The following is a 144,179-nucleotide window of genomic DNA, read 5'->3' as shown; positions in this document are numbered from 1 at the left end:
GAAGAAGAAAGTTGTGAGAACTCCTTTTTTTTTGCAAAAGACTGTAGTTTAATTGAACATTGTTTTCGCCTTTTGTTTAAACCTTGATCTGGCTTAGTATTTTACGTTTTGTTCTGTGAAACTCTTGCCCCCACTTTCTGTATATCTGTAATATTTACTTCGCTATCCTAATCTTCTGCTTTTATCAAAGTGTTTGTTCATTGACAGTTTTTTTGTTTGTCTGTTCGATTATTATGCAGTGTAATTTGGACTATATACCATCTGTAAATATCCAATTGTTCGAAAGAACGGTGACTTACTGTGAACTTATTCCTCAATCCTACATGGACACATGTGCTTCACGGGTTGACCGGCCTAACTTTTAACTGTGTACTCAAACTTCTTAGAGGGACGACGGGTAACCGTAAAGAGGATCCCGCGCCTCTGTTGACCGTAAAGGCGGGAGTTTGTGACAAATACCCAGAGTGTCCTCTGTATTCAGGCAGTCGGCATGTCGTATGTTGCTTGTAAATGTGAGGTCCAGGCAAGTATCTCGTTGATGATGATGATGATGTTGCGTTGGCGGGGTCAGTGTGGAGGGTGAGTCCAAGCGTGATTCCGCAAACTTCCTCCCATGCCTGTCCTCCCAGTGGTACCCCCATAGCCTGCTCGGGGCGTTGAAGTCGCCGACGATCAGGAGAAATTCCCTTCCCGCCACCTGCATGGCTTAGGTGAAAATGTCATTGAACGTGATGTTCCCAAGTTTCGGTGGGCAGTAAATGTTTAGAATGTGTACAGGTGGGTCAGACCGCTTTAGGTGCAACATTGACACCATCGTGTATGGGAAAGGAAGTGTTCTGGGGAGCGTGACCTCCTGCGCAGTATATTGCTTGTGAACAAGTATACATATCTGCGGGTTGTGCTGAAATGTAGTGTAGTTTTTGAGTTTGGCACCGGTGCCGGGTTCCTGAAGGGCAACCGCGGCGACAAGGAACTCAAGGGTCTCAAGATACAGGCGGAGATAAGTCCACTTCTTGCGGTCCTTGAGACCTCGGCAGTTCCACTGCGTTAGTGTAAGCGGCTGATTTGTTCTTACTCGCGACTTAGTGTTGGGGGCAATGGTCAGAGGCGGAGGGTGACGTTGCGTTGTTAAGACTCCCCAGTCCGCTAGTGCCCGGCGCAGACGTACAGGAGTCTTCCGAGAAGTCAAACTCATCGGGAATAACTCTGTTGAATTTTGAGCGGCGGTTAGCCTCCCTGATGTGCCCTACCCATTTAAGGACGCGCGGATTCATTTTATCCATTTTTGGATAATGTGAGCTAAGACTTGCGTCCCATATGCGATGACACTCTCCATCTGACGCGCGATGGTATCGTGGATAATTTTGGGGGGGGGGGGGGTCAGCCAATTGCGTTTCGATCGCAGTCACCCGGGTCTCCAGGACCGCGGCGCGACCCTCCACAGGAGTAGGAATCTCCGTCTATCCAGTTGATATGTTTTGCCGGGCTAGTAGCGTGTTCCACCAGGCATCGGGTCCAGGAGCACCGCCACAGTGCCGAAGGAGGAAGGAACGTGGGCCGGAGACGGGGAGTAGGGGAAGTGAAGGAAAAACTGTATTTACATATTTACATTATTATTTACAAAAAGAGACAAACCAGCCGCCATCTTTGTTGTAGTTCATCGTGGCGTCGTCTGCACGACAGCCCACTTTCTGTTGTATCGCCGGCTCGCACACGCAGCCAGCCAAGTAAGAACGATGCCAGTAGCCGAACGCAGAAGATCCTTTAATAGATTAGTCGCGGCAATATATACACAGCCAGGGCCACCCGTGGCGCCCTCCAGTATAGGTTAATACAACTAACATCCCTCTTCTAAAAACACCCCTCTTCTAAACACCCCTCTTCTGAAAAAAATGAGTCAAAGTGGCGGCTAATTTGTCTACTTTACATTGTCAACATCGCATTACATAGTCCGCGAACCATGCGGGTTGCCTTCGCTCTCGCGTCGATCGTCGCACAATTGCTGGTGGTTCCGTTCACGCTGGTGATGCTTGAGCTGCGCTGCTTTCTGTTGTTTACGGTCCTGTTGTCGTCGGAAGTAGCCCAAGGATGTTCCCGGCAGCGCCGAACTGAAAACTTGCGAGGGCGGCGGGCAGATGCTCAGGGTGTTCCCTAGGGTACGGCACTAAATATCTAAGAGCACCTTTGGGAATGTGCCCTGGCAGCTTGACCCGTACTCGGTGGCCTGGGTGAAGTGCCGCGTGCTTGGCAACTCGCCGCCTATCCGTGTACTTTTTCCTTGCTTGCTGGTGTTCGGCCACTCTGTGACGCAGTGCTTGCAACTCAATCTCTGGCTTCTGGAAGAACTGGGCACCCGGAGCTCCGACTAAATCCAGCTTCCTTCTTGGGTGACGACCATGCAGACGCTGGGCAGGCTTTTCGCCTGTCGTCGCGTGTGGGGTGCACCAGTACACTCCAAGGTACTCGGTGATGGCATCCTTTAAGGGCCGCTTTTTTTGCAAACACACCTGGACGTAATCCTTAAGCACACGGTTAAACCGTTCGACCTGCCCATTCGCTTGTGGATGGTAGACCGCGGAAGAAGTATGCTTTATACCTATTTCTTGCAGGAATTCTTCGAACTCGGTTGATGCGATCTGAGGCCCACGATCGGTCACAAGTTCTTCGGGGTAGCCTTCCCTACTTTATACACTATGTAGAAATAATAGAACATTAGAAGACGTGACTTTAGCCGTGAAATGGACTTCGGGCCATTTGCTAAAGTAGTCGATTAGTGTGATGGCAAACCGGTTATGTGCGGGTGCATACGCAAATGGCCAGCTATATCAATGCCTAATTTCTTCCAGGTACATGAAGGGAATCTTACGGGCTTTAACGGGGGCACTACTCGTCGCGCCGATTTGTCCACGAACTGACAGACAGCGCAAGACTGAATCAGATGTTCCACCTGTCTGTCCATTCCTGGCCACCAGTACGTTTCACGTAACCGTTGTTTTGTCCGTGAAATATCTGGGTGCGACTCGTGAGATGCTGCCAGGAGGCGCCCAGTTAGCGCTGCGGGCACAACCAACTGCTCGCAACGAAGAAGAATCCTTCCAGCGACAGACAGCTCGTCTCGGATGCGATAAAAAGGGTGTGCACCTGTTGGTAGCTCTATACTTGGAGGCCATTGCCGCCGCAGTGGCTCAGTGATTATGGTGCTCGGCTGCTGACCCGAAAGACGCGGGTTCGATCCCGGCCGCGGCGGTTGAATTTCTTTGGAGGAGAGATTCTAGAGGTCCGTGTACTGTGCGATGTCAGTGCACGTTAAAGATCCCCAGGTGGTAGAAATTTCCGGAGCCCTCCACTACGGCGTCTCTTATAGCCTTAGTCGCTTTGGGACGTGAACCCCATAAACCAACCAATACTTGGAGGCCATGACGAAGTAATCCTCTGCATGATGTCCTACAGCATTGGATCCTGCGAAGTTTCAGCAATGAACCCCTCGTGGGTTATGCACGACGAAACAAAGCACATCGCGTCATCAGACCCTTCCAGCTCCATGTGCTCCACAAGTGCAGATTGGGGTTTTCGCGACAGCCCATCCGCCGCAATACTTTCACTGCCCTTCTGAAATTCTATTGCGTAGCTGCAATCGAGTAGCCGGGCATACCTTCTTGCAATTCTGAAGGGTCTGCGACCCACCTCTTTTGTTGTCAGCAGAGTTACGAGGGCCTAATGATTTGTGCGCAAGATAAAAGAACGACCCCACAGGTAGACACGCCAATGTTCTTAGGCCCATACACATGTCAAAGCTTCAAGCTCGCAATCGAATACTCCTTTTCCACGTCTGTCAATGCCCTGGAAGCGAAGGCAACAGAAACCACTTCGTAACCACGCCGCTGCTGCAGTACTGCTCCGAGGCCAATTCCGGACGCATCAGTTGTAACGATGGCTTGAAGAGCAGGATCAAACAGCTTCAAGCATCTGTCAGAAAAAAACGACGTACTTAATCAGAGCAAGTTTGGCACTTCAAATCCCGCTGGAACTCGGAATCTTTTCGCAGCAGCTCACGAAAGCGTTCGACCATCTCGGCGTATCGCGGAATGATAACGTGGCCGGGAAGGAAAAACAACGAAAAACGACGCCTTTCCCGAGCACGTTATCAGTCACAAATGTAAGCCATTGCTCAGAGGCACCACAATAATGGCACATGCAAAGACCAAACTTCAGAGGGAAGTTACTGAAGCATTTCACATTACTATCTCCGGAGATAAATGCGTTAGCACTATATTTATCTTACTTCTTAACAAAGAGGTGACTTTTCTAGACGGACACGTGTAAATTTTACAGCGCCTCCGTTTTGCAGTTTATTTTGAGTCGTACTGTTGTTGGGTGGCCTAGCCTCCGATTCCGGTTTGAATTATTCGTTGCAATGTGTTTTTAACCTTGTTGACCGGCTGTTTTGAGTGTTGTTGGTTGGTTTACGGGGTTTAACGTCTCAAAGCGACTAAGGCTATGAGAGACGCCGTAGTGGAGGGCTCCGGAAATTTCGACCACCTGGGGTTCTTTAACGTGCACTGATATCGCACAGTACACGGGCCTCTAGAATTTCTCCTCCAAATAAATTCAACCGCCACGGCCGGGATCGAACCCGCGTCTTTCGGGTCAGCAGCCGAGCACCGTAGCCACTGAGCCACCGCGGCGGCATTTTTTTTTAGTGTTGTGTTTTACCTTTTTTGACACTGCTTTTGCTACGATTATTATTTTTTACGCTTTGACATGCCTTTGGTGGTTGGTTTTGGTTTTGACACTGCGTTTTTAACCTTGTTGACCGGCTGTTTTTAGTGTTGTGTTTTACCTTTTTTGGCACTGCTTTTGCTACGATTATTATTTTTTACGCTTTGACATGCCTTTGGTGGTTGGTTTTGGTTTTGACACTGCGTTTTTAACCTTGTTGACCGGCTGTTTTTAGTGTTGTGTTTTACCTTTTTTGACACACCTTTTGCTACGATGATTAGTTTTTACGCTTTGACATGCCTTTGGTGGTTGTTGGAACTTTTGATGTAATTAGGCTGCACCTGTGGTGGCGGTATGCTGACGTGAAATGCGCATACGACGGTTTTTATCGCTGTGTTTGACCTCTAGTGCATAAAGGTGTAGCTCCCTATGAAATAAACTAGTTTTAAGTTGCGCATTGTACATGTCGTTTGTGTTTCCTCGTTTTCTTCCCGTCTTTAACCCAAGTACGTACACCTTTCAAGCTATTATCCAACTAGCCCAGGTTACAGTTTTAATTACACCAGGCAGAATATTAGCAAAGCTGGTATTGCAGTGCATTGTGCACCTAACAAATGCTGGTGTTATTTTGGATGCTATCACCTGTGGCAATTCCCCATCCAATCAGTATTGAGGTGCTTAGGTAAGTATCAGCAGTGGTTTCATTTGGTTGTTATTCAGATAACAGTAGCCTTAGAAAGTAGCATATAAACACGCATCTCCTTAGTAGGTAGGACTACAATGTAGTGTTCCTTTTTATAGGCATCAAGTGCAAGATTCGTAAGCTCCAGACGTGCTTCCAGCATCCATGCGATCCTGCCGAAACAATTCACACGCTGCTAGACCCACCTCTCATATTCAAGTGCATTCGAAACAACATGCAGAAGATTGGAAAGTTTTTGGTAAGAGAAAGAGTATTATTTGACCCTCCAGTATGTGTATTACTCGGCCTTGCTGAAGCTACTTATATTTTATGTTATAGCTGCCCGAATGCCTAGAAGTGTACCATTATCACTATTCTGTCTTGCTGCACTGTGAGGAAGAGCAGGCTGGGTTTCGCGCTGTGACCAAGCTTACGAAGGCGCACATCTCGCCTAATGCGTTTCAGAACATGAGTGTGAAGCTAGCTGTCCAGGCAAGAAAGATATCCTGCATGCTAATGCTTATTATGTAAAAGACGCACCTTCGGTACATATCTTCTCAAAGTGTTCGTTCATATTTTCCAATTTTCCAGCTATTTAGCGAATGCACTGCAGCTGCAGTGGAGTTTTACAGCAAGCAAGAGAAATGTAAACAACTCCATGAGTCGGCGGCTACTTCAAACATCACAAGAAGAATGAACAAGATTTTCGACTCTCTAAACTCTCGCAGACCGGAACATGTGCATTATGACGAAGCAGATCATATTACTGTGAGCATTGTACTTCTTGTATAGTTACTTCTGGCCTGCAATCTGAAGCTGGATTATGATTGCATTTCAGACCTTGAAGGAAAACATTGCTTTGTTGGATGATTGAAATATATACATCCAAACACTACCCGTTCCCAGGCAGGTCTGCTTTTTGACAAAGCCCACATGTGCAGCTCTCAGGATCACCCTTCACAGCACAGTTGCTCTTAATGAAAGCCTGCTGAAGTCAGGATTCCGCTATGTTCTGACTGTAAAATTCTGGCAAGATCCTTTCGTGGTAAATTTGTTTTTTCTCGCACTTATTCTTTCACTGTCAGTTATTTTTTTCTTCCCAGAGGTTCTCCGGTATCGTACGCCAAGTAACTGGGGATGGAGGGCAGCAAACTGTGCAGCATTTTCTTTTCATATATTGGATGCTGTCAGTAAATCACCTAGTGCGACCACCAAAGCGGGCTGCAGTTGATGAAGATAGGCCACAGTTGCACCTTGATTAAGCTCCAAGGCCTCTTCGAGAAGCAAAAGCCATCTACGACTCAGGTGTGATGCCCTCTTTACAGTTGGCTGAGACACACAAGCCAAGGCCACTGCTATAGTCAAATTTCCTCGTAGCGAGCTTAGCTTCAGCCTTCTATCCTCCAGAGAAGTTATCATTATAGAAACAATAAGGCATTATGCAGCCTCTCATGCATGCTCTTTTTTGTGTGCTTTGTTTTGTTTTGCTTTAGATTTTGACAAAGAAAAATGTATGTTCCAGACTGACACGTTCACAGTTCTGCTCGAAGATATTCTTTTGGAGCCAGATGACTTCGGGGAGCATTCTCCTACACTTGACGATGAATTGTCTACAAAAGATTGCATCCTGGACTACCTTGCTGGTTATGTAGTAAAAACATTCTCGTCTATGTCTTGCTGGAGCTGTGTGGAAACACTGAAGGGCCATAGATGGGAACCAACGGCTTTAATACTAGCAAAATCAAAAGACTTTCTGCAAGTGCCATCAAGCCGGCTCCTAAGTCTGTTGCAAACTGTTGAAAGCCATGTCGAATATTTGGCTGTCAACGCAGTTGCTTGTGCTAATGTATATGCAAGCAATTTCGAGAAAGTTCTCTTGACAGCCGTACTGCCTCGGCTGGTATTGGCTGTGCATCACATTATATAAGCACCACTGCAGAGGTTAACTTTTTCTTGAGGTGTCGCTTGCATTTTCTACCCGGGAAAAAAACAAGCAATCTCAGGCAACAAAGCGTTCTACGTGCCTAGCAGGTGGTGGCAGGAAGCCTGTGCAGTAGCACAGTCTGACAGGCTTGAGAGTGCAAGCGTTGCTGCCATCTGAAATTTGTTTCCTGTCTTTCCAAAAGCAGGATAGGTGTCTCGCAGGACCATGTATATGGTTGTTTGTTTTCTGATGTGAAAAGATGTATAGTTGTGTCTTAATTTTTGTTTGTTATAGCTTTTGTATAATGATGTGTGTTCAGGAATTTGTATGCTTTTTTATTTTGCCTTTTTTACTGGAACCATGAGCATCTGTGTTGTTACTTTGTTCTTTGGTATCAAATGTACGTTATTTTATTGTGAACAGAATGTCATGTATTAATGCAGTGTGTCTGTTCCTTAGCATGTTCTACATTTTACCTCATTATCACATACATATATGGTCATGCATATGTGTGTCAATGTTGCTTTTTAGACAAGTATACTGTTCTGTTTGCTTATGGCTTCTCTTTTGTACAAGTTGCTCCATGTGTTCTATCACTGCTTTCTTTTTTACTGCGTGGCCACCCATAGCTTGTTTCTATTTTGGTAGTGCACAGCCAGCACATGAGTACTGAAGAATAAATTTAATTATTTCCTTGCACTTGCCAGCTTCTTCGTCGTCACAGTGTGACAAAATGCAAATAAATGGCATATGCAGCAAGAATCTTCGGAAACTAGCTTTGCTACATTTGAAAGTGTCAGCAAAAAAAAAACTTTTGAGGTAGCACCATCAAACTGCTGGTGCTTTCGCCACGTGATAGCTTCCGCACCGCACACTCCGGTTCAAATGTCGCCATAACATCTCATTTTCAGCATCAGTGAGCTTGCAGTATTTTTCAAGGTAAGCGCCAGCCGTAAGCGCTGGCGTGGTCATGCACTTCGACGAAAGCAAGGACACGGCGACACAGCCGCAACGCAAACCGCTACGCTATATCTTCCATGCTGACACTGCAGTCAAGTTCCGGGAAAAATTAATGGCACAGCAGTGCGCAGGCTGTACCCATGTACAAGAATCGCTGTTTCTTAAGCAGCGAGAAAAATAAGCGCGTTGGTCGGAAAGCGGCTGCTAGCAAGATTTACTAGCGGCCGCCGTCGATCACGGTAGTGTCTCGATGTTGCAGCCAAGCTTTCAGGTAATAACCGGTGAAGGCTAGCAGCGTCCATGCTAAGCTCAAGTACCGACAACGACCACCAAGCACAAATACCAAATGAATGTGAGCCTGCTGGCGAGTAAACAGCCGCTGCGAATAGGGCTCGCACAGCGACTCGTGCCCCCTCTCCGACAGCTACGCCCCTAGCGGCACGCGATGTCCCTATATGAAACTTTGGCCGGAGTTTCGTAACCAGAAAAAGCATTGCAGGACTCGCTACCGGCAAGCAATCGCCTATAAACGTTGTTCTTCATGCTGCTTCCACTCTGCGTGTTCGTAGTTGGACGCCATAACATGGTGTCAGAAGTGGGATAGCGTTCACGTACGCAGTAACGCGCTGGTAGAAGGGGCATCGCTGTGCAGTGCACGATGGATTTAGTGAAGTCGCCGCAGCCGCTGGTGCTGTCCAGTAGCACCGCAAAGAACTGGAGCCTCTTCAAGCAGCGGTTCGAGCTCTTCCTGCAGGCCACGGAGCCAACGAAAGAACCACGGACGGTGGGAGCTAAGACGACTCTGCTGCTCACGGTGGCCGGGGAGGACGCCCTAAAGGTATTCATAAACTTTTCGTTTCCGGAAAGCGAAAGCAAGGAAGATTACAAAACAGTTACCAAAAATTTCGAGGAATACTGCGAACAGCAGCAGAACAAAGTGTACGAACGGCAAGTCTTCCGCTCAAGAACAGAAGCTGAGGGCGAATCTTTCGACCATTTTTCACGGGACCTGAAGAGACTTGCACGAAGTTGAACTTTTGGAACCTTAAATGAATCCGTGGTCAGGGAGCAGGTTGTCTTTAGCACAAACAATCCGAAATTGCTCGAAATGATGCTGAAAGTTAAAGACCTTACGTTATTGAGGGCGGAAAAAATTTGCAAAGCTGAAGAGGTGCTTCTCTGCTCAAGCAGAGAAGCAAGTAGCAGAAATCCTACCGCGCCAGCAAGGCAAATGCTCAAATTGTGAACAATGTGCAGAATGTTAGTACCGAAACGAGCCTCAACGAGAACAGGAAGTGGCTCAGATCAAAACGCGCAGACAATTGAAATGCTATAAGTGCAACCGCTTCCACGAACGTGGCAGATGCCCAGCCTTCGGCAACACATGTTTTCGGTGCCGTGGCGCTAACCACTTTCCGATCTGTTGCAAAAAAGGGTCTGAAGTAAGCAAAGTACGCGGCGAGCAGGAAAGCTTTGAAATCCTTGACGTCAGCTCAGGCAACGGAGCCGATTGGGTCATCCGCGCGAGGGTGGCTTCCCAACTAGTGTCTTTGAAAGTAGACAAGTCTCGCAAGTAAATTTGTTGCCTCACTCCATTTTTCAAAGGCTCAAAATGAAAGCAAGTCCCTCCGTGCTCCGCTTAAACAGCGGCGACGTTATAAAGCACATCGGCGTGGCTACGCTACAAGTGGTTGTGAACGACCAGAGAAGGTCTTTCGACTTCTTCATTGTAAAGAACAGCAACCAGGCCATACTGGGGCTGTCTGCAAGCAAAGCGTTAGGACTCGTGTCCCATTCTGTGACCGACGTGCACACAAACAGCACTAACCAAGTGGTTAATGAATTTCCCGATCTGTTTTGAGGAAATCGGCTGTCTAGCACGTCAATACCACATGGTGCTGCAGGAGGATGCAACACCGATAGTCCAGCCCGTGCGACGGACGCCCCTGGCGTTGCTCGAGCCCCTGAGAGAAGAGCTGGATCGAATGGAACGAGCCGGCGTCGTGGCCAAAGCAAGGGAACCAACGGATTTCGTGAGCCCGTTTGTTGCAGCAAGGAAAAAAGATGGAAAACTGCGCGTATGCATTCACCCCGGGCGAATTAACGAGCGCCTAAGGCGAGAACATTAACAACTGCCTAAGCGAGAAGACATTGAGGCTGAGCTTCACCGGGCCGCTTTTTCCTCTCGCATCGACGCGTACTCTCACTTCCATCAAATTCAATTAGATGAAGCTACATCAAAGGCGTAGTCAATTGGAACGCCCTTCGGGCGCTACCGATACTTGAGACTTCCCTTTGGCATTGCTTCTGCGCATGAGGTTTTCCAGACGACTATGAATGAAATATTTGACGAGGCCCCAGGGGTAAGAATTTACAAAGATGATATATTGATATGGGGGAGCACAAGAGAAGAGCACGATACGCTCCTCCGCACAGCCTTGCAACTAGCTAAAAAAGCCGTCCTGACGCTCAATGCGGAGAAGTGCAAATTCGGTGTCACCGAGATTGATTTCTTGGGTGACATCGTAAACAAAAACGATATAAGACTTTACCCCACACTGATCGCACCGTTAAGTGAAATGCCTCAGCCGAAGGACACAGCCGGAGTTCACAGAATGCTCGGTGTCGTGAACTACTTCGAGAAATAAGTACCGCATCTAGCGGCAAAAACGACGCTTCTACGGAGCCAGTCAGGCGCCGTCAGGTATGCGGCCAAAAGCGCTGCTGTTTCTCGGCGTTGGCGTGGACAAAAGCTCTAATCCCCTTCGCCGGCGATGCTGAATGCGGCTCTGGTGCCGGACTGCGCTCCCGGGGACTGGCAGCGGAAACAGGCGAGCCAGCCGGGCGCCATCAGGCCATTCGGCCGAAGCGCTGCTGCTCGGGGAAAACAAAAGAGACACTGCGTGGGGCAGCTACTGGCATCGGCGTCGGCGTACACAAAGGCGTCTAATCCCCTTCGCCGGGGAGGCTGAGTGCGGCGCTTCTCCCGGACTGCCGTGGACCGACGGACGAGACCCAGTGGCGACGACGGCCGGGGCGACGGCGCCGCCAACTCAGTGGCCGCGTGCGCCCTGAAGAGCCGACAAAGCGGAAAGGCGACACGGCTGATTTGTCCCTTCCACCGAACTGAAGAGGTCACCGGTGTGAGCGGTCAGCGCTCGCGTCCCCATCGATCAGGATCATCACACAGCAGCAACGACCTTTGGGCCTGGTCAAACAGTTCGCGACTGAGAGACGCTAAGTTCCTCCTTGCCCGTGTGTGTGTGTGTGTCTGTGCGGTGTGCGCGGCCACGTGGGGAGGGCGGAGCCTAAGAAGACGCTAGCGGCCCATTGGACGCTCAACCAGAGATCAGATTCCCTAGCTGGGTGCCTGGGGAATGTTAACTGCATTTAAGCAGCAATCTGCAGTGTGCCAGAGGATCCTCCCCCATTTTCTGACTTTGGTCTACTTGCTACTGTACATAATGTAAAATAAACCTTCAAGCTTGCTATTCCTCCCGAAGGCTTCCCTCCGTAGTCTGGCTGCTTCGCCCTAATGCGGTGAAGACCCTCGGGTCCCGATCCCCGAGCACATCAACTGGATTGCAGCGGTGTGATGGTCTGCGCCCGGTTCTGACTCTGGTATGGTAAGTGCACGGTCCTTCTCTTGGAGCATTGCCAGATTTTAAAACTTGGGGAATTTGTTAGCCTAGGCAAACGAAGGTTGGTAGAAGAGGCAGCCGGGGATCCTCTAACCACGTGCAGTAGAGACTTGCCATTGCTGAAATAGTCATGGACTGGAAGAAGCTGCGCAGACCGGACCTGGTTTCGATATGCGGGAAATTGGGCATCGATTGTGGGTCGATCCGTAGGAAACCGCTCTTAATTGAGGCAATTGAGGCAAGCGGTGCAGACGCGGAGGAGATAGTCGAATGTTGGGAGTACATTCGGGAGGAATTAGAGAAGGCACGGGAACAAAAGAAGCGAGAGGATGAAGAAAAGAGGAAGCGTGAAGAGCAAATGGAGATCGAGAAAAAACGGCTCGATCAAAAGCTGGAAAAGGAGCTGCGGGAAATCACACGTCAACTTAACCTCGTAAGAATGAAAACAATTCGATCTAGGTAAAGTGTCTTCCGAACAGGCGATGAAATCAGGACTTTCCTTGAAAAGTTTGAAGGAATTTGTACGGAGGAGCAGCTGGACCAGGGTTATTGGTCAATAATGCTGCTGGGTGTCCTCCCGTGTGAAGTCGCCAACATATTAGCGCGCCTGTCGGACGAGGATGCGAAAAACTACGCGAAAGCTAAAAGTGCGCTCCTCCGAAACTTTCGAATTCCCGCAGAGGTCGATCTCGAAACCCAAAGTGAATGTCGTCAGCTACACCACAACAGTGTCAGCGACCGACGTAGAAGCTCCGCTCAGTCGCCGGAAGACACGGCAGCTGCTCAGAAGTGCTGGGATAGGGCAGATTTGGTCCCAGAAAGAAGGGTCACTTCGGCAGCGAGGACCGAGGACTTAGGTCAAAAATCTAGAGAACAGTGCAGATCCGCAAGCCGCGAGGGCTCGGGGGATAGTGTAAGCACTAAGGCTACAAAATGAAGAAAAGTGCAGATCCGCAAGCCGCGCGGGCTCGGGGGATTGTGTAAGCGCTAAGGCTAGCGAAAAGTGCATATCCGCAGGCCGTGAGGGCTCAGGGGATAATGTGGGCACTAATGCTAGCAGTAAGGAAAGCTGCAGCGCGGCGGTTTTGAGCCCAAAGGAGCGTGCACTTTCCAGGAAGAAGGCGGCCGTCTCTAACCCTGAGGCAGATGCTCTGTTGAGAAGTGAGGTTGATTGCTGCTATCGAAAGGGTAGCACACGGGACAAAAACGCTACGTTAGCCGAGCAGCGTGGTTCAGGTCAAGTTGCAGGCCAGAGCGTTCGTGTCGTAGGCTCGAACAGCAAGCCTCGAGAGAGCACATTATGCTCAGGAGAGAGCAAAGTGCCGATGAGACAGTCAGATACTACGACATGCAGTGACTCGCCGAAAGCACGAGCCCATTGGTCAAAATCAAGTGGGAAATGCGGCTCGGTGCTGCATCAGAGAGAAGATGCGGAGGATGAGGACACCGCGAGAAAGGGAGGCGCGCAGGGCCGATCTGCTAAGGCAGTTTTCAGAAGGCGGCCGCGCGCAGGGAGAACCAAGCGATAGCGTGCTCTCCTGAGAACAGACACAATACGGGCCGAAAACACTGGAAAGCTAAATGCCAGCCAACAGTGCAATCGGCCGAGACGGTCACCGCGGCACGCCAGATGCGACAGGCACCGCACGAGGGCCAGAATGACTCGGCGAGTTCAGACACAGCGAAAGCCACCTGACCCATTGTGGCGACGCTGCGGTAGTTCTTGCGGGACGAGTGAAGCTTGTAGCAGGCCACCGAGAAGCAAGCATAGCTACCACCCGAAAGAGCGCAGCAGAACGCGTTTCAGTCTAAGGCCATTCTTGAATAGAGGGGGGAATGCTCGTAGGCATTGCTTTCTTAGATCGCCCCCCCCCCCCCCGCATTCTGTTCAAGTCCTGCTCAGGTGGTGGAGACGCGCGACCGGGGTGCGGAACAAATCAATGTCGCGTGGCGTCTGGAGCCCGAAGAGGTGAACGCGCACTTAAGCCCTTCGGCTTTTGTCGGGTCTCGGCGGCTGAAGCTACTGTCAGTCTGCGACCGCGCCGAGCGCGGCTGACGAATAGGACCTTCGTGTCGCGACGGGGGTAGTTAGCAGATTCCGAGAATGAGTCTCTGCTGTTTGCTTTTTCTTTTTTTGCTGCTGCCGAAAAAGTTTTAAGCACATGTAGTTTTTGGATGCTCGTTGTTAAATTTTCGCAGCAGTGGCTTTGCATTTCTTTTAATGTTAATTGTTTCACAATGCACAGGTAGTGCTTATGTATAGCAGCGTCCGCTCTCACGCGGAAATGCTGGAAAGACAGGCCATTGTAGGACACTGGCATAAGCACCTGGAGTCTCTTTGTTTAAGGATTAGACAGATTAATGTGAGTTGGGCTCCGATACTGAGGAAAGCTTTGCCAGGCTGAGCAAAGGTGACGGCACTATGCGGTCATGCAAATGAGGAGAGGTAAGCTCGTTCGTAACTCTAGTGGTAATTACGAATTGAACTCCATTACAAAGAGGGCGAGAAAACTGAAACGCGAGGGCCTCAGCACCCGTTTTCTCCGTGGCACTATTGGAAGTGCTTAAAGTTCCCGAGAGAAAAAGTTTGGATTTGTTTTCTCCGCATATGCATCTCTGAAGCGTCACCGTTTTGTTCTCTTGTCGTGTAATTAGAGTGGTTTTCTTTGGGCAAAATTCGGAAGCGAGTGGCTTCCAGTACAAAAGAAAACAAAATTGGCTCAACTAGGTCCGGTAGGCCAGCTTTCCTGGCATGCGCTTTCGAGCGAGGGCTGTGGTGTGTATCAAAATTTACAGCCTTTGTTTAACCTTATCCTAAAACCTGGCAGTTCTCTGAGGTTGGCCGTGTGCTGCCCTGCTGGAGGTATGGGCTTAGCGTAGGCTTGATCACAAATGCTCCGTTTCGAGGACCACTGCAAGATGTGCAGGGCTTCCTGGCCGACCTGTCGAGCAGAAGGACTCGGACGCTGACGTACATTCGTGGTGCACCGATCAGCTGCAACCACTTAGTGACGTCTTCTTGGCGGCGGACGGACTGTAATGATCGGAGGCCCAGTCAGCGGAGAACGGCGAGCCAGTCAGGCGCCGTCAGGTATGCGGCCAAAAGCGCCGCTGTTTCTCGGCGTTGGCGTGGACAAAAGCTCTAATCCCCTTCGCCGGCGATGCTGAATGCGGCTCTGGTGCCGGACTGCGCTCCTGGGGACTGGCAGCGGAAACAGGCGAGCCAGCCGGGCGCCATCAGGCCACTTCGGCCGAAGCGCTGCTGCTCGGGGAAAACAAAAGAGACACTGCGTGGGGCAGCTACTGGCGACGGCGTCGGCGTACACAAAGGCGTCTAAACCCCTTCGCCGGGGAGGCTGAGTGCGGCGCTTCTCCCGGACTGCCGTGGACCGACGGACGAGACCCAGTGGCGACGACGGCGGGGGCGACGGCGCCGCCAACTCAGTGGCCGCGTGCGCCCTGAAGAGCCGACAAAGCGGAAAGGCGAAACGGCTGATTTGTCCCTTCCACCGAACTGAAGAGGTCACCGGTGTGAGCGGTCAGCGTTCGCGTCCCCATCGATCAGGATCATCACACAGCAGCAGCGACCTTTGGGCCTGGTCAAACAGTTCGCGACTGAGAGACGCTAAGTTCCTCCTTGCCCGTGTGTGTGTGTGTGTGTCTGTGCGGTGTGCGCGGCCACGTGGGGAGGGCGGAGCCTAAGAAGACGCTAGCGGCCCATTGGACGCTCAACCAGAGATCAGATTCCCTAGCTGGGTGCCTGGGGAATGTGAACTGCATTTAAGCAGCAATCTGCAGTGTGCCACAGGATCCTCCCCCATTTTCTGACTTTGGTCTACTTGCTACTGTACATAATGTAAAATAAACCTTCAAGCTTACTATTCCTCCCGAAGGCTTCCCTCCGTAGTCTGGCTGCTTCGCCCTAATGCGGTGAAGACCCTCGGGGGACCCGATCCCCGAGCACATCAGGAGCCTCATTAAAAAGACTTTGTGTTTGAATGTCCCAAAAATCACTCTAATGAATGGCAAGCTGTCTGTATATCGTTTAGCGGTCCACCTTTACTAGCCATTTTTGATCCTGCTAGGAGACCAAGCTCGTTGCAGATGCTTCAAAAAATGGGATTGGTTCTACCCTTCTTCAGAAGTATGGCGATAGTTGGCACCCGGTCACCTATGCATTGCGCGCAATGACGGCGGCAGAACAAAGATACGCGCAAATAGAAAAAGGGACGATGGCCATTACTTTTGGCTGTGAGAACTTTTTTGATTTCGTTTACGGCCGCAAGTTCGCCATCGAAACCGACCACAAACCACTGATAGCAATTGCTTTGAAAGCCATTGGTGACATGCCACCAAGACTGCATCGATTTTTTCTGCGCTTGCTAAGATACAATTATGTTCTTCACTTTGTCCCAGGAAAGCAGCTGTTCCTGGCGGATATGCTATCAAGGTCGTCGTCAGCCGTTCCAAGTGATAAAGATTACTTCACTGATGACGTTGACGTTCATGTAGTGGCGTGACTTCGGAATTGGTAGGCAAGAAAATGTTTGATCGACTGGCAGAAGCGACAGCCAATGACCCAGACTTGCAGGCAGTTTGCGGCAAGTAAGAAATGGAGAAGAAATTGAACGCTGAATGCAACCGTTCGGTCGTGAGTTATCAGAAGTTAAAGGCATTCTAATGAAGGGGACAAAGGTCGTCATGCCAAAGGCTATGCGACTTGAAATACTCGGTCGCATTCGTGAAGGTCACTTGGGCATCAAAAAGTGCAAAGCGAGAGCCCGTCGCTTGGTATTCTGGCCGGGACTGAATGCGGCCATGGAAAACATGGTCAAAACCTGTTTTGTTTGTCAACAATACGCGTACAAACAATAAACCGAACCTGTGGTGCTTAGGCCGATTCCAGACCATGCCTGGTACAGAGTGGGTGTTGACATCTTTATGTACGGCGGAAACTCTTAGCTGTGCGTGTTCGATGCGTTTTCAAACTTCCCTGAAGTCTAAAAGCTCTCTGACACAATGGCATGCACTGTCATTGCTAAACGTAGCTCAATTTTTGCAAGGTATGGCATCCAGTTGGAAGTCTGCACTGACAACGGTCCTCATTTCTCATCCCATGAATTTGCTTCGTTCGCATCCAGATATGACCTCAAACATGCGACGTCGAGTCCGAGATTCCCACGGTCCAATGGCCTCGCCGGGAAAGCAGCCCAAATTGTCAAAAGAATAATGAAGAAGACTGGTGAGCGCAAAGAGGACTTCTGGTTGGGTCTGCTCAGCTATCGCTCGACACCGCTAGCCGAAGATCGGTCCCCCGGAGAGCTCCTTCAAGTTAGGAGGTTACGCACTTGGTTACCAGACTTCGTGTCGTCCTCCAGCCCACAGACGCCTCGGCGCCAACCACATCAGGAAAGACTCCCCAAAGGAAAATCTCTGTCCGAACTCAAGAAAGATGCAGTTGCAAGAGTACGTGGGGATGCATGGGACCGAAAGGGCCGAGTCATGGCTCTGGTGGCGCCAAGGTCTTATCGCGCCCTTACAGAATACAACAAAGTGCTTCGACGGAGCCGACATCTTCTAGCCACACGTGAGCCATTCCGCAGTGACTTAACAGAAGACGACTCTCACGGCGACGACATTTCCCAGGGAAATGCGGGAGCATCACAGTCTTCAACAAAGCCCACGCAACATCTTCTAGCCACACGTGAGCAATTCCGCAGTGACTTAACAGCAGACGACTCTGACAGCGAAGCCATTTCCCAGGAAAACGCGGGAGCGTCGCAGTCTTCAACAAAACCCACGCAATATGTGCCAAGGCGGCCCAGTGGACAAAAAGAGACAGCCCAATCGTCTCCGCTACGACCAGGATTTCCAACGTCTCGTATTGTGTTCTCAGACGTTTAACATTGCACCCAGGGAGATGTATTGTATCAGTTGCGCATGCGCTCTCTGTATGGTCTCTGGCCAGCCTGATATCTGTAACACGTGGCCGTTATCATGCAGCCGTCTGTAGGCTATAAATACCGGCAAGCAATCGCTAATAAACGTTCTTCTTCTTGCTGCTTCCACTCTGCGAGTTCGTTGCTGGACGCCAGAACACATGATAGCTGTTTCTTTCGCCACACTGGTCAAGAATCTGTGCAAATCCGGCTAGGCAAAGGATCTGGCATGCACAGGCTGTAGCAGAATCGGTTTTAAAGAGCACCAAATGCTCTCATTCTGATCCACGTGAGCTGGAACACCAATCCGCGAAGAATAAAAAGCATACGGTTATGCCCTATCAACACAAAGTCTCTCATGATCTGAAGAAAGTTGCCTCGAACTATATTCACAGCTGGTTTCTCTGCGCCGTGCAAACTGTCGCAGCTGTTCAGACTTGCAGACTGGATATGTCGCCGTGCTCATTGCCAAAAGAAGCACCAATATTGCCACGTATCATTGTAGTGTTTGTTCGTTCACGCTCAAGGCTGCAGGAAAGGGCTGTTATCATTTTTGTTCGTGACGCGAGAAGCGACCAGTCTAATCTCGATTGATCGCAGCCATGAAAGGCTGCATCTAGGTTTTTCCAGATTACTGTAGATGATCTTGTCCTGTTATCTGGAACTTTCCTTGCCGGCTTTAAATTGAGCGATTCCGCGAGCGGCGGACATTCATAGTTCGACGACCGACGAGCACGTTTGTTGCTTACGCCGCCGCCGAGTGATTCAGTTATTTTGCGGGCGCAAGTCAGCCCAAATAAAGAGCTTCGTTTCGAAGACTGGCTGGTTTCTTTCTGACCACTGGACTGCCGTCACTACAACGTGACATCTGGTGGAGGTGCTGGGTAGCCTTCCATGTACCGGACACCCCCAGCAAGTCGCGACGCCAGCCCTTCGAGTCATTCACCGCAGGACCTGAGTCCAGTCCACCGCGCAAGCCGACGTCTGCTAGGAGACGCACCTGAGTTCGGGATTCTGCCTGACCCTACCCGGAAACGAAAGCCAGCAGGAACGTCCACCATGAGCTTGCCTCAGCCGACGGCCCCAATCATTCTTCACCAGCCCCGGGTGCCACCAACCTTTGACGCTTCGCCTGGCGCCGACCCCGAAGAATGGCTGGAACAGTTCGACCGTGTGCCTGCCTTCAACAACTGGGATGATGCTACGAAACTTAGGTACGTCTTCTTCGCCTTGGAGGGACCAGCAAAAGTCTGGTTTGAGAATGAGGAAGCTAACCTCACGAACTGGGAAACCTTCAAGGAGCAGCTTCTAAAGACCTTCACGAACGTTGTGCGAAAGGAGAGAGCCCAGCAGCTGCTACAGTCTCGCATACAACACCCAAACGAGACCGTTGCTGTGTACACTGAGGAAATGAAGCGTCTCTTCCGGCGTGCCGACGCAAACATGAAGGAAGAAGAAAAAGTAAGGTTGCTCATGTGAGGAGTTAAAGAGCAACTCTTTGCCGGCCTCGTCCGCAACCCACCGAAAACGGTCACGGAATTTGTAGAAGAGGCATCCACGATGGAAAAAACTCTGGATGCCCGAGCCCGCCAGTATGACCGCCAGCAGCGCATTTTCTCAGCAAGCTGCCTGGACACCGCTAACAGCAATGACCTGCGGGATGTTATACGTCAAGTTGTGCGAGAGGAGCTCCAACGATTGCTGCCAACGGGAACGCAGCTGCAAATTTCATCGCTTACTGACGTCATCCGGGACGAGGTTCAACAGGCCTTGGGTGTGACGCCGACACCCACGCAGCCTCTGCAGCCCCCAGCCATGACTTACGCCGCAGCTGTGCGCCGTCCTGCCCCTCGACGACGGGACCCAAGCCCCTATCGCCTCCAGCCAGCTGCGTTGGACCGCCGCCCACTCGCCCCAACCCGCCCGTCCTACGAGCGACGCGCGCAGCCGAGGAAATGCGACGAGTGGAGAACTCCCGACCAGCGCCGCCCACTATGCTTCCACTGTGGCGAAGCCGGTCACGTCCTCCGGCACTGCCCATACAGAAGACTGGGCATCCGAGGGTTCTCTTACGACGCTCCACGACCCCGACCCGGCCAGCGACCAGCCGAAATCGAGGAGTTTTTGCGTCGGGAAGAATACTCATCGCCGAGCCGCCTATCACGTTCCCCGTCGCCATCGTCCCCGCGCTTTGTATCTCCTAGCCGAGGTTACGCCATGCGTGGACGCTCCCCCAGCCCCCGAAGGTTAAACTAAATAAAGCAGCCTCTGGAGGTGAGGTTGCTTCTATGCGCAATGATAAAGATCCTCCATCGACGAGTACTCAAGACCATGCCTCAACTACGACGACAACACTGACGACGACAACACCGACGACGACAACACCGACGACGACAACACCGACGACGACAACACCGACGACGACAGCTCCGACGACGACAGCTCCGACGACGACGACACCGACGACGACGCGGCCAGACTTGAAGCTTTTACCGTTGCCCAGTGAAGTAACGTCGCAGTACGCCCACCGCAGCCTCACTACTCGACGAAGCCGAGATCGTACACCGAAGACAACGTGCAATGCGAAAACGCGAACAAGTGACCTTGAAGTTATGATCGACAATCACGCGGTTACTGCCTTGGTGGACACCGGAGCTGACTACTCCGTCATGAGTGGGCCGCTCGCTGTCCGACTCAGGAAGGTAACAACAACTTGGGATGGCCCGCTGATCCGCACCGCAGGTGGTAACCTGATTACACCGTCAGGACGCTGCACCGCGAGAGTTACCGTAAATGGGAGAACCTACGCGACAACCTTCCTGATCTTACAGCAATGCTCGCGAGACGTGATTTTAGGAATGGACTTCCTGAATGAACATCGGGCGATCATCGACCTTCGATCCAAGTCGATCAAGCTTTCCACGGACAAAGCCATATCTGCAGCGACGACAGCGACTCATCGCGGTGCCTTAAACGTCCTTGACGAAGTACTGAGCGTGCCGCCCCGATCAAGTGTCTTCGCCTGCATAGGTACTGGAGACGTCGAAACTGCCGAAGGCGTCGTCGAGGGGAACACCCAGTTACTCCTTGATCGAGGACTGGGCGTCGCAAGGGGAGTCGCCCAAATCCGAAATGGCCAAGCCCAGGTGCTGCTAACCAACTTCACCGAAGAATACCGGCATCTAAACAAAGGTACGACGATCGCTTTCCTCGACGAGCTGGCAGACATCAGAGACATATTTGCCCTACCCGACCAACCCGTAGAACCATCTAACCAAGGCCATCAACCAGCGTTTGATATCAACCCGGCATTACCACGGAGCAGACAAGAACAAATACGCAGTCTTCTTCAAAAGTACAGCGATTGCTTCTCATCAGCATCGAATGTGCCAAGAACCCGGCTTGCCAAGCACCGCATTGTCACAGACGAACACGCCCGACCACTGCGACAGAGCCCCTACCGCGTATCGCCGCTAGGACGCCAAGCTATTCACAAGCAAGTTGAGGAAATGCTACGTGACGACGTCATCCAGCCATCAAGGAGCCCCTGGGCAGCACCAGTTATCCTAGTGAAAAAGAAAGACGGCACCCTTCGCTTCTGCGTCGATTACCGCCGCCTGAACAGCATTACGAAGAAGGATGTCTACCCCCTCCCCCGCATCGACGACACACTGGATCGGCTATGCAACGCTAACTACTTCTCATCGATGGACCTGAAGAGCGGCTACTGGCAAATTGAAGTCGACGAAAGAGATCGCGTTCATCACGCCAGACGGACTCTTCGAGTTCAAGGTGATGCCATTCGGCCTCTTCTCTGCCCCAGCGACGTTCCAGCGAGTAATGGATACAGTGCTCGCAGGCTTGAAGTGGCAAATTTGTCTAGTCTACTTAGATGACGTTGTTGTCTTCTCCACAAGCTTTGAAGACCACCTCAGAAGGCTTCGGACAGTGCTGGAAACAATCAAGTCTTCGGGCCTAACACTGAAACCAGAGAAGTGCCACTTCGCCTACGAGGAGCTGCTGTTCCTTGGTCACGTCGTAAGCAAGGATGGAGTTCGCCCAGACCCTCAGAAGACGGCTGCGATCGCACAGTTTCCACAGCCTAATGACAAGAAAGCTATACGCAGATTTCTTGGATTGTGCGCTTATTACCGGCGATTCGTCAAGAACTTTTCGCGCATCGCTGAGCCTTTCACCCAACTTACCAAGGCGGACGTGCTTTTTAAATGGGAAACGCCGCAAGAGGAGGCTTTCAAAGAGCTAAAGCGCCGATTACAGTCCCCTCCTGTGCTCGGGCACATTGATGAAAACGCCGAAACCGAAATCCATACCGATGCAAGCAGTGTAGGCTTAGGAGCGGTGCTCGTTCAGAAAGATGGTGGAGAGGAAAAAGTTATTGCGTACGCTAGCCGTTCACTGTCGAAAGCCGAAGCCAACTATTCGACGACCGAGAAAGAATGTCTCGCCATTATTTGGGCCACGTCGAAATTTCGCCCCTACCTGTACGGACGACCATTCAAGGTTGTGAGCGATCACCATGCTCTGTGCTGGCTAGCCAATTTGAAAGATCCCTCCGGCCGCCTTGCCCGTTGGAGCCTGCGTCTTCAAGAATTCGACATAACTGTAGTCTACAAATCTGGCCGCAAGCATTCCGACGCAGACTGCTTGTCGCGAGCCCCCGTCGACGCAGCAAGCGAAGAAGAAGACGACGACGCTTTCTTAGGACCGGTAAGCGCCAGCAGTTTCGCGGAGCAGCAGCGCTCGGATCCTGAATTGCAAAGCCTAGTTGATTACCTGAAAGGCAAGACCGCATCGCCTCCCCGAGGGTTCAATCGCCAACTGTCGTCCTTCGTCCTTCACAATAATGTCCTCCTGAAGAAGAACTTCGCGCCCAACAGGACAGTGCATCTTCTTGTCGTGCCCAAAAATCTCAGGCAAGAAATTATGCAGGCATGTCATGATGAGCAGACTGCAGGGCATCTCGGGATTGCTCGCACGTTGCACCGCATCCAGGAGAAGTGCTATTGGCCGCGGCTAGCTACCGACGTTTCCCATTACGTGAAAACGTGCCGTGAGTGTCAGCGACGCAAAACGCCTCCGACTAGACCAGCCGGACTCCTGAACCCCATACCACCTGCAACTAAGCCCTTTCAGCAAATAGGAATGGACCTCCTCGGCCCCTTTCCGACTTCATCATCAGGTAACAAGTGGATCATCGTGGCCACCGACTACATGACCCGATACGCCGAAGCAAAAGCGTTGCCTAATGGTACCGCAACAGAAGTCGCAAAATTTTTTGTCGAGCAAATTCTCCTGCGACACGGCGCCCCCGAAGTGCTCATCACAGACAGAGGGACGGCATTTACAGCGGAGCTGACGCAAGCCATTTTAAACTACAGCCAGACAAGCCATCGGAGGACAACTGCCTATCATCCACAAACCAACGGACTCACAGAGCGTCTGAACAAGACCATCGCAGACATGCTCTCCATGTACATCGACGCCGAACACAAGACGTGGGACTCCATTCTGCCCTACGTGATCTTCGCGTACAATACTGCCGTCCAGGAGACAACCAGGTTTACCCCATTCCAGCTGGTATACGGCAGGAAGCCCACGACAACACTCGACGCAATGCTCCCGCACGTTTCTGACGAAGACAACCTCGACGTCGCCGCCTACCTTCATCGCGCCGAGGAAGCCCGAAGACTTGCGCGGCTTCGCATTCAAGACCAGCAGCACACCGACGCCCGACGCTACAATCTGCGCCGACGAGACACGCATTACAAGCCAGGTGATCGAGTTTGGATATGGACGCCAGTTCGCCGCCGTGGATTGAGCGAAAAGTTGCTGCGACGCTACTTTGGCCCGTACAGGGTTCTCCGCCACATCGGTGACCTCGACTATGAAGTTATCCCCGACGGCATGACAGCATCTCAGCGACGCCACCCACGCGCGGAAGTCGTACATGTCGTACGCCTGAAGCCATATTATGAACGCTAAAGGACTCGAAGTTTTCATTCTCCGTGTTTATTTTCATTTTAAAGCATCGAGACGATGCTTCTTTGGAAGGCGGGTAATGCCACGTATCATTGTAGTGTTTGTTCGTTCACGCTCAAGGCTGCAGGAAAGGGCTGTTATCATTTTTGTTCGTGACGCGAGAAGCGACCAGTCTAATCTCGATTGATCGCAGCCATGAAAGGCTGCATCTAGGTTTTTCCAGATTACTGTAGATGATCTTGTCCTGTTATCTGGAACTTTCCTTGCCGGCTTTAAATTGAGCGATGCCGCGAGCGGCGGACATTCATAGTTCGACGACCGACGAGCACGTTTGTTGCTTACGCCGCCGCCGAGTGATTCAGTTATTTTGCGGGCGCAAGTCAGCCCAAATAAAGAGCTTCGTTTCGAAGACTGGCTGGTTTCTTTCTGACCACTGGACTGCCGTCACTACAACGTGACAATATTGTAACGGCATACGACCTACTCAACCAAGAGCGCGCTGCGGTATACAAATAAAGAAGAGGCGCGGTGCGAGCGCGAGGGGAGAGCGCGCGGCGCTAGCGCGAGAGGTAGAGAACAAAAGAGAACCGCCGCGGCCGGTTGTGTCTGGGTCTCATGCGCCTCTCTGTGCCTTTCTCTGCGCGGGCCCGCCGTCCCGTAACAATATGTGTATGTTATCTGACGCACAGGTATCACCTACCAGATAGCATTCATAATCAAGGGTTCGACAGAATCTTGTCTGGCGAGGGAGAGGCATAGTGGTGAAATAAAACGTACACTCGCCAAAAGATGGTTTATAAAAAACTTAGTTTGACGTTTCGGGACCCGTACGGGTCCCTTGTTCACAATGAATGATGGACGGAATGGGCAGCTTCTTATATGCGCACTTGACAACGCAGTGAGTGGGCGTAGTTATCCGGGAGATTACCCTTCGTCCTGTTAATGACCGTATAACTACGCCCACTCACTGCGTTGTCAAGTGCGCATATAAGAAGCGGCCCATTCCGTCCATCATTCATTGTGAACAAGGGACCCGTACGGGTCCCGAAACGTCAAACTAAGTTTTTTATAAACCATCTTTTGGCGAGTGTACGTTTTATTTTTTTTTTGTTTTGTTTTATTTCACCACAGATAGCATTCAGCTGTGGCAGAGTCTACATCGGCTAGATTGACCGGTGTATTAATGAATGTCTCAGGCAGCATGCGTGTTCCTTGGGAAGAGGCAGTGGTTCGAACCTGGCCCTCCATTGTAAGAAATTCACAGGCTGCTCCCCTGCACTGCACAAAACTAATATCGAAGGACGCGGAACGAGAGACCTGGAACGAGAGATATTGGAAACCTCGCTCATTCACGGCTTGTGTGAAAAGTACGTCAGTGATACCTTAGTGACATTGCTCTATAAAGAGTTGCTGTTTATGGGCTGGGGGGACGCGCCCGACTCGTTTTCTTTGGTTTTATTTCCCGTGATGTACCCTCCATAGTTAGTTACCTTAACTATCTAGACAGGGCGTCTGCGTTGCAGATACACGAGCGCCGTAGACGGCGTGATTGCGGCTGGCGCGCTCGGAAGAGTACTTTCACTTCGGCTGGGTAACTCGGCGGGCGCTGACGTTCCGGTTCGATGCTCCGCTCTTGGGCAGCGGGGCGAGGTCTCGTGGTGGAGAACATTCTCCCGTATCTCGTCCTGTCCGGCCGTGAGGCTTCTTCCCTGCCCTAGCGCGGGATAACGCTCGCTCGTAACCATGCTGGTAGTCGGGCGACCTCAATTCCTTAGCGTATTTTGTTGCTAGCCGGCGTTATTCTTGTTCTAACAAAAATGCCTGCTGTGTCGGCCAGGGTGTCGTTGTTTTGTTTCCCTCCGAGCAAGACCCGGAGTGGTCGGCATGGAAAGAGAAGTTTATTTTTTTCGGTGGCAACAAAAATACAAAACAAAGCGGCTGAACTCAAAGGTCTGATCATACAAGCACATGCGCAGTGCCGCTGCACCGAGCACGTCAGTAAGGCAGTAAGAAAGCCGACAATCGACCGCCGCGCAGGCAATGGGGAGTGGTCGGCATGCGCTCGGTAGCGCGCGCGATTACGTGCTGGTGTGTCTGGCGGTATTGAACTGTGTCAGCCGCGGTTAAGCGGGGGAAAAGTATTATCTCCCCCATTCCCTCGCCCCCCCCCCTCCCCCAGTGCAAGTAAGGTTAGTGGTTCGGCCACGCTTTTTAGTGTCCTATCTAGTGCTATGTACATGTGGCATCAATCCCTTGTTTAGATCATTTTAAAACAGCGCAAAAAAGTCACGGACAACAGGAAGAGACGTACACATGGGCGCTGAGTCACAACTGAGAATTTTATTGCAAAGACGCCCACTAATACATGTCATCATAATCATCATCATCAGCCTGACTACACCCACTGCAGGGCAAAGGCCTCTCCCATGTCTCTCCAATTAACCCTGTCCTTTGTCTGTTGCCGCCACTGTATCCCCGCAAACGTCTTAATCTCATCCGCCCACCTAACTTTCTGCTACGTTTGCTTTCCCTTGGAATCCACTCCGTTACCCTTAAGGACCAGCGGTTATCCTGCCTTCGCATTACATGCCCTGCCCAAGCCCATTTCTTCCTCTTGATTTCAACTAAGATATCATTAACCCGCGTTTGTTCCCTCACCCACTCCGCCCTCTTCCGATCTCTTAACGTTACACCTATCATTTTCGTTTCCATAGCTCGCTGCGCTGTTCTTAACTTAAGCTGAACCCTCTTTGTTAGCCTCCACGTTTCTGCCCCATAGGTGAGTACCGGTAGAATACAGCTGTTGTATACTTTTCTCTTCAGGGATATTGGTAAGCTACCATTCATGATCTCAGAGAACCTGCCATATGCGCTCCACGCCATTCTTATTCTTCAAGTTATTTCCCTCTCGTGATCCGGATCTGCGGTCACTACCTGCCCTAAGTAGACATATTCTCTTACTACTTCTCTTACTACTTCCGTCGGGCAGACGGGCAGGTGCCTGTCTGACCGGCTGCGCGAGCACAAAAATGATATGAAAAGGATATCAAAAGGACGGCTTATCACCCTTTGCAGAACGTGTTGCGCATGTCACCGAGAATCTGAGAAAAGTGATGCTGAATTCGAACAATGCAACGTCTTAGCCAAGCACGCAGATCAACTCACAAGAGAAGTGATTGAGGCCTTCAACGTAGTACCCAATAAAGACAGGTGTGTCAATGTGCCATCAGTGTTTTTATCTGACAAAGAAGCAATGCACCTTTCTGCTAATCTATGAAACCTTGGGCGACAAGTTAGCGTTGATTATTTCACTCCCTCTCCTTTTGTGTCTTTTCGCACTACTTCCACCTTTAAAGCGCGGCCACATATATAAGTGGGCATCTACGCAATAAAATCCTCAGTTATGAGTCAGTGTCCGTGTGTACATCTCTTCCGATTGTCGGTGTCTTTTTTGCGCTGTTTGAAAATGATCAACCACCAACTAGCCCAAACATCCACTTTAGCGTATTTGTTTAGGTGTTGGTTCTCAAATGTTTTATTTTTATTTTTGGCGATTACGTTGCGATAGTCGTTGCTATATGAGACTGCGCAGGCAGTGTGGTCAGCGAGGAACAGGTTCAGAATAAACACAGTGGCGAGTAACGTTTGTACCATCCAGATTTCTTGTGCGGGTCTGTTTGAGCGCTTTCAAAATTTTGGATGCTGTACTAAATACCCCAGCAGACAAGTCTGCCGTTCTTAGGCGGAGGGTTGACACGGGTGCATATCTTGTACAGCTTTCCAGGAACTTTAAAGACCACCTTCACTTTTGCATCATTCATAATCTTTCTAAGGTTATGAAAGTGTGTGGCATGGTTTCAATCGCCTCTAATTACTCCACATCAACCAACTTTTTTTGTCTGATCAATTAACTTTAATTGTTCGCTTTTTAATCTATTACACCCGGCTTGGTTGCGTATTTTTCCACAGTTTCGACATCCACGACTGTTTCAACGCCCACCCACTATATCGACGTCCGTGACTATTCTGACGTCTAATCGAATTTTCCGCCTCTAATTATTCCACATGAACCAAATTTAACGCACATCGACATTTTATCAACCTCTGTCACATTCAATCATTCTTTTACTCCAAACTCTTCCTCGAACTACAAAGGCCTGCCGACTTGTTTTTGCATCCACTTTCTGCTTACGCGGAACCGCGAACATAACCGAAGTAATGGTTTCCCATTAAAAGCTTGCCTTCACATGAACAAGCTTCAGAACTTTTTTAAGGCGAAAGCCTTTGTTGCCTCATCAGTTCATCAGTGGTGTGTACGCAAGTTGTTTGGTTTGGTTTGGTTTTGGTTTTGTGGATTTTAACGTTCCAAAGCGGCTAAGGCTATGAGAGACGCCGTAGTGAAGGGCTCCGGAAATTTCGACCACCTGGGGTTCTTTAACGTGCACTGACATCGCACAGCACACGGGCCTCTAGAATTTCTCCTCCAAAGAAATTCCAGCCGCCGTGGCCGGGATCGAACCCGCGTCTTTTGGGCCAGCAGCCGAGCACCATAGCCACTGAGCCACCGCGGCGGCTGTACGCAAGTTGCAGACGGAAGTTGCCCACAAATGTGTCTGCACGAACTGTGAATCAATAGTTGTATGGTAATTACACTAGAATGTAAAAGTTGATTAAGCAGTAGCTTACAAGCAACATATATGAAACTACAGTAGTGATAGTTAGAAAATAGTAAACAATAGTAATAGATAATAATAATCATAGCTACTGTTAGTGACAGTTAGTGCTAGGGAAAGAGTGGTGGTGATAGTTATGGTAGTGATAGTGATAATGATAGCTGCCGATATGATAGTTCTAGAGGTAGATAGCGATAGTTACTGATAGGGATCAGTGCTAGAGATAGTGATAGTGATAATCATAGGGATTGTGAAAGCAACAGTGATAGTTGCGATGGCGATGACGAATGACGAAATGGCAACATACAAAAACTAAATTAAAGATTGAAAATAAAAAACTTGATGAAAAAATTAAGAACAAATAAATATTAAAAGTGAAATAGGAAGGAAAAAAAGGAAAGGGAAAGTCTTTCGCTTTTCCATTCTTAAGCAGACCTAAGTGCAATCCTCTAACTTTTTTTCCATATATCTTTTATCGGTTACCTTCTCTGTTCCCGGAGTGGAAAAAATGCCGGATGCCAGCTATTTAGGCCATTAGAGCTAAATAAATGCCAATTTAATTAATAAATGAATGTGCATGCTCTCTATGTGCAGGTCGGCATAAAAATACCCGACGTTACTTTGAACCTGGAGCTGTTTCATACCACTTAAGTTCGGATGGATAAATCAATGCTTTCCTGAGCGTCGCAAGGTAATCTGTTCATGGGCGTTGGTATGAGCAGTGGATCCTCCATTCAAATAGAATGATTCCATGCATTCAACTGCTGCCGAGTTCCTAGAATTCCCTGAAAACATTTTAAGGATTAGCATTTGAGCATTCAAAAGTCTAGTTCGCAGAAGTCTCATTCGAAGATGTCCCATTTGAAGAAGTTACATTCGAAGAAGCCGCACCTGAGGTCCACTGGTCCTTAAGGGTAAGGGAGTGGATTGCAAGAGGAGGCAAGCCTAGTGGATGAGATTAAAAAATTTGCGGGAATGCGGTGGTCGCAGCTGGCAGAAGGCAGGGTTAATTGGAGAGACATGGGAGGGGTCTTTGCCCTGCAGAGGGAGTATTCAGGCTGATGATGATTATGATGAAGCAATTGCTTTGTAAGTAGTCACATTCGAAAAAGTTACCTCTGAGTAAGTAACATTTTAATATTTATTAAATTAACAATGCACGTAAAATATACGCAATTAAAAATTGTCCAATTTCAGAAGTCACATTTGACGAATTCACATCGTCAAGTTATAACTTTCCAATTCGAGAAGTCACATCAGTGGAAAGAATTTTCAATTCGCAATGACATTCAGAAAGCATGCTACCTCTGTGGCCCAGAACATGAAATGAAACAGTACCCAGTACTTGCTGTTTAACACCTGTGCGAAAGAAATAGGGCAGCATTCAGCACATGCTGTTTTGACACCATACTTCATAGCAAATATCACTCGGTAGGCGAACCATCACAGTCTCATGAAAGGGATCCACTTGGTAGCTAAGAAACCTAAAGAAACTCATATTACACTCTCTTGAAAGGGATTCACTCTATAACGAAGAAACTTGAAGAAATTCTAAAGTGAAGAACATGAATGAACTTTTCAGTTCTGTGAAGAACCTGGACTGAAGAAACTCTAACACACATCACAGAAGGGACGAAGTGATTTGGACTTATATTGCCAGCCACAGGTCAAAAAGTTCTAATGTCCATATCCTTTGTTCATGAAGCACTGTTTGAAGCTCCGGTCTTTGCAGAAAGGCATCGGGTGCTTGAACGCCGCTGAACGCTTGAACTGAAGTGTACATTTCCGGTCTTCGAAGAAAGGGTTCATATGCTCGAACGCCGGTGACGCTTGAAGTCAACATTTTGACATTCAAGTTTTGTAATTTCGGTACGCAGCCGCTTCTCAGCTGAAATTCAAGGTCCATGCATGGCTTCAAATGATGTATCGGCGAGTGACGGCATTGGCTTCCCCGAGCAATACTCAAAATGGCGGTTCCAATCTCTGATTATACAAATGGCGGCTGCCTTATGGGCGCCTGGATGACCAGTTACAAAGATGGCTGCGGCCTACCGGTACTGCATGACCGGCTACGAAAGTGGTGGGGTCTGCCGGCCCCTCTCGATGCTGGCTACGAAAACGGCGGGCAACAATTTGTTGCTTCCTCCTTCATGCAGCAATGAATTGCTCATGCCAGGTAGCGTCCCCACACCGACGCGGAGACAAACGCGGATACTTCTATCAGTCTGTGTTCTGCCGGTCGACGCCCCGAATGTCTTTCAGCTGAAGCCGAAACACGGCTAGACTTTACCTCTAACCTTCGAATGCGTAGGTTCGCTCGGCTTAGCAACCTTATGAACCAGCTGAGTACGGAGAGCGTCCAAACGGGATCTCGCTCATTTTCAAGAAATGCTCTTCACGCGTGAATGATTGCCGCTCGGGAAGAATTCACTCACTTGTGTCTTGCTGCGTTGAGTCCTTCGGGTGGGCGCGGCTTTCTTAGCGGCGGCAGGGACATCATTCAGGGTGCTGACAAAATCAAGAAGTTACCGAAATCCCCCGATTAAGAGAAGAAGTTGAGGTGCCCACTGAAAATATGTCGCGGGAAGCTAGCTACCTGAGTTATTGGTGAATGGAGAAAACTACACTCTCGAACAGCTGAGCGTTGCTTCGCGTACCGAGCGGCATCCACTTGCTTTGTGCGACGGCCTCCGCGATGGGCGTCCCACGAAGACCAGCGCGTCTCCGCAGCGTTGGGCCGCCCCAAGGGATTCCCTATCCGGCCGCGGCGGCTGCATTTCGATGGAGGCGAAATGCTTGAGGCCCGTATGCTGTGCGGTGTCAGTGAACGTTAAGAAACTCCAGGTGGTCGAAATTATTCCGGAGCCCTCCACTACGGCACCTCTTTCTCTCTTTCTTCTTTCAGTTCCACTTTCCTTCCTTCCCTTGCGGCGCGATTCGGGTGTCCTCCGACATGTGACACAATTACTTCACCATTTCGTTTCCTGAACAACCAACAACCAGAGTGGTGTCGGGCCGGGAGGCCGCGCAAAGTGAGGAGACCGATGACTCGAGGGTGACGTCGACTGAACAGCATTTAACACGCGGTTCTGGAAGAGGTTTTTCAGGTATCATTTCTCGCAGGACACCTAAACAGCGCCCTGAGGGAAGGGAAGAAGTTGGGAGTGAAAAAGGAAAGAGCGGCAGTAGTGGAAGATCTGGAAGAACTTTATTTACTATTAGTGCATTTTCCCCCTTGTAGGAGCCCCCCCCCCCCCCCCCCCCCTCAAGCGCCTTAACCACTCAACCAAGCGGCGAGTAGCATTTATTTGAGACGAGGTCTGTTTACATAAGACAAGTTCACCTGGTAATTAACAGCCAATAAACAAGGGTAACGAAGTGGATTCCAAGGGAAGGCAAGCATAGCAGAGAGCATAGCGGATGAGATTAAGAAGTTTGCGGGGATATGGTGGCCGCAGCTGGCCAAGTACAGGGTTAAATGGAAGCATCGGAGAGGCATTTGCTCTGCAGTGGGCGTAGTCAGGCTGATCATGATACTGATGCCTACAGACAAGAACAAAGCCAAGCCAAAAGGATGGAAAACAAACAATTGCTGGCAGTTCTGCAATACTAAGCACGAAATACGCGAAAGCAAAGTTTTTTGCATGTGGACACCACCGCAACGTACCTGAAAGCGCGACTGAGGTGTCCACTGATCCAGGAGCCAGTTACGCGCGTCTTAAACTTTCTCATCGTCAACGCCAAATTATCCAATGCGTATGCTTCGGTGCCAGCTGTTTGCAGCAGTGTTGTCAACCTCAACGTGTATTGCTCTAGGGCCGTGTTTTTGCCAGAACTTTGTCCGGGCAGCCCAAGCAGCGTGCATCGCTCTGTCTATAACGCCACATAACTCAAAGCGCGCATATTAGTTTGACAGTAGTATTAGCTGATGAACACGGCGTGCAATTCAGAGCGCGAGTGTGTGCTTAAGTTTAACAAGAGTTGTGTTCGGCTGCGGCGAAATCCGAGTGCTCTCACGCATTGGCTAGTGAAGCTGATCTGTTCGCGCCGCCTGGTTCAAATTCCATTTGGGGATATTTTTTATTTACTTTTATCTATTCATTTCATTTGGCACAAACCTATAAGCGCCGCAAGGTGTTGCTCGGAGTTTACCCCTCAGAGTAATGCTTTCGCACCAAAACCTCACGACACAACACCGTCGGTGCATAGTCACTGACCCACCGCCTAAGCTAGCCAGGATGAACTCCTCTGACTTCCCGAACATTTGGGAAGGGTGCTGCCTCAAGAGAAGCCTCAACCTTTCACTGCTTGCCTGACCTGATAAATTCGTGATTTCAGCGACAGTACTCCAGGTCCATGTCACACTTCAGGTCCAGGCAGCAGCACAACGCGGGTACTGCTGCCCCCCCCCCCCCCCCCCCCCCCAGAGCAAGAAGCAGCATCCAGAGCTGGGCAGCCGCAGCTGCCTCCCCTGCTCCGGAGAGACAAACACAACTACTAAAAGGGACGATGTGATGCAGTTCCTACGTTTCGAAAACACGGAGCATAAGAAGCGCATTATAGATCTAATCCCTGGGAACAGTCGTGCAAACGGAGGTAATCAGCGCAGAACACCAAGAGCGAACACAAAACACAGCACCCCGTTACACCAGTAGCCACACCAGAACCAAAACAGGGAGGCGTGGAAGACACCAAAATTATTCCGATACAGCAAGCTATGCAGCTAGCAATACAACCACTGCAGCAAGAGATGGCGCAACGAAAACAGCAGAAGGCAGAACTAGCAAGTATACGCTATGCGTCCACCGGACGACTCCAGGGCCTCTACACCTGCTCACAAAGCGCTCACAACGCCCTCACAAACCTGAGTGATTGTGAGAACGCCCCAGTGCACGGATCTCACATCGCATAATGGCCTGACAGGATCAGAATAGCAGAGTAAAATTACAAATCTCTCATTGGAATTGCCCTGGCTTCAGGAAGGAACAGCCGAACTTTGAAGACTGCGTAAAGAAATCACTCACAAAGCCTGACATAACAGCGCTTCTGGAAGCCAATTACCAGCCTATCTTTAGAGAATACGCTATGGACATCAGCCCTACCGAGTGTAGCAAGGCAACTAATCGGGTGTCTGCTTCTATGCCGCAGTGTGCGCATTGTGGCTCATAGACTTCTGGGTAGATTGCGTGAAGTAGTTTTGAGGTTGAGAATGCGCTTGTATTATTCTCTGTATTCTCCTTATGGTGGCGCGTATTCTATTCCACTTTTCTTCAGAGTATGTGGCCCGCGGGTCTGTGCAGCAGTACTGTCTTCAAACGTAATGTGCAAAACAGGCGCTTTGAAGCGCCATATTTCATCTTTTGTTTCGAGCACTGCCATGCGGCAAATGATGCTGTTAATAGGTCGTGGAGTTTGTTCATCCAGAAACCTGAGCAGGCTCAGGCTCTTAGTACTGCTCCTCAGCTATGGGGGGAAGTCTTCCTCCCTAGTAGCCGTTAGTCAGCTTCCTACTAAGCCTCAGTACTAAGCCTCAAGGTCAACATTGCTCCACCAGAGCTGGTGGCGTTCTTCGGGTTGCTGGAGCCTTCGACCGGCCATTGGAAGAGAATGGTCAAGATCTGGAAATCGGAGTGCTGGAGGCAAGTGAGGCTTCTGCACGATTGGTTGCGAGTCCAGTCGTTGTGGTGTGTACTCTCTTCTTGTCCGTCGTCTTGTGTGACTGGTTTTTTCTCAGTTTACAATGTACCAACTGGCCCGCATTTCAACCCTTCAGCTTCCTGTAGTCTTCTTCTTGTCGAAGGCTTTGTTCCGTAGCACGTCCGCAGTACTTGGCGAGCATCCACGTCAGCGGCCACGTGGAATATGCAGGGCATTTGCTGGTTACTGTTACTTCTCAAAAGTCCCGCTGGCCCGTCACCGGCGGAGTGAAAGCAGGGAAAAGCCACCCCATTCCTAATTCTTCTGACGTGCATGGAGCGGAACGGCGGGAGATACAACCGCCCCAGCAGGGTCTCATCAAAGAACAAGGAAAGCGCAAGCCAATAAGTGCATGCTATCACGTTCTGTCCAATCAAATACATTTATCGTCCTCGTAATTTTCATAATTTGGGTTTCTCAATTAAAGTAATTACTTCCAGCAGTCAAGCTATTTCTTCAAACCCAGTTTCGGCCTCGTAGAGGAATACTGCTAAGATATAACTGTTCAGTAGCTCTGACATCGATAAGCCACCTTTTAGTACTTAGAGAACACGTGTCGAATACATTTCACACGATTGTTATTTTTAGAGTGCAGCGCTTTGGCGCCCGTTTCTGCGTTTCGCGGCGTCGCCGTCGCCGTTGCCGTTGTGCGTTGTAACGAGCAACGGACACCTTACTTACTCGCGCTTTAAGCCCAGAAACCAATGCAGCGGGGGCTTGGAAATCAGAGGGAGGCACATAACTGCCCTCTTGGAAGAGTGGACATCTCAACCGGGCTTTAAGCTGAGTGGCGGTAGTGACAGATGTGCGCTGCATGCGTTGGCATTGACAATTTGGCAATTGTGTGCCAGAAACGCGGCGCTGAAGCCATAGGACGTCGGCGTTCATTGTGTTCGTTGGCGTTGGTGCTTGCAACGTTTTACACTCCGATGATTTTAAGGAATGGAAGCGCGCATAATTGGCTCCCTGGGTCAGTGGACGCCTGAATCGCGCTTATAGGTACGTGGGGTGATGAGAGATGTGGGCTGCATGCGTTAGCGCTGACAACGGTGAGCGAACTCTCACGATCAACCATTAACTGCCACCTGCCAGGGTGGCAGTGTGGGTGAGGACTTTAATGTAGATATGAAGACAAACAGGAATTTCTTACAACTTATGTCGGAGAACATCCCGTTCCTCTCGCTCGTAACGCCTCCCACGGCTTTGATAACCTCGCGAAATACTTGCCTAGACCTCGTCTTTGAGAACCAGGCATTGGTGCAGCAAGTCGAGCATATATCAATTTTTCCAACCACAAAGCTTTCTTCATGACAGTCAAGGACTATTTATTAGTGGAGTGTTTCTTGAAGAAGGAATATGTGTGAAAAATACAAAGATGTCTGTACTTGTACATACATGTGTTTCTCGGATTATTTGCCTCAATCTATCTAAAAGCTGAAACAGCTGATGAGCTGAGCTCAAATTTCGGATTAGCAAATTAACCTAATCGTTGCAAATTTTTTTTCAGTTCGCACGGTCTCCCTCTGCTGCAAATATTTCTCAAGAACAGATGTACTATTACCTTAAATACCTCCCTGCCTACTGTTGACATTAGTACAAATGGCAGTTCGCCTGTATCAACAGGATAGGATGCGGCGTTATTAAGACTAAGAGACACTCTCAATGAAGTGAAGCAGCAGTCACTGACCATAGTCGAAAAAAAGAAAGACGTTTCGAAACCCATACGGGTTTCTTGTTCACAGTGAGCAGGACAAGAGCGGTGGCGAATTTATATCCGGAGAATGTGACGTAAAGATCGGGCGTAGATGCCTGGCATGGGGCCAGCGTTCTTGTTTGATGTTGCTTGTGTTGTTTGGATGAACAGCGATTCCAGCAGAAGGCGCGTCGTCAGGTTTCTTTCCTTAGATAAGATGGAGGCATTGCCCCAGTTAATATGGTGGCCAGTGTCGTGTGCATGACCCGCCAGCGCATTTGTGGCATGCTTTTTGTTTTTCACATCACGTTGGTGGTCCTTTATGCGTCTTGAGAACTTCCCTGTCTCACCGATGTAGGCATGATTACAGTTGAGGCATGGTATTTTGTAGACGACTCCTGGAAACTGCTCATTTGGTAGTCGGTCTTTCACATTTATTAGCTGATTCCGCAGCTTGCTGACAGGCATGTGGGCCACGCGCAAGTCGTATTTTGAGAACACACGAGACAGCGCTTCGCTGATACCAGGCATGTATGGAATGCCTGCTCGTATTCGATACGTCCTACAATCAGTGGTAGCTGGATGTGCAGCTCGTTCTTGTATCTTTGATATGAAGCGGCTCGGATAACCGTTGGCTGACAGTTCTTCATGCACTCTTTTTTTTTTGGCAAACGAAATTGCAAGAGCTGCTGGCGGGCCTATTTAAGCTCGTGCCCCCGGATAACAAAAAACTTTACTACCGCCTCCTATGCACAAATGGTTCGGCTCCTGCTATATACGGTCTACCGAAGATCCAGAAGCCTGGAGTGCCCCTACGCCCGATAGTGGACTTCACAAGGTCGCCACTGTATCGACTTTCAGGGTACCTCCACGAAGTGTTCAGATCTTTATCCGGAAAGACTAGGACGTACATTGGGAGTTCTTCAAATTTTGTTCAGAAACTGCATGACTTGGAATTGGACGCAGAAGACATGATGGTCTCCTTCGACGTCACAGCACTCTTCACCAGTGTTCCGGTTGACCTAGCCGTTTCCACGTGCGAGGAAGCGTTGGAGAAGGACTGCAATCTGGCAGGTCGTACGCCCTTCGACGTTCCAGAGCTGAGCACACTGCTACGGTTCTGCCTAAGCAATACGTATTTTTCTTTTAATTCATAGTTCTACAGACATACTCAAGGCACTGCGATGGGCGCTTCCATATCGGTCACCACAGCAAACCTCGTCATGGAAGCACTAGAGGACAAGGTATTGAATGCTTTCACTCCAGCACCCAAGGTCTTCTACCGGTATGTCGACGACTGTTTTTGCATATTAAGAAAAGAGGACGCGTCGCGGTTTCTACATGAACTAAACAGTGTCGAACCAAGCTTGAAGTTCACGGCTGAGTTTGAGCAAGAAAACCGCCTTCCCTTCTTGGATGTCCTGGTCGGGCGGAGGGACAATCGCCTTTCGTTCTCTGTGTACAGAAAACCTACGCACACAGCCCAGTACTTAAATTTTCATTCCAATCATCCAGTTGCGCACAAAGCCTCCGTCGTCACATCACTAACCAAACGTGCGACACGTGTCTGCAAAGGCCAAGAAGATCAAGAAAAGAAGTTAAAAAGAGTGCATGAAGAACTGTCAGCCGCTTCATATCCGAGCCGCTTCATATCCGAGCCGCTTCATATCCAAGATACAAGAACGAGCAGCACATCCAGCTACCACTGCTTGTAGGACGTATCGAATACGAGCAGTCATTCCATACATGCCTGGTATCAGCGAAGCGCTGTCTCGTGTGTTCTCAAAATACGACTTGCGCGTGGCCCACATGCCTGTCAGCAAGCTGCGGAATAAGGTAATGAATGTGAAAGACCGACTACCAAATGAGCAGTTTCCAGGAGTCGTCTACAAAATACCATGCCTGAACTGTAATCATGCCTACATCGGTGAGACAGGGAAGTTCTCAAGACGCATAAAGGACCACCAACGTGACGTGAAAAACGAAAAGCTTGCCACAAATGCGCTGGCGGGTCATGCACACGACGCTGGCCACCAGATTGACTGGGGCAATGCCTCCATCTTATCTAAGGAAAGAAACCTGACGATGCGCCTTCTGCTGGAATCGCTGTTCATCCAAACAACACAAGCAACATTAAACAAGAACGCTGGCCCCATGCCAGGCATCTACGCCCGATCTTTACGTCACATTCTCCGGATATAAATTCGCCACCGCTCTTGTCCTGCTCACTGTGAACAAGAAACCCGTATGGGTTTCGAAACGTCTTTCTTTTTTCGACTATGGTCAGTGACTGCTACTTCACTTCATTGCATCACCATGCCTGACCAGACGGATTTCCGTCGAACTCTTGACTACAGAGACACTCTCACCGACAATTCGGGCGTATAAGCGAGAAAATACTAAGAAAACAGGTACAGCTGTAGCCATCTCCGGCCGATTTCAGATGTAAAATGCGTGACCCCGATTATTCTTTCGAGCGTCCCGGAAACTACTCTGCACTGCTATTCGCTTCAAAGCGGTGGAAACCAGTCTCTTCGGTACGGACGGGATGAGTTTCAATCGACTGAAGGGAAGGTTAAATACTTTTTCCTCTCGGATATATGCTATGTTGCTGCCTGAAAAACGTCAACGTAGCCAGAGAGAGCCAGAGAATGAATTTTTAGTAAGAAGATTAATTCAATGGAGTTGTCCTCGGTCCCCTTTCAGCACTGCTTCAAGCTGCGGAAGAAACCTGTTGTGGCTCTGAAACACACTCCCACACGCACGCAAAAACGCACAAAGACACACACACGTCTTTGCTGAATTATTTTATTTAAACGTAGCCCAAAATCAAAAGTCCGCTCAAACAATGGGAAAGAATGCATGCCCAGTCTTCATTTTGAACGCAAGGCTCGCGCACTTTTTGAGCACAAAGTAACGAACAGCACTTTGCTGCGTGCAGTATGCATCAGCTGTTCATTCATGGCTCTTGAATCTCGTGCCGCAATGTTAAACAGACCCGCAGCACGTCGGATGTAAGATCCGCATACATGTGACTAAACACGTTAAGGTACGGATCAATAAACACGTAGTAATTGAGAAGCCAGCGCATTTCATCAGCTTCATCAGCCCAAAGCGCGCAGCAAGATTGCGCTGTATGCGTACACTAGATGAACTGAGTAATTACAATTTCAGAAATACTGCGCATATCAGGCGATGTGAACACTCGTGTGGTAAAGCAAGGAGCCAAAAATTCTCGTAGAACATTGTAAAAAACATCAAACATATCAAAATTTGTGCGATGACGTAAGGAGCAAGCGATTCAGTTTTTAAAAATGCTATGAACATCACATATTTAAAGTTCGTCATGTGACGCAGAAAGTGACCGTTCGTGACCGACACAGAAAGTGGTGACTTGATTGCTGCGATTGTGGAAAAAGTGCAGACGCTTTGAAGGGTTGGCAGCAAATAGCAGAAGCAGTTGCCACACTTAGCGTCCCGCTGCTGGAACTGCGTGAAGCACTCTCCAACACGCTTATTGCTGTTAATAACAACATGTGATTCCTCCATGAAAACAAGGCAAAACAGTTTTTGGACAAACCATGCTTTGCATGAAAAAGGCATAACACTATTTGTTGCACGCTATAGGGACACTTGGGCAGTGCGCTCTAAGACGCGGAGAAGAAGCTGAACAAGAAACCAAGTAAACATTGCTTAAAACAAAATCAACGGCTCAGAACTGAACGCAGTCTAATAGAACACACTTCCTTCCACAACTAAACAACAGTCATCAATGTCTACAGCCAAGAGTTCACACACACGCTGGAACCATCTGTCCAAGCACACAGAAGGGGCTCATCGTTGCAATGCTCTGATAAAACGGCTGTGAGGTGTCCACTCATTGCGACTATCGTCGCTTCCAAACTCGGCGATGGCGGACGCTTGTTTTTGTGGCTTCATATTCACGGCTTGACCTTATTGCATTCAGTCTCAACCCTTATGCCGCTATACGTGTAATCGTATTCAAAGTATTCTAGTACGTTTTTGAGCAGGCTCAAGCGTTTGTAGGGGCCATCAATGGTCAGGGCGGCACAGCCCGGTCCGTCGTCGTAGTCTACGTCGTATAAGGCGAAGCTGAAATTGAGCGGAACGTACTGATTCTTGACCCAGCAGAGCTGCAAAACGAACAAAAGGCAGAGAGTAACAGGCTTTTGCCTCATTTATTTTCTTTATTTATTTGAATACCCTAAAGTCCCATGCAGGCATTACAAAAGGGGGGGGGGATTCTTCTAAGAAAACTAAACAAATATACACCAGAAAATATAAATGGCTGAAAACAGAAATCAACAAGTTAAGAGACCAGGTAAAAATTAATAAAGGAAAAAAAAACGCGACGAAACACGGACACACGAAGAAATGACACACACACGAGCGCTGACTCACAGCTGAAAATTTATTCTGGTGGAAAGACCCTTAAATAGAAAACATGAGGGGGTGGGTAACAGGGCTGCTCGGCGATAACCGGCAATCAGTGTGGTCGCGTCACAAGATGACACAAAAACACAACAGGGAACAAAAGAAAGTTATAAGCGATAAAAAGATGGTGTAAAGGGCCGCGTAACAGTGGCCAGTAGGTAACATTAACAAAAACTATGAAAAAGTAGCCAAAAGTACTGACGCAGTGTTGACCGGCATAAATCCATTATGCCGGTCAACACTGCGTCAGTACTCCATCCCTCTCCTTGTCAAAAAAAAAGAGCTAGATTTTCTGGGTGCGTTGACTAACGCCGAAGGTTCTGGTGCGCCACACACAGCTGATTAATTCACGGAATCCTGGTTGCTACCGCTTTTATCTTGCTTTTAGTTCCACACCCCCTTTTTGGGCACGTTTTTTAAAACTTTTACCTTGTTCACGTTTTTACATTTGTTATATTTTTATGGTTTCACCTGTGTAATTTTCATCTGTGTCCTTCATAGTTTTTACCTTTCCCCGCCCTTTTGGATACTTTTTCATAGTTTTTGTTAATGTTACCTACCTGACCACCGTTACGCGGCCCTTTACACAGTATTTTTATCGCTTATAACTTTCTTTTGTTCCCTGTTGTGTTTTTGTGTCATATTGTGACGCGACCACACTGATTGCCGGTTATCGCCCACCAGCCCTGTTACCCACCCCCTCATGTTTTCTATTTAAGGGTCTTTCCCGCCAGAATAAATTTTCAGTTGTGAGTCAGCGCTCGTGTGTGTGTGTGTCATTTCTTCGTGTGTCCGTGTTTTGTCGCGCTGTTTTTCCCTTTAAATGCATTACCAACTAGCTCGGAACCTTGCTCTTCTGAAAAATCAATAAGAGAAAGGGAAAAAAATGGCTAGGGAAAGGTACTTGAAAAATGCACATTTATAAAATCGCACAAAACAAAACAACAAAAATCCCACCTTCGGAAGTTACATGGCATCTAACATTTCGTGGATCGTAACGGCCGTCACCTCAAGCAAACGAAAAAAGGTAGTGGACCACACAGCGACAAAACACACTCATCCTTCTGTTTGAATTTGCTAAATATGACAAAAGCGCAGTTTGAAATGATTATGTTTCATCGGTAGCCGCAATGCTAGAAGGAAGCGAATTCCACTCTTCAGTAGCCAGTACCAAAGGCGAGTATTTGTATCGTTTTGTCCGAGCGAGAATGGATTTAATCTTCTTGATATGATCTACACGAACCGATGCGTGTGGTGCCGCGAGAATATGTCAACATGCAATTGGTGTGTTCTTGTGGTGTAGGGTATGGAAAAAAAGATAAACGGCTGATTTTTATGCGCAAGACCAGAGGCGGAAGATGGAGTGGCATTTTCAGTGCTGTTACATTTTGATGTTGAGAGTACTGGGAAATGATGACTAGAGCATCTTTGTTGTGATAGATTTCAGCATGTCAATAATATAGGCATGATGAGGGTTCCCAGTGACTGATGCGTATTCTATCGCACACATGATTAGCATGTTTAATGCGTGTAGTGTGTCCTGGTTAGATTGGTGCAGTCGTCGTTGAAGAAGACTAAGTTGGTTTAAAGCTTTGGTAGTGATCAGTTCAATATGAGTGCCCCAGAATAAATTGGAGTTAAAATTTACACCTAGGTATTTTACCCACGCTGCAGTTTCAATGGCAGTGTTATAACTGTTCAGGCATTAGGACTCGTGTTAGTAACGGAAGTAAACAATGCTTTTTGTTTTATTTGCGTTAATTGCCATTTGCCACCTACCGCACCAATCAGTTAGTTCATCAAGGTTAGTCTGGAGAGCAATGATGTTGCATCGGTTAGATATCGCTCGGTAACTGCACAGGCATCTGCAAGTACTCGTATTCTTGATGTTATGTTCGACGCGATGTCATTATTATGTATTAAGAAAACTAGTGGACCCAGCACCGAACCCTGAGGTACTCCGGAAGCAACACCTTGATAAGGAACTCCCTAACTTAAGTGACTGAAAGCAGTTCTGTTAGAAACGCGTCAGTCCAGTGCGTAGTATGTGGATCCATCTGCAGGTTACGTATCTTTATCATTAGGTGGTAATGCCGCAGGCGATCAAAGGATTGAAAGAAATTAATAGAAATGAAGTCAATGTAGAGGGAAGATTCCATTGCAAGACAAAGGTCCGTTATTAATTCAAATAACTGCGTCTGACTCGATAAATGTTTGCGGAAGCCATGCAGGTTGTTATGAAACAAGTTGTTGTGGTTTATATGAGTCATAATGCGAGTGTATATTATGGGTTCGAGTACCTTGTAGCATATCCAGGTCAGTGAAATTGGCCTGTAATTATTAGGAATGGATCTGTCTCCAGATTTAAATACCAGGATTACTTAAGCAGACCTCCAATCGTTCGGCACGCATGTCGTACCAAGTTACTGTTGCACAATCAGAGTTAGGAGCAAAGGTGTGCGCCGGCAGATTATTTTTAACAGTTTCGCGCTGATACCATCGGGTCCTCGGTTAGTGTGGTGGGGTAGGGGTTGAACTGCAGGAGCCACGCCAAGCGCAGATATGCGATTGGGTGAAAAGGGAATCTGGATATCGGCCTCAGGAAGCAACAGCGGATTGTAAATGGGCAGTACATCCGTAAAACTTGCGTGAAGTGGCTCTTGAATTGTTCTGCACACTGCTCTATAGGTAGAGTGCTGCCCTTCACACCCAAAAGAACAGGAACCGTATTGACGCTTTTAGATTAACAGTGTTCCAAAACTTCTTAGGGTCAATTTTTATCAAACTGGAAAGTGTAAAAGTAAAACGTTTGTTTTTGCTACGGAAATTTGTTCTTCGCCTATTTTGCAAATGGTTTTGTACTTTTCTCACTCTGTAGCGTCATTTGACCGAACCGCTTTCCTAAATGCTCGCTTTTTCTTATTTCGTGCCCTATTGACATCTGTGGTAAACCAAGGATTGGTAGTACATGTGCTTATCACTTGTTTTAAGCAAACAAGGAAGGGGTATGAGGGGCTCGTTGTAAATATGACAGAAGCCAACAGCCACAGAAACCAAGGGGCACAGGGGATTTTTTCTTTTTTTATAATTAATTTATTTATTTTTTGGTGTTAATCAATTTAGAATATTACTGAATATGTCATCGCTTAAAGCTAATTGATTAGAAAAGCAGAAGAAAAAACAACCACATGCCGCCGGTGGGATCCGAACCCACGACCTCCGAATTACGCGTCCGGTGCTCTACCTCTGAGCTACAGCGACGGCTGTCAAACGTTCTGCTTTCGGGGGTATTTATGTTTAGCAGTAACCTAACCTTGAGAGTGTTCATCAGCGCCACCAACGTTCATAAGCGGCGGACGTAGAACGTCCTGAGTTACCGCAGGTGTGACGTAGAACATCATCGAACGGAGAGGGTGGAAGCTCTGTGAGAACCCTCTTATGCTTCCTATGGCATCAAGGCTGCCAGAATCGAGGCCCTCGCTAAGCAATTAAGCAAACAAGGAAGGGGAATGAGGGGCTCGTTGTAAATATGACAGAAGCCAACAGCCACAGAAACCAAGGGGCACAGGGGATTTTTTTTATATAATTAATTTATTTATTTTGTGGTGTTAATCAATTTAGAATATTACTGAATATGTCATCGCTTAAAGCTAAATGATGACGTTCTACGTCACACCTGCGGTAACTCAGGACGTTCTACGTCCGCCGCTTATGAACTTTGGTGGCGCTGATGAACACTCTCAAGGTTAGGTTACTGCTAAACATAAATACCCCCGAAAGCAGAAGGTTTGACAGCCGTCGCTGTAGCTCAGAGGTAGAGCACCGGACGCGTAATTCGGAGGTCGTGGGTTCGGATCCCACCGGCGGCATGTGGTTGTTTTTTCTTCTGCTTTTCTAATCAATTAGCTTTAAGCGATGACATATTCAGTAATATTCTAAATCGATTAACACCACAAAATAAATAAATTAATTATAAAAAAAATCCCCTGTGCCCCTTGCTTTCTGTGGCTGTTGGCTTCTGTCATATTTACCACGAGCCCCTCATTCCCCTTCCTTGTTTGCTTAATTGCTTAGCGAGGGCCTCGATTCTGGCAGCCTTGATGCCATAGGAAGCATAAGAGGGTTCTCACACAGCTTCCACCCTCTCCGTTCGATGACGTTCTACGTCACACCTGCGGTAACTCAGGACGTTCTACGTCCGGCGCTTATGAACGTTGGTGGCGCTGATGAACACTCTCAAGGTAAGGTTACTGCTAAACATAAATACCCCCGAAAGCAGAAGGTTTGACAGCCGTCGCCGTAGCTGAGAGGTAGAGCACCGGACGCGTAATTCGGAGGTCGTGGGTTCGGATCCCACCGGCGGCATGTGGTTGTTTTTTCTTCTGCTTTTCTAATCAATTAGCTTTAAGCGATGACATATTCAGTAATATTCTAAATTGATTAACACCACAAAATAAATAAATTAATTATAAAAAAAAATCCCCTGTGCCCCTTGGTTTCTGTGGCTGTTGGCTTCTGTCATATCACTTGTTTTGGCACACACGAATCTTCAAGGTCTTTGAGTTTGTCAAGAAACAACTTCCACTTTTCATTACTCGTGCGATTATCAAAAGTGGCCTGAAAACTCTTTGTGAAAGCTTCCAGTAACAGGTTCATTTTTTCAAAGTCTGCACGTGCGTAGTTGTAAATAAGTTTTTAGTTTTTGTGTTGTAGACCCGTGCAAGTAAAAGAGAAAGCTGACGCCTTTGTGGTCACTTATTTCTTCCAATTATCTGTTGAAGTAAATGAAGGAAGTTAATGTCCTCCCTCCTACTATCGGAGTCAACAGTTAGCGTCGTGCATTTAATAGTAGGAAAGTTAGTCATCCGCTAAATATAGAAGGCAATTCGGCTGCTTTCCAAGGATCTGCTCGATAGCGTAGTTTAACAGTTCAATGAATTCAAGTTGACTACTTGGTGGTCTATAACAGGCGCCTATAATTGAAAGCATCTGACCAAATTGAGCAGAAACTAAGACTATTTCCAAGAGAGAGTCAATAGGAATAAGAAATGCATGGAAATCTTCTTTAATCGCATTGAACACTCCTACTCCTCGTCGGGAATCGGCCCTATCTTTCCTAAATCAAACAAACGATGCAGGAAACACGGAAGTCGAAAGACAGTGAGCAGATTGATGGCGGCTTTTTCAGCAAGGCACTTGTCGGGCAGCTCATGTCTGGCAAAACACACACAAAAAGCGAGCGCCGGAAAGTGGTTCCCGGTGTGCGTCGAGCAGAATAACCTCTTTCCTGTTCTGTGTTTCCTTCCTGTTTCGTCCTTTTTTGGCGTACGACATTCTTTCAAGACGATGTACCAATTAACCTGTCAAAAAGTTCTACTACAAAATAACTAGCACTGTATTGTATTGTATTGGGTTTTATGGCGTGTAAGCAACGAAAACCGTCGTGCGCCAAACACATGGCGTAATTTGTTTCGAAAATTAGGTGTCCTCAGCGACAGCCCTTGTCCGGACAAGGACTCCGAGGAGCCCAACAAACCAAATAAAGACCTCAGCATTCTTCTCAGGCCTGAGATAATGGATGAGGCGCATCCCGAATTGCGTCAAAGCACAAGGTAAGAATTCTTAGAGTTTGCAGTTTCTGCGGTATTATAGTTTAAGATCGCTGCTTCTTTCAGGAAAATAAGAACAGATGAAATATCGACAGGTGAAATACCTCCTAAATGTAAATTGAGGTGGAAGGGAATGAGTTCATTGTAAAATACAGTAAAGTATTTTTTTCCTTAGCCGTTCGAGTTCTGGGCACGAAAATATAATGTGATTTACTGTGAGCTCACCTCCACAATTCTCACATAGAGGTTTGTCTTGTTTTGACAGTATGAAGTTAAGTCTAAGGTCCGATGCGTATGTGATATCAAATTTCCTCTGTAAAAGTCTCCTGATGCCTGCATGATCTCCATTCTCGCACTATGGGTTTTACTAAATGTAGTTTGTTATTTTCTTCACTATTCCATGCAGACTGGCATTTTTTAAGTTTATTTTTTACTAACTTTATGAAATCTGTATGGGCTATATTTACAGTCCTGACAGGCTATATTTACAGGCTGTTCATTATGAAGTAATGGCTGAACACTGTGCTATGTTGTCCGACTACAAACTTATTTTTGTCAGATGTAGAACTTTCGTAATTGGCGTTGTTTATAGGCCTCCCGGTGGGTCTCTGGTTGAATTTTTCCGTCGATTTGAAACATTGCTTGATTCTCTGTCGTCACTGAAAATGCCTGTGGTCATTTTGGGTGACTTTAACATTGATTTGTTGCAACCTGCTAACACATCAGTCAATGAATTTGTCGACCTGTTATCAATGTATGGCTTTTCAAACAATATTGCTCTGCCTACTCGCGTCTCTGCATCCAGTGAAACCTTGATTGATTTGTGTCTGACTAATCATGATGAAAGTGACGTGAAAGCGGGAGTGCTTGTAAGTGCGATCAGTGATCATTTACCTTTGTTCTGCTTCATTCCTAAGCGTGCCTTTCCACAGGTTACCATAGAACACTCGACAAAAACTACGCGGGTGATAACTAATCGCGCGATAGATAATTTCCGTCAAAATATTGCATCTGTAAAATGGAAAGAAATTTTAGATAAAAATAAATCTGATTCAAACGTTTTATACAACTACTTTCTCGAGAAAATTATTGAAATTTACGAACATTCTTTTCCTTTGGTTACTGTTAGAAAGTTTAAGAAAGCGCGGAAACCCTGGGTTACCTACGACTTAGTCAAGAGAATGAAAGCACGAAATAAGCTCTTCAGCAACTTCCTGAAATATAAGGACGTAGAAATTTTTAAGCAATATAAAAAGGTCAGGAACAGGCTAAATGCCGACATAAAAAAGTCACGTATTGACTACTACGCTAACAAATTTACGGACATTCTTTATGATCCTAAAAAAACTTGGCGCACCCTAAAGTACCTATTGCGGCACACAAAAAATAGCATTCCCCAGGAACTTGCGTACGGCGGTAAAGTGCTAGGCGGTAAATCCCTCGCTGAAGTATTCAATCAGCAGTTCTTGTGCTTCGGCTCCTTTGGCTCGGAAGTTAGCAACAACTTTAAGGACTATATTAACACCAGTCTGCAAAATACTATGTATCTTCGTCCTGTTACTCCTGCAGAAATAGCACACATTATTAGCAATTTAAAGAACAGCTCTTCGTGTGGTTATGACGGTATTAAAGTAGCACCGATTAAAGCAGTCGCGGATTTATTGTGCGATGTTCTTTGTAACATAACAAATATTGTGTTTTCTACAGGCACATTTCCGGATAACATGAAAATTGCTAGGATCGTCGTCTTGCATAAAGGTGGCGCAACTGATTGCATCGCTAATTACCGGCCGATATCCATACTTCCAGTTTTTTCTAAAATTATTGAAAAAGCCTTAAATTCTAGAATAACTGGACACATGCACTTATATCCCCGAACCAGTATGGCTTTCAAAGGGGTAAATCCACTGAATCTGCGTTACTTGAAATATGTGATAAAATTGTTGCCAATATAGAAAACCAACAATACACAATAGGCGTATTTTTAGACTTTAATAAAGCATTTGATTCAATTAAACATGACATACTTTTTTCTAAATTACCCTTTTATGGAATTATAGGCATTGCTTTAGTCTTACTGCGTAGCTATGTATCACACCGCTCCCAATTTGTGGAAATCAATAGCATAAAATCATATTTAGCAGACATTAGGTACGGCGTTCCGCAGGGTTCTATTATAGGTCCTACGATTTTCCTGCTTTATATCAATGATATCGTAGCAATACCAGAAACACCCGATATTGTGTTATATGCCGATGATACAAACGTTTTTATCTCCTCTGATAACATTTCTACACTAATTCCACTTATTAACATCTCGTTATTTTCCATTTCAGCATAGTTATCGGCTAATCAGTTGAGCCTAAATGTTAAAAAAACAAAGTATATTGTTTTTACTCCTATTAATAAACCAGTTAACTTCGCATCCTCTTTAATATTTCAATCTCAGCCACTTGAAAGGGTTTCCCAGTACAAGTTCTTGGGTGTACTCTTCCACGAAAATCTACGGTGGACGCATCACGTAAGTCATATTAAACGTAGCATAGCACAATTAATTGGTATGCTCAATAAACATCGCACGCTGTTACCTTTAAAACTTAAACGTCAGTTATACTTTTCTACTATTAATTCTAGATTACACTATTGTCTACTTATCTGGGGCGTCACTTCTAGGGCTAACTTGGAAACTCTATTCCGAATGCAGAAAAAGTGTCTTCGTATTATTCATAACCTATCGATGTACGAACATACCCGAGTACTTTCACCAGGACAGTATTTTGAGTGTCATCATCATCATCAGCCTGACTACACCCACTGCAGGGCAAAGGCCTCTCCCATGTCTCTCCAATTAACCCTGTCCTTTGCTAGTTGCCGCCACTGTATCCCCGCAAACTTCTTAATCTCATCCGCCCACCTAACTTTCTGCCGTCCCCTGCTACGTTTGCTTTCTCTTGGAATCCACTCCGTTACCCTTAAGGACCAGCGGTTATCTTGCCTTCGCATTACATGCCCTGCCCAAGCCCACTTCTTCCTCTTGATTTCAACTAGGATGTCATTAACCCGCGTTTGTTCCCTCACCCACTCCGCCCTCTTCCGATCTCTTAACGTTACACCTATCATTTTCCTTTCCATAGCTCGCTGCGTTGTTCTTAACTTAAGCTGAACCCTCTTTGTTAGCCTCCACGTTTCTGCCCCATAGGTGAGTACCGATAGGATACAGCTGTTATATACTTTTCTCTTCATGGATATTGGTAAGCTACCAATCATGACCTGAGAGAACCTGCCATACGCGCTCCACCCCTTTCTTATTCTTCTAGTTATTTCCCTCTCATGATCCGGATCTGCGGTCACTACCTGCCCTAAGTAGACATATTCTCTTACTACTTCTAGCACCTCGCTACCAATTGCAAACTGCTGTTCCCTTGCAAAGCTATTGAACATTACTTTCGTTTTCTGCATGTTAATTCTTAGCCCCACCGTTCTACTCTGCCTGTATAGCTGATTGATCATGCTTTGCAGTTCTTGTCCTGAGTGGCTTAGCAAGGCAATGTCATCAGCGAATCGCAAATTACTCAGGTATTCTCCATTAACTCTTATCCCCAACTCTTCCCATTCCAGTCCCTGGAATACCTCCTGTAAGCAGGCAGTGAAGAGCATTGGCGAGATCGTGTCTCCCTGCCTGACACCTTTCCGTATTGGAATTTTATTGCTGACTTTATGGAGAACTACAGTAGCTGTGCAATCGTTATAAATATCTTCCAATATTTTCACATAGCACTCTTCCACACCCTGATTCCGCAATGCCTGCATGACAGCTGAGGTTTCCACTGAGTCGAATGCTTTCTCGTAATCAATGAAGGCTATATATAGGGGTTGGTTATATTCTGCGCATTTCTCTATCACCTGATTGATAGTGTGAATGTGGTCTATTGTCGAGTATCCTTTACGAAAGCCTGCCTGATCATTTGGTTGACTAAAGTCCAAGGTTGTCCTGATTCTATTAGCGATTACCTTAGTAAATACCTTGTAGGCATCAGACAATAAGCTGATTGGTCTGTAATTCTTCAAGTCATTGACGTCTCCTTTCTTATGAATTAAGATAATGTTAGCGTTCTTCCAAGCTTCTGGTACTCTCGAGGTCACAAGGCATTGCGTATACAGGGTGGCTAGTTTTTCTAGCACAATCTCACCTCCGTCCTTCAACAAATCTGCTGTTACCTGATCCTCACCAGCTGCTTTCCCTCTCTGCATTGCTACTAAGGCTTTCTTTACTTCCTCCTTCGTTACTGGCAGGATGTCCCATTGCTGTGCTCGACTGCCTCTCCCCTACTGTTCCTAGAACCTATGCCATAGTCACCTACCGCCTTGTCTCCAGCCTGCCTTTTACCTACCTTTGCATTAAAGTCGCCCATCAGTACAGTGTACTGTGATTTTACTTTGGTCATTGCCGATCCCACATCCTCATAGAAGCTTTCAACTATCTGGTCATCATGGCTTGATGTAGGCGCGTAGGCCTGCACCACCTTCAGCTTGTACCTCTTATTAAGCCTAATTACGATAGCTGCCACTCTCTCGTTAATACTGTAAAACTCCTCGATGTTGCCAGCTATATCCTGATTTATGAGAAATCCCACACCTAGTTCTCGCCTATCTGCTAATCCACGATAGCACAGTACATGCCCGCCCTTTAGTACTGTATACGCCTCATCTGTCCTCCTAACCTCACTAAGCCCTATGACATCCCATTTATTACTGGCTAATTCCTCCAGCAGCACTGCTAAGCTAGCCTCACTTGATAAGGTTCTTGCGTTAAACGTTGCCAGGTTCAGTTTCCAATGGCGGCCTGTCCGGAGCCAGAGATTCTTAGCACCCTCCGCTGCGTCACAGATCTGACCGCCGCCTTGGTCAGTTGCTCCGCAGCCGCTGGGGACTGAGGGCCGAGGGTTAATTGGTTTGTTCATAGAAGGTTGTGGCCAAGTACTACACCACGGTGGCCAAATCCTGTTCTGATGAGGAAGTGCGTTGTCTGCTCTGGTCACCGAAATCAGGCCGCACTCCAAGCCTGGTTATGCAATTGCATCGACACGCGGAGTTTTTTTTTGATATATCCGGTGGAGAATTGCGTGGCACCGGGATTCGACCCCCGGTCCTCTTGCACGCGAGGCGGATGCTCTACCTCTACGCCATCGCTGCTCCTCCCTCAATTACAATAACAAGACACTCAATTACAATAACATTAACATGCAGATTCTATTTTCATGACACTGCTGCAGAGGTGATCGCTACACCAGATTATCAATATGCTTGGGAAAAGAAAAGGAAGAAATAAAACAGTAAAACAGTAATATCAGCTGAAGGGTACTTTTACTGTAACTGGCCCTGCAGCAGTGCAGGGGAAAAAAAACAAGGTTGCACTCATTAATCCATATAAACAAAAGTTATCCGAAAAAGCATTTTTAGAATTCCTAAGTAATCGTGAGAACTTTTTTTCTATATATACTAATACCACAACTAACTACATCTTAAGAGCTAGGAACTTTATTAAAGCTAAAACTAGAACAAACTACGGCAATAAGCTTTTACAGTGGCAGATTCCTAACTTACTTAATAATGAGCACGCTTTATTGATATCATATTTGATATCATGCAAGATTTCTCAACCATTTCCATATTCAGAAAGAAATCAAAACTGTATTTTTCCAACAATTGACTATTGTTTTTTTTGTAATTTATTTTCTTTTTTTTTCGATTGACATACAATTTCATGCGTTGCAAGACTTTTTATTCCCACTTTGCTTTTCGCCTTCCTGTATCTTTATTTCTTCAGTTGCATTATTTATACCTATTAAGTTGCATTGATTTATTATATGTATAATTGTGTTTATCGTATATATAAGTATGTATATGTGTGTATTATGTGTATCTATGTATACATTTTTTCTGTGCACTGTTGTCTGCTGTGCTCGTGGCGCCAGGGGCCTAGTCAGGCGGGTATAGTCTCGCCTTTCGCTCCGGCGCCATGACAATCTTGTATTGTCAGAATTTAATAAACTTCAATCTTCAAACTTCCTTATGGCGAACTTGAGCGGCGTAGGCGTCATCTCCCGTTGCCGCTATAATCGAGATGCCTTGGTAGCCAGCGGAACCTAATTTCATGTTCATGTGCTTCATCAGTTATCTTATTTATTGTTTGGTTGGTTTGGTTTACGGGGTTTAACGTCCCAAAGCGACTAAGGTTATAAGAGACGCCGTAGTGGAGGGCTCCGGAAATTTCGACCACTTATGATGTCTCCTATTAAAGGTTCTCACACATTTTTGGCGTGCAGTGCTGTGAATACACTCATCGTTTCTGTGTAGATGATGCTGTTTTGGATGTTCTTTTTCACTAGTTTTGCTACAGCCCCAGAAATGGCATAACACTCGGCTGAGAAAATTGACGTGGACTGAGGCAACCTGGCTACCTTCTCCCATTTATCTTTCCCTACGGCACTTCCGACGTATTGTGCTGTACTGGAACCATCCGTATAAAATGGTGCGTATTCTTTGTATTTTTCATCAAGCGCCAAGAATTCTTTTAATATGTATTCACGTGGAGTTTGCTTTTTCGAGAAATTGTTTCAATGAGTAGTCGCGTACAGCGGGAAACGTATACCAAGGTGGCAGTGGTTCGGGTCTCTGGGCAATATCAAGCAGTGTGTCCAGATTACTTAATTTCATGGAAATTTCTTCCAAACGAAGGATGAGGGGTCTACAGGTTTTCCCACTGAATTTGATCCTAGTGCTAGGGGAAATAATCTACGCGCTGACTTATATGATCTGCGTGCCATGAATTTAATCCGAGTGCAAAACATTTAATCCACGCGCCAGCGTATTTAATCCAATCGCCAACTCAAACAATGTGAGCGCCAACCAATTTAATCCCAGTGCCAACGCAAAATAATACGTGCGCCAGCTGTTTTAATCCAGGTGCCAAACAATTTAATCCACACTCGAAAAACGAATGCTGTAGAAGACTCCAAAGCATAGAACACGAATGCCAGGAATAAAGATGAGATAATTTTTCAAACCACTGGTGTCCACATATTGCATAGCTTTCATCAATATTATAACCAACACTGCTTTAATACAATTGTTTTAAAGCGCCGTTTAAAGCGCACAATATCAGCATTAAAAAGCTGCACAGGGGCTCAGTGCTATGGCTTACTGGCTCATTATTATGACCATAGAACGGAGGAGGGCACAAATGCACACACTGTTCATAATGGAACATTGAATCCACTGTCTTCAATAAAAGATGCGATTATTTTGTCAGATAGTCAAAGAAAGTGTTAATAAAGCGTACCTTAGATTAGCCCTACGTATTTTCGCGTGAAAAAAAGGTACACAGCCAATGATGGAAAGTTGCAAAGCAGAAGGCAAGTTTTGCCCCTCCATTTCCTGTGGATTGTCGTCTGCTTTTGCAAAATATGCTAGGACAACTGAAAAAGACATAGATATGTGCACACGTTACTAGAAATCTGTGAACTTTATTTTTCAAGAAATAAGATTTATTTCTAAGGCACGTAAAAAGCACAGAAGACAAGAAAGTTTCAAAGCAGAGGCTTTGTGTGGGCCGCATTGTGGCTGCATTTGCACAACGGAGTATAGCCGGACGGTGGTGGTACGCACTCGTATACTATAAGCAGGTGATAGTGTACGACTTTTCCTTCATCTCGCATGGACATTAACGCGCAGTATTTTCTTCCATGGATTCCGATGAGCCGTGCTCTTACGTCCTAATCGAACACCGAAAACGAGGGCAGCCATTCAAGCCCCCAGATGCACCAAGAAGAAAGAACAGCAAAGTCTCTGAGCATGACAGGGCCAGAATTCTCGATGTGTCAAGGCGTGGAGGAGATGTGAAAAAAATGGCAGACACGCTGGGCATCAATTTAAAGACAACAAGGTCCATTGCAGCTGCCGATAGAGAGGTGCTGAAGAAAGGCGGGACGTCGAAGAAATTCGGAAATGAGGTTGTAGTGGCTCTCAAAAATATTGTGGACAACAACCCTGCTTTCACGCTAAAGCAAATAAAGGAGGCGTGGAAGAAAAATTGCCCAGACTTGCCATCAGCACAAGTAGCATTGATCGCCTACTGGATGCGCATGGCTACTCTATGAAGTTGGTGACTCAGAGGCCGATCGACCGCAACAGAGATGACGTGAAACGCACCCGCAAAGCATATGCGCAGTGGCTGCAGTGTGAAGGACCCCGCTTGTGCAGGTTTTACGTTGATGAGACCAACTATAACATATGGTGTTCAAGGAGCTTCGGCCGTGCGGTTAAGGCGCAACCTGCAGTGCAGACGACGACTGGCAGCAGAGGCGCAAACCTTAACATTATAGCCTGTATGTCAGCAAATGGTGTTATACATTGGACGGCTGTCGACAAGGTTCACTGGGTAGTGTTTAACGAATTTTTGAGCGATATATCAGCCCGTGTCGAAAGTGAAGAGCCTGATTCAGAAGCCGTTTTTATTTTTGATAATGTCCCCGCTCACAGCCATGCGGAACAGGCAATCCTGGCCAGTCAGCTGCACTCAATCTAGAGGCGGCCTCTCTACAGCCCATTTTTTAACCCTATAGAGGAAGTGTTTTCGAAGTTGAAGTCTGAAGTCAAAGCTTTTCTCAGCGAGCGGAGAGACTTGGTGCTCACCACTCCGCCCGGACTGACTAAAAGGGAGCATCGGCGCAGTTTGTTGCTCGACGCTGCTGGACACTGTATGCAGCAAGTACAGCGAGTAGAGTGCGCTGCTTTTGACCGCCATAACTTTTCTTTTATACCAGCAGCTTTGCGTGAAGATGACATGTAAAAAGTGTGAGGTCACACTTTGCGCCACCTAATGTCCTACCGAAAATAAAACTGCATTTAAAAGACGGCCGCTTCTGTGCTTGTATAAACTTAGATTGTTAATACCGCTATAAGGCAGCCGCCAGTACCTATTCATGACTTAGGCTGTGAGCTCCGGTGTAGCTACGCTCACTTTCTCTTTTAAAACTAAATAAACCGTGAAGTGAAGAACCGTTACTCCGGTTCTATGACTCGTCCCACCTGGAAGAACTCTGTATTACACTACTCCCTTTTTGTTTCTGCTAGTGGTGTTGAATCTTCATCACAGCCTCCCGAAAACATTTCGCACCGGTTGCATGAAAACGGCCGGCAATATGAAAACAGTATGAAGGCCGTAATTGTAACTAGCATGCAGATTCAGCGCATAAGACAACCCATAATCAGCAGTGATTACCCAACTAATTAATACACGACAGTCACAAGCCGCAAGAGTTGCATCATATAGTGGGGTTTAACAGCTGCTAGTGGCTCTTTGATGTTGCAAGGTATGCGAGGAAAACGAAATAGCTCATGAGAATGTGACTCACAGGCTCGCATGGTATCAGAAATTATCTTAACTTCGCTTTATTTCTAGCATTCGTGCTCTGCGCTCTCGAATCTTCTACCGCTTTCGTTTTCTGCATGCGGATTAAATTGGTTGACACCTGGATTAAAACAGCTGGCGCTTGTATTATTTGCGTTGGCACTGAGATTAAATTGGTTGGCGCTGGTATTGTTTGAGTTGGCGCTTGGATTAGATACGCTGGCGCTTAGATTAAGTGCATCGCACTGAGATTAAATTACTTGGCAAGCAGATTATATCTGTCGGCACTCAGATTATTTCTTTTGGCACTAGGATTAAATTCAGTGAGAAAACCTGTAGATGATCTGGGTTCGATACGAGAAAGCTCCTTAGACGGGCACTTCGCAACTATGGAATAGCAGAGTTGTTTTCGTAGTGAACGGGTTTTTAGGAGGTATGCACATGTGAGCATGGCTCTCCTATCTTACCCTTGCAATTTGCACAATCTGTTTCAGTTGCTTGGCAGCTGTGTGTGTCATGCGGTTTCAGCACATTTGGTGCAGGTCTCCTTGCCTCTATATGTGTTGCTTTCAAGGCCACACTTCTGGCACTCGAAAATCGCCTAGCGTTAGGGATGTATGCGCGCACAGGGCACCTGATGAACGCAGCCCGGACAGACTCGGGCAAACGAGTGCTGTCACATTTTGGAACGGTTTCAGGTGTTTTTATTTCTGCTCCTTTGTGCCTTATACTGATGTGGCGAGGGGTTGTTACGCCTTGCTCTCGCAAATTCTCGAGGGGTTCGCTGTCATCCTCCGCCATTAGCAGCCGCTCAAACATTACTTTCTGAACGCTGTTCAGCCTTCTGTGAAGTGTTACTGTAATGTCAAGGTCAGCAAGTTTCCTGTTGCGTGAGTAATACATCACTCGGCTTCTTGGATTTTACCTGTACAAGCAGATCTCCAGAGGAGATTTTTTTTTTACTTCATATTCTTCGCCTATGTTGGTCTCCAGCCACTTTTGTATCACGAACACTGATTGTACCGCCAGTGAAGCATTTTCCTCAACATCATGCACTACCAGAAGCTGGGGAAATTTTCAGAAGATTTCAGAGTTATAACTTTGATTCGCTTGGTGCCGTACCTTTTCCGGTTTCGATCATTGGTTTTGTAGAGGGGGGGGGGGGGTATTGAGAATCCGTGCGGCGCCTGTGAATTAAGGGTTATTATGCTGTCACTTGTGCTTCACCCTTAACACACAAGAAGGCCCGAGCGCCCCCCCCCCCCCCCCCCCCCCCCCCCTCTGGTATACAGATGGGGTGCCCGTCGGCCGGGGCTTGACCATGGCCCTAACGCCACCGTTCATGGTTTCTACTCTGCACCTTACGACTTCTCACCCCGGTGCGGATTGCAGCTTCGGTATGGGGCCTAAGCGCCCGTGGTGGCGCCAAGCACCATCACCTTGAGACTGAAGGTGCCGTTGCGGGCACAATGACAGGCGGTTAGGTTGAAAGAATATTTAACCTTACATTTCAAAAGGCGCGAGTAACAGGAAGGACGTTTTCAGACTTTGGATAAACTGACGCACTTGATTTACGTCGGTCCCGCCAGGGGGCTGGCATAAATGAACCCTTTCACTCGTGATAGCTTCTACCGAATTTCTTGCCACGCCGTCACGCCTATGGTGGAACTAAGGGAATGGCTGACCACGAACGTACAGGCTAACGTGCAGACTGCGGCAGAAGGCAACGCAGAACAAACCCGTGAGGAGCGCATGAAGAGCGCCTAGCGCCTCCCAATCCAGTCTGGTCTGTTTTTCCTTGCAGTGACGTCAGACAATACGAACGCCGGTGGCCAACAAACGGGAGCAGCAACGGAATCTCAGGGAGCCTGCGAGGTTTCCCTTATTAACTACGACGGCGTCGGACTCATTTACGGCGCTAGAAGGCTCGTCAACAATTATAAAGCCATGACGTGCAATGTCCCCTTGCCGTTTGTTGTACCAAAATATTACAATAATTAAGGTTCCACCCAGCAGCCTCCGATATTAGGCTTGTGTCATGGTACGGAAGAGTCCTCCCTTGCCTACTGTAAGGGGGACGTCGAAGCGAGTCCTCTACCATTGCTGATATCGCTGATGTCGTGCCATGCCTTACTTTGCCTTTGAGGTTCTCCGGGGTCTCAAGCACAAGGGTGCGTTCCAGCTGCTTGTCGAAGCTTAGGCTGGCATAATACCGTGTCCCATCCTAGCGGTAGTTCCGTCCAAAGGTGTTTGTAGACGATTGACAAACCTGGATTATCGAGAAAAGTGAGGAATAGAAAATTAGGTCCGGCGAGTTCTCCTTCACAGGCATGGCTAAGGTAAAACTAGAATGCGGACACGGGGGAAGTATTTGTGTCCGTGCACGACCGACAGTGAACTTTTGGCGGTTTCGGGGTACGACAGAGAAGGCTCGCCGTTGCCCGCGTCACCAGTCCTTTGCACTCAGTCCCTGTGCACGGCACCCGTCCGCCACCTCTTCACTGCCTTCCACTGCTTCGGACGCATCACAAGTGCTGGAATAATGGGACTGGAACAGCGGCTTCCGCCACGCCCCACGAACTCGAGATGCTGTAGAATATGGGTCTCCCCAAGCCTCATGTTGTTCTTATGTCAACAGAACGCTGAACAGTAAAAGCGCGCACCTTCATATGATGGTGTGTTCCCTCTAGAAAATGAACAGCTGTACACTTTCTTTAAGTGAGCGGCGAAAATTGATGATCTAGTTCTTTCTGAAATTAACTGACACTCTTATATGCTCTGCAATTAACAATAGTACTGAGATATCTGTTCACATATAAGGCGCCCATTTCGCCCTAAATGACAAAAGAAATTCCAGCAGTGGTTCAACAGAAGGCTTTCGTTGTCATAAATGAAAGCCGCAAAACAGCCCTTACTTGAGTCTGCACAAAAATATACGTAATAAATGGTGGCAGCTAATGGGCACCCGAAAAAAAAAAGAATATCGTGCACGCCTAATCGAACAGAGACTCTCTCTTGGAATGTGCACCTTCTTTTCAATATCTTGGCGTAGTCTTTGAGAGGAACCTGCACTGATAAAATCATTTATTAGCAGTGGGGGGAAAATGGCATTCGGATGCTATTAACTGCTGCAAGCACGCGACTTACTTCTTTGACGCAAATATATGGAGCTTTTTATATTTTTCTTTTTACACAGCCGCCTCTTATACTCCTTAGAATTATGGGGATTGACGTAAAACAGTTACCTCGAGCCAATCGGAAATTTACAGAAACGATTGGTTTTCGCTTTAGCTTGGTTTTATGGAGTTTAACGTGACAAAAATGACAAAGGCTATGACGGAAGCCGTAGTGGAAGTCTCCAGTAATTTCGACCACCTGGATAACTTGCATAGACAAAGCACAATAGACAGGCCTATCGTATATCACCTCCAACGAAATGGGACCGCTGCGGCGGGGACCAAACCCGCATTTCTCCAGTCAGCAGCCTAGCGCCATAACCACTAAACCACTGCTGCGACATTACAGAAGTGATCAGTAAGAGTCATAAGTCACTGCAAGCCTGATAATTCCAGAAAGTCATTATTTGACGTCTTACAGATACTATGCTTCTCTTCACTACGCCTTCTAAAAAGAAAGGAAACTGACGCAAAGAACATCCCAAGGTAAAGTACAACCACCCTTTGCATATATGTCCCTATTTCCCACGTCATCACGCAACACCAGAAATATAACACTATAGAAGTCTAATCTATCGCCCACACACAACGTACAGGGTGTTAAACGTAACATGAACCAAGGGTTGAAAAAAAAGTGGGGCTACCGGAGATGGGCCAAACCAACGACATATTGTTTCCCGTCTTGCGACGCTCCTCAGAGCATTTTTTAAAATTCCGCTTAAACAGTTAATTAGCTAAGATTGATAGTGCAATTCTTAAAAAAATCACTTCTGGGTCCTGTGCGTTAATTATCTTAAGGTGTAGAAGTGGTTACGAAAGAATCGATCCAGTTTTTTGCAGCAACAATCTCCTGTGTGGTCCTTTTTATCCGGCGCTTAAGGTAAGCCCACGAAAAAAAAACCACGTGACTGCACTCATGCTCTACCATATTAAAGTGCTCCCAACCGTTTTTTTTTGAACGAACGAAACGTGTGTGCTGACCGTGCCCGAGTGAGCACCCGGCGCGCAGCTCGACGAGCTGCAAAAAGATACTCAAAAAGCGGAGGCGGCATTGAAATACGCCACTCCACCGCTTTCTCTTTCTTTTTGTTTTCCCTATGCGATGGTTCAATACAAGCTCCGTCTGAATTGGCTGTCAATCGCCTGCTTATCACTTATCACCGATCACGGTGCGCTTTCCATGATAGGAAGAATGTGCCGACGCACTTTCAAGACTATTCTGACAGCGGCTTCGCCCGCTTACTTCGAGACGGTCAGCACGCACGCACGCTTCGTTCACTCGTGACGTTATTGGCAGCGCTGCAATACGGTAGCGCAAGAGCGCAATCACGTGTTTTTTTTTCTTATTTCATAGGCTTCCTTTTAATGCTTAAATAAGGCGAACGAAGCTAGAAAATATGTTGCTACAAAAACTGAATCGGTTGTTTCATAAATGAAACCCAACCCGCCATGATTGCTCATACACTGAGCCTGAGTACCCGGGTAAGAACCAGGTCGCTGCCGCGTTTCGGTGGCGGAGGAGGAGGAGGAGGAGGAAAACTTTTACTTCTATTTACAGTGAGAAGTCGATGAAGGCGAAGCGCAAAAGCCGGCCTTGTGCTGTGCGATTGTCAGTGCACGTTAAAGATCCCCAGACGGTCGAACTTATTCCGGAGATCTCCACTACGGCACCTCTTTCTTCCTTTCTCCTTTCGCTCTCTTTTATCCCTTCCCTTACGGCGTGGTTCCGGGGCACACCGATATATGTGAAATAGTTACTGCGTCATTTTCCTTCCTCAAAAACCAATTTTTCAATTTTTTTCTTTTGTAATCCCCTCTACAACTTAACGAAACGAAAGAGAGCCTCCACGTTTCGGTCCTCTAGGTAAGACACAGCTGTTGTATAGTTAGTTCTCCTTGAGGAATACTAGTAAACTGCCATACATGATCCGAGAGAACCTGCCACATGTGCTCCAACTCATCCTTATTCTTTCAGCCATTTCCCTCTCATGATTATGATCCATCTTAAAACCGCGCACAGAAAAACACGGAAAACACAAGGAGAACGGATAGGAAAGGAGCGCGCTAGTAACTGATGCGTGGTCGAAGAAACACCGCTCAATTGGTGAGCATGCGCCAGGAAATTCAGCACGTGTCAACAAGAACCCAAATAAAAGCGTGCAGTACCTGTACGATAGACATACGGACTAAACCAAGGGAAATAAATATATCGATGTATCAAAAGTGATTTAATGGTAGCTGATTGATCAATATCAGTCAGCATAAACTGAAAAACATAACAGGATTTAATTCATGAGGTTTCGACTACAGGGTCACTCTTTCGGAAAATGTTCGAACACTCGAAATACGCTTCTTCTCAAAAGACTAAAATTAAGACAAAAAGTAATAAACCCTTCGAGTGACCGAAGCACATAATCAGCACATCCGAAAGGAGAAAACTGCATGAAAGCGCTGCCACTTCGGCTATCAGATACCGAGTATCTTACGTTCTTTTTCCAGCAAAAACACCGAAGTAGAGCTGACAGAGTAGTCGTTACCTGCGGCGATCATGTTGGACGCCTCAACTATCTCACTATCAACTCTTTTTCTTCCGCGCCTGATGATACTTCTCGCACCCAAGTTGGGCAGACAGCCGCCCTCACAGTGCTTGCATTTTTTGTAGTGCAGTGGAAGGTTCGAACCATGACCCATCTTTAGCGACGCAGCGTGGTCGCGTAACCTTTCGTTCGCCCATTTCCCCGTCTGGCCCACGCAAATCCGGCCGCAGCTGAGGGGAATGCGATTCACGACACTTGTCGCACAACGAACAAACGTAGACTGGAGGTTTAACCCACAGGAAGTTTTCTTCATGTGCCCTTCGTCAACCAGCCTGCACAGCTTGGAAACCTTATGCTGAGCGGTAAACACGAGACTAACACCAGCCTTCTGGGCTACCTTCTTAAGGTTGAGTGGCACCCTGTACTTGTAAGGTACCACCTCGAAGGCCTGTTTGGAAGGATTCAGTTCGTAGTGCCACCGTTTCGGCACGCGCAAGCAATACGAAGCGGTGGCACCGCGCAAAGGAAAACGCTTGGACCTCGGCCTAGGCTGCACGCTGCCGCCGCCGCTCTGCCGCGATCTCCTCTCCGGCCGCCCTCAAATAAACGGGGCCGCGCCCGCCTCCTGGGTGACCTCCACAACAACCTCTACATCGTGGTGACCCGGCGAACCGCCCATTCCTTCACCAGCGACCCGCCGCTTCCAGCGTTCCGTCCCAGGTCGTCTACGGGTGGTTCGCTCAGTTTGAGGCTGCGCTGTACATCAACGGCACCACTATCCAGCCGTTGAAACACGCAGTCCTCTGCGATATCCTCCCGCCAGCCCTTCTGCGCCGACTGTCGGAAGTGCTTCACGGCTGAATATATTGCTAGCAGCTCTCGGCCGAAGGTGCTGTAGCGGCGTTCAGGGGGCGCAAGCTTCTTGGAAAAGAAGGCCATTGGCTGCCAAACACCAGCGACGAACGTTGCAAGACCGCGCCGACAGCAGTGTCCGATGCGTCAACCATGACGGACGTGGGCGCGTCACATTTAGGATTAACCAGAAGCGTCGCTCCGGCAATGGCTGCTTTGATGCCGCTGAATGCGCGGTCAGCGGCATCGGTCCAAGCAACAAGAGCGGTCGGTTTGCTGTGGCCCGAGAGAAGGTCGTGGAGAGGCTGCAGTATTGCAGCGCTGCGAGGAATGAAGCGCCGATAATAGTTGGCGAGGCCAAAAAATTCGCGCAGTTGTCGGGTGGTGGTGGGCCGGGGAAACTGACTGATGGCGGTGACACGGGCCGGTAAGGGGCGAATGCCATGGGCGTTGAAGCGATGGCCGAGAAAGTCCAACTCAGCAACGCCGAACTCGCTTTTCAGTCCGTTGACAACAAGACCAAAGCGGCTGAGTCTTTCGAGCACTTGACGCAGGTGGAGCTTGACGGCCTCTGCCGTAGGCCTGAAGACGAGAATGTCGTCAAGATAGGCAAAGCAGCACGTCAAGCCGCGTAGGACTTGGTCAACGAAACGCTGAAAAGTCTGGGCCGCGTTGCGAAGACCGAAAGCCATCTTCAGATATTCAAATATGCCAAAAGATGTAATAATGGCAGTCTTCGGGATATCCGACGGTTCCACAGGAATCTGATGATTTGCGTTCACAAGATTGACTTTGCTGAAGATTGTGCAGCCACGTAGAGCCGATGTAAAATCTTGGATGTGGGGAATCGGGTAGCGGTCAGGGACTGTGGCCTTGTTCAGGGAGCTTGGCTTCATCCGCCCCTCCTCCAGTCCTTGGGCGTCGCCCCTCCACATGGTGCCCAAAAGGACCGGCGACTGGTGGTGGTGGTGAAAAACTTTTAATATGCAAAGAGAGTTTGAGGGTCAAAAAACCCTGCTACACAGTCGGTATCCTTAGTCCGGGACACCGCACGACGAGGCCCCGTCTCGCGCCCGCTTTACTAGAGCCCTTTGAGACTCCAGTGTGGAGCAGTTGAGGAGGGCAGTCTCCCATGCCTCTCGGGTGGGGGTGGGGGTGGGGGAAGGTGAGGATTCTGAGTATATTTCCACACCATGTGAAAGATATCGCAGATCTCTCCACAGTGCGGGCAGCGCCCATCTGTGTTCGGATCGAAGTGTTTTGCTACGGCAGGACAGAGAAGAGTTCCTGTCTGCAGGCGCCGCAGAGTTCGCTCCTCCGCCTTACTCAGCCCCTTGGCAGGTACTCGGTAGAGACGGTAGCTGTCGCAATAATGAATTAGAATTTCGCGGAACCGCAGAAGCGGTTTATGAGCTTCTGAGCCAGGAGAGCTAGGATGAGGAGCCCGGTGTGTGAGCGCTCGGGCGGCCGCATCAGCGGCCTCATTGCCTCGTAGACCCTGGTGGCCAGGAGCCCAGATCACTTTTGTGCGAGTTGGATCGGCGGGAGCGCGTCTTAGAATTTGGGAGGCAAGAGGGGATATTTCGCCTGCAAGATAATGTTCACAGGCCCGACGAGAGTCTGTGATAACTGACTCTAGCATCTACAACAAGCTCTAGCATCTGCTCAAATTCCTGTATGGCGGCAACGAGGCGATCCGGTGCGAGGCGACGAGCGCGAGCAAACACGGGAGGCCCAGTCGTCACAATATGATTAGTCACGTTGTGAGCGACTGGCGCTTGAAGAGACGGAGGTCGGAAGACATCTGGATACTCAGCAAGGATGCTGGACCAAGGGTCGGAAACGGTGCTGTGCGCCTGGAGGAGCCGGAGTGGTGGAGCGCGGAAAGAGACGCCTTGAACGACTAGGCTTGTTTCTGAATCCAGTATTCGGTTTTGCCGCATGTCAACTAGGAGCCTGTAGTGCCACAGAAAGTCGGCGCCGATGATTGGCGAGCGCACGTCCGCGATAACAAATACCCAGCGAAAGGTACGGCGGCGTCCAAGGTCAAGCGTTACCGACTTCTGGCCGTATGTCCGTATGGTGGATCCGTTGACGGCGGTCAGAGGAGGAGAGTCTAAAGGACGGCGCCGCACAGCCAACGTAGGCGGAAGAACACACATGTCGCCACCTGTGTCGATGAGGTAGCGGACTTTGGTTACACGGTCAGTGACTTGGAAAAGGCGACTGGATCGCGGGCCGAGAACACCGGTCGCCTTCAGTGTTCGGCCGGACCGTTTCCCGCGAAGGAGCAGGGCTGGCGGCAGTGGCGTGCGCGAGAGCCGTATCGACGGTGGAGCCAGCAAAGGGTCGTCGGGGGCGGAGAACGACTGCCAGAACAACTGGTGCTACGGTGGGGTGGAGACGGCCAATGCGGCCGGCGAGCACGAAGGGCTGCAACTTCAGCTGTAAGCTGCGTCACCTGCCGGGCTAGCTCCTCATGAGTTGCAGTGAGACGGGTATAGCAATCGTCAGGTGCTGGGCTCGATAGCTGAGGGTCAGGAGGGCGATGAACTGTTGCAACGGAGGGAAATCTGACGTCCATGATCTCATCCGCCAGCGTAGCCAGGGATTCCAGGGTCTGAGACGAAGACACGCTCAGGATCATGCGCACCTGCGGAGGCAGGCGCTGCAGGAAGAGTTCCCGCAGGAGCGCGCTGTCGTGGGAAGTAGCCAAGTCTCCAGCCAGGGCGGTCATGCGACGCAACAGCTCGGTGGGTTTGCGATCTCCGAGCTCTTCTGAGGTAAGGAGCTGCAGCAGGCGACGCGGCTCCGTTTCAGTAGTTATCTGGATGAGCATCGCTTTAAGATGATCGTAAGGACGACCGGCAGGCGGAGAGCGCAGGACGTCGCGAACAACCCCAGCAGTAGCAGGCGTGAGCGCACCAATGACATGGTCGAACATGGTCACCTGTGACGAGATGCGATGCCGACGGAACAAGGACTCGATGGTGAGGAACCGAGTCCGAGTCCGAGTCCGTGGACCAGAAGTCGGGGAGCTTGAGGGCGGAGACCGCGGACTCTTGACGTGGCAGCGTGAGAGGCGACGGAGACGGCACAGGACTGGAGGGGTCCATGGCCAGGGCTTACACGATGGAAGGTAGGCGGGGTCTCGAGCTCCGGGCAGTGGTAAGCCTAGCAAAGCGGCTGATGCAAAGCGCAGGGCAGGAGCAGAGAACGAAGACGCGAAGTCCGGAGTCACCAAATTTGTGCAGACGAATCGTAGACACCAGTAGTCGTCGGGTCTCCACAAATTTATTCGGCTGGACGCTCAGCCAGGCTAGAAGGGAACAGCGCTCCGCCTGCCTTGCAGTTAAGCAGCCACGAAATCCAGTCTGAGCATGCTTGGCAGGCGTACTGGGGCAGTCGTCTTCTGCTGCCGGACCACGATGGCACGCTACAAGTCCAAACCTGTCAATGACCTGTCAGTTTTGTAGCGGAAGCTACATTGGCCACAGTCTCGCCGTTTCGCGTGCGCTCTTGCTCGACCATACTGCGCATGCGTGAGGAGCAAGTGACGTCACTACGGACAGCTGGCGTGCCTCGTCGTGCGCGCTCGGTGTCCACTGACCCAGGGAGTCATTAGGGTCATTTTTTTTACCTACACTGGCTACACTGGTGTAGCAAGTGTATAATGAAATCAATAAACACTGGCTACACTAGTGTAGCCAGTGTAGGTAAAAAAAAAATGGCCCTATTATGTGCACTTCCTTTCCTTAAAATGATCGGAGTGTAAAACGTTGTCAACGGCAACGCCAATGAACACAACGAACGCAGACGGCCTATGGCTTCAGCGCCGCGTTTCTGGCACAACGTCGTAAATACGAACGCATGCAGCGCACACCTGTCACCACCACCAGTTAGCTTAAAGCATGATTGAGGTGTCCACTGTTCCAAGAGGGCAGTTATGCGCCTTTTAAGGTGGAAGCCTTTCATGCCTCATCGTTGTAAGCAGGAGTTGTCGACAGAAATGTCACGCTTTTCAATTGGCCGTAACGGTCGTGACGTCACAGTGCGCGAATTTCAAACGGGGCCAATTGTACTTTGGCTACTAACCATGCAACCAATGAAAGGGAACGTATAGTGATGCTCCAAGTTATTGGGACTTACTCAACCAATTAGCCTAATTAACCTTTCTAGTCAGACCAGATAAAAAATGGCTGAGGCTTAGCTAAGGTTAAGCCTAGTCAGATGCGAAGCATATTGATGGCTAGGCTTGGTAATACATGGCTTTCCTTGGTAGACGTTCATCCCGCTCTTCATCGGTCTCTGTGGCACGCTGAAGCTTTCGCTTCTCGTTCAAATCAGCCCTGCTTCTAGGCGGCACCCCAACACCTGGCCGCCTCGTAAGTGCCCGGAGTTGTTGTTGTTGTTGTGACTGAGAGAAGGATGAAAAGGAAATTGCACGGGCCTGCTACTGGCTCGAGCCAAGCCACCACCGCTGCCACGTGCAGATAGAGGAGAGCTAAAAGATCAGAGGAAAGAGAAAAAGGAAAGAAAAGACGCGCGTCGCAGCAACAACTGCGTCCGCCGGAGCGGACGCTGCTCAAAAAGAAGCGGCCGAAGCCGCGCTCGCCGAAGCGAGAACAGATACTCCTCTTTGTGCCCGGAGAGAGAGGCAAGCTCAGCTTTATACCGCTGCTGTAGCGTCACGTGGTCAGCTGCAACGCCTCTGATGTGGAGCCTCCACCGCCGCAGCCGACTAAATAAAACCGAGTAGGAAGTTGGCCGAGCTCGGGAATTGAACCCCGGTCTCCGGAGTGCGAGACGAGCACGCTACCACTCCGCCATGCCAGCTCGATGGTTTGGAATGAACAAAAGCGCGTCTATAATGAATACGGTGTCTTCGTTCACCCCCTTATTCCTCCCTTCCTTTACGGCGAGGTTCAGGTGTCCACCGAGATATGTGCCACAGATACATTCCCTTTCCTCAAAAATGAATTTACCGACGAGTAAGGCGTAGAACCGGACGGGCGATGGCGTTCTATGGACTCCCTGGCAGTAGGGTGCCTCGATGCGCGCGCGCTCCGTTGAGGGTGAAGACAACTGCGTCGTCTGCTACGGCGGCCGCCATTGCCATGCCCACTTCAAAGGCGCGGGGCGTGCTCCAACAGGCTTTGTGCACTTCCTGCTGCAAAAGCGCGCTTGTCTTCGCGACCAAAAGAAAACACAACTGCGTTTCGCGCCTTTTCTAATGAAGTGGCAACAGAATAGGCTTGTAAGGGACAACTGTCCAAATATTTTAAGATTTGGACGGTCGTTTTTCCTCGCACACGACGACTCGGGTGCTGGATTGGAAAGAGTTCATAGAGCGCACTAGGAACCTAACTGCAGGATTAAAATAAATAATAACAGCAATATCGTAAGCAGGTAGATTGCATTCAATCACTCAATTGTTCAAATAATTAAGAACGCTCCAATAAGTGATAGTAGGTACCAAGAAAAGCCTATGCAGAATGCACTGAAAAAGTGAAGCTTTATTTTCGCATGGATGACTAATCGACTAAATTCACTTTTTCTCAGCTGTTATAAAATTTTTAGGAGAGTACAACTAATTTTATTTGTAACAAGCTCAGGGGCACAATTATGCCATGTGTACTATAAGCGGCTTTCCGCGCATCTCATATCGAGCAATGAATTCAGGAAGGTGGCATCACCGATGTGAGCTGTAGTCGGCAGACTGTTACGGCTGTCGCTAAACGTTTTAATGCGAGTGCAGCTCTCGCATTCCTTGGCTCGTTGTGCGAAAAGCCCGCCGTCGCCGTGGCAAGAATGCGTGCCAGGAATGCGCGGCAGGGCTCCCTCCCTGCAATTAACCCAGGGGGGGGGGGGGGGGGGGTTATCACGAGTGTATTGTCACCGCGGGGGTGACAATGCACAAGTTTAAACCTGTCGGCATGGTGAAGGAAGGAGCGAGCAGACACGGGAATATTCCTGCAGCTACCGAGTGCATTAAAAGGAAAATCCCCGCGGCCAACATCAGCTGGCCTTCAGTTTTCGGAGAGTGAGGTTGCGGTACTATGCCGTCTTCACCATCTGAAGTTCAATCACTCGCGTCCACATCATTACGCGAGACAGCAAAGTGTGGCCGTAGGCGGCAGAGCATGGTCGTCTCGCTTTGTCGCGACCTCATAATCAGCAACTTTCAGAACCTCGCAAAAATTACGTAGCCGCACTAAACATTGCAGTAGCATTTCGCCGCAACCCTACATTCAGCGACAAGTAACGCTCTCGCATTTATACATCACAAGGATTGCTTAAGTGCCCCCATAATCGAAATGGACTACACTTTTCCTTTACTTTACTATGAAGGAGAATTGTTTGCGCTATTGTGAAGAGATTTCATGTTCATTGTTTCAAGTTAAAATGCAGTCAGTGAGTCAGAACAGCAGGCGCACCAAAAACAGGCCTCAAACTTTTTTCAGCGAGAAAGTCTCATTCAAAGGAAAATACTCGAACAACGCCCTTTTTTTTTCTTTTTTGCAGTACACCTCGTCGAGTGAATGCGGGCATTTTTGTTTTCTTAGAAGGTGCGGAACTTTCCGGGCAGTGATACTTGTTCTGTGAGCAATCTAATTTGCTTCCAAATTCGCCACACAATCCCTGTGCACGAAGTTGCTAATCCCCAGCGCCACTTAATTTCAGAGCGATAATATTTACATTTCCCTGTTCAGACCTTCCACACGTTCTCTCAATAAAAATAAATTGCGTACCTCAACGGCACGCACATGCGAATCCTATGGCGTACGAAGGAAAGTTTTACTCATGCTGCAAATGCACGATGTGTTTGTCTGCTGCCACTTGTCGCGCTTGGTATTTACTGTCCAAAGCAGCCTTCTCTTGGGGTCCCTCGGGAACTGAAATATTCTCCATCCATTTCTGGAGTGGTTGGTGCACTGCGGCACACAACAACCCGGCATTTTTCGATGTGCGCCCGGTCAGCACCAAGAGAAAAGGCGACAAAGCGAACGCACGTGTTACGGCCGCCGCGCCGCTGCGAGAAAGGGCATGAAAATGGCCGCCGATGGACTGTCACGGCCGGCGAGGCGGCACTCGCCCTCCCAAAGGGTGACTCCACCCTAGAGGGGGCGCGCGCGCATCGAGGCACCCTACCTGGCAGCGTTGCAAGACGCTGTCGCGTTCCGATCTTAGAGGCGAAGGATAACATCTTAACCACACATCAGTGACACAAGCAGCAACACCTTAAGGCTCTCGCCTCACCGCACTTTAGGTCAACAAAGTGCCCCCCTGAATTTTCAATTTTTCTTGTTGAGATGTCCACCGAGATCTGGACCCCTCGCCGCTCGTCGCAGCGGGCTAGTGCACCGCGTGTATAACTGTGCAGAGATAACAGCTGTTTTTTTCAGCCAGCGTCCGCGGTTGTTGCTGCGACGCGCGTCTTTCTTTCCTTTTTCTCTTCGTAGTGTCTAGCGTTCCGTACAGACGGAACGTTTGCGGCTGCTGCAGTTCCGTCCAGACGGAATATTACGCGAAGCATACTAAAATAGCCCAACCCAGCTCCTCGAGCGCGGCGGTGTCGTTACCATTGACCTTTCGTGACCTCCATGTCATACCACGTGATGCGTGACGTCACAGCAGATGAAAAACGGGGGCCCAAGTCGCGCCGTCGCGCGAGGCGTCGTGACCAAGGATGACCACGTGGTGCGTGACGTCACAGCAGATGAGAAACGGGGGCCCAGCTCGCGCCGTCGCGCGAGGCGTCGCGACCAATGTGTTTCCTGCTTCTGCCGCTAGGTGCGCTGTAGTGAACACGTGATGCTGGAGCGGCGGTATAGACCAGAATCCAGAGCCGCTTCTGGGCGCGGCCATTTTCCGCCGAGTGGTGCGCCGCGGTGCGGGCGTTTCTTTGGGAACTGCAGGGCTGCGGCAGCTCCGCGGCCGCGCCTGCATATAGCCGCGCTTCGGGCGCTAAAAAAACATTGCCGAGCATTCTTCCGCAGCGTGGCTGTGTTGCAGGAAGTATTCACGTTATCAAAGGGAGCACATTGATGCGTTTTAATGACATTTAGTTTGACATTCACGTGAATTGTGCTGACGCTTAGAACGCGCTCGTGCTTATATCGCTACCGTCTTGGTGCACCACTACAAAAATAAACTGTTTGTTCAATATCAAGTATTAGGTGTGCGGCTAGTATACGCAGTTCCAATTCCCATGCACTCTTAATCCTTCGGCCATAAAGTACCACCCACAAACAGGGCTTTCTTGTCGCATGCGTGGTGCGCCAGTTTATCAACAAATTATCGCTGTGAGCTTAAGTGACTCGCAGCGCCAACAAAAAAACAAAATTTGTCATATTTTCTGCAACCTGGTGCATAAAAACGTACTTTTGCTCAAATTATCAAAGCTTGAATAGATATTAGCAGCGAATCCAGTTTTCACGAATTCTGAGGTCCGAAGTCGCGTTCATTTTATTCGGTAGCTCTCGCCGCGTGTGACAGCATTGCGTAGGCGTTTGGCTAAGTGTGAATGAATGTATTAAAATCGCGCATATTTTTCTATGATTAAGGTAGATAGCAAAATCATAAAGACACTACGGTAAACTCTTTACCTCTTTACCCCCCCTTGATCCCTATGACATGCGTGCGGAAAGAGCAACTGAAATCGGTAGCGGTCGTGCTTACAATCCTTTGCATGAAGTGTGTTTAATGGGAACTATAACAAGCTCAGCGTCAAGAGGTAATCGAAAACACGCGCTTCGTCGGGACAACCTTCAGTCTGCAGCTCGCCTATCCAGTTACACCACTGAATCAAATCAATAAATCCACATTCCTGTGCCTAAAATTATCATAGATGATAGCTCATGTAAAAGACGGCAACAAACGACACGCCAGCGCAGAAATCTGCTTAGAAGTGCCGGTTTCCAGTCCATGCGCTACCTGGCCGACTACTCCGCGGGAAAAATCCTTGCTGTTTGCAATACTATTCCAGAATTTCCCTGAGCAGCGCCGCCGCACCAGCGGCTCGGTGGAGCAGCGTCACCGCTGCGGTGCCAGTGTTTAGAATCCTGAGCCAGCAGAATATCATCATTGAAAAGCGTAGCGCGAAAAACGAGACATGGAAAAGGTGAAGACAGGACACGAGAGCTAATCATCAATATCAATATCATCATGGTGGTCACAAAACAACGAGACAGACGCGCACTGCCTCGCCGCACTTAATCATATCAATTGAACGAAAAAAAAACTCGGAGATGTCACGTTAACGACTAACTGCGCGCAAGATAACCGCAGTACTGTCTGGTAGAGGGGAAATGTAAGTAGTGACACACAGCACACACCCTCAACGTTATGATGAAGCACTACAACGACAGAAGCGAACATGTAAACATGCATTCTACGCGCGGCGCCGGCGCGTCCCGCAGTCCATCGGGCCGCGCACGCCGATAGATGGCGACTGGTGTCGAGAGTAGGGGCGCGCCAGCAGTTTGCGTGTAAGAGTAAAAGAATCTGGTCTATAGACCAGAATTTTGAGCCTTTCCCGGGCGCGGCCATTTTGCACCGACTGGCGCGCCGCGGTGCGGGCGTTTCTTTGGGGACTGCGGGGCTGCGGCAGTTCCGCGGCCGCGCGTGCATATAGCCGCGCTTCGGGCGCTAAAAAAACATTGTCGAGCATACTTCCGCTGCGTGGCTGTGTTGCAGGAAGTATTTACGTTATCACAGCGATAACATTGACGCGTTTTAATGTCATTTAGTTTGACATTCAGGCTAACTGTGCCGGCGCTTAGAACGCCCTCGTGCTTATATCGAATTCCGTCTTGGTGCTCCACCGCAAAGAAACCTTTTGTTCAATATCAAGCATTAGGTGTGCGACTAGCATGCAGTTCCAATTCCCATGCACTCTTATTCCTTCCTGCCGGCCGGCCATAAAGGCCCCCCCCTCCCCCTTTCACAAACAGGGCTTTCTAGTCGCCGCGCCAGTTTATCAACAAATTACCGCTGTGAGCTCCACTGAGTCGCAGCGCCAACAGAAAACAAATGTCATGGTTTATGCAACCTGGTGCATAAAAATGTACTTTCGCTTAATTTATCGTAGCTTGAATAGATATGAGCTGCTAATCCAGCTTTCAATAATTTTGAGGTCCGAAGTCGCGTTATTTTATTCAGGAGGTCTCGCCGCGTGTGAGAGCGTTGCGTAGCCGTTTGGCTAAGTGTGGAAATGTAATGAAATCGCGCATATTTTTCTATAAATAAGGTAGATACCGCACCGCTGCGGTGGCTCAGTGGTTACAGCTCTCGGCTCCGGCCCAAAAGACGCGGGTTCGATCCCGGCCGCGGCGGCCGAAATTCGATGGAGGCGAAATTCTAGAGGCCCGTGTACTGTGCGATGTCAGTGCACTTAAAGAACCCCAGGTGGTCGAAATTTCCGGAGCCCTTCACTACGGCGTCCGTCATAGCCTGAGTCGCTTTGGGACGTAAAACCTTAATAAACCAAACCAAACTAAGGTAGATACCAAGAGCAGAAAGATACTATAGATAAACCTTTACCCCCCCCCCCCCCCCCGATACCTCTGACATGCGTGCGGAAAAAGCAGCTGAAATCGGTAGCGGTCGTGCTTACAATCCTGTGCATGAAATGTGTTTAATGGGAACAAGAGCAAGCTCAGCGCAAGGATGCCGAACACGTACTGGTGATCGAAAACACGCGCTCCGTCGGGACAACCTTCAGTCTGCAGCTCGCCTATCCAGTTACTACTCCACTGAGTCAAATCAATAGATCTACATTCTGATGCATAAAATTATCATAGATATGATATCGCACGTAAAAGGCGACAACGACACGACAGCGCATAAATCTGCTTAGAAGTGCCGGTTTCCAGTCCGTACACTACCTGGTCGACTACCCTCGGATGTCATGTTAACAAGTAAGTGCGCACAAGATAACCGTCTGGAAGAGGGAAAATGTGAGTAGTGACGCACAGCACACACCCTCATAGGTTAGCTGATGGAGCCCAGCAACGGCAGAAGCGAACACGTAAACATGCGTTCTACGCGCGGCGCCGGCGCGACCCGCAGTCCCTCGGGATGCGCGCGCCGACAGATGGCGACTGGTGTCTAGAGTAGGAGCGCGCCCGCAGCCTGCGTGCGAGGGTAAAAAAATCTGGTCTACTCTCGACACCAGTCGCGATCTGTCGGCGCGCGCGGCCCGAGGGACTGCGGGTCGCGCCGGCGCCGCGCGTAGAACGCATGTTTACGTGTTCGCTTCTGCCGTTGTTGTGCTCCGTCAGCTAACGTATGAGGGTGTGTGCTGTGCGTCACTACTCACATTTTCCCTTTTCCAGACAGCACTGCGGTTATCTTGTGCGCAGTTACTCGTTAACGTGACATGCGAGGGTAATCCACCAGTGTACGGACTGGAAACCGGCACTTCTAAGCAGATTTCTGCGCTGGCGTGTCGTTTGTTGTCGCCTTTTACGTGCGATATCATCTATGATAATTTTATGCATCAGAATGTAGGTCTATTGATTTGACTCAGTGGAGTAGTAACTGGATAGGCGAGCTGCAGACTGAAGGTTGTCCCGACGGAGCGCGTGTTTTCGATCACCAGTACGTGTTCGTTATCCTTGCGCTGAGCTTGCTCTTGTTCCCATTAAACACATTTCATGCACAGGATTGTGAGCACGACCACTACCGATTTCAGCTGCTTTTTCCGCACTCATGTTAGAGATATCTGGGGGGTAAAGGTTTAGCTTAGTATCTTTCTGTTTGGTATCTACCTTAGTTTGGTTTGAAAGAAGCCAACAGCCATAGAAACCAAAGGGCACAGGGGATTTTTAATTAATTTATTTATTTTGTGGTGTTGATCAATTTAGAATAATAGTGAATATGTTATCGCTTAAAGCTAATTGATTAGAAAAGCAGAAGAAAAAACAACCACATGCCGCCGGTGGGATCCGAACCCACGACCTCCGAATTACGCGTCCGGTGCTCTACCTCTGAGCTACGGCAAGGGCTGTAAAATCTGCTTTCGGGGGTATTTATGTTTACAAGTACCTAACCTTGAGAGTGTTCATCAGCGCCACCCACGTTCATAAGCGGCGGACGTAGAACGACATGAGTTACTGCAGGTTTATTAAGGTTTTACTTCCCAAAGCGACTCAGGCTATGAGGGACGCCGTAGTGAAGGGCTCCAGAAATTTCGACCACCTGGGGTTCTTTAACGTGCACTGACATCGCACAGTACACGGGCCTCTAGAATTTCGCCTCCATCGAAATTCGGCCGCCGCGGCCGGGATCGAACCCGCGTCTTTTGGGCCGGAGCCGAGAGCCGTAACCACTGAGCCACCGCAGCGGTGCGGTATCTACCTTATTCATAGGAAAATATGCGCGATTTCATTACATTTTTCACACTTAGCCAAAAGGCTACGCAACGCTCTCACACGCGGCGAGACCTCCTGAATAAAATAACGCGACTTCGGACCTCAGAATTAGTGAAAGCTGGATTAGCTGCTCATATCTATTCAAGCTTTGATAAATTAAGCGAAAGTACGTTTTTTGCACCAGGTTGCATAAACCATGACAAAACTTGTTTTCTGTTGGCACTGCGACTCAGTTGAGCTCACAGCGGTAATTTGTTGATAAACTGCCGCGGCGACAAGAAAGCCCTGTTTGTGGAAGGGGGGGGGGGGGGGGGCTTTATGGCCGGCCGGAAGGAAGGAATAAGAGTGCATGGGAATTGGAACTGCATGCTAGTAGCCGCACACCTAATGCTTGATATTGAACAAAAAGTTTCTTTGCGGTGGAGCACCAAGACGGAATTCGATATAAGCACGAGCGCGTGACCTGAATGTCAAACCAAATGTCATTAAAACGCGTCAGTGTTATCGCTTCGATAACGTAAATACTTCCTGCAACACAGCCACGCAGCGGAAGTATGCTCGACAATGTTTTTTTAGCGCCCGAAGCGCGGCTATATGCAGGCGCGGCCGCGGAACTGCCATAGCCCCGCAGTCCCCAAAGAAACGCCCGCACCGCGGCGCGCCAGTCGGTGCAAAATGGCCGCGCCCTGGAGAGGCTTAAAATCTGGTCTATACAAGGGGGTGCGCCTGCCTCTGCTAGGCGTACACGGGATAGAGATGCCTCCTGGAGACAGGGCTGCTCGTTGGAATGAGAAGCAAAAGTTGCGGCGTGCTACAGAGACTGATCAAGAGCGTGAAGAACGTCTAGCCAAGCGGCGTGCTCGATATGCAACTCGGCGACAATATGCTTCGCATCTGACTAGGCTTAACCGAAGCTAAGCCTCGGCCATTTTTTTACTGCAGCTAGAGTTCCGTCCATACAATAGACAGTTTTAGTTTCACGTATGTAGAAGCTTCACGTAAGTACAGCGCTTACGGGTCACCAGTGCGCATGCGCAGAACGTGAAGTGTCTGCGTTGGTCGCACGGACGTACGTGAGATTCGGATCTTTGCGTTGGGGTCTTCACGTTGCTTGCGTACGTGGCGTTGGCAAGATGGCGGCGCCCTGCCCGACCGCTTCACAACGATAACAGCTTCGTCGCTAATCCCTCGAGGTGGTATCGTGCTGTAAACTGCTGTATTTGCCTTCAGTTGGTTCATTCTTGCTCTCGCATGAAGTTTTAGGTGAGAACTAGCTTTTGTTTTCCCTATAGAAGTCAGTTTCAGCAGCTCCTAAGCCTGACGGAGAAGCGTTTGTGGTCGTCATAGCAACGAGTGTGCCGACGGTCTCGCGAGACCACGTGAAGCTCGAAACCTCGCGGGATATCGCGAGACCTTCGGCACTGTGAGCGGGAAAAGCAAAACGGTGCACGTTTTGGCTCCATACGCACACGTCGTCAACATGAGTGGGACACCAGCGCGCCTTCACTTCTCGAAAAGCGATGATTTAGATATGCTGCGGGACGTGAAGGAATGCAATCCCTTTGAAGGTAACATGCAACATACAGTTCGCTGGAATGAAATCGCTCAATGTTTGTCAGAAGAAAGGGGGAAAGTATTTACCACCCGCACTGTGGCTTGGCCTGGCTCCGCTCCACGCAGCTCGACTAAACAAAATGAGTTTTCTTTACCAGTACTAGATGGCACGGCACATGCTAGCGCACTTTTTAGGTTCTATGGCAGATCTACACAGTTTGCGTCCCATACGCACGGTTGCCAGATAGTGCAATTGATAGCCAAATTGGGCTACCTTTTGTCCGAGTTGGCGTCAAAAATTTTGTATTAGCTATGTGGCTACTTTCGGGCTACATCTTTTTCATGCGCGAAAAAAAAAGTTAATGTAGTTATAATGTGCTCTGTTACAATTACAGTGACAAAAATAAAAGGCATGCTGGAATCAAAATCCAGGCTATAGCAGGTTAAAGAAATTGAGTGCGTCTGCTACAAAATGACAATTTGAAAACGCTGTGTTCGAGATTGGATTGGATTTGAACAAACTTTATTTGTGCCTGCAGTTGGGCGCTCGCTCGCCCCGACGAGGGCCTACGTCGTCTACGAGGCTGCCGTTACTCGGCGCGGGTCTCCGCTCGCCGTTGCCGGCTCGCTGGGTCCCTGCCTTTCGAGCGCCCCGAGGACCTGCTGGCCGGCCCATAGCTGTTGGTCATGGTCGTTGCTCTTCGCGGCTGCCTCCAGCCGCGGCGGGATTGTTCCTGATCTTGCTTCCTTTGGATTTCTGATGCAGTCCCACAAGATGTGCGTGTGATCTGCCGGCTCCCTCCGGCAGACTCTACACGTATCGGTCGGGTAGGTCTCGGGGTACATGCGATGCATCAGTCCCGGGCTCGGTAGCGATCCGGTCTGGAGCTGTCTCAGTAGTACCGCCTCCGCTCGACTCAGCCTCGGGTGCGGGGGTGGGAGAGTCCTGCGAGCCAGGCGGTAGGCCTTCGTGATTCCGCTGTAGTCGGTCATGCGGTCCTTGGCTCCGAACCACGTCGGACGGTGTGTTGCCGGGGCGCGGTTGGTTAGCGCTCGCGCCGCTGCGTGTGCCGTCTCATTGTGGTTCGCACTGCGTTCCGACGCGTCGCCCGCGTGCGCCGGAAACCACTTGATTCTTACTCTTCTGTCTTGCAGTTTAGTCGCTCGTTGTACGCGCTAGGCCTCCCTGCAGACTTGGCCTTTGGCGAAGTTTCGCACCGCCTGTCTCGAGTCACTCAGCACCGTGTAGCAGTCTGCGTCGGCGATGGCCAGGGCGATGGCCACCTCCTCCGCTTGTTCCGCTCCGGCGCTTCTCACGCTCGCTGCCGTCCTCGTGGCGCCGGTCGACGCTTCTATGACGACCGCTGCGAAGGCGTTCCGTTGGTATTCGGCCGCGTCCACGTACCGCGCGTGCTCGTCGTTGGCGTGCAGGTCGATGAGAGCCTTGACCCTCGCCGCTCTTCTTCCCTTGTTATACTCGGGATTCATGTTCTTGGGTATGGGGTCGATTCTGGTCTGGCGTCGGACCTCTTCGGGGACGGGGAGCTTCGTCTCCGCTTCGTTCGAGTGTCCTATTCCCAGGTCGTCCAGTATCTTCCTCCCGGCTTTGGTCGTGGAAAGCCGCTCCAGTTGAGAGGTCCGTTGCGCTTCGGCTATTTCTTCGAGCTTAGGCCACTCCTTCACAGGCGGCGGTAGAAAAAGTCACAAAATTTGGCAAAGAAAAACGCACCTCTAGGGTCAGCTGGTATCGGTCGATGCCGCTCGCCTTTACGGACACATTGGTGCAAGGAAAACTTTGTTTCGAGGTAATTAGCACTGCGTAATTGGTTAGCAGTGACAGAGCCGATGTGAACACGTCTGCTCCGGCGGCATGGAGCCAGCGTTCCTGTGTTCGAGAAAACTTTTCTGTGTCAGACGGTTAAGGATTATTGCCTTTCGATTTTTTTTATAAAGAGTGGACACTACGTGAAAGTTGCCCTCAGGAAACACTTCATGGCCTATAGATTCCACTTTAATTCCGTCTTGACATAACTCTTGTGGCAGATAGTGCTGGACGGAACTGTATGGTGTCAGATACAGTTCCGCCTGGACGGAACCCCATCGCTACATGCAGTTCCGTCTGGACGGAACTCTAGCGCAAATTGTAGTTCCGTCTGGACGGAGCTCTAGCGCAAATTGTAGTTCCGTCTGGACGGCACTCTAGCCACAGCCATAATAAAAAGGAAGGTGCACGGGCCTGCCAACTGGCTCCAGCCGAGCCACCACCGCTGCCTGTGCAGATAGAGGAGAGTTAAAAGATCAGAAGAAAGAGAAAAGGCTAAAATTCTCTCAGTCACAACAACAACAACAGCTACTGCGCCGCGTTCTACAGAGGAAAAAGAGTCGGGCTGCAGCTTAGCGGCGCAGGAGATTTGAAAAAGTCAATTCATCGGATCCCGATGTTGTCGCGTGGCAGTTAGCCGTTGAGCGTAGCAAAAATGAGGCCAACCTGCCAATTTCACTGCCAATGACAACTGATACTGCACATTGTACCCTCTTTAATTTGGTCATAGTTATAAGTACCGGATTTTCAAGGTTTGACAGTGTGGAAGCCAAGCTAATAACCACAAGCTCAACCAAGACATACCAATACCTCACACTACATATATCCTGGCATAGCAGAGTTAAGCCACTGCAAATTATTTTCTGATTGCAAATTCCCTGCCGACACTCAAAGGGGCGAACTACAAAGCCAAAAAGCTAGGACCTGGTGATAGACAAACCCCAGTTCGACCAGCTCCTGTTCATCGGTCACCGATTTAGGTGTTGATCAAACTCAGCTTTTGATCACGGTACATATCATACAGGCCGCAGAAAAATTCATTCCACAAACATCGAGTACACCACGAAGCAAGTGAAGACCGTGAGACCGTGCTGGAACACACAATGCAAGACTGCTCGCGAGAGCCATAATAGGGCATGGTCAAAATTACGCACATACCCTACAGCTGAGAACCTAATTTCCTTTAAGCAAGCAAAGGCGAATGGCAGGCGTGTTCGACGCATTCCGAACGAGAAAGCTGGGCATCATTCCTTGCGTCTGTGAACCCCTATTCCGACACACACAAAATTTACAATAGGCTGAGAGCTCTTAAAGAACATAGAGCTCACCCAAAACCTCTTATCAGCACCACTGGTGATTCACTCGAACATCAAGGAGACCCTCTAGGGCGCATTTTGAATATATATTTAGCTCTGCACGCAATACAGATACCTTCTTGCGGCACAAGTCGTCCGAGGAGAGGAACCCCACCAATGATAAAAGACCACGCAGAGGATGGTACAACAGCAAATTTAACTTGCAGGAGCTGAGGATTGCACTGATCACATATGGGAACTCAGCACAAGATCCGGACCGGATCACATACGGAATGCTGAAGCACCTGCATGTGGATACCCTTAAAACTGTTCTGTTTAATAAAATATGGGCCACATGACGATATCCTAAATCTTGGAAGGACGCGATCGTTGTCCCAATATTAAGACCAAGCAAGGAAGCAACACTCACAGCGAGTTGTCGGCCTTGCTCTAACCAGCAGACTAAGTAAGCTGTTCGAAAAAATGGTAAACCGTCGCCTTCTTCATTCCCTTGAATTCAACGAACACCAAGCAGGATTTAGGGCCGGGCGTTCAACAGTTGATCAGCTCGTTGCATATGAGTGTTACGCAAAGGATGCATTCGCGCTCAAACAACATTGTCTGTTTTTTCGACTTTGAAAAGGCATATGAAACCACTTGGCGCTATGGTATCCGCGGCCTCTCCTACGTTGGCAACACAGGGATTATGCTGAAATCGATACAAAGTTACTCCTCAGAAAGGACTTTCAAAGTTCGTGTTGGCAATGCATATTAAAAGCAGCAGATAGAGGAGAAAGGTGTCCCTCAAGGAGGTGATCTCAGGCGCACAGTTTTCATAGTTAGAACGAATTCTTTAAAGGGAGTGCTGCTGAAAACCGTATCTTATTCTGCATACGAGGATGGTCACCAGTTAAGCTTTAAATCTTGTAACTTGGCCATCTGTGCACGGCAAATCCAGCGAGGGGTTTAACTCTCCAGCTGGGCTGATAACAATGGGTTTAAATTTAACTGTGAATTGTGATGCCGCTTACATCACAAACAAAGCGATAAAGCGGTGTGCCGGCAGCCTTGAAGAATGAACAAACACTACAGAGACCTGCAAAGGCAGTGCCTGCACGTCCGCATTTGATGTGCGAGCGCCGTGATACTTACGACAGAAGGCGAGATGTCTTGCTCCCCCTGGAAAGTGGTACATCGTTCAAATAGGCTGTAGTTTCCAGCGTCCATTACCGATGGGTCTGGGAACTTGGGCCGGTACAGACGCGCCTTCATTGTGAGGGATATGGCACCAGCAGAGCGAATTCCGGCGTTAGAAACGGACTGAAGCTGTTGTAGAAAGTGATCCTTGTCCAGGTGTCAGGGAACAACATGGAAAAAAGCATAGTATAAGACAAAAGTCACGTTTTCAGTGCTGCTCGTTTTTGTGGCTTTTAAGACATACCACTCTCAATGTTTAGAGAAGGTTTAATTTCATGCAACGGGCCCTCACTACGCTGCTGGCTACTTATGGGAGGTGAGTTATTCCGGAAACAAGCAGCAACGTCCTTAAAGTATTTCCGCTGAAATTTTGCTATGTCTAGATTGCACCACAGCGAGAATGCATGTGGTCTGCTTACTGTATTAATCTCACGCCCATGCAATATAGCACGGCATGTTTTCTAAAGAAACCTTTATGTATTGTTTCGTTACTCCACTTGTAAGCATCCACGTCCAGCAGCAGGGAAGTGCAGTGTACGACATGTGTACTAAAATCGCCGCATTTGTTCTTGATACTTTCATTTCCTTTCCATCGCTGACATGCGCTCATTGTGAGGTCAGGTCGGTCAGGCCGAGGGAAAGAACAACGACGCTAGCGTTAGCTCAAGCTTACTACCAAGCACGAAGAGAACGATCGCGGAAAACACAAGCACGTGCGAAAGCGGACAAGAGCCCGCTCGCTCTTGATCACTTAGCTTTTACCACTGCCCTCTGACCTGTTAAAATGCTGCATCTCTCCATGACTAATCGAATTTTAAAATTGAAACGCTGCCTGGGTCACCATGTCGCGTAGTGCAGCGTCACTGTGGAAGCGAGCGAGCAGTATGCACCTCGAAGGCCTAGTTTGAACAAAGCGAGAAATAAAATGGTTGCCATAAACTGTTGCGATAAAAGCGGCCTCATTTCGTCTGACGCGACCCTCATGCTTGCCAACGGGATTTTCTACATGGCGGGCGCGGCTCGTGTCTGTTTTGAGACGCATGAGGAAGACGTCACCTTTTGGGAGAACTATAAACAAAACCTCCGGGACTGATTTGGCAGGCCAATTGGACGTAAGCAGACGTAATTGGACGCACATGCCACTCAGTAACACACTTACTGCGCCGCGTAGTTTTAAAACATGCCGGCCTCTCCGAGACACACGCCAGCCGCCTTGCTCAAGCGCTGGCTCTGAACAAATTCCTGTACTACATACCTTACTGCCCACTTACAAGTACACAACAAGACAAACTAACCCGGGCCCTCAATACACTATATAAAGCAACACTAGGACTCCCCTATCAGGCTTCTACAGACACCCTGTACAGAACAGGCCTCTTCCACCCTCTTCAAGCCCTCCTTAACCTGCACCGGGAGAGACAAATCATCCGCTTGTCCAGTACACCAGCTGGACGGTGGATACTTTCCCAGACTCCCTACGCACCCATCTCTTTCCCAGACCCATCGTAGTCTCCGATCTATCCCCCTAACCTCCGCCTCGCACCCATTCCACGCAACATGTCCGCACACACATACGCAGGCCATCGCCAGGCATACGCATACAACCACAAGCCACCTTTGGACGCTGCGGCGGTGGCCTACACAGACGCCTGTCTCACGGAAACCGCGGGCTCCACAGCAGCCTTCTTCCTCCACCCTTCCCTCTCTACAACCAGCACTCACACAACCGGTCCATACACCTCCCCACCCTCCACGCTCGCCCTAGAAATACACGGGATCGCCGATGCCATCACACACTTTACCGCCCTACCCCCCGCCCCCCAATACGTTGTCTATACCGACTCGCAGGCAGCTCTGCGTGCCTTCCATGAAAGAGCCCTCCCTTTCCCTACTCGATCGGCCTTAGATGCCGCCCTCTTAGCATTAAGCCCACGACCGGTGACCCTTCGGTGGATCCCTGGTCACGTGGGCATCCCCGGCAATGAGCTGGCTCACCAGCTTGCCTGCGAAACTATACACCGGGCGCCGGGGATCCCATGGACGAGCCCACCGACGAAGCAGGCGGTCAGGGCTTACAAACGTACTGTCGACGAATACTACGCGCAGCAAAAATTAGATTTAGCTGATTTACCACCACCGCACCCATCCTTATCGATCCGTGAAGCTCGCATTCTTCGCCGAATACAGTTTAATCTCCTACATACACAGGCCAAACTTTACCTATACCGGTACACTTCCACACCTCAGCGCCCAAACTGTCCACACACATATGCAGACATAGAACACTGCCTTACACAGTGTCACGCAGCCTTCCAGTCCCCCGCCTATCCTTTCCCCCCACCCCCACCGTGGCCCATCTGGCTCGCCTCCCTGGAACTGAGTCTGCAACGTGCCCTCGTCGCCTTGGCCCAGGATGTACTGAACGCCTAACAGAAAGGATGTTCTAATAAAAATGTCACACCACCACCACCACCTGTGCAAAGATTGTACAACGGTCGACTCCGTCCTCCAGGTATGCCTGCAATTCGAGTGAGCAAAACAGCGTCGGATTGCTTCTCGTTTCGACCGCCTTCCGAACACGGCGGCGACATCCACCTGCGATGACCTGCCAACACTGCAACAGCCGTCCCATCCTGCCTTGTACGCAGCGAACTGAAAGCTATGACTCCCGCCACCTTCACCCCTCAGCCGGCCGACTCGACGATTGCGCTGATCCAGGCCGTAGTTCGCCAGGAGTTCGCGAACGTGGGCCTCAATTCTGGCCTGCCCTCTGCGTCGCCCTGTTTGCCGACCACCGCTCCACTGGTCGCTGCTGCTTCATGGACTCCGACCACACTGCCACATTACCGCTACAGGAATCCTGCGTATTGGCGCACCTCGGATTACCGACCATTCTGCTTCACCTGTTCGCGTGTGGGCCACGTTTCCCACCACTGCCGCAGCCGTTGGTTTTCACCACATCAACTTCGTTATACTTACGATCGTCGTGCCGACTACGGACCCAGTTCTAATTAAGTTCATCGGGCCGACAACGAACCACGTCAGATGTCTTCCCGTGCTGAGTTTCCTCACGCCTTCGACACTGCGACCCCGCGAAAGTCCAGCCACTAGCCTTCGCCTCAAGTCCACCATTCCCGTTCACCGAAATTTCGACGCCCGTCCACTCCACCCTTACCTTGCTCTCACTCGCAAAACTAACCAATGCAGCCCCCGGAGGTGACGCTCCATTGATGATCCAGCCCAAAATCCTCTGCTGACCCTCGCTCATCGCCGCAACCTACTCGATATCCCAGTGGACGGTGCACCAGTTACCGCTCTGATTGACACTGGCGCCCAAATTTCTGTCTTGAGCTCCTCCTTTCGCCGTCGTCTGAACAAGGTTGTGATACGTACCGTTCTCTCAGCCTTTCCTGTCTCCGACGGAAGTGCTGCTACCATTGTAGGAGAGTGCACTGAGCATGTTTGCATTGCCGTTCGTACTACACTTGTCCTGTTTACTGTCCTCGACCAATGCCCCCCCGATGTGATCCTCGCATCGAATTTTTAACTGCGCACGCGGCACTAATTGATTGCTCCACTGGCCTTTTTTGTTTTCACTTGCCGCTCTGCTCTGAAAGCGTCGATACCAAGCCATCCCGCTTGTGCCGCTAAATTCACTCGCCTGCCGCGAGACGCTGCAGTCTGTGTCCCAATGTCCCCGTTTCCCGCCGTTCCTGATGGTACCTACGTCACATCCCCAATCAAGGACGTTGTCCTCCAGAGTAACGTAATCCTTCCACACAAAGTCCTGACCGTCAGCGGCAACCGCACCTACCTTCTATTCTGAATTTCAGTCTCTCACCCCAAGTTTTACCTTGTGGCATCACACTCGCTGAACTGATTCCTTTGGCCGAATGCACAGTTTCTGCTCTCTCAGCTGAGCCTAACTCTGGTCTTCATGCCCTTCTTCGCTCGTCCGCTTCACTCCCGGACCCCACTTCATCGATGATCTCGGCGGATGTGCCACCTGATCACTACAACGCCCTCTGCGCCCATTTAGCACCCTACAGGGACGTCTTCAATTTCGGGAATCGTCCTTTTGGCCAAACTACTATCTTTACCCATCGCATCAATAAGGATGATGCCAGCCCTATACACAGAAGGCCCTGCCGTGTCTCTCTTCCTGAGTGTCATGTCATCCAGACAGGGGTGGACAAAGTTCTGGTGAACAACATTATCGATCTAAGAGGATTCTGGTGTGGGCTAGTTGGTTCATGCTTAATTTACAGATTCACACAGCGCTACGGAACGAGGACCTCGTTCCGTAGCGCTGTGTGAATCTGTTTATTAAACATTATTGATCCTTGGCAACGTAGCAACTAGTGCTTGGGGTGGCGGTTTGGTGTGCCATGACTGCGGCCTCTCGCGCCTGCTGCTGCGCTAACCCCCGTAATAATATTTCCTTCGACGTGTTGTAATGTTGCAAACCCCTATCTTCGCTGTCTCTCGACAAAACAAGGTTTAACAAGTTTAGAAATATGCGCTCCAAGCTTCTTGTTAGAGGAATAAGTCTTGAAAGGTCACTGTAAGCACCTTTTTGTAATTAATTTTCGTTCTTCCCGGAGCAGTTCTTGCGAAATGAAGCACGAAAAATTCATCATTGACTGGCAGACGCACATTCGGGCCCCCTATTTCTTGGCATACTTGTCATCGAATTTTTTCCGCAAGGTGCACGTAGGAAATCAGTAGACACAATGAAATTGGCATGCCGTAAACTCGCAGCAGCACTAGGCGTTAAAGTGTTAAGCAAAAGCCAATGAATTTATGGGAGCACCGCGCTCAGCAAAGGAAGAACAGTACATTTCACATATATCCCAGCTCCTGTCGCAACTTGTCGGTATCTTTGTGTCAGATTTTTGCAATTGTCGCTGCCTCCAACAGCCATATTCGGACTGCTAGAGGCAGTAGAAGAGAACCGCATGCTGGGACGGTGCCTAGATTGCCCTGTATTAAATTTTTTTTTGTCATTGCTCTATGAGTCTAGGTGGGAGTCTCGAAAGCAGTATGGATGGGCTTGTAGCGTGCCTTGAGGTCTTTGTGCTCTCTCCTATCTCTGTTACTGGTGGCGGCAGTGGTTGACGGGATGACAAGTGTCTCTTGGCCGCTAATCCACCATTTCTCCTGTTCCCGCTACTCGTTTTTAAACAGCCAACTAATTCATCTCACTTCGTCTGCTAATCACTAATGATACACTATTTATGAATTGTCTATTATCAATTTCGACCCATTTTCGAATTTTCATCCCCTGGGTAGCGGCCTGTGATTGCTTCCTCTGGAGTCACATGAACTTGTGACGACATGCCTCTCTCTACCAACTCTACCAGTCAGTCAATTTTTGTGACAACGGACCGCCCCTGCATTACTCCCGACGTAAATTCTAGTGCTATCTAGACTGCTATCTAAAGACTGGATTTCTCACAACCTAGAGGGCAGGTCGTGATGATGTCACAAAGCCACGTCACCTGTCTCGACCTCGCCTTAATTTAAATGCCACCTGCCACGGTAGGCACGCTTCTCAGAGTCTGTCCGACAGTTCGCAACCTATTACAGTGACCAGGCTGTCGTGATGTTACAAGGTCACGGATCTCTCTCGACCAATCAGGGTGAACCATCAAGGCAGGTTGTCATGACGCCACAAGGTCATGTGACCTCGCTAGACCAGTCAGCAAATTTCTTGAGCTCGGACAGCCCATTTTGCTCCTGGAGTGAGCTCTAATGCTACCTCATTAACAAACACGTAGACAAGGCACGGGGACGGTTTAAGAAGCATCCGCGCGCTCACCATTGTATTGAAGTAGGTCGGCCTAACACCCCTTTTATGGGCTGCCATGGTTTGCGGAAGGATCAAGCAGTCTGGCAGGTCGGCGTCACGGATCGTGACGTGAGCCACAGTCACCAGCACGTTTGGCGCATATATGGTTCTGGAAAAGAAGACAAACGCACCTCATGCATCCCAAGGTTGTCGTGTGCTCTATATGCATCGTTTTTGATATGCCTGCCGTAATGTCACCGGCTGTTCCAAGATGGGTCTTGAGGTTTTAGTACACTTCTGTACATACTGTACATACTTAGTACACTATATACTTGGCAGCAGTGACAGCGCTACACGCACTGAGCACTTTTTCCGCACCTTCCAGATCTACTTTTGCGTCTAGCGGGCCAGCATCGTCGGTCTACGCAAGCGTCGTGCCCGCCCCGTTTTGCCAAAGAGAAAACCACCCTCGTATGGCTTACTACTGGGCCACGTGAATGCCCAAAAAGATATAAAACTGAAGCATCACGGCGACACCACACATGGCAGCAGCGACAGCTTTACACGCATGACACTGAGCACCTTACTTGTTGCTGAACGATCTGTATTATCGCACTTCGACTCCTTATAGTATCGCTGTCGCTGCTGACTGGTGTTATTATGAAAAAAATCTCTATGTTTTTTTACAATTTCCAGGTGGAAATGAAGTCAGCGTAAAAGCCGTCGAAAGCCTCTCGAACGAAGCATTCAGTCAGACGAAAGAAACCTGCGTACTGAACTGGGTAAATTCAAACAAGCATGAATTTCATCAGCAAAAATCTTGAAGAAGCCGACTACAATTTTATAACTACTCTCACTGAGAACAGGGAACCTGCGCTGAAGTTCGCCGTGTCGAGTGCAGCGGCGTAACACACAGCACAACGAGATGAGCAGGCAGTTTTGGGGGCACTCGTAGGGCTATTCCACGCCATTTTCCTGAGCCTATTAGCAAGCGCTTCTGGGCTCTGTCGAAGCCACACGTGGTGCGTGTCAGTTATCTTGGTTATGTCTACAGGGGCGCGATTACGAGTCGCTCCAAATCGTCTCAATAGGAAAGTGTCTCAAAAAGTGTGTAATTTGCCCCGTTCCTATTGGTCGGCCGTGACCAGCGGTCTTATTGGTTGTTGGGTCACCGGCTGAGTCATAATAGTTCCAGAAGTGCTGACATTGCTTACCTAATTACGCGAACCGATTGAGACCCTTTTTTGCGACTGAAGCGAGTGGTCTCAAACCGCTTGAGACAAAATGGCGGTTCTTCACATCGCCGGAGGCCGCGTGAGCAACGGTGTAGGAGGGTGCATGAAGATAGTTTTGACGTGCCAGACGAGTTGTTTCGACGTTTTGACACAGGAAGGAGACTGCACAATGGCTGTGCGACGAACTCCCCGTTGAACTTGGAGGTGTGCGGGTGAGTGCCGGTCAGTGGAGCGGCAAGTGCTGTGCGCGCCTTCGCCGCCGGTAGGTTTCAAGACACCGTAGGAAATGAAGTAAACGTTGGCGTAGCCCAACCGACTGAGAGCAAGTGTTTGCGGTGGGTTGCGGAGACTACTGTCAAAGTTAAGTCGTAGAAGGTGCGCGCTTTCTGGCGAGACCCCCAAGACAAGGCGGCGGCGAAGGAGGGCTTCCTTCGCATAAAGCCGCCGCGGTGGCTCAGTGGCTATAGTGCTCAGCTGCTGGCCCGAAAGACGCGGGTTCGATCCCGGCCGCGGCGGCTGAATTTCTTTGGAGGAGAAATTCGAGGCCCGTGTACTGTGCGATGTCAGTGCACGTTAAAGAACCCCAGGTGGTCGAAATTTCCGGAGCCCTCCACTACGGCGGCTCTCATAGCCTTAGTCGCTTTGGGACGTTAAACCCCATAAACCAACCAACCAACCTTCGCATAAACTTTCGCCACCGCAGTATCCCCGGCTGCGTCATCCGAGCATCATCCGAACGGAGCGGCAACAACACCACCACGAATATCAAGTGCTTAACCCGAAGCGGGCGGCCTTAGTTGGTTAAAAGGCGGAAAAGTGATTGTTGCCGCAGTGACCGGGCGTGCCGGGAAGAGCCGGCACGCCCGGGAATTCCCGCAGTGAGATTGCAAGCTCCCAGCAGCTGCACCGGTCTGTTCCCGTTTGTCGGCAGTTGCTGCAGTGTGTTTATTCATGGTCGCCTGGTATTTGCTGAACAAAAATAAATAGAACCACGTATCGCCCTTAGAGCACATTTGCCATCGATAGCAGTCTAGGTGAGTTCACACTGGCGAGTCGCGGAGGTCGCGCGACGGGCTTAAATCGATTTGTGAAGGTGTAGGTTGCGCAACCAAGGGACGAACCACGAAGAAAGACACAGAGACACACACAAGCGCACTAACAACTGTTTATTTCTTCCTTGGAACGCTTACTTATACACCTGGCCACGCATGCTCAAATGCAATCTTTAACCACAATAGTCATGCCAAGGGCTGTTAACGCAGACGCGAACGCAAAAAAATTGATTTCGGCTGCGTACAGAGCCACGGACGTGTCACTGATACAGTCTACAGCGTTTTCCTTTATGTGGAAAGCTTCCAAAGCTTTCCACATAATTTCCACATAATCGATTTGTTACGCTCCCTCGCCGTTTTACATGTGCTTAGCAAACCGTAACTAATTGACCGAAATCGGTCGCCTAGAATACTAGCGCGACGTTTGCAACTCGCCAGTGTGAACTTGCCTTAAAGCTGCCTTCGCCGGTTTTCGAGCCAAGCGCTCCTTGCAAACTGATCTCGGCAGACCCGTAGCAATCACTGCCTTTAAATAGATTTTTCCGCGCACTTAAGACGTCCGCACGGTACCTTGATTCTACGTAATGTGTAAAAAAAGAAAGGACACTTGTCGAATCAGCTGATTTTTTTCTGGCTGCCATGTTTACGATGGCTGAATATGTGGGTGGAGGGATAAGGCTGAATTCTTTGAATCGGGCCGCAGCTCACGCCACCTAGCCGACGCTTTTCCAGCGTCAGTGCACCCTCGCGGCGGCAAAAGTGACTGATGGACAAACTTAATTGCAGAACTGAGGACGCTCCTTGTTTTTCTGCATGTTGTTAAGTTTGGAAACATAGTTTGTTAGGAAAATAACACATGTTTCATTTTATTAATTGGCGTGTTTAAAGCAAAATGTGAGCATACGGTCCCTTATTGTGCAACTAAATGCTTCCTGGGTGGAGCCCTGCTACTCCGCAACCTCGCTTCGCAACCGCGGTCAACGTCTCGCGGTGTCGACATTTTGACGTCACAGACTCAAAATTGTGACAAAAATTCCCAGCGACTCGTAATCGCACCTCACAAGCGAGGCATATAGTACTATCAGCCAAACGTGGGCTAATAATCGTTCAGAATGTGCTCTCGCGTTTGTAGCTGCCCACGCGACCGACGGCAGCAGTTTTTAGTCGCCTAGTGGAATAACTTCAGTGTCACCTGGACAGCGCAGGTTCTCCACAATGACCTAAAAAAAGAAAATGAAACAGCAGACATAAAATTCTTGGCCTTGAAATATACGAATGAATGTCATACTTGACTCCTGAAATCAGAAAAATATTCTTTGCCAGTAATGACGTGTGCGTTGGAAAGCTCCTAATCTGCTACTGTCTTCAACGCAGGTCGTGCTTGCGCAGTCGTACTGGGCGGCAGCACCGATTCATCCTGCAGCTGCCGTTGTAGAAACCCGAATCGCACTGGAAACCACTTGATTCAAAGAAGCATTATCGTCGGCGGCGCTGTGACCTGATATGTTGGCTCACGTGTGACCACATCCACTGAAAAATAAGCGCCTTCGTCGGCATACCCGGCATTTGGCAATAGCGAACAACGCGATAGAACCTTACTAATCTATTTATGCCTTCATCGCAGATTAGCGCAATCAACGCTTTGGTCATGAGCATTATTATTAGCCGCTTGTGGCTGCTGCCAGGTGCTCTGATTTTTTTTTTTTGCGAACTTCTGCGTTTCCTTTGTTCTCCTCTTGCTTTATCGAGTGTGCTAATTGAGTGTAAAGCAATACACGTTCAGGAATGACTGGGAAGGAAGCCGCAAACATGAAATATTGGTTTGGTTTATGGGGTTCAACGTCACAAAGTGACTCAGGGTATGAGAGACGCCGTAGTGAAGGGCTACGAAAATTTCAACCACCTGGGGTTCCCTAACGTGCACTGACATCGCACAGCACACGGGCCTCTAGAATTTCGCCTCCACAGAAATTCAACCGCCGCGGCCGGGATCAAACTCCCGTCTTTCGGGTCAGCAGCCGAGCACCATAACCAGTGAGCCACCGCGGCGGCCAGCAAACATGAAAGAGAATTTGAGATATGATATTGCAAAGCTAAGAGATGGAGCAAAAGCTAAAATTAAACTGTCTCGTGAGTCGATGAGCGGGAAATGCGAAGAGAAATTCGGGAACTCAAGAATGAAAACCAAGCTTTAGTTGGGAGCAATGAGCACTGAATTCCCACATGACTTCATCAAAGAGCTTCTGGAAAAGCGGAATGCTGAAATGGTTAAAAGCAGAAACCTTGCTGCTGAAGATCAGACGCTTTGCGCAATGCCTGCAAGTCTAGAGAGTGAGTTCCTCGGGTAGGACACGCGACTTAACGCTTCTTCGCATACAAGCGAAAATTCTCGTGATTGCTGTCGCCGCGGCGTAAAAAACCTGTTTCGACCCGTCGCGGCGGCTCCGCCGGCCAGAGCGAAGAGGTTCCAACAATTCGGAAATTTTTGATCGAAAAGTTTCACTAGGCTCGTCAACACCGCGCTTCGCGTGAGCCACACTACAGATTTGCCACAGCTGCGCATGCACGAAACCGAGCGACGTCACGCGGTGCGCAGGTGTCCGCTGCTGCCGCAGCCGTCGTCGCCGCCTCGCGCTCACTCCATCGTCTGAGTGTCGCCGCTTTTCCTCCTCGCCACCGCTTTACCCTTCGCCGCTGCCGCGCGGTCGCCGCCGTCCCAAAAGAGAAGGCTCTTTCGCAAGGTGTTGCGAGAACGCGTGAGCGGCGGCGGGGGCCATGGAAGAGGCGGCAATCCTTGCCACCGTTTGACCTTTCGCCGCAGCCATGCGCAGTGCACATTTGAAAGGAGGGGTGTATAAGGCGCGCTTGCCCATAGAACAGGCGCAGACTCTCGCCATGGAACGAGAAGAAGAAGCAACAGTCGGACGGCGCAGTAACACCGATCCAGAAGTGGTAGCTTGGGAGTTGGCCGAAAAGCAGCGAGAGCTTTTCGCTTCGAGATATCCAGGCTTAACCTTAGCAAGCCACAGCCAATTTTTTCGCTGCGACAGCGTGCTAGCTGCGCCCTCTCACCAATGGCTGCACGGCGGAACAGCCACATTACAAGAAAAGGAGTCGTGCGGGAAGGCCAGTGTTTGTTCACTACACCTGCTTCCGGCAAAAAAGCAAAATGTCGCATGTACCCTAGAATGAATTGTTCATCACCGAAGTATCTAAGCGCCCACTTCTATGGCACGTCAAAGACAACTTCCTGAACGAGCCAACTAAGGAGCCCTTGTGGAAAAAAGTGAGAGACGCACTTCGAGAAATTACAACACAGCTAAGTGAAAGCTCGTTTTGTGGCGAGCTCTACGATTGTCAGCATATTTTTTATTATGTTGCCAACAAATTTTTCTCGCCACTCCGGCAGGATTTCGCTACCTGTCAGATACTCTTTTCCCGCATGTCTACTTAGCGAACATTTTCTGAAAGAGGTTTCTTCACCTCAATATTTTACAGACACTACTATTGCCTTTCATCCTGATCAGGTTAGTGAGACTACATTTTTCTGGCATACCGGTGCAAATAAAGTTTATAACGTGTGCATGGGAATTAGCAGCACTAAAGCTTTAGATATCAACACCATGCAGATAAAACCATTGAAATATGTCTAACCTATCATCTCACCTTGTCTTCTTACCTCTACAATCTTGCATTTGGAAGTGGGATTTTTCCCAGTTGAACGAAAACTGCAAACTCGTCTAATTTATAAAGAAGGTGACCAAAATATGCTATCAAAATACAGGCCGATGTCTCTTTTCCGAAGGGACTGGAAAAAGTTATTTCTTCAAGTTCTTTGATAAACTTAAGTTGATACCTGACTCACAATTTAGATTCACGACCGGTAAATCCACAGAAACAGCCTTCTAAATAATGAAGGCACATTACACAATATAAATGACAACTTGTATATGGTGGGCCTTTTCCTTTATTTTAGTAAGGCTTTCGATTGCGTAAGTCGTCCGATGCTTCCCAACAAACCCCAAATGTACAGAATCCGTGGTAAATGCCTCAAAGTGCTTGAAGACTACCACCAAAACAGAAAACAGCCAGGCGCCTTTCATCTCTTTTTCCAGTCAGTCGCGTCCCACAGGGCAGCATACTGGGGTCCCTTTAGTTAAACGCCTACATAAATGACATCCTCAGTATAGATACATCCATATTTACCAAGCCCAAGGCTACAAAATTCCGCGAAAGAAACGTATCAATTATCCAAAACCACCTCCTCACCTAAGAAGACCAACAAATTGAAATTACTGAAGAGCACAAGTCCCTAGGAGTGTATTTTAGTCTGTTTTAAACTGGGATGCCACACTGACAATGTCTGGAAATACCTCTCTTCCGTTTGGGGAGCAGACTTTTGAGCTGTTTGCTGCAATAGTCTGATTAGGGAAGGGCTCTGAAATAGTTTCTACTGCATCACATACTGTGGTTCACATCGCGCAAGACACGGACGTTTTTAGCGCGCTGAGATAAGAAATCAGCAGAAGGAGTGAAGCAAGAGGGAAGAAAGAGATGCCTTAGTGGGGTACTAAGATTTCATGTTACCCTCCTGGAGTTCAAACGAGCAGAACGGCATGAGAGGTGAAGCAGTAGGAAGGAAGCGTGCCGTGCAACAGGCATCGCCACACGCCGAGAACAATGAAAAACTGGTTTTGAGGAAAGAAAGGGCAGAGTAAATATCTCACTTCTCGGTCACTCAGGAGTGACGTGAGGAATAGATCAAATACAGAGTGTGGAAGATGGAAGACAGGAAAAGGCGTAGTGCAGGGCTAGAAAATAATTTCGACATAAGGGGATTTTTACGTGCACTGACGTTGTAGCTCACATAGGCACCTTTCTCGTTTCGCCTCCATCGAAACGTCACGCCAGGAGAAACGTTCTTGGCAAGCGGCAAATGACCGGCTCGAACTGTACATTGCCCCTGTTCCCATCTCCTCTGAATTCTTTAAAAAAAAAATGCAAACGCAATTAGCGGCTTAGAAACGATAGCAGTATACAGTGATGGGACTGAACTTAGAGGATGTAACTAAAACAAACTTTGTTCATTCTACCATTCATATGAGCACTAAATAAGCTGGTAAACGTTTTGAGATCTTTTCGCGAAATCCGTGGACAAGAAACCTCATGTAGGGGGCTTTAAATGAAGTCTGTGTTGAAAATCACAGTGTTCAGGCAGGGTACAAATAACGCTTCCTAGAAGAGGCATCACAGCTTTAAGTGCAAAAAAAAATTGCCTGGCGGTACACTACATTATACCCCACACCTAGAAGCGAGGAAACTGGTAAGGAATTGGACACTCACCTAAAGAAATCCATGAACCCGTCGAACGCACGGTACGCGACTGCACTAAGCCCCAACGCCGTGATGGATGCGCGGCCTCTGGGTGCTGGCGTCATGTACTCTTCGAATTTCTGTTGGGAAAAAAAGATTGATAAAGGAACAGTCACAAAGCAGTTACTACTTTTTCGCGAAGCACGCGTCAATGAAAAAGCTTATGTAGACGCATTTCTAAAGTCGCCATTCCGGTTTCTCCGCGAAGCGGCTATGCGCGCAAAATTTCTACCGAAAGACTACCGCAGGTTTATCCACGTTACCTTTGATATCTCTAAACGACCGTCCCGCGTAATTTATACGAGAGATTATTACCTCGATTACTTTCTTGAAACTTTCAACATTTATCGCATATATCATGGACAGCAGCAGATATAATGGAAAACTCTGCGTGGTCCTTTGTGTACCTTGACAGTTGCACTTATCTTTTCCCGTGTAATTTCAAGTTTATTATTTCAGTGTATTTGGTGTATCAAATCAATTATCACATCATCAATGCCTTCACCGTTCAGTATGCTCCACAGGAGCTAACTGTTTATGTTACTGCACGCTCTGCTTATCTCCAGGAAGGCTGAATACAGAGGCTTGTTTTCCGGCTTAGCTATTTCTATACTTTGCCTAAGGACGAACCAGCAATCAGCAAAGAGCCTATAGCTTGTGAACTCGTTCTGCACTTTAGATTATTTTGATCGATGTCTCCATTTTTAATTTCACTGTTTGCATTGGTAGCCTTTATGTAACTGAAGTTATCGTTGTGACTACGAAAGATTTTATGATGATCCTAGATTAATTTCATTTATAACTGATAAAATTCAATCTAAAACGTGCAATTTATTCGATGTAACTGTGTCCAATGCTTTCAACAACTCTTGCTTGCTTCTTGGACTAAGTTAATCAACTAGCTTGATTGGAATTTCGTCAATACCAGCGGATGTGCATTTGGAAAACTTGCCTCCAACTCTTTCTCGTTGAGATTGTTCGATTATAAGCTCCTTTCCAGTATACACTCTGTTCAGGGAGATTGCCCCATCCTCGCTCCCAAATGACTCAACTGTAGCTATTTAGCCGAGAAGGGAGGGAAAACAGCGGCTTCGTTATGACATACATGAAGGAAGCCAACAGTAAGCTAAACAAAGGAGCATAGGGGACTTTTTGGCGCGACAGCGCTGTCGCAAATCAGAGAAGAACGAAATCAACTGCCCGGTCGTGCCACTTATGAAAGCCAACAGCCTTGATTCCATGAGCATTCGCGCTAGCTAGAGGCAGGGCGGAACTTCTTTATCTTCGACATCTCCCGCACTGGTGATGTGGGTTATGGGCTCGCCTTCAGGGTGCGGAGCCACTGAACTGGCCGCCTTATCTCAAGGGAGAAAACCAGCCAAAAAAGACGGAAACACAAGAAGAGAACGACACAGGACAACGGCTGGACTAACAACTGAATTTTTCATTGAGTACAGACCGCCAAGTAATCACCACGCATACGCCAAGGCAACACTCAAACATGATCACTCAAATAATCAAATTCTTTTGCCGTTAATGCTATCGATGGTGAGCTGACGCAAGCATCACCATGTTTGGCAATCTGGAAGGCCTCAAAGATTTCACGAGCCTTCCGTGTTTTTCCGCAGCCCAGGATGGTGACATCTGCGAAACGTGGGGAACATTTTCCGGGACATCTACTGCAATGCAGAGCAAGATTACCATCTTCACCAGCGCCGACTTTTGTTCTGTGCTTGCGCAACCTCTCGTTCACACAGTCCCCTGTCTGACCTATATAAAATTTTCCACAGGTCAGCGGAATCTTGTAGATCACTTCGGTCCGGCACTTTGTGTACATAGTTCTATGTTTGGTCGTGCAACGCTTCTTATTTCCGCCAGGCATAATTCGTGCGCAAAGACCTGAAAGCTTAACTGGCGCAGAAAACACCAAATTGACCCCCTGGCGCTCGGCGACTTTCTTAACATTGTGCGCCACTTTGTGCAAATAAGGCATGACTTGCACTTTTTTCCTTTTGTCAGGTGCATCATTGTCTCCCTTCTTGGCCATGCCATTCATCTCCTTTAATACGGATTCAGCGACCGCTCTCAACATTTCTCCTGGGAAGCCTGCATCAGATAGACTTTGGGCTTGCGTAGTGACACTGGTTGACACGGTGTGGCAGCAACTTTTTTTCACGGCGTTATGGAAACAAGCCTTAGCAATACCTCGCTTGACTAGTTTAGAGTGGTTAGAGTCAAAGGGTAGCAGCCCCTTTTTTGTTCTTGGTGAGTACATCCAGCACACATGGCCTTTTCCAGAAAAGGTTAGCAACAAGTCTAAAAAACGGATGGAATTGTTAGTGGCTAGTTCGTGAGTAAACTTATCTCCTGCCTGTTCCGGTGCCTTATCTCCTGCCTGTTCCGGAAAAGCTAGTGGTCATCGGGAGAGTCGGCGAACGTGTGCATGAGCTTGAAGTGGTCCTGACTTAGAACGCAAGTCCTATATTAGGTCATAGTAGCTGTAGCAGCCTTGCCAGAAGTCCGGGCTGGTGCTCCCAAGTACGTCCACCTGACACCTGTTCTCGGCCTCTGCTGATGCCAGCTGCTCTTGGAGGGTCTTACGTCCGTGAGGTGCACCCTACTGGTTCAAGTTGAGCTGCACCTGACCAGTCATTTCCTGGGAGCAGCCAAATTGCTCCAGCACATCAACCCTTGCCGCAGCGGATCGATCACTTCCAGCACAGCAAAGTTCTCTACGCGCAGCCTGAAGACCACATGCAGCGGACTGCCCGCCAAGTGAACCACCTGGAACCTGGTGTCCCCCGCCTGGCCGTAAGTAAACTCGACCTCGTCAGTTTGCACCTGCGCTATTCGCTGGACAACAGTCCAGCATCATTTGATTCCGTACCTCTTCCAGCTCTTTTTCCGTCTGGTCGAGTGGGTGCTGGTAGTCCGTAAGCACATTCTCCAGGAACTTCATCTGCTTGGCAACGGCTGCCAGAAAATCGGAGCCAGCTTCCTTCCGGTAGCGATTCATCACGGTCCGGCATGCCTCCACCTCCTTTCCCACAAGAATACGCCTATGCATTCGGCGCAGGAGTTCTGTCTCTTCGTCAACTGAGACTGCAACTTCACGAGGTTTGCGTTGCTTCGACGTAATTCCTCCGCGACAGGATCCGCGGCGAGACCACATCCTCCGAGATACGCACTGGAGTCAGAGCCAGGAGGTTATGCAGGCGTTCATCCCGCAGCAGGTCGCGACGTCCGAACTGATCTCTGAGGACTTGCAGCACAGAGTCGTAGTTGCTATCGGTGCGCATAATGCCTTCCATTGCAGATTTGACCTTGCCGGCATGGTCGGTGGTCCAGCGGCGGAGGCCTTCTGCCGCTGCTCCGTCAATGCGCAAAATGCGACCCCCCCCCCACCCCTCCCTTCCCTTACCACGCTCTCATAGCGTGACTACTGCAGCAGCCCTCAAAACCTCCACCGCGGCTCACGTAACGCAGCTAAGAGAAGGGTGGGTAGACTTGGGGAGGCTAGTACAGCGGCCGCCGAGCTGCCCTTTCCAACATAATGCCTCTCTCGGTCTCGGAACAGGAAACGAACTGTTCGCCGTGCGACGCCGGTGCGCTCCGCCGTCCCCGCTCCCGATGCGCGAGAGCCATCGGCGCCGGAATAACGCGAGCAACCGCGTGGCGGAGATGGATGCGCGCTGCTCGTGCTGTGTCTTTTCATGCGGTTGCCTTTAAGGAGGTGTTGCCTGAAGTGCCTTCGCGCGTTGTACTCGCTTTACCTACATTCAAACCCTATCATTTTTTTTATGTTGCGGTTTTGCTGAGTGGGCGATTAATAGTGCAGACATAGGTATTAAATGGTGTAACGTGGTTAACAAACAATTTCTTGGCATGTAGTTGCACCGCAAACTTCCGCCATCCAGCGATCAGTGGACTACTTTATTTTTACTTAGACAAGGATCTCTTCTTCCAATTTTTATTCTGTTCATATCAATTCCTTTTTTCTCTCTTTCATATTGAGAAAGCTGCGCTTTCTCTGCTGGCATTCTCTCGAAGCTACCCGCCGCTGTTCGAATTCCTCCAGCTTCGTGGCTTCCTTTTTCTTTTCCGGTGGTTTGGTCCTTAAATCTGCGTTCTCCTTTTCTGTTTCTTGCATTTCTCTTTTACCAGATGTCCCATCTGCAGACTAGCTCGTTTATGGTCGTTTTCCTAACTGCACTTCCCTTCGTTCTCTATTTCCATTTTATATTTACGGCGACATGAGACTGTAGAGAATTATCGTCAGCCTGTTCCAAAATTCCCATGGGGTTTGTTCTTCATATTAAGGTTCTCTGCTAACAGTAACTAAGTCGTGGCGCTCGCAGAGACTTAGCATTAAATTCAAGTTGCAATCTATGCATACATATAGATCCTCGACGCTGTGATTAATATCCCCCAGTAGAATTATATCACTACCATCTGCGAAAAGTTACGTCCCTATGAAGACATTTTTTTTAGACTCTCGTTTTCTTGCCTGCAACTGCGCTCATAAATAGGATGCATTTAGCCACGTCCTACTGCATGCCATTATTCCTGGTACTCAGACACGTTTTTTGCAAGCTCATATTAAGTTTTGCCAACTTGTTCCTTGATATATCAGCATATCTGCCCCTCCAGCCTTCTTCTTTATTGTTCAACTGCCTGGACCTCCCGATGGCCACTTTGTTTGGCTCCTCCCGCGTTCTGATATATTTTTGCTCGCTGTCCCCTATTCCTGCTTTCGGAGCAACCATGGATCACTAAAAAAGCTCCCCCACTGTTCGCTAGGCGTCCGCCTGCCGCTGCTCTCAGATATACACTAAAATGGATGCTTTCTAGTTCAAACCTACTGCCAACGCCTTGCAATTCTTTATTTATCTCTGCTCTGCGAAATCCCTCTATTGGTTTGAACTCCTGACTTCCCGATTAGCAGCCACCATGTTCCTCTTGGCCTCTCTGTTCCATTCTTGCACCTCCGCGACTGTGCACATCAGGGCTTTAAAGCGACAGCCTTGAAGCTCCTGTTCACCAGAGAATCCGGTGTCGCCGTTGTCGGAGTCGCGAGTGGAAACTCGTGGGCGTGTCTCTGGCAGATTGTCCCCAGGAGGCCTAGGTAACGTGGCCTTGCGTCGTCATCACAACCTGCCCACCGGATAGGAAGCAAACTGCCCACCGTGGCAGGTGGCAGTAAAATGAATGATTGGTCGCTCGGGAAGAGCAACCTTGGTCGCACAAGGCCCACCGCTGGGAGCACCTGCCATCGCAGACCAGTGGCGCATCGCTTACCAGCTGCACCACTGCGCCAAGAGGGGTATGAGGACCCCCCCGGGATCTATGAATGTAAAGTAGGGAATGATCGTGTGCACATATAGAAATTAACCCACTACGCTAACACGTCATACCTTTAAGGCACAGCCTGAGTGTTCCCTCCAATTTTCTACCTGCGGCGCCATTGCTGGCATATCCTCGACTCTTCGCGATAATCGTTCAGCTTACTCCTGCTAGGTGACCGTTGAGAGCACCATTTAGGCCTTCCGCTAGTATTACCAGGTTACGCCACGCAACATTATCCCACAATTTGTTCCTTGTTTCTTGTAGCACCGCGTTCATTGACCCTCCAGCAAAAGTCCCATCTGATACTCGTTTATCTCCCTTTACCTACTGTATTATAGTCCCACTGAGTGTCACCAGCGATAAGCACAGCGTACTCTCTCCCTCTTTCCTAACCTTCCACGTCTGCTTGCTGCTCTCACTAAGGCGCACCGGTCCTGTGCCCCAACTGGCTCTGATCAGGACATCCGTTCTGGGCTTTGCCCGTTGCTAATAGCAGCGGCAATACAGCATCTAAAATCCAAAGTATACAAATGTAAAATAGAGAATATCGCCATACTTCCTTTCTTAAGGGTTAGGCTGAATTCCGCGAGTTTTTGATAAAAAGTATGCCCTTATTTACGCGCTTGTTTGACTCTTATAGGTTGAAAACCTACGAAGATGGACAGTACTGCAAGCTGTGTCGCTGTGCTCGCTTTCACGAACTGTCCAGGATTGCTGAAATGGTTTAAGTTTTCTCGCCTGCAGGGGGTCAATTCTGCCGCGTAAAGCTCAGATTATTACTAGACAGCAGAATAAAAAGAAACCGTAAAGATATATGCACCGCACTGAGGGCAGCATTTTTCATATCACAGGACCCAATCATGACCAAATTATCAACGCGGGCTCTGCATTTTGGGGGGCGACATATTGGAACCGCCACACGACTAGGATTAGGAAAAAAGAGTCATAAATGGTCAAGACTTCCGCCGTTGTGGATTCCGTCCTCCGTCCTCGCGTATTGGTGTTTCACATCCCAGGGAAGACGTGGCCACTGCACTAGCTGCGAATCTCGAACAAAGCTGACCTCAAGAGACCTTGCAAGATACAGCCTCCTAAAGAACTGTGCTAGAAACCGCCACTTACAGGATGAGTTGCAGGTATAAGGCAGCAGTCCACAAACTGTGGCGCACAGCGGCGCTTGAAACCTTCTCCATTTCAATATATCAGATTTGGTTCAGGCTGTCTTCTCACATCTATTTTTAGTTGAATATAGGTTAATAATCGTGCAACGGCTCCTGTATATTTCAACGTCTGCCACAATATGCTGCAACGGCGATTCAAGAACTTTTAGTCTTTTCTCTTTTCTACCCTTCTAAGCTTGTGAGTGGACACACTTCACACCTCGGGCTGATCAGTCGGGTCACGAATGAAGGCCCGAATGACGTAACGCTGAGCTCCCGCCTGAGCGCGCCGGCCATATCGCGGATGGCTGGTGAAGGAGGCTTCCGCTCTGCTCTCAGTGGAATACGGATCGTTTCGCAGGCACTGACAACACAGGAGACCTCTTCTCATCAATCGCTTCCCCACCCCGCGCGCTGTTAGTTGGATTTTCCTTAGTCTGGTATGATGTGCGTAGCCACTGCGTGCTCAGAAGCTGAACGCAATTAGCATTGAACGAAAGTGGCGGTAACATTATCGGGGAAACTCCCGCACTCACCAATCGCTCTGCCGGATTCTCCTCGCATGAGCCAAGCTCATTAAATGCGGCAAATTACTGAGAACAAGCCAGCGAATTGTTCCCAAAGCGCGGATGCAGAATTTGCGAGGAATGTTTCAGAAGGAATCAAGAATCTGAAAAAGTTAGAATGAGTACATGTGCACTACCGATAAAAGAGCGCCAGACCTACTTAGCGGTCTGAATGGGATTGTGGAGTTATGTGTTATCATTACCGCTGACCGAGAGAGACTCGCCTTTAGGATCCGCAGAGCCTGCTGAACAGTTCCGGTGTTCGTGACGGTGAAATCCATGTCCAATATTCCGAAGTGACGCACTTTTTGCGTCGAGACGTCTCGTACCTTGTTTTGGAAAGGTGTCGTAGAGTATTCGGAGACGAATTGGCTGCTCCTGTTGTAAAAAAAGGGGGCGCAAATCAGCCAGGTCACAAGCGAGACGCGAAATCGTAAGGCGTGTCCGGCATGGACGCAAGAATGATCGGTGCATTCCTCAAGCGTCTGGAAGGAACCAGGGCTGTGCTTCTTCAAGAAGGAACAGAGGCCATCAGCGAACGCAATCTTCACTAGGCGAGCGGTGTGTGGGCAGAACACAGAAGCAGAAACCTTGACGACGGTTTCAAGCATGAAATGGTTCTAGCTGCCACACTCAGCATTATTCGTCGAATGTCGTCCCGAAATCGCAGCCAGGTTGACGCCGAAACTGCTACCTGAAACTATACGACACCCCAAGTCATAAAAACATTGTTCTGCAGATTGAATTTTGGGAGCATTAAGGGCAGAATGTGCTAGGGTGGGGAGCAACGTAAAATACGCCCACGGCATCGGCTCTTGTCTGGGGTGGTAGGCGGAAGTCGCGGATTTTATTAGAAAGCATCGTAACGAAAGTTTCTTTGGAGGCCAGAATGCGCGACATCTTATGTAATGCGACATATAGGTACTCACAAGAACAGTAACCCTAATGCTTCAGAGCAAGGCTCCGACAATGTTAAGGGTCGCGTTCAGCGGAAAGCCCGTCCTCGACGTCGGAGGTGCCGCAGACGGAGAGAGCGAAAAATCCCCAGATAAGCAGGTGGCCCGCCTGCCATCTAGGTCACCAGATCTCGTGACGTCATCGCAACCTGCCAAACGTGGCAGGTGGCAACCAGTCCCCCGGAATGTGAGCAAACTGTCCACCCCGGCAGGTGACAGTGGGTCTCGCAAGCGACACCGCTGGCAGTGTTTCAACTTGCGGGGAAGCGGCGCACCGCTTAACCGCTGCATCACTGCACCAGGAGTGGTATGAGGGCCCCCAGCAAGGTATGATTGTGCATATATGAGCACGCAGGCAGACATTAAGCGACAGAGAAGGAAGCCTTGCGCGGAAGGGGTATCTGATGCTATCGAATTGTACTCTTAGGAGTATGGTTAAGCGTTATGCGATGGTGAAAGAAAGAACAGTGCCCGTGTCTGCGACGTGATTCGCAAAGTGGATGCCAGGCCGCTGAAGGGATCAATTAACGCATTCATGTCATACTCATATTGCGGAGCGTAAGTGCCCCTTACATTTTCTTGTATCATCATGTAATTAAAAAGAGAGAGAAGGCACCTCTAGGACAGTAGCAGCGACTTGCGCCCCATGAAATACCCAAAATTCGCTCAGAGATGCATTACTACCCTGCAGGAAATGCTGGACGGGACACGTTAGCTCCGCCTTAAGGGTATGACGTAATAACCTTAATGGGTTAGTGCCCATATATTCTAAACTTTACAGTCATAGATCCGTGCGAGTCCTCGTGGTGCAGCGGTTAAGCGATGCGTCACTGCCCTGCGATGGCAGGCGCTGCCACCTTGTACGACCCACGGTTGCTTTTCCGGAGAAACCTCTCAAGACCAATCACTCTCTGGCACCTCCCACGGTACGCAGTTTGCTCGCAATTCCGATGGGCAGGTTGTGATGATGCCACAGGGTCATGTGACCTGGTGGCCCTACTGCTTTGGCTACGAGGCTTCAAATGGTCGCCGATGCCGGACAGTTATATTTGGTTTGGTTTGGTTTCATGGGGTTTAACGTCCCAAAGCGACTAAGGCTATGGGAGAGAGAGAAAGGAATTTTAATGAGGGAAAGGTGGAGAGGTCGGCCGGTGGTAAGGCTATGGGAGACGCCGTAGTGGAGGGCTCCGGAAATTTCGACCACCTGGGGGTCTTTAACAATATGTAAAAAAAACAATTCGTGTCAAGCAAGACTCTAATGGCCCAACGCAGCGAGCCCTGCTGTCTCCCGTCGCCGGCCGACATCCGTCAGCATCCGACGCGCTGCCGTTTCTTGCTTCACCACTTCAGGTTTAGCGTCAAGGCTCCCGTAGTGTATTTGTGTCAGCGTGCTAGGCATGTCGTATCCTGTCTTTGTCGCTCGAATGAAGATCGTGATGAGTGAGTGCGGCCTGTTTTCTGCCCGCGAATCTTGAACGGACCTCAGCCCATTGACTTCATCTAGACGACAGCGAAGAGGTATTAGTCGGCACCACTCTGAGAAAATCCATTGGAAATTTGACGCACATTGTTCTGATCGCATTTGGATTGCGGCACCCTGAAGCCCGGAATACATGGAGTGTTTCTGAGGCGATTTTCGCCCGACGGCGCAGATTTGACGCCCGGCATCGAAAAAAACGCCCGTCGCCGCCGATCAGGACCGGTTAGATTTTGACGCGCGGCATCCGGTGAGACCGGAAGCGGCGGCTGAAGCGAGCCAATAGCAGCGCAGGGGGCACTTTGACTGTCCAAGGTGCGTAGAGGCGAAAGCGTTTTCCGCACCACTCCGCACCACCACGTCATCCATTGGTGACGTCCCACATAATTAAGTACTAATTACAAAGTAATCCAATTTACTACTAATTAATTAATTAATTAATTAATTTACTACTACTTAATGGGTAATTACTGATTAATGACTAAATACTAATTAACTGCTAATTAATGACGCTTAAGCTTTGCCTTTAGGAGTGGAACGCGACAGCGTGTTGTAGCGCTGCCAGGGAGTCCAGGGAACACCACCACCCGTTCGGCGGGATGCCTTGCCCTTTGAACACAACGCTTTTCGAGGAAAGGAAATGCAGCAGTTATTCTCTGTCATCTCAGTGGACACCTCACTGGACACTGAGCCGCCGCGGCGGCTCAGTGGTTATGGCGCTCGGCTGCTGACCTGAAAGTCGCGGGTTCGATTACGGCCGCGGCGATTGAATTTCTTTGGAGGAGAAATTCTAGAGGCCCGTGTACTGTGCGATGTCAGTGCACGTTAAAGAACCCCAGGTGGTCGAAATTTCCGGAGCCCTCTACTACGGCGTCTCTCATAGCCTTAGTCGCTTTGGGACGTTAAAACCCATAAACCAAACCAAACCTCAACCGCACCGTACAGGAGTCGGAGTGAAAGAAGGAAGATAAAGAGGGGCCGTAATGAAGCAAATTAAAATTGTATTTGAGGAAAGTAAATTACGCAGTAACTGTCTCACACTCGCTCGTTGCGCATGCGCAGTTGGGGCTCTCCGGGGCTCCGCGAAATCGCTTACACCTAGCCTAGTGTTGCTTCCGCAACAAAAAACGCCGTATGGCCACTGAGACGGAGCGAGGTCGAATTCCTGCTATGGTTCATGGCCGATCCACACGACGGACCGTTCGTCCGCGGCCCGCGCACTACGTGTGCATACGTCAGCACTTTGAGAGGCGCGCTAGATGCATGGATGGATGGCGGCCGACAGCGCGCCCCTCAATGTGCTGACGCATGCACACGTAGTGCGCGGGCCGCGGGCGAACGGTCCGTCGTGTGAATCGGCCTTAACAACGCGCCAGCGGGAAGTGTGTGCTTTATATCTTATCGCTTACGTCGCCAATGAAGCAGCAGTTTTGGTTTCGGTTGAGACGCACTCAACAGCGGACAGCGGAGACGCCGTGCGTGCGAGTGCGGCGTAAGCGGTGCAGGCCTGGCAGCGCCAGCCCCTTACAAAAAAAGCTTTAGACAGTCTATAGAGTGTCTATAGGCTCCTGTCTATAAAGTCTGTAGACTATCTATAGACAAATCTTAGAGAACAGTCTATAGGCATTACGAATGCCATTGACAGTCTATAGACAATCTATAGATTTATGGTCATACACTTCCAGTAGACTTTTAACTATAGAAAGTCTAAATACCATGAAAAGAAAAAAAGCAATGTCTATAGGAAGTCATAGAGTCAATAAGAAGTCTATAGACTGTCTATAGACCATGTTTATAAAGGGCGGGGAATCTCTGGTTGCGTCGCAGCATGGAGCTCGGCGGACTGTCTGCAGCCTCTCTTTAAGCCATACAGTTTCTTACTATTACCTAGAGGGAAAGCTGGCGGCGCTGCACTTCAGCCACCATAAACGCTCAAAGCATCATGGGGCTGTGAGCTACTTGTTGCGGGACAGTCGTATTTTTTCGGGAACACGGAGTGGCACTACTGAGATGTTTCATTCCGAAAACGCTGTTCGTGTGTGCGCAGACGACCTTCGCGCGAACGCAGTCTGCAATAGCTATGGTATTGAAAACGCAACGACATACGACACCAATAAAAGGTTTCACTTTTCCAAAATGCCATTAAAAAACCTCTTAAAGTATCTAAGCAACAACATTTTTTTTAAAACATATTTGCTTTTGAAAATGCACCTGTTAATTACGAAATATTTGTTTTTGTAGTGTTCATTACTTGGTCAGTGGGAAAGTTAGCCATCTCTTTTTTTGGGCAAACTTTGCATTTGCATGATTTTCTGCGCGTTTGTTGCAATTTACAGACAGGATATTGAACAGCTTTATTTTTCTATTATTTTTTAGCAAAAAGTTGTAGTTCTGCCGTCGGTAGCTCACCGGCCCATGATGCTTTGAGCGTCCATGGTGGCTGAAATGGTCTTGAGGGGGCTCCACACAAACTCCCATATAGAAGGGGCGCCAGCTTTCCCTCTAGGTAATAGTAAGAAACTCTATGCTTTAGGCGGACATCGTAAGCGACAACTGCGTGTTTGCCTCTGCTGCTTTTCTATGTGCGACGGAGAAAGGAAAGACGCTTCCTTAACCGCCTTCACTGAAGTGGATACTGCAAACGACAGCCGTAGCTTGCGCCTCACTCTGGTTAGCGATTGGCGGTTTGTCGCCGTTGTGAGGGAAGCCGGACAAGCGCTGGCTTTGCTGCGAACGTAAACAGCGGGAGAGAAATTTCTACTTCGACACGGCTGCCCTGAAGGATATTCTTGAAGCCCTGCCCTCTCACATCCGTCTCGGTGCCATGGTAAGTGGTTTTCCGTCTTAAATAGCGTCGTACGACAAAAACATAAGTAGGCTGGAGCATTGTGCTGCGGCACAACGCAATATTAGTGCAGTTATACTTAGGACGCGTTTCTAGTGTATTGGTCGCTCTATATGACTATGCGCCAGCGCATGAGCATCTGCATTGTCAGTGAACCCCCCTACCTGCGCTATAAGTTCGCCTTCGTTCCGCAAATCACCGCTTGAGCGCTCTGTACAAGTCTGCTCCTGTCTGCACTGAAATCCGCCTTTGCAAGTGGAGGTAGCCTTTCGGAATATTTATTTTAGCGCTCTCCAAATTATTTGCCTCATCTTAGTTTGGACATGCGCAACATTTTTTGCCACTCTCACCTTCATGCGTAGACGCAGATTGGGATATGCGGCGTCGCTAACTAACTTAAAAAGAAACTGTTGGCTTTTTCTGAATAGTGACGGTTTCTAGTAAAAAAATACAATTTTGCGTATCGCGCTCGTCGCAGCACCGAAGTTTCGAAGTGCATTCTTGTTTTCAGCCGTCATAGACGCAGCATCCACATTCAAAATTAGGATCTGATAACTCGATGGTTTTAGCGCAACGGTGAAATAACTTTGTCACTGGAACCTAAGTGCCAGCGAGAAAGAAAGGCTCCCAGTTCTTGCCTTATCTTCTGTGGTTCGTTACGGAATAACTACGATAGGTGCAGTATAAATATTCCGTCACTGTCTGCGAAATTACACCAGCTGCTTTAATTTCAAAGCATCTCATACTTCATTGTCTTGTCCGCCATCGTTGTTGGAGTCAGTAATTCGAACAAGATACATTTTCTTCGTAATAATTTTTTTGAATCAAACCTGACTAGACATTTTTCTACACAGGTTTTAACCTATATGAAGAACTCCAAGGTAGCATCGGTTTGAGCAACCAGCAGCCCGAACAGTACAGTTAAGTCCCCAAGATCACCCCTGCAAGATGTGCAGGTACTTTACCGCAAAGTGGTTTGTGGGCATATGCAGGCACTGAAATTTTTGTACGAATACAGCATCTCTATGTTTATCTAAGCATTTAATCCACTACGCTTTAGGCGCAGAATTTACTCAGAGCATTGATATCACGAGCTTTGGCAAAGTATGGGTTTTGCCGATTGATTAATTAATCATTAAAAAATATGGCTGGCACGAAGACCTGGGGTTTCGTTACCTTACAAAGAGAGGCGGAACGCAAACAGTGACAGAAAAGAGTTGCTGACCAAGCGGGGGATTTCTTTTTTCAATTTAGAAGTAGTTACTTGCGCAATTAACAAATACATAGCAGGAATAAGCAGCCAGTGTAACTGCCGTAGCTATACACAGTTCTGAAAATGGTCGAGTACTTTCATGAGTAAGCCAGATGCATCGTACCGACATGCTACATTGAGTGATTTGCACTGCTACTATCTCATTATCGTACGTGTTGTCTACCGCTCTTTTCAACTAACAAATAATCCATATGTTGACTTTCACGAAACTATGGCGAGGTACACACTTGCCAGAATGGAGAGGTAGCCATCATTATTTGCTTTTGCAACTGTGTTTTTTTTTATTTCATTCATAAATGGCAATCAGGTCTGGACATGGTGTGCCTGTTTGGTAATTTTCAGTTAGAAAAGAGTGCCTTGTGTTGTAGTCTTCCATTGCATCCAATCCTTGTCCAGTGCTGTTTCACAAGCTGTGTATAACGACCATGCACACTTTGAACAACGTGATATTAGTTTTGAAATTTTAGCTCTTCGGTATTCACACACAAATATGATTCCTGATCAGAAGCGCTGATTGTTGCTTCCCGTGCTGTTAGAGGTGGTCTAAATCTGATTCCCTTGAGAACATTTGCCCCTTCGATGTTCAGCAAAAATTCCTGTAGTTTGCCCATGGATCAAGCGTTACGGCAAAGGCAAGAGTGATGACTTTTTTGTGCGCAGATATACCTTTGGTGAGCAATTTTTTCTTACCGCATGTCGAACGAGAAGCCGATTTCCGTGTGCGTATAGTTGTATCCATCCTGCACGAAGAAGCTCACGACGGGGCTCAGCGGCTGGGTGAAAATGTTGGCGTTTCCCTTGTACAACGAATCGTAGAAGATGAAGTCGCAGATTCCGTCGTCTGGAAGCACCACGGCCGGCGTGTAGTGGTCGCTGACCGTGCACACCATGGGAAAGGGGAACTTCGGGCCCGAGGCTGCAATCGGTGCAAGTCACGATTGTGTCGGGAGGAATCGTACACGTTGTACAGGACACACACATTACACGCGCTTGCATACTGTCTCTTTACAGAGCGCACACACACAAACTGCTTTTCATTGCCGTAAGAGAGCTGTGCGCCTTGCAAGAATAACGCACTTTCCATGAGGTTGTTGAAATGCCTGTGCTTGAACCGTGATTAGTGACATCGTCCACGACGTTGTGTGGTGAGCGGTGACAGACGGTTAGCATTTTTACGTGCTACAGCTGTACTACGGGCCATAACACACGCGGTAATGGGTCAGTTAAGATTCATTTTAACTACCTGGGGTTACTTTGAGCAGCATTGAAGGAAAAAGCTACTGCAAGACGGTCGTTGATTCGGCTTTTCGCGCAAGGCTGGCCAAAGGGAGCTGGCTGCTAGTGAACTGCCCAAACTGAGATATGCTCCAGTCAACATTACCAATATGCATCATGTCCACTAGTTGATTTGAGTGCCGTTGGGCGTCGCCAGCGGATTTCTTTATGAGTTTGTTTAACTCTGAAGCCCGGAGCTATGTAGAAATGTCAAATACATCTAATTATATGGCTTCTAGAGAACACTTTACAATATACGCCGCATAATGAAAATTCCTTTCCGTTTTGACAGTTGACGCAGAAGCTGAAAGTCACGAGGAGTCTATATTCACCCCCAAAAAGTGAGAATGTGAAAAAAGCCGGCCTCAATAAGACAAGTCCACGAAGGCTTTCAAGGTGTTTTGATAGGGCGGCCCCGGAATACGTCAGAATGAACATCTCACACTGTTGCAGACGTGAAACAAGAGAGGTGTTCAAGACCAAAATGCGAGCACATTGTAGGTGTTCAGAATAATGACCGATAGGGGGCCTAAATATCGAAGGCGTGGCATCCTCTTGCACGAGCGAACGAACACTCCATCGTATAGGCCTTTTGAAGGGCTCACGTGGAAATGAAAAAAAAAAGTAGACCCCGTGATTACTTAGCCAGCTCTTCGCTTGTAACAGACAGCTTAATTTGTAAAAACGCGGCACGTTAACACACCATGAAAGAAATTTGTACCTATGATTTTCTATTACATTAAAGAGCCCAGACATATGCAAGGCCCGGGCGGCGGCGAAGAGCTTCGGGCTCTCTGTGCCGACGTGGGAGCTGCCCTCTACACCTGGCGCCTAGCCGAGTGTCCTTCAGGACTCCGACTGTGGGGAAGAAAGTTTTTACCACCACCACCGTGCAGCATACTTGGGCGAAAATTTTGATATTAGAATTTTGTACGCTAGTGTTAAAGAAGCATTGAAGGCAATGGTTCGTTCTTCAGTGGCGTTTTTAAATTTTTTCCATCGCTCACATAGAGCAGTTAAGACTGCCATAGAAAACCAACGGTGAATGTTTCTGACGAAAGCAAAAACTTGCATAGCAAAAAAATTCAAGCCTGCTCACGGGATATGTACGGATATTTTGATATTTATAGCGAAATCTTATAACCTCTGAAAAAATTGCGTTAACAAACTTTTCTCATTGAAAAATGCTTTTGTTCAGATTTGTTAGATATGATGGGTAAGCGTCCAGCGAACGGATACTGACAACGTACCCACTGCATCTTCTGTGCGCTAATGGGCTAACGTCTTCAGGAAGAGTGCCGAAACAGGGCGTTCAAAACTATACTTTTCGTTTTTTTTAACAGACGATGAGCTCTAGAATAAGGCTGAAATCGGACGTGGTTACGCGACCATACCGACAAAAAGTCACTGAAAAATTGCCTTCTGACATTCAACAAAAACTAATAGAAACGTTTAGCCACTGAAGCTAGCGTACATGTTTACGTTGGAAACCTCAAGATGCCCGCATTCCTCTTAACACCCGCAAGTCTACTGACACGCGCATGTTTCCAGATATTCGCCTCCAGTTCCAACACAACGCACATATTGCGCAAGCAAGGCAATGATGATCGGTGGACAAGAACTCCCGACGTTACGCAGCCGTTCGTGTGGTTCAACTCGTTGCTCAGTGGTCAGCGCCCTCGGCTACTGAACCGGAGTACCCGGCTTCAAACCTGGCCGCAGTGGCCGCATTTCTATGCACGCGAAACGCAAAAGGCGCCCGTGTGCCGTGCGATGTCCGTACAAAGGTCCCTATGTGGTTAAATTTATTCCATCTTCTTCCACTCTTTCCTTCTCTTCCCTCACGGGAGGGAGTAGTGGTTTCCAGGAAAGGAGGTGGTGCAGTAACTCTCACTTCTTGGTGAACACTTCAATCACGCCGTCAGGAAAGAGAGGAAGATAGGAGTGAAAGTAGAGGCATGGTGCGTTCGCGGCGTCCACGCAGCAGACATTCATTGAGTCTTTCACTTCCTGCAAATCTTTCGCCTGGCAACAGCGTCGAACTACAGGGGAAGCGTATAATCATTTCTGTAAGCTTCCGGTAATAGAATTCACGCTAACTGCAGTCGCTGAAAAGTTGACTAAATATTATTAATTACGATGTTGATGAAAACAACTATCCTTCTTCAATCTCCTCAATCTTTTTGTTATGTCTAGCTATCCTACGTCGGAGACAAGTCACAGGGTATGAGTCACAGCCACACCTCTCGCGAGCCTCCAGTTAAAGGTAAAATCCAAGCCTGATTTGACCTTCAGCTCTCCATGCGAGAAGTGGAGCTTTTCGCTCCAAAATAGAAATTGATTTAAATTTTCTATATTACGCGATAGCGTTATACAGCTCGTTCGGTCGAAAAGCCGTCGGCGTCGTCGTTGTAGTGGTAGTAGTTGTCGGCAGCGCACGCCGAAAAAAGATTGTATCATGCCAACCGTTTGCTGCAGAATATTCCAGATGGTGTCATACGATTCAGTAGTTCGTGCACCATAACCCTACTAGTTAAATTAGAGCCTAGCTTGTGGCAGGAATTCGAACCGGTGACCTATAACCGGGAGCTGCGGGTGTTCCCCGAGATATGTGAGACAGTTACTGCGTATTTCATCATCATCATCATCATCATCATCGTCATTAGCCTAACTACACCCACTGCAGGGCAAAGGCCTCTCCTATGCCTCTCCAATTAACCCTGTCCTTTGCCAGTTGCGGCCACAGTATCCCCGCAAATTTCTTAATCTCATTCGCCCACCTAACTTTCTGCCGTCCCCTGCTACGTTTGCCTTCTCTTGGAATCCACTCCGTTACCCTTAAGGACCAGCGGTTATCTTGCCTTCGCACTGCATGCCCTGCCCAAGCCCACTTCTTCCTCTTGGATGGATGGATGGAAAAAACTTTATTGCCAATAAATTGGTGTTCGTGACCCTTACGGGTCACTGGGCGCCGTGGTCGATCCTTGGTCCAGGATGCCGCACTTGACTGCGGCCATCGTGGCTCGGCGCACAAGGAATCGTTGCGCTTCCTCGTCCTCGCTGGCCAGCAAGTGCTCCCACTGCATCACACTCGGGTTTATTCTTGGCTCTAAGTCTGCCTTAGGGCAGGTCCATGTGATATGTTCTAGTGTAGGTTTACCCTGACACCACGGACATTCGTCTGCATATTGTGTAAGGAAAATCTTGTGTAGTTTGTGAAGGTGTGGGTAGGTACCGGTTTGTAGTCTGCGCCAGTCTACCGCCTCCTTTTTGGTGAGCCTTTTGTGTGGGGCTGGGTAGCGTTTCCGCTGACCCCTGTAATGATCGAGTATATCTGAGTACGTGGGGGTAACTGGGTCAAAGGTGCCTGTGGTGGAAAGTGCTGAGTCTGCTCGGTTGACGTATCCTCGAGCTAGCACGTCTGCTGCCACGTTGCCCCTCATCCCCTCATGTCCCGGAACCCACACTATACTATGTTTAGTGTTTTTGTGTCTTCTCGTCGTGTGTAGAATATGATTGGCGATGCTGTCGATCCTGCCTCTTGTGTAGTTTCTACATGCTTGTTTGGAGTCCGTCACTACAGTGAGGTTGTGTCCTGTTGCGTTGCCGTGCGATATTGCCAGAGCAATGGCGGCTTCTTCAGCTGCTTCTATGTTTGGGTTGTTTATCGTTGCGCTGGTTATTTCTTGCCCTCCTTCGTCTGTTACAACGGCGATTGTTTTGCGTTGGTATCGGTACTTTGCTGCGTCCGTGCAGACTACGTTGGGATTGTCGCTGAGTTCCCTGGTGAGTGCTCGGACTCTGGCTTGTCGTCTTTCATGATGTAAATTCGGATCCATGTGTCGTGGTATTGGTCTTACCCGGATGTTGTTTCTGTCTTCATTATTAATCTGTTCCTTGTCTCTTTGTGTACCTAGAGGTAGCCGTAATTTCTCCAGTAGGTGTCTTCCCGTTCTGGTTTGAGTGAGTGTCTAATTGCGCACTACGTTGCGCTTCTCGTAGTTCGTCGAAGGTTTTTGATACTCCCAGGGCCATTAGTTTTTCGGTTGGTGTGGACATTGGAAGTTTGAGCGCCGTTTTGTACGCTTTGCGTAGTATGGTGTCGATTTGTAGAGTCTCTTGCTTGTTTAGTTCGTGGTAGGGGAGGCTGTACGTAACCCTGCTCGTGACGAGGATGTCAATGAGTCTTAGGGTGTCCTGTTCTCTCATCCCCTTCTTTCTACTGCTGATTCTTCGCACGATTCTGGCGACTTGCTCTGTTGTATTCTTAATAGAGGCAATGGTTTTGCTACATCGGCCTGTGTTTTGCAGCCACATTCCAAGTACCCTGACTTCCGTTTTCTCAGGCATTGTCTCGTTTCCGAGTTTCAGGGTGATTTGGGAGTCGTATTTTCGTGTACCTTTTTTTATTCTTACGTATTCTGATTTTTCTGCTGAGCACGATAATCCTCTGGCCCTGGCGTATTGTTCAGTATTGTCGATCGCTTTTTGTAGCCGCTCTTGTTTAGCTGCTAGGGAGCCTGTGGTTGTCCATATTGTTATGTCATCTGCATACATTGCGTAGCTGATGTTTTCTATTTCGTCCAGTACTTTCGTGAGTCCTATCATCGCTATGTTTAATAGTAGCGGTGATATTACTGAGCCTTGCGGGGTACCCTTGCTTGGCACCGTGAAGCTCTCCGATCTTGTATCTCCGATGCCTATCGTAGCTGTTCGTTCCGTGAGAAAGGCTTTGACATAACGGAAGGCTCTGCTTCCACAGTTTATGTTATTGAGACCTTCCATGATGGCCGCATGTCCCACGTTATCGAAGGCTCCCTTTATGTCGAGTGCTAGCACTATGTGTTCGCCGCTTCTTGGTATTTCAGTGAGGACATCCTCCTTTAATTGTAGGAGTACGTCTTGCGTGGACAGTCCCCTTCTGAAGCCAAACATGGCATCAGGGTAATATCCCTTGTCCTCCATGTAGTTTGTGATCCTTTCATTAATCACCCTCTCGTATATCTTCCCTAGACAGGAGGTTAGGGAGATTGGTCTTAGGTTTTCAATTTGGAGTCTTTTACCCGGCTTGGTTATCATAATTACCTCTGCATGTTTCCATTCCGCCGGCAAGATTCCTTTTTCCCAGATAGCGTTTAGGTACTTGGTAAGCTCGGCGATGGCAGTGTCTCCCATGTTTCTAATGGTAGCGTTATTTATTTTGTCCTTTCCGGCTGCCGTATTCTTTTTTGCTCCCCCTATGGCTGCCCTTACTTCCTCCTCGGTGATTGGCCTATCCATCTCGGGGTTGTTTTCGCCGGTGTATACTTGGTCTTGCTTTGGGTGCATGATTGTGCCGTAGCATTTTTCCCTCAGTGCTTGTGTTAGTTGGTCTTCCGTTCCAGGGAAGGTGTGGAGTAGTCTTTTCATGGACTTGCCGCTTTCCATTTTGGTTTTTGTGGGGTCTATCAAAGCTCTTAGTATATTCCAAGTTCGCGCCGTGCCTAGTGTTCCTCTAAGTGTTTCCGTGAACTGTTGCCAGTTTTGCGTGGCGATGTTGTCTGCGTGTTCTGATGCCTTCTTAGTCAGTTCTGCGATCTTCAGCTTGAGTTTCCTGTTGTGTTTTTGCTGCCTCTATCTCCTGATAAGGCTTCTTCGTGCTTCCCATAGGTGAAGAAGGTGGCTGTCTACGTCTGGGTGTTGTTCCGTGCGAACGATCATCTTCGTGTATTTTTGTCTCACCTTCATAAGCTCCGTACACCACTCTTCTATGTTGGTTATCGGTTTTATTATTTCGTCGCTTTGGTTTCTGAAGGCTTCCCAGTCTGTGATTTTGGCAGTCCCTAGGCATCTCTTCATTTCTCCTGCGGTTATTTCTAAGTTAAGGATGAAGTGGTCGCTCCCTAAGGTTTCCATTGTATTTTCCCATTGGATATTCTCGTTGTTTTTTGAGAAGGCTAGGTCAGGCGTGGTGTCTTTGCAGACGCTGTTTCCTATCCTCGTCGTAGTTGTGGGGTCGTTAGCTAGCTCCATGCAGTATTTTTCTGCGCTTTCTGCTATGCTTTTACCTTTGGCATTGAGTTTTTGGTACCCCCAAATGGGGTTTGCCGCATTAAAATCTCCTAGGATCAACAGTGGGTTCTGGCCTGCCATATCGCTGGCTTTTTTGAACAGTTCGTGTATTCTGGGGTTCTTTTGTTTTGGGGGGCTTTATACGTTTATGATGAAAGCGCTGTCATCCGCTGGTTTTTCTGGTACAATTTCCAGTACAGTGTGGTGTACGTCCGTATCCGGTATGTTGGTTTTGCAGATTGCCGTAATTGACTTATGTATTAAGGTGACGGCCTTGCCGGAACTGTCTCCGTCATACATCTCGTATTCTATTATGCTTGTTTTAGCCCTGGCCCCGTATTCTTGGATGGCAATGATGTCCGGCGGTTTTTCTTGGTTCTTTAGGAGATGGATTAACTGAGTTTGTTTTCCTTTTATTCCTCTACAGTTCCAGTGCCAAATTTTCAAGCTTCCTTTCTTGTTTAGCCTTATGTGTTTGCCGTTAGACATTTTGTATTCTTGCTTCCTGCTCGTCGGAATGGATGGGCCTATTGCTCATGTGTTCTCTCATGCGTTTGCTCTGTGCTTCCTTCGTTGTAGTCGCTACTTTCCCTTTAATGTAGTTGTATCTTCCGTCCATTTTCTCCAAGTCTTCACTGACTTTGACATGGTGTTTCATTATTGCTAGCAAAGTTGCTCTCACCATCTCCTGATCGAGTTCTTGGATTTCTTGTAGCTGGTGTTGTGCCGCCTTTATGGCGGCCACCTCTGCGGATTCTGTCCTACGTTGGTACGTTTCTACTTGATCGGCCTCCGTGATGGACATGGGCTGTCTGGCGTGTTCGAGGTTTTTGAGTGCGTTCATGTATTGTGCTTTTTGTCTTTGGAGTTCTATTTTAAGATGCGTGTTTTGTTCTTCTAGCTCTTTGACCCTTTGATCGCTTTGAGCAAGTCGCTGTTCTAGTTTTACTATTCTGTCCTCAAGTTGCATTGTCCTAGAGTGTGACACAGTGGTTGCACAGTTATGTCCAATTGGCCAGCTCACCTTCTTCTCCGGTCTCTGCTGTTGCTGGTTGAGATCTTGCTTCTTGTTTTCGCTCGCCAGGCCTGGGAAGTCCCCTTTGCGTTCCTGGAACCCGCTGTTTTCTTTGCGCGTTGTCGACCTGGATCTGGATCGCATCGCTGATCTTGACCTCGATCTCGTGCGCTTGTCGGCGTTGCTGCTGAGTGTTGCGTTGTTGTCTGAACGAAGCAGTTGCTTCGTTGCGTCTGTTGCCCCTTGTTTTTCTCTGGATCTGCTCGTTCGTGTAGCAGCGTCCCCGGTGTCTTGCGTTCGCTGTCCCGGCGATCCAGCGTCCCTGTTGTCTTGCGTTCGTTGACCTGGCGGGGTCTTGCCTTTCGGTTGCCCCGTTTGGTACTTGGCTTTTTTATACCGCATCTCGCAGTCCTTGTCTCCAGTAGCGTGGTCACCACCGCAGAGCGCACATTTTCTTTCTTCGCACTGATAATTTTCCTGGGGGTCCCGGGTTCCACATGACTTGCATACGTTCACCTGTGGGGTGGGGCACACGTCTGTTCTGTGTCCAGGCTGCATGCATGTGTGGCACACCTGCCTTCGGACTCGGTACGGGTAGCATTGGTACTCAGCCCCTGCAAAAATCACTTGCTTGGGAAGGAATTTGCCGTCGAAGAGTAGCATTGCTGAGGAGGATTTACCCAGCATTCTCGCCCCGACGATTTCGACTCCATGCGTTCGGACTCTAAGTTCCGCCAGTAGATCTTCGGTCTTGAGGCCCGGCTCGACTCCGTGGATGACTCCTCGGATCACATCATCCGGCGCCGCAATGTACGTGTTGACTTCGTAGTAGACGCCCTTGGTGCTGAGTTGTCTTATTTGCTTGATTTGTCTTGCCGTCTCTTCAGATGGCGTGCTTGTGATGAGTATGTTGGATCCAGGTCGGATTCTGGTAATGAAGTTCTTTCCTCCGCATGCTGAGTGGTGGCCGGTAGCCGTCTGGATTGCTTTCGAGATGAGAAACTGTGGAAACTGTTTCAGTTGCAGCCCTTGCTTAGGTCTTATAATGACTTTCACGTCGGTCTTAGGTAGCGGTGGTATCCTCCGCGATGGCGCCTTGCCGCCTGTCTTCTCCAAATTGGTCGCTGCGTCCCGTCCGACTGGCGTCTGTAGCCTCCTGGCTTCCGCTCTGGCTTTCTTTTCTTCTTTTGCTTGTTTGAGCTTTTCTCGTCGTCGCCCCCTGGCCCGCATAACTGGCGTCCAGTTATCCGCGCCATCGTTGTCGTTTTCCTCCGCGTCCGTGTTGGCGTCGCTCGCGCGTTCCCGGCACGTTTCGGTAGAACTTTCGTCCTCAGAAACTTCGTCTTCCATGTGAGAATCCTCGCACTGTGAATCCTCGCTTTGCACGCCCTTGGGAGCGTTTCCGCTCCCGCTGGGGCTAGCGAGCATCCCTCCGTCGGCTTTTGTCTCGGCGCAAGCGCCGAGGTCTAGCGGAGGCCTTCGTCTCGTTAGGCTTAGCTGCGGCGGTTCGCTGGCGAACTTTACAACTCGATAAAAAGTCACAAAATTGGCCTACCGTTTTGAAGTTGGTATCCAGATGCGTCGGATATCTTGCTTTCCTCGCACACCAAAAATGGTTGGGCCACGTCCGTTTTAACCAGGTAAAATTAGCCCACAATGCGGGAGGCGGTCCGACATGCGTCCGCTCCCGCCATCAGGCTAGCGTTCCTCCTTCTTCCTCTTGATTACAACTAGGATGTCATTAACCCGCGTTTGTTCCCTCACCCAGTCTCCCTCTTCCGATCTCTTAACGTTAGACCTATCATTTTCTTTTCCATAGCTCGCTGCGTTGTTCTTAACTTAAGCTGAACCCTCTTTGTTAGCCTCCACGTTTCTGCCCCACAGATACAGCTGTTGAGGGATATTGGCAAACTACCATTCATGACCTGAGGGAACCTGCCATATGCGCTCCACTCCATTCTTATTTTTCTAGTTATTTCCCTCTCATGATCCGGATCTGCGGTCACTACCTGCGCTAAGTAGACATATTCTCTTACTACTTCCAGCACCTGGCTACGTATTTCCCTTTCCTCAAATCCAATTTTCATTTCCTTCATTACGGCACCTCTTTTCCTCTTTCTTCTTTCACTCCCACCTTTTTTCCTTCCCTTACAGTGCGGTTCGGGCTTCCACCGAGATGTGCCAAAATTACTGCGTCATTTCTTTTCTTCAACAATGCGTTGCGTTCAAAGCTGTTTACAACGGTCAAAGCGTCGTGCCGCATGGTGAATGGCATTTAATGGACTCCCTGGTAGACCTGCAACACGCTGTCGTGGTCCACCCCTAAATGCGATGCTTAAGCGTCCTCCGCTTTTTTATTTCTTGCATTTCACAACATCGCAAAACCCTTTCTGGAGTTTTCTGGAGTATTTATCAGTAAATAGAAAAATACAACCAAAATGTTACGCAAGCGCGCTGTTCGTTGGGAATTCGCCACGGTGGCGCAGTGGTCATGGTGCTCGGCTAGACAAGACAAAGGTTCACTCCCTTCCACGGCGGTCGCACTTCGATGCAGGAGAAACGCGAGAGGTTTGTGTACTGTGTGACGTCAGTGCACGTTAAAAGACCCCAGGTGGTCGATATTATCCGGAGCCCTCCACAACAGCGCCCCTTATAGCCTGAGGCGCTTTAAGACATTAAATCTATACCAACAATTTAATTCATGCCTTCGTGAAATACCTAAAATAAAAGTTCTCTAAATTTGGAACATACTGAGCTAGAAACGCATGACCTTTTTGTGTGCTTAGAGAAATGCTTCTTTTAGGGCAATACACATTAATCTAATCAGTACTAATCCTAAGGACGTACAGCTTTATCATCCGTGTGTAGCGTTTTTCGCAATTCTAACTGACCTTTTACATATTAAGGTAAATGGGTGATTTCATTGCCTGGGTCAAACAGACACTTATTTTTCAAACTCTAGAAATTTCAAAAATTTAAACTGCGCTGCCGGATGTCGCAGTGAGTCGGGCATGGGCAAAGTGCCCGAAATCGATGACCAGCCCAACCTGAAAGCAGTTGAAGCTAAATGTAGCAGCGGTGGTGTCAAGGCTTTCAGTGCGTTGAAATCTGCAGAGAAGCAGGTGCCGATTCACCAGTGGTGCCATTCTGACAAGGCTTTCAGTGCGCGTGTGCTATGCGGCCGGTCTGACGCGAACGCAATGGGCGTCCAGTTAGCGCGGCGAGTGCCACGAGGTGGCGCTATTGATGTGGTGGCTGAGGTCGCTGCTAGCGCCAGCATACCAGCGCACGGAGCCTATGCACAGCTGGGGGAGCTAGCGTCGGTGACGGGAGCGGTCGCATACCACGTCGTCTCGTGAAAGATCGCAATTAAGTGCCGTACATCAACATTTCCCCCTGCAAGCCTGGCATCGTAGTCTCCAGGAACCTCAGCGGCACCCGTGTACACCACATTTGTTAAGGTAAGGCAAATATTTTACCAATTTTCGGTCATTTGAAGCTTTCACCACGCCGCGGTGGTGCTAAGCCTAACGGTGCCGGTGGCCCGCGATGGCCCCGGTCGGGGATCCCTCGGCTCTGGCGGCTTCAACTCAGGTCATCGGATACGACCCGCAGACCTTGCGGATCGTAACAGTGGACACTACTCAAGCCGAGGAGCCTCTTCCACACGAGGACGAATACCTCCAGAACATGGTCTGCGTCTTACGCGGAAAGAACGCGGCGGCGGCATCGAGGGATGCCGGTGCTGGTGCCGCCCGGCAACAGGCGCCGGCTAGCTCTGCGCATACGCAGGGCGGGAGTGCGCTGAACGCGGCCTCGAAGCGATCCGAGCAACTCTGGTGGCGGCCGCAGAACACGCCGCGCATTGAAAAAGACGACATCGTCGTGGTGCTCAAACTGCGAAACACAGTCGACCCCAAGGCAACTTTTGGTCCTGGAGAAGCTGGCGCTGCAATCCGCGGCATCCTTGGGGACGACGCAAATGCGGGACTTGCGGTGTGGCCCGTTTGGGACGAAAACATGCTTGTATGTGCGCTCAAATGAGTTGACGCCGCGGAGAAGCTACTCAAGGATATTATGCTGCCGGTAGGGGACCGGGAGCTACCAGTCCGGGGACACCCCAAACTCTCCGGTCAGTTCTGTCGGGGCGTCGCGACGGTTTAGGCAGTGGCAACGTCCGAAACTCTGAAACGCAAACTCAGTGCGGAAACAAGTGTGGTGTCTGGTGCAAACTGAGGTGAACCCCAGCTGCGGTGATCACCTTCGCAGCGCCCGAGATGCCACGGGCTGTGTTATACAGCTAAGAACGGCTCTCTGTTCGCTTTTATAAGAAGACAGTGTCTGCATACCACCGCTGTGGCACAGTGGGCCATCGGGCCGATGCGCGTCCGCGACCGCAGCCCGGGCGCTGCAAACGCTGTGGGGTCCTGATTCCTGGTGCCACTACTGACGGCCCGGTGGAACATGAGTGTGTTCTGAGCTGCCTCATCTGCTGAGGGGGTCACCCAACCGGAGCTCCTGGTTGTGCCGGGCGGCTCCGGAAAGCCATCAAACCGGACTGCACACCCGGCTCCAAGCCGAAGACAAAAACGGGGGCCAAGCAGGCTCCTTCGCCTAAAGCCTAGAAAGCGCCAGCCGCTAAGCCGAAACCCAAGGCCCAAACCGGGCCATCGAAAACTGTCAAGTCCGGGACCTAGGCGGGGCCCCCAGTCCTCAACGTCAAGGTCTTGCCGCCCTTGGCACCCGTCCAACCACAGGTGAGCAGTTGCAGTAAGGCATCCTCCGGACCCCCTCCCCGTTTCTCTCCTACCGAAACCGCCCTACAGCAGCAGGTAGAGGAGCTCCGGCACCAGAACCAAATTCTAGCGCGCAAAATTGAAGAATTAGAGGCCAAACAGGCCGGGTCATCCGAGCCAATGCAGGAAGCTGAGCCAGATGACGAGGATGACGGATCATCCATAACATCCTGCCTCACTAGCGTCTCGTGGCAGGGCGGGGACAAGGTAGTTGGATCCGTTTCGACTGCCGGTCTCGTCGGCGGCCACGAAGCCCTGCAGCGCCAAACCGAGCAACTGGAGGAGCAAGTGCCGGCCCTTCTGAATCAAATCATGTGAGCAGTCCGCGAGTCCTTCCAGGACATGTTCAAGGCGGCCTTAACGCAAGCAGTTCCCGACCTTATGGCCCAGGTCACTGACTCCGTCCTTAAGGCCCTGCAGCCCTGGGTGAGCATCCAAATTAAGAACTCCACTAGCTGCGAATTCCCGCACCTCAAAGGTAAGACAGCCTCCCGCCAGGCAGTGGAGGAACACGGTTCAGGGTCGGCTGCCGGTGGGCCGGTGCGGCCCCTCACTGGAGTTGCGCCGGCTCACGGCCAGAGCTAGTCCGCCTGCCCCGTAAATAAATACAAGATGGCTAGCAGATCTAACAAGCATGCTAAGAACCTTGAAAAATTCGAGATCATTCAATGGAACTGCAGGGGTTTCAGAGCTTGGAAAAAGCGGTCACACCTCCAGCTCTACCTCCAGTTCTTAGGTGACATGCCGGCGCTGACTGCCCTGCAGGAGCCCGGCATATGCTCTAAATTATCAGGCTACAAAACCTTTCTCATATAACTGACCTCGTTTGCGGGCAAGCATATGGAGACGATGGTACGGGATCGCCTCTCTCGATACCTGGAGAGTAAGGGCTTCTTTACAGTCACCATGTTCGGGTTTCGCCCCCACATGTCTGCACAGGACGTCCTCCTCCAGCTGCACAGGGATGTAATACGACCCACAACTATGCAACACAATGACAAAGCCATCCTCGCCCTTGATCTTAAAGGGGCTTTCGACAATGTTAAACACGGAAGCATCCTGGTCAACTTGAGTTCTACCGATTGTGGGGCTAGGACCTACGCGTATGTAAGATATTTCTTGACTAATCGCCAAGCCTTTGTTCGGATTCAGGACGAGGAATACGGTCCTTACATGATGGGAACATGGGGTACCCCTCAGGGAGCGGTGTTATCACCGCTCCTGTTCAACAAAGCTATGATGCGCCTCCCAAGCCAACTGGCCCGGGTGGAAGGCATTCAACACGCGTTATATGCAGATGACATTACAATTTAGAACACTGAGGGGAGCGTTGGGGACATGGAGGACCGCCTTCAGCAGGCCGCTTCCATAGTCGATGCGTATGCTATTGACTATGGGCTCCAATGTGCACCAGCCAAATCAGAGCTTCTGCTTGCCGGAGCGAACCCAAAGGATAGGACAGCAATACACATCTCTCTGTCAGGAGGTCCTGTTAGAGAGGTGGTGGACCTCAGGATTCGGGGCCTGTTCATTCACCACAGATTCAGACCGGACTCCCCTATTGCGAAACTCAAGAGAGTAGGCGAACAGGTAGGGTGCATCATCCGCCGCGTTTCCAACAAGCGGGGCGGCCCGCGGGGCAGGGACGCACTTCAGCTCGTCTATCCCTCCGTGACTAGCTGGATCCTCTACGCCGTGCCGCACCTTTGCACTACTAAGCAATCATCCGCAAGGCAACTAAGTGAGCCCTTGATCTCGCGGTGGCTACCTCTGATGCCAAACTCAGGGCATTGGAGGTGCCAAACTCCTACCAGGAGCTGCGGGAGGCCCACCTCGTGAACCAATACACGCGACTCATGCAGACGGCCCCCGGGCGCCACCTGCTAAACCGCTGACACATCCAACACGACTGCACTCCAGAGGAGGCGGAGCGTATCCCAGTACTGTGGCGCCATATGCTGTGGGTCTCCCCGCTCCCCCGTAACATGGACACCGACAAGCACGAAAACAGACGACAAGCGCGGGCTCGGGCTCTTGAGAGACAGCAAGGCTCCCAACCTGGTGTATACTATGTAGACGTAGCAGGCCATCGCCCAGGGGAGTTTACACGGACGCTGTCGTTCACCAGAAAATGCACGTTGAAGGACTCTGCTTTCGAGCCCCGAATTCAATGCGAGCCTAGAAAGTAACGATAGCGCTTGCTGCCGCTCACGCCAATTCGAGAATCATCATCACGGACTCCCCAAAAACATGTAATCATTACTTGGCAGGGGAGACCTCCCTCTTAGCCCCATGTATTCTAAGACGGACTGCCACTGATCCAAGACCAAAAAGAATCATTTGGGCTCCTGGCACCAGTGCTTACGAGGTAATGAGGCCGCTGACGCGGCTGCCCGAGCGCTTACTCACCGGGCTCCTCATCCCAGCTCTTCTGGCTCGGAGACTAACCAACCGCTGCTGTGATTCAGGGAAATAATAACGCATTATAGCGGCAACCACCGCCTTTTCCCGGCCCCTGGAAAGGGTCCATAACTACAGCGCAAACGACAGGACAGAGATGAAGAAGGGACACCACACAGCGCTGTCCTGTCGTTTGCGCTGTAGTTATGGATCATCGAAAACACCAACTCGCCCAAAAAAAGCTTTTGTCCCTGGAAAGGGGCTGAGTAAGAGCGAAGAACGAACCTCAAGGAGCCTGCAGACAGGTACTCTACTCAGACCTGCAACCGTCAAACATGACGATCCTAACACGGATGGGCGATGCCCTCACTGTGGGGAGACCTGTGATATCTTCCACATGGTGTGGGCATATAATCAAAATCCCCACTTCCCACCTTCCTCTAACCCTTCCCGGGAGGCATGGGAGACTGCGCTCCTCAACTGCTCCTCACTTGAGTACAAAGGGCTCTGGTGAAACGGGCGCGAGACGAGGCCTCGTCATGCGGTGTCCCAGACAAGGGACGCCGACCATGTAGCGGGGCCACTCTGTGGCTCCCAAACTCTATTCTACCATATAAGTTTTCACCGCCCCTATACAAAGCTAGGGCGGGTGCATCAGACATCCTGCTCATACGGGTGTGCCGGGATGCGGCCACACAGCCATGGTTATCTGCATAGGTGGACCTCGAAAAAAGCGTCACAGACAGCGTTGCGGCCGTTGAGGCAAGCATCGTGGGTGCGGTGCGAGGAAGACATTGGACAACTCTACCAACGACTCCCATATTGCCTCGTCTGCTACCTTCACGCTGTCGTTGACTCACGTCGTTCACATGATGTTGCATCGAGTGAGAACTCTTCATGTCATGTGGATTCACCGCGATGCCGTTTTCCTTTGCGGGAGCATCATTTGCATCAACGCTGCTGAATTGTGCGCATGCGCAGATCGTTCGAGTAAAACGCTTTCATCCTCAAAACAGAATTTTCTCACATTAATGTGCTTTACTTTTTATTACAGTAAAGTTTCAAATGTCACGTGTGTTTTGTTTTTCTTTGCTGCACTGCAGTACACAGGCTAAAGTTCTATAATGTTCTCCCGCAAGCTAATGTTCTATGGCACAGGAAGTAGCTTCGCGTGACGTCCTCAGCGTTCGCATTGCCCTTCCCTACATGTCAGCCTAAAGGTTCGCGTAGCTGGCAATCGAGCCTTCAACGATTACGTGCAATAATATCGTTTACGAGCATGTTTTTTATCAATGCGCATTTTATGCGACAGCATGCATTAGCTCGCTTCCGAAATTAAGAGAGGGGAGGGAGGAGGTCGATTAACGACTGCAGTTTGCATTAAATCATCGCAGTTTCTGCGTCCGCTTCGAGACGCCACTCGCATTTACTCTCGCATTTTCTCGCAATATGCAATTTCCAGTGGGCCCAGTTGAGCCTTAGACTGACCAACATGTCATTCGCTGGGTGCTTTAGGGTGGAACCGCCAGGGAGCGATGCGGTTTTTTGCCGATATGAGTTAAAGGGAATCGTTTTTTTTTCAATTTTTTCTTTCTGCCTGCTTTTGAGCTTAGCCTGAAACTTTGAAGCCTGTTGAAGCAGCTATTTTTGAAATAAATTTCGGGAATGTGTTTTTCACCATGCTCCAAATGAGACATGTAAAACATTCTTGGGCAAAAATTTTGAATTTGGAAAATTGTACGGTACTGTTATGGAAATACTGGAGGTAGTGGTCCGTTCTTCCGATGAGTACCAAAACCTAAGTTTTTCTACAGCTGTCATCGAGCAGTTAGAGCTCCCATAAAAAAAAACAGCAGAGAACGCTTTTGACGATAGGAAAACCGTTAATCGCAAAAAATGCAAGTCTGCCGACGAGAGAACTGTAGACACAACTATTTTGTTGTGAAAGCTTATATGTTATAAAAAAACTGCGTTCATAAACTGTTTGCCGTTCAAAAATGCTCTTCACGCAGAATTGGTGGCTATGAGGTATACGTCTCTCAGGCAGGGAGCAAAATGCTTTTGGCTTCCACTTTCGTGCCTGCAGTGGCTGCATGCACGAGTGGTGCACAGGGAAGAAAATAGCAAGTTCGCGAGAAAATTATCAAGAACTCAGCAAAATGCACTGAAGATACGGTTGGCGTCAGGTCATGGGCAAGGGTAACAAGATAAGTGCATGCATAAAGTACACGGTTTGGAATTAGTGTTATGCCAAAGATGCGCTGATGTCTTCGGCTGTATTTTAAGACACGGATGAATCGAACACGTGAAAAGTACTTACTCTTTACCGTCCCTCTGGTACGCCTAGTTGTTGTAGGTTTCTGTGTCGTTGTTGTCGTGGTGGTTGTCGTGGTTGTGGTAGTTGTAGTGGTAGTGGTTGTAGTGGTGGTTGTTGTGGTAGTGGTTGTAGTGGTCGTCGTAGTTGTAGTGGTCGTAGTGGTCGTCGTAGTTGTAGTAGTGGTGGTGGTGGTAGTTGTAGTGGTAGTGGTTGTAGTGGTCGTCGTAGTTGTAGTGGTAGTGGTTGTAGTGGTGGTTGTTGTGGTAGTGGTTGTAGTGGTCGTCGTAGTTGTAGTGGTGGTGGTTGTGGTAGTTGTAGTTGTCGTGGTGGTCGTGGTTGTGGTAGTAGTAGTGGTAGTTGTGGTAGTGGTTGTAGTTGTGGTCGTTGTCGTAGTTGTAGTGGTGGTTGTTGTTGGTGTCTTGGTGGTTGCTTCCGGTCCTGTAGAAACATGAATAAACGCGCGCTGTAGCAGCAGAACACCTCTAAAAGAAGCGCGGCTTGAAGCTGAAAAAATAAATTGCCTCAAGGAGATGCAATCCGCATTGGCCATTTTGCCACAAGTAAGATAATAATAATAATAATGATAATAACAATAATAACAACAACAGCACTACTATTTATTTCACCACCAAAATGTACTATCGGGGACAAAAGTGGTATGCTCCACGCGGCGCGAGCCGGAGCTACTGGAAACTGCGTTGCAACGCCATCTACAGGCGGCATCTGGGTTCGAGACAACAAATGAGTGACCTTTATTATCAGCAGGCGTGTCGCTTGGCTCGTTTCAATGTTTCGTGCTTTAGCTCGCCAAAATGCCGCAGTTTTTCGTTGCTCCGGCTCCCGCCGCGTGGAGTGTACCACTTTTCTCTCCGATAGTACATGATGGCAGGATGCCCACTATAAATGCTGCCTCTTGGACAGCTTTGCTCCGCATTGGACACCCAGCCGCTAATTTTGGCAGCAAAACAGTGGGTCACACAACTTTCTATAAAGTTGTGTTGAAGAGTATTACACATGATCGCAAGAGGTCACAGCATGATCATCAGAGGATGCTTAACGCATCCCGGTGATGCTATGTGCGTGAGAATGCCTGCGCTTTTTGTCACTGCAAGGTGAAAAACGTAGCGCAAACGTCACTGCGTTTTACCAGCAGTTCATCGATTATTTTAACGCTATAATAAACTTGACTTATTTGGATAGATCACGCGGCCCTCTGCTATCTCATACCCGCAGTCTTTGCTTAGAAGCAGCACTTTGCCTTTCCCGCTCCCGTTTGAAAGAATGACGAGAGGAGGACTGGCCCATTCAAAAAAAGGTCGCCAGCATCTTTTCAACAGACGCCTACGTCGGAAAAACTTGCGTTTCGTTGTTGTTTTCAGCATATGAGCTGCTGTGATGACTCCTCTGCATCTCTAACACCTCCACCTCTACAGTAAGGAGGACTTCTAAGAAAGCTTCTCAACGCTAAAACACACGAGGAATCACAAGTCTTGATGGCTAGAGCCTCAGTAGGTACTCGCTGCTGTAGATTTTTTTTGGTTGAATTCTATTTTACACCAATAAATACATGAAGGATGTCTGCGGTTTGCAAAATCTTGACACCTGTTATGTAATTCAATCCCGTAGCCAAGTTATAACAGTAAACGACTTAAGCCTCCACGTAAGTTTTCCTCAAATTCCAACATATGAATGAGTTTTCTTCGAGTGACAAAAAAAATTGGAGTCGCTTTGGTCACGTTTCGAAGTGGTTAGGCAGGATTGCCGACCTGAGTGAGACAGGTTTCCGTCCCACGCTTTATTAATGCAATAATTTAGGTTCCTGTCTTCTAAAAAGCAGCGTTCTTCTTCATAACAAAATTTCCTGATTCGTCGAGAGGGCCGTGATGCCATCAGGATCTTCAGATTTCGAGATATGAAGACTAGAATGTTGGAGTACCTTTCACTGGATGGTCTTACAGAACTATACTAACCTGACAAACTAATTCTCATTAATCCACCACTAATCTGCATAGTTACACGAGCAAATCATCACTAATTTATCCTAATTCGCCCAGTAACTCCCTCTACTCGGCTTCACCCGCCCGCTAACCGCAACTAATGTACCTTAATCCATTTTCTTGGGTGGACCTACTTCCAAAATTTTGGGGGGGTCCTTTGTTATATTGTTGGGGTTTCTTTCCTTTAAGAATGTCGTTAAAAAGGCCCACACATTTTCTCCCTCGCGTTCTTTTCCTTTTCACTTTTTTTCGACCTGTTGTGCCTTGAATAGCTGAAGCATTTTTTTTATGTTTCTCAAACTGCTGCGTGCGAACCACTCGATTTGCTACTTGTGTATACCGCATTTACCGCATTCTTTTCCTCCGTGTTGCTTAAAAAAGGCTTGCATATTTGTTTTTTGAACAACTGGTACTGTGGCCCTGTTATGACACGATGTAATGCTTTGACTATGCAGACATATCGACCAGCGCTAAAAAAAACTGCCGCAGCGGTAGTTCAGTGCCTATGGCGTTCGGCCTCTGACCCACCGGAAAGACGCGGGTTTGATCGCGGCCGCAGAGGTCGAACTTCTATGGAGACGACACTCTAGAGGTCCGTGTTCTGTGCGATGTCGGTGCACGTTAAAGAACCCCAGGTGGTCGAAATTTCCGGAGCCCTTCACTATGGTGTCCCACAGATCTGAGCCTCTTTTGGACGTTAAACCTTAATAAATCGCAAACCATTAAAAAAATTTCTGCTGTCCGTGTCTTATGAATTTCAAACCAACTTGCCCAGCAACACACCCTACCATGTCTTTTGTTTCGCTAATTACTATGCCTGGATTCAGTAACGGAATTACCAGAGTTAAAGGTGCACTGAAGAGGAATCTTAACTCGTCTTTTTGCCGCGGGAACTCAATCTAAACGTTCTGAGCATTCTTAGAAACTTTGATTTATTGACCTGTGTGGCCGATTTCCGGCTCCCGCCTTTTTTTTTTTTGAATTTTCCCTCGTACGGTGGGCGGAGTCGACCAACGCGCGGAGTGCCTTTCACCCAGTCCCGTGGCGGCTTGCCGCTCTGCCATTGGCGGAGTAATACGTAGTAATCCGCAGAAGCAAATAGTCCGCGCGTATTTTTATTTCTGCGGGCTTATTTTGCGGTTATATTATCTGCGAATGAAACTATTTATTCACGGAAACCTACAAAACAACATAAAGCGAAAGCAAAGCCTCCACGGAGCTGGCTGAAAGGCACTCCACGCGTTGGTCGACTCCGCCCACCGTACGAGGGAGAATTCAAAAATGGCATGGCTTAGCTTATGGTTAAGCCTAGGATGCGAAGCATACCGCCGGCGGAGGCTGCGCGTCTGCAAGCGAGCGCACGAGTTGAGCCCCAGCTTTCACAGCTGTTGTGACGTCAGCGCCCCTAGCGGAAGGAGCGGGAGTTAGGCCGCCGGTGGAGGCTGCGCGTCCGCAAGCGAGCACACGAGTTGAGCCCCAGCTCTCACAGCTGTTGTGACGTCATATCACGTGGTGCGCCGATGTAGGTCAAGTGGTAGCTACGCGGCCGCGCGCGGCGCAGCAAGGAAGTGCTCGGTTGTGCGGCTAGTATGCTTCGCATAAAAATAAAGGCGGGAGCCGGTCGTCAATTCGATTTAATTAGAGGAATCGGCCACACAGGGCAATAAGTCGAAGTTTCTAAGAATACTCGGAACGTGTAGATCGAGTTGACGCGGCAAAAAGGCGAGTCCAGATTCCTCTTCAGTGCACCTTTAAGTGCCTTAGCTTCGACGATATTTGATGATGCCTCCTCGCCTATGTAATCAAATTGAAATTAAAGGTTACCGCGGTACGTGGAGAAGGTGAGCACTTTTTTTGCAAACTAGCGGTGTGTCAGAACCCAAGCAAAATATAGTAAGCGATGCGCCGTACCAGCCGCGAGGATGAGGATGAGAATCAGAATGGCCAAGAACAGAAGAAACGTGAAGCACAAGAAGCAAAGGAAGGACCTTGCGAGCGAAGTGTCACTGAAAAGGAAAAAAAAATGAAAGCAGATCTGAAGTTACCATGTTACGTAAAGTGAATTACCCGATCCATGAGCAAGCGCTCTTAGCTCAGCCGCCTAATACAGTCGAAGTGGCGCGCTGCCGGTTTGCTTTCTTGCGTAGCCTACAGACGCAGACATCATTTCACGATGCGTTTCCTTGAAACCCATCACGTCGTGCATGTTCGAAACGCACGCACAATCCTATTCGCATTTCCTCTACTTCACGCTATCGGTTAGTTTGTGCACATTACCAGAACCAGCAACAGTTATCGGGTTAGTAAAACGTTAGCTTCGAGGCAGAAGTTGATCCTGTATAATATGGCCTCAGCCGTTGACTGTTTTCGCCGTTGTAGATCACAACCGGAAAATGGCTCAGCTAAAACGAGAATATAACGCACGTCGACATGGGCCGTGAGGAACTTGTGTTCTGCTGAGTGCGTGCTCAAGAATATGCCAAAATATTGGTCACGCGACCAACATGAGAGTGCACCCTACGTACAAATACGCCTGTATGGTAGTAAAAAAAGGAGTAATCTATCCTCTAGCGCAGTATCTTTTATAGAAGAGAGTGCGCTAGAGGATATATTGCTCCCTTTTTGCTGTCTTCTGTGTAGAGTGCGGGAAAGGGCGCTGTTCATAGGGCAAGGAGGGCGTTACTGTCTGTGCCAGTAGCTGCTGCATGGTTTGCTTCTCACTCGTCTTTCGGGCTTTCCTAAATATCGAAACCATGGTAGACGGAGTGTAGGCAGACGGTTCTTGGAAATCACAAAATGAACAAGGAAGAGCAAAGCCTCAGGGTGATTGCCAGCATTTCAACAAGAGAACTCGTCTTCGTCTGGGCAAATCGTTCATCATTGGCGGGGTTTAAACAGAGTCATCACCCCGAGGAGCAAGGCCCGGTGAGGGACAGAAGGGTGTGAAGTGGAATTGGTGTCAGGATGGGGAGTGTGAATCTTGTCCAGGCATGATGGCTGCTAAAGAGGATTGACCGGTTGACCTGCAAACCTGTCTTGGAAGGTGAACATGGAAAGGTGAATATCTGAAACTGAAATACAGAAAGGTGTTCGAAGGTGACGACAAGGGTTCACCTCGCCTTACAAAGGTTTAGAGCTTGAGGGAAGGGGTGGTTTGAGTGTTCCATTACACGACTGAGAAGCAAGACATGCAGCCTGATTACCTTTGCCAAAGACAGTACACATGTAGCCTTTATCTCTAAGCCCAGTGAGTGCAAAAGTTCTGAATCCTTCTTTTCGTTTTTTTTTTACAACGACAGCGATATGTGGGACCCTCTGGCACAAGTGGCTCCGGCGCCGGGATATCTCCCAACACAAGACTCCCCGCCTACACTGTTACGCATAACTTCTGTCCCGATATGTTAGCCCATACCGTGTGCTCCTCTCAGTAACCGCTGTTCCCTACGACATCGCCCAGGCCTTTCCGGGGAACACCTCCAATGCAGCTCAGCGTGACGTTGTCCACGTCTGTCGCCTCAAGCCTTACATCTCGCCGTCTCATGCCACGCTCTAATGTACACCGATGCGGTGTTTTTGCGACCTGCAGCCGTGCAACGGATATCGTGAATGAAGGCGAGGTTAACGGAGTGCCTCGATGGTGCGCGTCCCTTTGCTCTCAGTCTGTGCACTGTGCCCGGGGCATTTTCGCGTCGTCGTCATCTTGGGCCACGTGACAGTAGTATTTACAGTGCTGTTATAAAAGATTTGGAAATAATCATTTTTTTGCGAATGTACAGCATGGTTCCAGGTCTGGCCTTTCATGTACCCAACGACTTTTGGAATTCAGTCACAGAATTTTTTTCTTTTCACGACTGTGGAAATTTAGCGTTGACTGCTCATTTTTCATTTTAAAAAAGCGTTCGATTGCGTACCACATGCTCTTTTATTGCATAAGCTAGCTTCCCTTGGAATGCACCCCGCTTTGGTTAGATGGATACATGAGTACCCGCATGGCAGATATCAGTACGTCCTAATTCATAGTGCTACATTCCACTCTCAAGATGTTACATCACGTGTAGCTTAGGGGTCTGTTTTGGCATCGTTATTGTTTTTAAACTGTATTAACTATACTGTTCAGAACGTTTCATGCAAAATCCGCTTGTACGCAGACGCTTGCGTCGTATACAGCCACAGAGTCAGCACATTCTGTGTTCCCGCTTTAAAGACAATTTAGACAGCATCCAACCACGGAGCAGAATGTAGAAAATGATGCTGAATTTAAATAAATGGAGACATGTTTCTTTTATTCACAAACGTAACGCAACAAATTTGGTGTAATATTTAGGTTGCACCCCTCTAACAAAAACTTCCTGAACATAAGTACCTGGGTGTGTATTTTGAGTGAGGACACTTCACGGAGAACTCATGCTGAACATGTATAGCCTCCCGGATGTTGAATATCTTGCGGCGAAATTTTCACAAAGCACAGAATGTGCAAATGAACTGTTGAACACGTCACACGCATTAGACACATCCTTGAATATGCAGGGCTATATGGGATCCACGTATGTCTAGATAATCAGATCTTTTAGAACGCGTACTGAGGCATGTAGCCCGTTTTGTCGCCAATGCCTACAATTTTCAACACAGCGTCAGACCAATGAAGGCATCTTTTGGTTGGGAACTTCTTAGTACTAGGCGCCTGCGCAGTAAAATAGAAATGTTCGGCAGCATCGATTTCGACAGAAGTGGGGCTGATGAAGCTCTGTATGTTCTCATGCCACATTTTATATCTGCATGTTGTGATCACGATTTTAATGTACAAGAAATCAATGTCGAACTAAACCTATCGGAATTCCTTCCTTCTATATTGTCACCGACAAACGGGTGAAGAAATAGCCCAGGTTCTAATTAGACAAGGTGGGCGTGCCAGCCAGCAGGCAGCTCGAGCGAGTAAGAAGACGATCTTTTAGCACCTCGAATGCCCAAGGCTTGGCAAGTCCCAGCTTAAACAGTTCGGCCGCGGTACGGCGCCACTGATTGGTTCGGACGGTGGCATTGCTCCCCCTCTGTGAAGGGCACCGCCTCGGTGCCGCAGGAATTATACAGCACGAAGAGAAGGGACGCTGCATGTGTCCGGCGGCAGGTGTAGACACGCCTGAAGCGCTAGCGGGCGTGCTATGGCTTCATCCGTGCGACATGGACAACTTCGGAGGTCGGCCGTCTGGAGGAGCGAACTGTTCCTTGGGGAAGAACTTCATAGTTCACCTCACTTACTTGGCGGAGTACCTCGTAGGGGCCGAAATATCGGCGCAGAAGCTTTTCGGAGCGTCCATGCATGCGGATTGGGCTCCAAACCCAGACTTGTTCGCCGGGCTGGTAACTAACAGCTCTGTGGCGGAGGTTACAGCGGCGAGCGTCGTGGGTTTGCTGGTGCCGGATGCGCTGTCGAGCGAGTTGGCGGGCGGCCTCGGCGTGACGAACGAAGTGGTCAGCACCCACAACAGTTGAGGTAGTACTAGTCGGAAGCAACATTGCGTCCAGCATGGTGGTGGCTTCGCGAATATGCACTAAATGAAATGGAGTGAAACGCGTTGTTTCTTGTAGTGCAGTGTTATAGGCGAAAGTGACGTAAGGGAATATGGCATCCCAGTTCCGGTGGTCTGCGTCAACATACATGGAGATCATGTCGGCGATCGTCTTGTTGAGCCGTTCGGTGAGTCCGTTCGTTTGAGGGTGGTAAGCGGTTGTTTTTCGCTGACTCGTGCCGCTAAGGCGCATAACCTCCTGTGTGAGGGCCGAGGTGAACGCCGTTCCCCTGTCAGTTACAACGACGATGGGGGCACCATGACGAAGGACAATGTTTTGAACGAAAAAGTTCGCAATTTCGTCAGCGGTACCACGGGGGAGAGCTTTAGTTTCACAGTACCGGCTGAGGTAGTCGGTGGCCACAACAATGTAGCGGTTACCCACCGAGGACTGCGGAAAGGGGCCGAGTAAGTCCATGCCGACTTGGTGGAAGGGGACTTGTGGCGGATCAATGGGCTGTAGTAGTCCGGCTGGCTTAGTCGGTGGCGTCTTGCGACGTTGGCACTCGCGGCAAGTTCGGACGTAACGCTGTACAACTGCAGCAACCCTGGGCCAGTAGTACTTTTGGCGTATCCGCGCCAAAGTTCGAGAAAAACCCAGGTGACCAGAAGATGGGTCATCATGGCACGCCTGCAGGACTTCTTCGCGCAAAGCCGCAGGTACGACGAGCAGATAGACAGCTTCCGTCGGGGGGTAGTTTTTCTTATACAGAACGCCATCGCGCAAACAGAATGACGACAGATCACGTGAGAAGAGTCGCGGGGGCGACTCTGCGCTTCCTTCAAGATACTCAATGAGAGGCCGTAGTTCACTGTCGTCTCTTTAGTGTTGAGTGAGGACGGACGTGGAGATGGCGCCGAGAAACACAGAATCGTCGTCGGGATCAGCTCGGTTGTCCTCGACAGGGGCACGAGACAGACAGTCGGCATCACTGTGCTTCCTACCGGACTTATAAACGATGGTGACATCGAACTCTTGAAGACGAAGGCTCCAGCGTGCAAGCCGCCCCGAGGGATCTTTTAGGTTCGCTAGCCAACACAGCGAATGGTGATCACTGACAACTCTAAACGGGCGGCCGTATAAATATGGGCGAAATCTAGTCACTGCCCACACAATTGCCAGGCATTCTTTTAAGCATGAAATGCTTTTAGCCCCCGTTGTCGGCAGTGTGGTGACGTCACGCCGAGACCTAGAGCCATCATCCGGGCACTGAAATCCACTCATCCGGGCACTGAAATCCACTCATCCGGGCACTGAATTCCCGTCATCCGGGCACTGAATTCCAGTCATCCGGGCTCTGAAACGAGAACATCCGGGCACCGTACGAGACAACGAGATTTAACGAGACTCTCTAAGCCCTCCTACCCGACCGGCATGCAAGCACCGGTTCGTCTCCAAACGAGACAAAAAATAACTGCTGCCAGTGCCTTCTCAATGTTTATCAAGATATCAGTGGAGCTGTGGGTTTGATAATGCACGGAATTATAATTTCCGATTTCTAATAAGGCGTGCAAAAAGCACATAAATGCCACGTTACACTTCGTTGTCATACGTGATCCGGGGGAGAAGCGCTGCGTTCAAAGGGCAAGGCATCGCGCCGAACGGGTGGTGGCGTTCCTCCCTTCCTTTACGGTGCGGTTCGGGTGTCCACCGAGATGGCAGAGAATTACTGCGCCATTTCCTTTCCTCAAAAAACCTTGCGTTCAAATAGCAAGGCATCGCGCTGAACGGGTGGTGGCGTTCCTCCCTTCCTGTACGGTGCGGTTCGGGTGTCCACCGAGATGACATTAGGCCCGTAAACATTTCATGCTTACTCTACTCTCGTTTACGGGAGAGGCAGAGATTTTTTCAGTAGTGGAATAGTTCGCCTCCGAGCGTGACAAGGTGCGGCTTGCGTATGCGATTACGCGTTCGAGACCATCCTGCCACTGCACAAGGACCGCACCGAGGCCGATGTTGCTGGCGTCTGTGTGTACAGTGTCGGCGGTCTCGTCGAAGTGGCCAAGGATGGGCGGCCTTTGGAGACGAGTGCGGAGGTCTTCGAAGGCCTGTTGTTGCTCGTGGCCCCAGAAGAACGGTTCGGCATCTTTCGTGAGGCGGATGAGGGGCTCAGCGATCTGGGAGAAGTTCTGCACAAAACGCCGATAATAGGCGCAAAGACCCAGAAAGCGGCGCACACTGCGCTCATCGGTTGGCACGGGAAAAGCAGCGACAGCGGCCGTCTTATCGGGGTCAGGGCTAACTCCCTTAGCGCTCACGATGTGACCCAGAAACTTCAGCTCCTGGAAGGCGAAGTGACACTTTTCGGGCTTCAGGGAAAGACCGGCTGAACGAATAGCGGCAAACACAGCCCAAAGGCGCCTCAGGTGCTCTTCGAACGTGGCGGAGAAGATGACAACGTCATCCAGGTAGACGAGGCAGGACTGCCATTTTAGATCGGCAACCACGGTGTCCATCATCAGCTGGAAGGTGGCAGGAGCCGAGCACAGGCCGAAAGGGAGCACCCGGAATTCGTACAGACGATCCGGTGTAATAAATGCGGTCTTTTCCCGGTCGCATTCGTCCACCTCGATTTGCCAATAGCCACTGCGTAGATCTAGTGACGAGAAGTACGTGGCGTGGCGTAGCCGGTCCAGGGAGACATCAATGCGCGGCAGAGGATAAACGTCTTTTTAAGCATGAAATGCTTTTAGCTCCCGTTGTCGGCAGTGTGGTGACGTCACGCCGAGACCGAGAGCCATCATCCGGGCACTGAAATCCACTCATCCGGGCACTGAATTCCAGTCATCCGGGCACTGAATTCCAGTCATCCGGGCACTGAATTCCAGTCATCCGGGCACTGAATTCCAGTCATCCGGGCACTGAAATCCACTCATCCGGGCACTGAAATCCACTCATCCGGGCACTGAATTCCAGTCATCCGGGCACTGAATTCCAGTCATCCGGGCTCTGAAACGAGAACATCCGGGCACCGTACGAGACTTAACGAGATTTAACGAGACTCTCTAAGCCCTCCTACGCGACCGGCATGCAAGCGCCGGTTGGTCTCCAAATGAGACAAAAAATAACTGCTGCCAGTGCCTTCTCAATGTTTATCAAGATATCAGTGGAGCTGTGGGTTTGATAATGCACGGAATTATTATTTCCGATTTCTAATAACGCGTGCAAAAAGCACATAAATGCCACGTTACAATTCGTCGTCATACGTGATCCGGGGGAGAAGCGCTGCGTTCAAAGGGCAAGGCATCGCGCCGAACGGGTGGTGGCGTTCCTCCCTTCCTTTACGGTGCGGTTCGGGTGTCCACCGAGATGGCAGAGAATTGCTGCGCCATTTCCTTTCCTCAAAAAACCTTGCGTTCAAATGGCAAGGCATTGCGCTGAACGGGTGGTGGCGTTCCTCCTTTCCTGTACGGTGCGGTTCGGGTATCCACCGAGATGACATTAGGCCCGTAAACAATTCATGCTTACTCTACTCTCGTTTACGGGAGAGGCAGAGATTTTTTAGTGACTTTGTTTAGACGCCTGTAATCAACACAGAACCGTAGGGTTCCATCCTTCTTCGCCACTATACTCCGTTTCATACATCAGGTGCAACGCTGTCAAAGCTAGCGCTCTTTTTTGCGCAGCCTGCATCCGTGACAGAAAATAGTGCGTTGCTTGTGGTGAGCGAAAAATAACAAATGCATTGCCGACAGGCTTCGTGGGTAATACATTTGTCATCAGCGTGACAAAAAACGATGATATTGCGAGCGAATCGGTCGAGATCTCTGATTTTGTATTTTGCGTGTGTCGTCTTTTTCCATTTCACGTTTTCGCTGTCCCCGCTGACCGCCGTGTTTACTCTTTCTGTCCGCCTCCCTTTTACATTTGAGAAAATGGCGTCCAGCTCAGCGGCGTGACGACAATTTGGACCAATCTGAAACGCGGACAAATACGCCTTGCTCGTCGGTAAATTGGTTTTTGAGGAAAGGAAATATATCTGTCATATCTCGGTGTACACCTAAACCTCGCCGTAACGAGAAGGGAGGAAGATAGAGCGACGCGTTAGACCGCACGGCCACAAAACAGCGCGGAGGGATACACCTCTCTTTATTTTTTTCTGCGGACTACTTCCGTAGCCTTCACCGCGTTGCACATGATGTATGAAACGGAGTATAGAACAACAGGCGATGCCCATGGGCTCGTCGACGGCTGAATCATGTCGTCCTGGAGCATTTCTTGAACTTGTCGGCAAATTGCATCACGTTCCTTCGAAGAGATCCGATAAGGCGGCTGGCATAACGGTCGCTGGTTTGCGTCAACTATAATGCGATGCTTTGTGAGTGGAGTCTGCCTAACCTTGGAGGTCGAGGCGAAACAGTCGCGGAACGATTCGATAATGCTCTCTATGCAGCGTTTCTGATTAGACGGGAGGTTCGGGTTCACGTCGGTTTTAAGCATGAAATTCTTTTAGCTCCCGTTGTCGGCAGTGTGGTGACGTCACGCCGAGACCGAGAGCCATCATCCGGGCACTGAAATCCACTCATCCGGGCACTGAATTCCAGTCATCCGGGCACTGAATTCCAGTCATCCGGGCACTGAATTCCAGTCATCCGGGCACTGAAATCCACTCATCCGGGCACTGAATTCCAGTCATCTGGGCTCTGAAACGAGAACATCCGGGCACCGTACGAGACTTAACGAGATTTAACGAGACTCTCTAAGCCCTTCTACGCGACCGGCATGCAAGCGCCGGTTGGTCTCCAAACGAGACAAAAAATAACTGCTGCCAGTGCCTTCTCAATGTTTATCAAGATATCAGTGGAGCTGTGGGTTTGATAATGCACCGAATTATAATTTCCGATTTCTAATAACGCGTGCAGAAAGCACATAAGTGCCACGTTACACTTCGTTCTCATACGTGATCTCTTAGGGGCTTCGCGCATCGAAGCAAAGCCGCGCAAGCGCACAGGGGCCCGGGGGAGAAGCGCTGCGTTCAAAGGGCAAGGCATCGCGCCGAACGGGTGGTGGCGTTCCTCCCTTCCTTTACGGTGCGGTTCGGGTGTCCACCGAGATGGCAGAGAATTACTGCGCCATTTCCTTTCCTCAAAAAACCTTGCGTTCAAATGGCAAGGCATCGCGCTGAACGGGTGGTGGCGTTCCTCCCTTCCTGTACGGTGCGGTTCGGGTGTCCACCGAGATGACATTAGGCCCGTAAACATTTCATGCTTACTCTACTCTCGTTTACGGGAGAGGCAGAGATTTTTTATGGGAATGGTCGGTGCCTCCACTGATGTCGGGATTTCGGACAACGCGTGCTGTCCCGAGAATTCAGCAAGTTCTTCGAAATATGCAATAGCTGTTTTACCAGGCAAACACTGAGGTTCAGGACCAAAATTGGTCACCAGAAGTTCAGTTCGCCCACCGTTCAATTCAATAATTCCACGAGCTACACAGACTTGCCGAGCAAGGAGCAGCGAGGTGTTGGTTTCAGCGATGCCACGAGTGCTGAGGGTGTTATCGCACCCTACAGTAACAAGCATGCTGGATCTTGACGGGATTAGTACCTGGTCGTCAGAGACGCATAGCTTAGCCCTGCGTGACTCGGTATCGTCGTCGACAGGGCCTTGGGTGGAAAACGACACGATTAGCTCCTGTAGATTGATAACGGCACCGTACTCTTGAAGAAAATCTAAACCAAGTATGAGGTCCTTGGAGCACTCGGGTAACACAGCAAAGCAACCAGGGAAAGTAACTCCGCGGATCTGGATTCGCGAAGTGCAGACACCGATCGGAGTTACGACGTGGCCACCAGCTGTCCGGATCTGCGGCCCAGACCAAGGGGTCAGTACCTTCCTCAGGGCCGTGGCTACCCAACTGCTCATTACAGAAAAATCGGCGCCGGTATCCACCAGTGCAGTAACGTCGTGGTTGTCAGCGGATACCGGAATTTCGGCAGAAACCAGTCGGTCGCAGAGCGTCGTTGAGGTCATCGGGTGAGGTCGTCGTCGGTCGGAGCGTCGCGGCGAATCTTCGAATGGAGGCTTTTGACACGGTCCAGTAGCGGCGGCCCTACCCCCGGAGGACGCCGTCTTCAGTTTTCCCGATGCGGGGACGCACCTCTGAACTGGCCAGAGGACGATGGGCGGCCGGGCGAAGAGAACCGCCTTGGGAATGGCGATCGGGACTGGCGCCGCTGCGGGGTCGAGGACTGCACGTTATCAGCCAGGTACAGCTCGATATCCCGTGGTTTTTCACCGTAGCGCGGTCGAGGTGCGTCAGGTGAAAACCCCCTTAAACCCATTCTGCGATAGGGGCAGTGGAGGAGGATGTGGCCGGGCTCCCCGCAGTGGTAACAGAGCGGCCGATTGTTTGGCGTACGCCACACGTGCGCTTTGCTCATGGGGGGCCTGTACTCCTGCGGCACAGATGGTACTGCTGCGCTCGGGTACTGCAGAGATGGAACTGGCATGGGAACGACCGAGGAAAAGGCTTGCATCGCTGGCCCAGGTCTTCGTAGTGCCTCGCTGTACGTGATAACAGAGGGCGCCGGGTGTGGAGCTGGGGGCGGCTGCACAGCTCGTCGGATTTCGTCAGGGACCACGTCCGTTACAGCAGCGACACTGGCCTGTGGAGCTTCCAAGCGAAGTTTCGCCAATTCCTCGCGCAAAACGCTTCTTACAAGCTCCCGAAGCTCCTCGGGGGGCAGCGACGTAGGCGTGTACTGGGAAGCGGGGGCTACAGTAGCCTCACGTCCGTAGTGCACTCCCCGTTCCTGCAGTGAACGCTCGATACTCGTTGCCTCCCTTGTGAAGTCTTCCACTTTCTTGGCGGGTCACGGACCAGTCCTTCAAATAGCTGCTCTTTTACGCCGCGCATTAGGTGGCGCACCTTCTTGGCGTCTGGCATAGCAGGGTCGGCCCGATTAAACAGTCACGTCATATCCTCGATGAACATCGCGACGCTCTCGTTTGACTGCTGTGACCTCGAGTGCAGGGCGATTTCAGCCTTTTCTTTTCTTTCGCTGGTGTTAAATGTGGCTAGCAGTTCTCGTCGAAACACTTCCCAGGTGGTAAAGGAGGCTTCGTGATTTTCGAACCATGTTTTGGCTGAGTCCTGCAGCGCAAAGTAGACGTTGCGCAATTTGCGCTCGCCGTCCCATTCGTTGAAGCCCGCCACTCGGTCAAAGCTGGCCAACCAGTCTTCTACGCCCTCGAACCTGTCCTCGTGCAACGGCGGCGGCGACCGAGGTGCGTGAAGGACGAATTGCGGGGCATTCCCGGAATACTGAGTTGTCTGGTTAGCCACGGTTGATGTCATTGCTCTTACCGTTCTTACCGGAGCTGTCAGTTGGGTGAACTCCGGTTGTAGGCCTCGCAGACGGCGGCTCGCTTTGTGAACGGGTGTTGTGTCCACGCGTGGAGAACAGGTTGAAAGTTGAAAGTTGAAAGTTTATTGAGTAATACAATAAATGTTACAATTGTATACAGCGAGAGGTCCCATGGTACAAGACCGCGGGCGGGACCTCCCATGAAAATAAATTTCAATATGCAACATAATATAGAATACACAACACATTAATTAGCGACGAAACAGAATAAATATGGGCACATAATGTAATATTAGTTACTGAAATATTTAAATACAAACAATGTAATGCACGATAATGTAAAATGAAACACAGATGCCGCGATACATAGAATCAATAACATAACAAAAAAATCACAAATTAAGAAGGAAAAGCTTTAGTTTGACCTTGAATAAAGAAAGCGTATTAGTTTGTTTGACGTCTATGTTCAAAGAATTCCAAAATGATACGGATGAAAAATGAAGGCATTGTTTGCCGTAGTTAGTTCTGACCTTAGGTAGTAAAAAGTTATTACGCAGCGCAAAACGTGTGACGATGTTGCTCATGATCGTGCCGAGAGAAAATATGCTTAGCGGGAGATAATGATGAAGAATCTTAAAGAATAGGATACCAAGGTTGTAAAAATAAAGGGCCGAGATAGGTAGAACGTTTAAATCTATGAACAAAATGCGGGAGGGTGACATTCGAGGGGTATTGGTTATGATGCGCATGGCTTGCTTTTGCAGTTTTATCGTGGTGTCGAGAGTGTCCTCGCAATCCGAGTACATGGGACGCTATCCAGCGGCTCCACCAAATATGTCACCGACAAACGGGTGAATAAATAGCCCAGGTTCTAATTAGACAAGGTGGGCGTGCCAGCCAGCAGGCAGCTCGAGCGAGGAAGAAGACGATCTTTTAGCACCTCGAATGCCCAAGGCTTGGCAAGTCCCAGCTAAACAGTTCGGCCGCGGTACGGTGCCACTGATTGGTTCGGACGGTGGCAATATGTCATATCTGTGTGCAAGGGCGTCCGCAGAATTTTTTGCAGGGGGGGGCCCCATTGGTTGTTGGCGCCGGAGGGGGGGGGGGGGTATGTTCGTAGCAAAAAGGCACTATTTGCGGAGTAAATTTATTTATTTATATACAAATAAAATAAATAAGTAAAATACACGCATGAAAGAAAAATTACAAACAGCAAATTAAAGCGAGGCTAGGAGAGATACATTGGAGTTTATCAACGAAGAAACAATTAAAATTAATAAAAATGCAAAAAGATACTATCACTTCGTGGAGAAGAGTGCTCAGTCTTGCTGCATACGGGTTCTCGACACACCCGGATTGATGACCAGCACACAGCACAATATGTTCACAAACACGCAACGACAGTCACTCAGTCAGTCTTCCTTGAACAGAAACTGTAGACGCCTCGGATTTTTCTGGGCGAATTGCGTGATGACACTGGTGATAAATTCATTTCTGTGCTTCATTACACGCTCTCGGTGCACACTCATCATACAAAGGCCGTCCAGTCTGTCGTTTGTCATCGTTGAGCGTAGCCACGTTTTCACTCTCCTCATTGTACTGAAGGAGCGTTCGACCGTACAGGTAGTAACTGGCAAAGCCAGAGCCACCTCAATGGCTTTTGCAACACCAGGGAAGAATGTCTTGGCCTGATGTAGAAGCTCGCAGTAAGTTATTTCTGATGGGTCCCCAGTTTTGTTGCACCACATCTCGTACCAAGAGATGGCCTCTTCCTTGAAGTTGTCGATGCCGTAAAAGCACTGGAGTTCTTCGGCGAGAACAGCGAACTCAACACGGCTCAAGTGCTTCATTTTTGATGGATGCAGCTGGAGAAGATTGAAGCTCCTCTCATTGCTTTCAGAAAAGCGCCGAGCTAAAGAAGCAGTGAGGGAGTCCAAGTACGGCACATATATTGCCACACGGTAGTATTCCTCTGGCGACTGAATCCCGTAGTTGTCTCGGTGGGCCTGACGAGAGACTTGTCTTGGTACAGATATCACCACATTTAAGTGATTGGCTGCCTCCCTTGCTGCATTCATGATGTTAGAGAACTCCTCTACAGCGTTTGTCCGGTGGCCGCGAAAAATACGTTGTAGCTCAGTGATGTGGCCATGCACAGAATGGAAGTCCATGGATACACCTTGCAGAATGTTCGTAGCTGGTTCGAGCCGAGCGCTGTACTTCGCTACAATATGCAATCAGACGATGAAAGATGAGCTTGTTGTTGCGCAGTAGAGGATGTGAGCTCGTTGTCTAGTTGCAGCGTTCGAGCATGATTCCGTGGACGCGAGCTGCTCGAGTGCTTCGACTATGGCCACTTAATGCTGAGAGAAAATCCTAATAGACTTGTACTTTGCAGACCATCTTGTCTCACACAGCATCGGAATGTTGGGCACCAATTTTCTCCGGAGCACGCTCTCGCGGAAGAAGTTTATGGTTTGTTTGATTATCCCAATTGTGTTTCGAATTTCAGAGACGTCGTTCAAATCGTTGATGACGAGATTTAGTTTGTGACTTGCACAGTGGAAAAATAGTGCCTTCGGGAACTGTTTTTGTATAATTTTGTTCACTCCAGCTTCTTTTCCAGCCATTGTAGAGCATCCATCGTACCCCTGTCCAACGAGGTTCGAAAGAATCAGTCCGACATTCGTCAAAAGCTTCAAGATTGCCGCGGCGATGCAAGCGGAGTTTAATTGCTCCAGCTCTACAAATCCCAAAAACTGCTCTCGAACGCACACTTCGACTTCCGCCTTGTCAATAAAGCGAACGCCTATAGACATCTGCTCTTTTCCTGAAATATCTGCAGTTTCGTCAGCAAGAACGGAAAAAGCAAACGCTTTGTTAGTTTCGGTAACTATCTGCTCTCTCAGGATGTCGCCACAGATTGTGATGATCTCGTTCTGGACGCGGACAGAAGTGTACTTGGCATTGCCAGCAGAAGAAGCGAAGTGCTCCTGAAGTAGAGTATCTCCAGCTTCTACACGAAAGTCAAGCAGATCATTGAAGACTCCACTATCGGACTGCTTGCCGCGAATCGGCAAGTCATGCGTCGCGCAAAAGACAATGGTGGAAACTATTGGAAATAGTTTCTCACGGTTCCTTTCAACTTGCGCGTGCAGTGCTCTGTTCAGCTGCTGTACAACGGGTAGCTGCTTGCCTTTCATCACATCCATAAAGTTCTGTGAGGCCGTCATTGCCTCCTGGTGCCATTGGGATTTTACGTGATCCCTGCACGCCTCGTGCATTTTTCTGTAGTTACTGAAAGCGCGCACGATAAAACTACCTTGAGTACCCCGGTGAACACGCGGAGGAAAAATGACGCAAAAACGACAAAAGGCGCCTTTCGCTGTCGCTGAGTACGCAAGCCAGGGGGCGTAATCTCCCAGCCACTGATGTCGAAAAGGCCTCTTTCCAGGTGTTACATCCTTCTTAAAATCATATGTGACATTTGGCGACCATGGCTTAGTAAGAAGACGTAACTTCAAAAAGTCCGGTATGCCAGTGAGTTTAGCTTTGCCTAGAAACTCTCCTAAGTCATATTCTTGAGGCAAGTTATTTGTTTTCTTGATGTTGTCTCCGGACTTCGATCCCAAGCAAGGAGAAAGGGAATCGTTTCGGCTTACTGCGTGACCGGAGCTCGCTGGTGGAGTTCCTTCCATGGAGACGACGACGCCGGCTACTGTCCGGTGATGAAAGGTTGCATCGCTCTGGTCAAATCCGGACTTGAATCCCAAGAAAGGAGAAATGGAATCATCTCGGCCTGCTGCATCACCTGAACTCACTGTTGACAGAGTCCCTTCCATGGAGTCGACGACATCAGCTACTGTCCGGTGATAAAAGCTTGCATCACTCTGTTCAAATGCTACACCGTTGTCACATGTCACACCAGAATCTGCAGGGGCGCATTTGGATAATGCTTCGTCAGACAACCGCTGACGCTTGAAGAAGCGTCGAATATCCATCATTCGGGACCGCGCGAGACAAAGCTGGCTATGGAGTTCCTCGGGGTTGGTAGTGTTAAAAATATATACACATTGATTGGAAAAACGGTTGAATGCGTACGTTGAAAGCAAAAAATGACTATGTATGCAGCGAAAACTTATTTACAAGATAAATGCACGCTC

General features: G+C 49.1%; 3 pseudogenes across 2 annotated transcripts; 2 read left to right on the top strand and 1 right to left on the bottom strand.

The window, feature by feature from the left end:
• The first annotated feature begins 5,636 nt into the window (after window positions 1-5,636).
• LOC149325190 (uncharacterized) lies at window positions 5,637-7,941 on the top strand (annotated as a pseudogene). Its single transcript, XR_016286515.1, has 6 exons — window positions 5,637-5,660; window positions 5,741-5,893; window positions 5,993-6,169; window positions 6,240-6,446; window positions 6,505-6,706; window positions 6,924-7,941. The product of XR_016286515.1 is annotated as an uncharacterized LOC149325190 (transcript).
• Window positions 7,942-38,758: 30,817 nt separating this feature from the next.
• On the bottom strand, window positions 38,759-125,483 carry LOC149325188 (uncharacterized; annotated as a pseudogene). The gene is made up of 8 exons (XR_016286453.1): window positions 125,146-125,483; window positions 107,979-108,204; window positions 100,962-101,115; window positions 93,636-93,745; window positions 86,036-86,174; window positions 80,170-80,361; window positions 57,539-57,673; window positions 38,759-40,082 (listed from the first exon to the last, which is right to left on the bottom strand). The product of XR_016286453.1 is annotated as an uncharacterized LOC149325188 (transcript).
• Window positions 119,179-121,010, top strand: LOC149325189 (uncharacterized; annotated as a pseudogene).
• Window positions 125,484-144,179: the final 18,696 nt, after the last annotated feature.

Source organism: Amblyomma mixtum, chromosome 10 (assembly GCF_055824585.1).
Source record: "Amblyomma mixtum isolate Tamu chromosome 10, ASM5582458v1, whole genome shotgun sequence".
In the NCBI taxonomy this organism is placed as follows: domain Eukaryota; kingdom Metazoa; phylum Arthropoda; class Arachnida; order Ixodida; family Ixodidae; genus Amblyomma; species Amblyomma mixtum.
The sequence above is the reverse complement of the archived record's forward strand: the minus strand, read 5'-3'. Positions and strand labels throughout refer to the sequence as shown.